The sequence below is a fragment of the Peromyscus californicus genome, unplaced genomic scaffold (assembly GCF_007827085.1).
Source record: "Peromyscus californicus insignis strain IS unplaced genomic scaffold, ASM782708v3 Scaffold_19__1_contigs__length_69161282, whole genome shotgun sequence".
Lineage (NCBI taxonomy): Eukaryota > Metazoa > Chordata > Mammalia > Rodentia > Cricetidae > Peromyscus > Peromyscus californicus.
The window spans coordinates 25248531-25362607 of NW_026294491.1; the positions used below are offsets into that span (position 1 = coordinate 25248531).

The following is a 114077-nucleotide window of genomic DNA, read 5'->3' on the forward strand; positions in this document are numbered from 1 at the left end:
GAGCTGAGAGGAGCAGTGGGGCCTGCTTCTTGTCCCTTGTCAAGTGTGATCTTTGGTTCGGACTCAGCACCTCTGCCTTCCGGACAGTCATTTGTGCCTGTCAGGAAATAACTTGTGGCTCGAGTGTTCCTAGGAGGGGAACTGGATTCCCACAGCTTCTGCCAAAGGCCTGGATTTGAGAGGGCTCTTTGAAGAGGACTGAAACCTGGCTAGGGTTGAGTGGTCCTGGGGCCCCACAAGCTATCCCCCCCCCCCAGATGCTTTTTGCAGCAGCATCTGGCTGACCATGTAACGGGGCAGGGTGCTTTGTGTGTTCTATATGCATCTTCATTCAGGTGCATGCACACACACACACACACACACACACACACACACACACACACACCCACATACACACTTGAGCACACATACGCACATGCACACACACACAGTCACCCCCCCCACATTCACATGCCCACATTTCCACTGAAGCCTTACACAGACACACAATTCCTTCTTCACATTCCTGCAGAGAAGCAGTACAAGCCTGGGCTGTGCACACACGCACACACATTCAACACAAACATCTGTACAGGGCACCCCACTCCTTAGGCCTTTCAAGGTCTTACATAGTGTCTTGTATGGGCTGCTGGGAGTGTGGGGGTGCATCCTGAACCCACTGCTTTCTCAGGTTCGGTTCTGTGACCCATGGGTCCTTTCTTAGGAGAGCCGGGCTTTGCCCTGAGCTTCCGGCTGGCATCGAAGAAGCTTCCGCAGCAGTTGAGAGGTTCTGGACTGGCCCAGCTGGAGGAGCCGCTTCTTGGTCCTTGATTTGTACTGAAGAGAGTACAACATGTCTGTCTGCTCATGGTGCCCTAGGCTGCTCTGTGGCTTCTCGCCCCATCTCAAGTGGGGTGACTCTGGTGTGTCACTGGTCCAAGTGGGGTGACTCTGGTCCTCCAGGCCTGACTTTAGCCCCAGCCCCATGGTCAGGGCTTCAGAGCTTTCTTCTCAGCACAGGGGCTTGGCTGGGGACTGGTAAGGCCTAAGGCTGGGCGTTGAGGCCTTCACGGTCTGTGGCCCATCCCTGAGACACCTCCAAGTCTCTAAGTCCCTGCTCCTGAGGCCTTTCCACCAAGCTGTGAGGTTGCCGGTTAGAGTCAGAAGGGCTGTGATTTCAGCTGTGTTTTTTTTCTTTTTCAGGCCTCCACACAGGGCTTCTCTTCTGGGTTCAACAAGAGCAGAGACCATGTGTGAGTGGTACATAGTCACTGCGTGGAGACGCGCCAGACACATGCTGGGGACCAAAGACAGGTCACACATGCTCTGACATCTCCAGGCACTGTCTCGAGAGGCAGACAGCCAAGGATCCAGTTTCTTCTGGACAGTGAGGGACACTGTGCATGTTTGTGTATGTACGCCCTTGTCTGTGTAGGTATGGGTGTTTGCACATACCTGGCTGTGGGGCTCTGGCTGTGGGGCTTTGGGGGGGGGTATACTGTCCTGAAACATGTTCTCAGGCCTGCGGGGGGGCACCATTTGGGACTTGGGGAGGTGTTGGAGCCCATTTTAGGTTTCCTGGTAGCTGTTCCCAGCAGGACTGCTTAAGAGGTTGACTGGATCATGGGGCCTGAGTATCGGGTGCTTTTAAGTGAAAGAAACTCACCTCATACACAAAGAGGGCCTCCTGAGACAGAAGCAGGGGTGAGCAGGTACACGTGGGAGACCGGAGGTCAAGGGTCAGGTAGCCTGCCCAGGTGCAGACCCAGAGCTCGCCAGAGCCACCTGGCCCACCATCACTTGGAGGCGTTTGAGTAGGGGCAGTGAGGATCCGCCTCTTCCAAAGACTGGGAGCTGCAGTTTTCTTAACCCAACCGTCAAGCTAACAACCTGCTCTTTAAGGGGCCCATCCTTGGACATCTGAAGAGGCTGAAGCCCAGAGACGTCAGTCCTCTAGCTCAAGTTGCACAGGAGAAAAGCAGATTCTGGAGCTCAGGTGTTCTGCTCAGTCTGGAGAAGCAGAGAGGGAAGCCAGGGGCTACCGATATCCCGGGGACCTGGAGTTGAGGAGGGGGTGTGGCGTCGCCAGCCTATGCCACTTTCTCCAGCCAAGGAGGCTGGAAGCCGGCCTTGGGTATCTTCCAGAAGGAGCGGAGCCGACAAGGGAAGAGGAACTGGCTTCGCGGGCAGTGTTTCCCGCCCCCGACTTTTTCTCCAGGCGCAGGGCGAGCGGACGGAGGAAGCTGGCCCGGAATGGGGCCCTCTGGGAATTGTGGCTGAGGCAGGGGGCATGCCTATCGGAACACGGTGGGGTGAGTGTGTCTTTACGTTCGCGCCCCCTCCTCGTAGGAAGAGGCCGAAGCTGCGGTGGGCAAGGCTGGGTAGGGAGTGACCAGTCCCGCCCGGGCGTAGAGGGCGGGAGGTGGGGGGGGCTCCGGACTCGGGGCGGGGCTCCGGGGATGATCCGGGGCTTGGTGGCCGCAAGCTGGTGGGGTCTGCACCGCCTGGACTCTGCGGGATCTGCCTCCGCCCCCGGATGGGCCGGGAGGGTGGGCGGAGCTAGCTGGAGCCCGCGCCGGGCGCGCCCGCAGCCCGCCTAGGCGCCGGCAGTCCCCGGCCGTAGAGCGCGACGCTCCCCCGGAGCTGCGGCTGCCAGGTAAGCACGCGTGGGCCGCGCCGAGGGCGGATCGGGGTTCCTTGACTTAGGGTGTGGAGGAGTCCGGGCCACCCAGGCCTGCCCCAGGCCGGCTCCACCGCGCTCTCCCAAAGCCCGAGCTGCTCCTGGGTCGTGCGCAGGTCGATCCCGGGTTCAGCTCCTGTACCCTGGCTTCCCTCGGAGCAGAGACAACGTGGGCTGGCAGTACCCGCTCCTCACTGCCGGCCTGGGAGTCCTCCTGGCCACCTGGGCTTCCGAAGAAGTTAGGAGACATAGCCGGGTCGCGATCCGTGCATGGGTCCCCCCTCCACTCCCACCAACAGGGCCCTTGAGGCCCAGGGACAGGAGAGCAAACCCAGGGGCCTGGCAGGCACAAGCTTTGATGCTCCGCTCTATTTGGTTTCTTCTGAGCCCGGATCTTTTTGGTGTGAGCAGGCGTGTGTGTGTTTGTGTGTGTGTGTGTGTGTGTGTGTGTGTATGTGTGTGTAGAGTGTGTGCATTCATGTGCCTGTGCGTGTGTTGTGTGTGTCCATCTGTCCTCTCACCAAGCTTCAGAGGACCCCCTGAAAGGACATGAGTCAGAAAAGGTACAGTGCATGGGAGACTGACTGCTCCGGCCTCTTGCAGTGGCCAGAGTGCTCTTATTTTGGAAATCAGACTCAATAAAAGCCGCCCGGTCCGGGCAAGCTTGAGGCATCTCTGCTCTGGCAGCCACATCCCCCGCCAGTCCTTGGCTGCCCACAGCCAGTGACAGAGCACCTGTGAGCTGTGGGCTCTGAGCCATACCCAGACAGTGTGGGAGGTGGGAGGACTTGGTAGGACTCTGTCCCCGTGTGGCTCTGCCCTGCAAGGGTAGACAAGACAGAAACACACAGCCAGTTCTCTGATAGGGAGTTTGATATCAGCCCTGGGCCGGTAGCAGTAGAAGAAAATGCCAAGAGGCTACTCCTGGGAATTACAAAACACCAGTGCTGCAAGGCTGGGGTGTCCTGAGACTTTGCACATAGATGTGTTTTCAGTGTCCCGGTGGGATCCGTCCCGCCCTCTTTGTTAGCATGACCAATCCAGTCGGGACCTCTTTCCACCTCAGGGGCAACAAGCGTTGGAGGACTGACTGGCAAGGACTTCCTGCTGCTGTGTGTCCACTACCCCCACCCCCACCCCTCCGATTTTGTTTGCTTTAGGGGGGCTCTAAGGACCCGTTTGTTTTCTCCAGTCAGATGGAGCACAAGTCTGGGGCTGCTGAGGTTTGAGCCAGCCCTATAGGAGGAAGCCCTGACTTCCTTTTTGAAGAGCCTCCATCGTGGGGGCCGGAGGGGAGGGTGGGAGGCATTGGCCAGACGCGGTTTCCTGTGGAGGCAGACAGGCCTGAGGTGGCCCACTCTGCTCCCTTCTCTGGTATTGGAGTGGACAGGGTGGGGTCCTGGGCAATCTGACCCTACCTGTGAGGCTCTGCAGTATCTGGCTCTGCTCTGTCCTTGTTGTTCCTGATAGGCGATTCTACAACACTTTGGGGGAGGTGGCAGTGTACCTGTGTCCAAGGCCTTGGGCGCTATTCTTCTTAGTGGGAGCTTCCCAGTCACCGGTGGGAGTGCCGTGTGGGCAGACCATGAGCTCATAGTCAGGTGTATAGCCATCTGGGCAGACAGACACAGGGAAGAACTGGACATATTTACCTGAAAACAGGCACAAAAGGGTGTGGGCAGGCAACCCAAGAGCATAGACACGTGAGGGGACAGGCGTGTGTGAGCACGAGCACGTCAAGGAGGACCAGCACAGACACACTTAAAGACAGGTTTGTGTCCCCGGGATTGCAGTCTGCCTGGGCCTGGAGCCGGTGTGTGAACGGACAGACAGGTGGACTCACCGAAGAACGGGCATGAATTTGAACGGGCATTTGTAGATACAAGACACTGAGTCTCAAGGTTCTCAAGTACCTAGGTAGACATAAAGCCAGCTGTGGACCCCCAGGGAAACACATATACTGGCCAGAGGCGCCTGCTAGTCAAGGCTAGGATCTTGATAGCTGCAGATGCTGAGACGCAGTCCCAGGTGAACGTTGCTGTGGATATGGCAGCCTAGCCAACCATCATCTTGTTCGGCGTGGAGGGGCAGGTTCTCAGGTGCTGTGTGGTATGCTTCCTTCCTTCCTCATGTATCCCAGGCTAGCTTTGAACTCACTGTGTAGCCAAGGATAGTCTTAAACTCCTGATCCTCCTGCCTCTACCTTCTAGATACTAAGGTTACAGGCATGCTTCGCTGCACCCAGTTTATAGGGTGCTGGGAATGGAACCCAGGGCCTCGTGCATGCTAGGCAAACACTTTACCAACTGAGACCCAGCCCCACTGTGGATTGATTTCTAGACCATGTTGGGGATGCTTGGAAGACTCCAGAGGGCTCAGTGTTCTGTTTTACTCTGAAGTCCTGTGACCTCCTGCCCCACTTAGTTACAGGGCTGAGTGTCTGGCCTGGGGCACCAGCAGAAACTTCTTAAGCCTTTGGTGGCATCCTTTGGTGTCCCCAGGATTTTTATGAACTTTCCCATTGCACTGTACGCTGCTTCAGCTGCTGCCTGCCCTAGAGTCTGGCTCGAGGCTTTTCTGCTGATCTTAACCCCTGAGCCTTCAGGGTGTTGTCTCTGTATACCACTGGGAGAGACGTGGAGGGTCTGGGATAAAAGCTATTGCCCTTTGGCTTCAACAGAGCAGACTCTCCCACGTTCTGGCTGTGCTCACGGCTCCTCTTTTCCCCAGCCTGGCACCTTGGAGCCAACCCTGACCCTGATACAGCCTGACACCAAACGCTCTTGTGACCTTCCACAGTTACTTCATGTCTCAGTTGCCTCATCTTTTACCCCAGCTCCCTGGAGGGTTAAATGGGGGACAATTCATGGAAAGCTAGTGACTTTGCATCTCTCAGTAGAGGTGCAACCAGGACGGCCAGAGACTCTTTGGCTTGGCTGGGAGCCTGGGCAAGTAGGGCATGGAGGCACGGGACACCTCTCTGTTGGAAGGGGCAGCCCACTCTCTCTCTGCCCATAGCCCCTCCTCATCCTGGGGTCCTCTGAAAAGGGTCAGGAAGTGGCAGGCTGGGCGTGTGGAAGCTTGGGCTTTCTGCCTGCTGGGCCTCTGGGAGGGGAGCCAGTGGTTCGCTAAGAATAGCCCCAAATCATGGTTCTGGCCTCCCGGTGGGCAGCATTGCCTCTCCCTGGCTCCGAGCAGGGGACTTGGAGACAGGCCTTTCATGTTTCCTGTGGCCAGCACGGCATAGGGATGGGCCTGGGAGCCGGGATTTGCAGGGAGCTGCGGGAGCTTGGCGGCAGCTGGCTCTGCCACTTTGCCCAGGCCTTTGTCTGGGAAAGAAGAAGTGAGTGAGTGAGCAACAGCCTTTGTCAGCCACAGATCTTCCCCCCCAGGGTGTCCCGATAGCCTCAGCCCCGACCATCTTCCCTCGACTTAAAGAATACCGATCTGTAGCACACTGTAGCAGAGTTCCTGTCCTGACTCTGTGACCCTCAGCAGCACACCAACATCTCTGTGCCTTATTTTCCTTATGTAACAGGGCAGGGAAAGGGATTCCCCTGTAAGAATGTCACGAGAACGTTAGGTGGGTGTGTACGGAGAAGGCTGGAGACTGTCTGGCTCACAGGATGTGTTAGGGAGACAATGGGTGCCGTAGCCATCACGATCACGTTTTCCAGCAGGGTGGCTGGGGACACCAGAAAGGCCAACGATTGTGCACCATGTTGAGTGGGGACAAGGACCGAATGTCATTTTGATTTGGAGTCTTCCCTGTGGGTTCCATCTGAAGTACAGAGGATCTATCGGTGGGGAACGAGGCTCCGTTGGTAAAGTTGGATCCCACGCAAACACAAGGATCTAAGTTCCGTCACTAAAATCCACTGAAGAGCTGGTTGCAGTCATGTGCATGCAGTGCTGGGGGAGTGGGGATGAGGATCCCTGGGGCGTGCTGGCCAGCCTGCCTAGCCAAACTGCTGAGAACCAGGTTCAGCGAGACACTGACTCAAAAAACGTACAATAGAGTGATTTAGGAAGACATCCTAAACGTCAACCTCCAGCCCTCACGCATGGCCACACATGTGCATGAACATGGGTGTGCGCACACAGAGGTGAAGTATCTTTCCAGAGGTGGTTTGGACTCTGATCACCTAGGAGCACACACCTGAATTATACCACACTCCACTGGGGCCCACCGTGTGCAGGTTATTGCCGCCCATGGTTGGAGCCGGACGGTACGGTTTCCCTGGGCAGTCAGTTGGTCACTAAGGTAGGTGCTGGACCTTTAAAACCTCCTGTGAGTATGTCTTGGCCTGACTCACCCAGGACCTGTCAGTAAGCTCAGGGTTCCAGATGCCCATGACAAAGGGCCGTCTCAGGACATCAGGTCTTGGGTTGCAGAGAAGTGTGGGGCAGGCCTCTCCTCTGTGGACTCTGATGGGCATCAGCTTGGGTGATGGTCCGGTTGTCTGCCCTGAACACATGTTCTCAATGGCAGAACGGATGGAAATGTTTTCTCTGTCTGCCTTTTAGAAATTACACACATGCAGGCAGTGGTAGCACACACCTTTGATCCCAGCACTCGGGAGGCAGAGGCAGGCAGATCTTTGTGAGTTTGAGGCCAGCCTGGTCTACGGAGCGAGTTCCAGGACAGCCAGGGCTACACAGAGAAACTCTGTCTTGAAAAACCCAAAACCAAATCCAGACCAAACAAACAAAACAAAACAAAAAGAAGAAAGAAAAGAAAAAAAGAAATTGTATGCATGCATGTGAATGCAGAATTCAGAAGTTAACCTCATGCCATTCCTTGGGCATCCTTCCTCAGGCAGGCACCACCCACCTTGTTTTTTTTCTTTTTTCTTTTCTTTTCTTTTTTTTTTTTTTTTTTTTTTTTTTTTAAGTTTTTCGAGTCAGGGTTTCTCTGTGTAGCTTTGCGCCTTTCCTGGAACTCACTCACTTGGTAGTCCAGGCTGGCCTCAAACTCACAGATATCCGCCTGCCTCTGCCTCCTTGAGTGCTGGGATTTAAAGGCGTGCGCCACCACCACCCAGCTCACCTTGTTTTTGAGATAGGATTTCTTACTGGCCTGGAGCTTCCTGGGTAGGCTAGGCTGGCTGGCCGGTGAGCCCCAGGGATCCGCCTTTCTAGCTTTGTGCTAACAGGCATGCACCGCATTCTTACCTGACTTCTGAGCATCCAATTCAGTTCCTCATGCTTCTAAGAAAAGTGCTTTACGGTGACACACACCTTTAACTGCAGCACTTGGGAGGCAGAGGCAAGCGGATCTCTGTGAGTTCGAGGCCAGCCTGGTCTACAGAGCGAGTTCCAGGACAGGCACCAAAACTACACAGAGAAACCCTGTCATGAAAAACAAGACAAAAAAGAAAAAGAAAAAAAGAAAAAGAAAAGCACTTTTCTGACTGAGCTCTCTGTCTGGTTTTGCCTTCTGTGTTTATATTTACATCCCCCACTCTCTTGAGTGTGGGCATTTATGTCATGGTGTGTGTGTCAGAGGACAACTGTGGATGTTGGCCTTTGGATCCTGCCTTGTTTGAGGCAGGGTCTCTTTGTTGACTAGCAGCTACCCTTCTCACAGGAGGAGCTCTGGGGTTACAGATGTCCGTGGCTGTGTCTGACTTTCACACGGGTTCTGGGGATTCGAACTCAGGTCCTTGTGCTTGCGTAGCAACCGTTTCACGAACGGAGCCATCTCTCTAGCCTCCTTGTCTCGGTTTTTGTGTGCGTGTGTTTTGGAGGCAGAGTCTCACTTTGATAGCCCAGGCTAGCTTGGAACTCATTACTTGCCCAGGCTGACCTGGAACATTTGGCCATCCTTCTGCCTCAGTCTTCCAAGTCCTGGGATTACAGGCATGTGCTACTTTTGGTTAGTCCATTGTTTTTTTGAACAGTCCTTTCCTTGAACATAAAACCAACTGTTTTAGGGTAGGTAAAATGGCTCACTGGGTAAACATACTTGCCCCAAGCCTGACCAGGCATTACCATAGAAGCAATCCCCACACTGCTTGGTGGGGATTCATCTTGGAGTGCTTAGGCTGAAAGCTGAGGGCCTGTGTGGATGTGTCCTCCAGCTAGCAGCTTCAAGCAGGGTTCCCATCGCACTGGGTTACTAGAAGGAATACGGCCCTGCAGAAGGCAGTTGGTTGGGTGTGCGGAAGAGCCTTGGGGTCTGTGAGGAGAAGGAGCAGGTGCCGAGGTTTTCTGGGAGCTCCAGAGACGGCTTGCTTCGGCTTCTCTTCCTTAGCAGTGCTCGGTTGGGGCCTCAGCACAGGAATGCTTTCTGGCATGTGTGTGGGTGGAGGGCTGGGCCTGTCTGCACCTCTGTAGGAAGGGGCCCAGCAGGCATGGATGTCACTCCCAAATCCCTGGCAGTCTGTTCTCCTCTGAATCTCTGTGGTCACACTTGCTCCTTGACACTGTCCTAGATGGGTAAACACAACCCTTGTCCTTCTGCCTGTGAAGTTTTAACGTTTCCCCTAATTTAATAGTTCAGTGTAGTGTCTTAACACTATTGTGTGAAGTATTTCCCAGGTAGACGTTCTGTGTTGGGATGACTACCCAGGTCTAGCTACTGCTTACTCAGATGGGGTTGACTTGGAACTTAGGGGCACCAAAGGGGATGGGAAAGAGTGGGCCTGGGAGAGGAGGCATCCTACAGCCTAGCACTGCTTAGTCTATGTTACTGACATATAATTTCTTTCTCTCTCTCTCTCTTCCTCTCTCTTTCTTTCTCTCTCTCTTTTTTCTTTCTCTCTCTTTCTTTTTCTTTCTTTCTTTCTCTCTTTTTTCTTTCTCTTTTCTCTCTCTCTCTTTCTCTCTTTCTTCCTCCCTCCCTCCCTCTTTCTTTCCTTCCTTCCTTCCTTCCTCCCTCCCTCCCTCCCTCCCTCCCTCCCTCCTTCCTTCCTTCCTTCCTTCCTTTCTTTCTTTCTTTCTCTGACAAGATCTTGCCATACAGCTCAGGCTGGCCCAAAACTTACTGTGATCCTCCTGCCTCAACCTCCTGACTGCTGAGATTTTAGGCATATGCTACCACACCTGGCTTGAGAATAATTCACATGTCATTCAGCTCTCCCATCTGAGGTGTTTAGTTCGGCTGCTTCTATTCAGTATATTCACAGATGGTGCGCCTGTCACCAAGGTCTAATTATACAGCATTTCATGAACCTCCAAAGACACTGTCTTAGTTGGTGTTTCTATTGCTGTGAAGAGACACCATGACCATGGCAGCTCCTATAAGGAAAACATCTCATTGGGGTGGCTCGCTTACTGTTTTAGAGGTTCAGTCCATTACCATCATGGCAGGGAGCATGGTGGCGTGCAGGCAGACATGGTGCTGGCTACAGCTTGGCCAGAAGGCAACAGGAAATGGACTGAGACAATGGTCGGTATGTTGGACATAGGAAACCTCAAAGCCCACCTCTACAGTGACACACTTCCTCCAACAAGGCCACACCAACTCCAGCAAAGCTACACCCCCTAATAGTGCCACTTCCTGTGAGCTTACGGATCCAATTACAGTCAAATTACTACAGTAATAGTACTCTTAGTATTGTCTGCTTAGCCCAACCCACGAGTCCACTGTCTAGCTCTATAGATTTTCTGATCCGGGACACTTCATATAACTGTAGTCATACCATGCGTGTTATTTGTAGATTGATTTTTGCCACCTTGGGACAGAGTCTGATATATATCAGGCCGACTTTGACTTCCTGTGTAGCAGAGGGTGACCTTGAACTCTTTATTCTCTTGCCGCCATCTTTCAAGTGCTAGGATTACAGGAGAGTACCATCTTGTCCAGTTTATGCCGCACTGGAGATCAAACCCAGGGCTTCCTGCCTGCTAAGTGAACATTCTACTGGAAAAGCTACATCCCAGCCCCAGGTTCCTTTTCAAAGAGATTCCTCCTTCAGAGATAGCAAGTGCTTGTTGGCTTCTCCTTCTCCTCCTCCTCCTCCTCCTCCTTCTTCTTCTGGAATATACTAAGTGGCGGATGATGCCGGTGCAGTGGGAGGGCATGGAGGACCCAGGGGCCCAGGATTAGGAGGCCTCGGTGTCTTCTTTTTTTTTTTTTTTTTTTTTTTTTTTTTTTTTTTTTTGGTTTTTCGAGACAGGGTTTCTCTGTGTAGCTTTGCGCCTTTCCTGGAACTCACTTGGTAGTCCAGGCTGGCCTCGAACTCACAGAGATCCGCCTGGCTCTGCCTCCCGAGTGCTGGGATTAAAGGCGTGCGCCACCACCGCCCGGCCGGCCTCGGTGTCTTCTATGGTGGATTTGGCAGCAGTCTTAGGGGCTGCGGTTGTGGTCGAGGCCGTGACCGTGGTCAATGCCCTTGGTCTTGTGGAAGTAAAGCCAAAGACAAGGAGGGGATCCCCATCACCAAGCTGGGCCGCCTGGTTAAGGACATGAAGATCAAGTCCCTGGATCTCCATGCCCATTAAGGAATCCGAGATCATTGACTTTTTCCTGGGCACATCCCTAAAGGATGAAGTTCTGAAGATCATGCCAATGTAGGAGCAGACTTGCGCTGGCCAGCGGACCAGGTTCAAGGCTTTTGTCGCTATTGGGGACGACAATGGTCATGTTGGTCTTGGTGTTAAGTGCTCCAAGGATGTAGTCACGGCCTTCTGAGGGGCCATCATCTTGGCCAAACTTTCCATTGTCCCTGTGCGGAGAGGCTACTGGGGGAACAAGATTGGCAAGCCTCACACTGTTCTGTGCAAAGTGACAGGCCGCTGTGGCTCTGTGCTGGTGCATCTCATCCCTGCCCCCAGAGACACTGGCATCATCTCTGCTCCTGAGCCCAATAAGCTACTGACGATGGCCGGTATTGATGACTGCTGCCCATCAGCCAGGGGGCTGCACTGCCACCCCGGGCAACTTTGCCAAGGCCACCTTTGATGCCATCTCTAAGACCTACAACAGTTATCTGACCCCTGGCCTCTGGAAAGAGACTGTGAAAACCCACACCAGAGTCTCTGTTCAGAGGACCTAGGCTGCAGCTGTGGCCAGCACATAAGGGTTTAAGTCTGTTATATAAAAAAAGAGAAAAGTACTTGTTGGTTTAAATTACTCACATTAGAGTGTAACTTACATATACATGTTAGACCCAAGTGCTTGAGAATTCAGGTCTTATTTAACTAGGAAACAAACATGGGTGCTTTGACTAGGGCTCAGTGGTAGAGCGCTTGCCTATCATGCTCAAAACCTTGGGTTCTATCCCTAGCATCATCAAAAAGCAAACACCTAGAGAATCAGGAATGCAAAGGATGCTGGAAAGCCAGCCACCTGCAGTGAGCCATGCTGGTGTGGGGAAGTGGCCCAGTCTCAGAGGTGGCCAGTGCTGGGTGGCCGGCAGAGCGCTGGGGCCCTGGCCTCTCCTGATACTGCCCCCAGCTACCTGGACTGTGTTCAGACTATGTATATCAAGGACTTGGGGCTGGGTATATGGATTGGGGTAACCAGACCTCCCAGTTAAGCCCACACTGCCTGTGAGTGACTTTGTCTGTCTGTCTCAGTAGGTCAGCCTTAGCTCCTGGCAGGCCTGTTTCTGGGCTTGCCGATAAGGGCGGAATAATGGCACCATTGACGTTGTATGGAGTGGTTCTTCAGCCCACTTCTTGTGGGAGTCAGAACTTGGCACAGCAGCCAAGGGCTTTGCCCGGGACACACAGATGGTCTCGACTCCACCGTAGTCCAGCCTGCTCGGAAACTAGGCCCTGTCAGTCAGGCACGGCTGTGCTCCTGTGGGGGTGAGGTGGCCTAGTCTGCCCTCCCGACTCCATGTTCGGACTTGAGCCCATCTTTCTTGGTGCTGGGGGTGTGATGTTGTCACGTGGCCTTCATGGAGAAGGAACTGGGTTCTAAACGTGGAAACAAACCCCAGCCCAGACTGCACGGCAGTACGAGGTGGTCCTTACAATTAGGGTGGCTTTTTTTTTTTCAATGTGTATGAGGGTTTACCTCTGTGTGTGTGTGTGTGTGTGTGTGTGTGTGTGTGTGTGTGTGTGTGTACACCATGTGTGTGTGGTGCTCATTGGGGTCAGAGAGGGCACTGGATCCCTGGAATTGGAGTCACAGAAGGTTGTGAGCTGCCATGTGGGTGCTCTAGAAACCAAACCTGGGTCCTCCACAAGAGCAGTCACAATTGTGTTCCTTTGTTCCTGGGGTGGGCCTGAGCCTTATTTCTAACCTGTGGGAGTTGGAATAAAGCTCTCTTACCTCTCTCGAAGAGACGCCCAGGAGTGAATTGTTGGCTGGAGTCCTTCTTTTACCAAGAAGGAAGCTGAGGAGCTTCCAGACGGCCTGCAACAGGAAGTGTCACTCAGTCTATCTGACTCCCCACTCTTCCCCACCCCCACCCTGGCTGCAACTTCCAGATCCAGCTGGAGTGGAGGGGGGGAGGGAGACTATGCTTCTGAGTCTTGTGGTAATGGACACGCCCACTCAGCAGTTGTCCCCCTCCTCCTCTGTCCCCTATCCCTGATCCCAGCAGAGCAGATGGTCAGGCTTAGGTTTGCCCTGGTCTCTGTGTGTCCGTCTGTCTTTCGGCAAGTTTTCATGTAGCTCAGGCTGGCGGGAGACACGCTATGTAGCAGAGGCTGGCCTTGAACTCCTGATCCTCCTCCTGTCTCTAGCTCCCGAGTTCTGGAGTACATGGTACCACCGTGCTTGGTGTATATGGTGTTAAGGAATTAACCAGGGTTTTGTGAGTGCCAGGCAAATTCTCTGCCGACTGTGCCACATCCGCCGCCTTTCTAGAACAGGCTCATCTTCTCAACCAGAAACTCAGTGCCCCGGTAGACACCAACTCTTCAGTGTCTGAAAGCCACTGTCCTGCTTCCTAGGTCTGGTGGATGGCTATGGGGGCCACGAAGTGGAGCCACACAGCTCTCCTTGTTACATTTCTGGCTCGTTCAAACAGCGTAGTGTCTTCAGGGTTCCCCCATGTGGCAGCACCTGCCAGAATTTCCTTCCTTCTTGGGCCCTAATTGTTCTCCTTGTTTTATTTGTGAGAGAGCCTTGCTATGTAGCCCGGGCTGGCCTTGAACTCAGGATCCTCCTGCCTCTGCCTCCACGTGACTGACTATTCTTTCAATTATTTTTTTTTTTTTTTTTTTTTTTTTTTTTGGTTTTTCGAGACAGGGTTTCTCTGTGTAGCTTTGCGCCTCTCCTGGGACTCACTTGGTAGCCCAGGCTGGCCTCGAACTCACGGAGATCCGCCTGGCTCTGCCTCCCGAGTGCTGGGATTAAAGGCGTGCGCCACCACCGCCCGGCTCAATTATTTTTTTTAAAGATTTATTTTTATTTTATGTGTATGTATATGTGCTACGTGTGTGCCTGGAACTGGAGTTACGGATGGTTGTGAGCCACTGTGCGCGTGCTGGGAATCTAACCTGGGTTCTCCGGAAGAGCAGCCACGGGCTCTCAACTGCTGAGCCATTTCTCCAGCCCAATGTAACTATTTTTTTGGGGGTGGGGGGGTGGGCGGGGCATTTCACATTTGAGGATTGAGTGAGGAGCCGGCACTGGGGGAGAAGATGACAGCTGCTGGGGTGTTTGTTTGTTTTTCTGAGACAGGGTTTCTCTGTGTCGTTTTGGTGCCTGTCCTGGATCTCGCTCTGTAGACCAGGCTGTCCTCGAACTCACAGAGATCCACCTGGCTCTGCCTCCCGAGTGCTGGGATTAAAGGCGTGCACCATGACTGCCTGGTGACAGCTGCTGTTTTTTTATAAGGTGCCACCCCTTCCCTGTGGGCTCTCTGCTCTTGTCACCTGACAGGAGAGAGACTGGGCTGAGAGAAGTTCATAATGTGGCCAAGTTCACATTGCTGAGCCAGGCTTGGCTACCAGGTCTCCCTGGCTGCACAGCCTCGGCTCTGTGTTCCTGACCCCCCAAAGCGGGCTTTTAGGTCCCTGCCTGGAATCTTTCCTGTCACTTCTCTCGTCTGTACATGGAGCCAACTGATGCCCAGGGGGACACAGGCCTGTCTTCAGGCCCAGGTGCCCGGCTTGATGGACATCCCTTCTTTGCAGTAGTAGCCTCAGAGCCAGGCTGGGGTATGCAGGCAGGTGGCCCTCAGAGCCCCCACCACAAAGCCAGCGGGGAAGCCCAGCCCAGGGTGGCCGTAACGCAGGATGTCCCTCTTGGCAGGACTTTCCCTGAACAAACAGTGCCAGGAGCTTCAGGATGGTGGGGACAGATAAACAGGAAGAGGAGAAACCAAGCCCCATCTTCCCGTGCAGCCTGGCGCCCCTCCCTGGGGCTCTCTTGGCCTAGAGTTAGGAAGGGCAGACAGAGGCCTGGGGACTAGGTTCACCCCGTCAGGGCCCCAGGGTCATGGTTTGTCTCGATGAGTGGGGTAAACCTAGTATCAGGTGGTACTGCGGTCTGCCAGTATTCTTTGCCACCCATCTGTGTTTGCTGGCCCGTGGGGCATAGGAAACAGCACAGCAGCAGGTGTGTGTGGAATTGCTGGCTGTGGGCAGGCAGGTGGGTCCGGCAGGGGTCATCTCAGTCTGACTGGGCATCCTCATCGTCATGATTTAAAATTTTTATTATTATGCTCATGTGCATGTATTAGTCGGGGTTCTCTGGAGGAAGAGAACTGATGGGATGAATCCGTGTCTTTATCTCTATATAAAGGGGATTTAGTAGACTTGCTTACAGGCTGTGGTCGGGCTAGTCTCCCAACAGAGAGTCCAGGAGGCTGGATGTCTCAGCTGGTTATCAGTATACCTTGGAATCCTGAAGAAACAGACTCTATTTACCAGTCAAAGGGATGAACTTGCCAGCAAGAGTGAGGGCAAGCAGGCAAAATGCAGACGCTTCCTTCTCCACGTCTTTTTATGTGGGCTGCCACCGGAAGCTGTGGCCCAGACTTAGGGTAGGTCTTCTGACCTCAAATGAGCCAATCAAGAAAAGTCCTCACAGGTGTGCCTAGCTGCTTGGGTCTTAGTTAATTCCAGATGTGGTCAAGTTGACAAACAAGAGTAACCACCACAGTGTGTGAATGCTTTACCTGTGCACCACATGCTTGCAGGGCCCCCAGAGACCAGAACTGAGCATCGGATCCCCTAGGACTGGAGTAATAAACTAGTGTGTAGCTGCTGGAATTGAATCCTGGTCCCCTGGAAGAGCAGCCAGTGCTCTTGCCCATCTCTGGAACCATCTCTCCAGCCCCAGGAAGCATTATTTTTGTCTAATGGACTCTGACCCGGAAGTACAGAGGGCTTCAGTCAAGGCTGCCAGGGTGCTGGTGCTGAGGCAGGACTCTAGGGTCTACCCACCCTGTGCCTTGATCCGGCTGCTGTCAGCTGTAGACCTGGCCTGGGCTGCTGGGAATTTCTTTCTCTTCTCTCAGAGCTGTTGGGGTGGTATTGGGAAGGGGCCAAGTCTCAGGTGTATCAGGCTTTTTCTCTGGGGCCACCAACCAACTCCCACATCATGACACGGAGACTTAGTAGTAGTTAGAATGCTCGGCCTTAGTTTAAGCTCATTTCTTGCTAGCTCTTATCATTTAACCTGTTTCTCTTCATCTACATTTTGCCTCGGGGCTTTTTACCTTTCTTTCCTTCTGTAAATCTTACTTTTACTGCTTCTCAGATCTGTCTGGAAGCTGCCTGTTTCTAGCCCCAGGTATGTCCGCCCCCTCTCCCTCATTTTCTCCTCTCTAGATTCCTCCTCCTACTTATTCTCTCTGCCGACCAGCCCCGCCTATCCCTCTCCTGCCTAGCTAGCTATTGGCCGTTCAGCTTTTTAATTAGACCAATCAGGTGCCTTAGGCAGGCAAGGTGAAACAAATACCACACGTCTTGACATAACTAAACAAATACAGCACAAGCACATGAGCACGTCTTCACACAGTTAAAATAATATTCCACAACACTCAGGCTCCCTGTTCCAGAGACATTTCGAATGCTTGCTAGGGTGCCTTTCCACGCGCTTCGTCCTCTGCATGGCCTCCGGAAGGTGACTCTTGGCCGTGGCCATGCCTCCATACTGTTGCCGAGCCTGGGCAGCACATCTCACCAACAGAGTGACACCTGACGTCTTGGTTCAATGCCCAAGGCACTTGGGGTCCCCCTCCTGCCCGCTGTTCTAGTCCCAGGTACCATGTGATTTCCCAGGAGGCCCTGCATGGCACAGAGCGCCAATCTGTGTTGTTCCTTCTGGAAACGACACCATTATTTTCCTTTCAAGGCTTGGTTCCCTTACGGTCTTCAGGAGCCTTCCCTGATGGATGGTTAACATCTCCCCGACTGCAGCTCAGGGTCATGGGAAAGGTGGTGGAGGCTCTGGCCTGCTCTCAGCCTCTTTGAGCCTCAGTTTCCCTGTCTGTGAATTGGGATGGCTAGGTGTCGGGGAGAGTTCGAGAAAGCCTGAGTTTTCTTTCCCTGGCTTGATGTGAAGCCGGCCGGGACTCGGAGAAACATGGCCTTCTCAGGGTTAAGTCCCTTCCGTGCCAGAGGCGGAAGCAAAGAGGACAGAGTGTGAAATGAAGTCACTTCCCTGCCCAGGGGGCTGCCCTGGGCTTGGCTTTTGCAGTAAATCCTATTTCCTCCTCAGCCTCCATGTGCCCACACACTCCCAGCTCCCATGACCCCACGGGTCACTAGCAGGTGGGGGCTCCTAATGGAATGCTGGCCTGTCTTTCATCCGGCAAGTTCCGCTTCCTGCCTGAAAAAGCCATCCACCTTTCCTGCCTGGAATTCCATCAGTGGGGTCCAAGGAAGCAGTGTGACTGGTCCAGGGCTACCCTCACAGGCCAGTAGTTGTGTGAGGTGAGGGAGCCGCATGGCTGCCCTTGGGCCTCATTTCTTCTGGGGAGCCCGGGCTGCCTGTGTCAACAAGAAGGCTGACCTGGTCAGGACAGCACACGATGACCTCATGTAACCGTCAGTACCCTGCAGGAAATGGGGTGCAGAGGCCGTGGCCAGGCCTCTGGAGCAGGATAGCCCTGGCAGAGAAGTCTTGCTGACTTCAGAGTCCTGGTTTTTCCTACAGGAAGGTGTTTCTGAGTCTGTCCGTGGTACTCAAGGGCGGGCCCACTTCTGGGGGGGAGGTGCCAGCATATCTTTGGTTGATACTGAAGCGTGGCTGCTCATCCCAATGGCCTTACAGTGTATGGGGTATGTCTGTGGCAGGAGAAATGGAGAAAATAAGACCAGAAGCGTAGCTCTATGGAGAAGGCCTTACTTTTGAATGCATGATGTGACGCGTTCATTCCCAAGCACCACACACAAAAAACAAAAAACAAACCAAAAACCAACCAAACAAAACACTCCAAAAAAATCAGAGAAGATAAAAGTATTTGGAAAGATGAGAAAAATCACCTGGGCTATCCCTGCCCCCCAGATACCATACTCACTAAGAGCATTTTAAACTGTATCCTTGCAGACACGTGTGTGCCCTCCTGGCCAGAGTGTCATTGTTTCAGTTTTCCAAGACTCTTTTGTGTCTGGCCCAGGAGAAGCCAGCCGGGTGTCCATTTCTGCTTTTGCATCCAGTGGGCTGTGATCTGCTGCTTGGCTCAAATGTGTGGAGAAGGCTCATCGGCCCATTGATGCGTGAGTGGACCATGATGTTTCAGTCACCTGGGGGCACTTTCCTTTGATACTAGGTAAAAATACTACCGTAGAATCCACTGATTTATTTCAGATAGGGTCTTACCGTGAAGGGCTGGTTCCCTGGAACTCCAAAGGTATACACTTTGGATCATGGAGATCTACCTGCCTCTGCCTCCCAAGTGCTGGGAGTCACAAACAAGCCATGGCGTGGGCATAGAGGTTGGAGGTGACTTGCCAGACTTGGGTCTCTCTATCTTCTGGGTCCTGGGAACCAAACTTAGGTCATCAGGCTTGGTGTCAAGTGCCTTTCCCCACTGAGCCCTGTCGTTGGCCCAGGAGTAGATTGTTAGAAGTGAGCAGAGCATCTAGAAACGTTAGTGATCTTTCTCTGTTAAACCCGAATCCCATGAGCATGCTACATTTTGAATGGCTTTTCTGTGACTTTGTAACATCAGGTGCAGGCCTTTGGGGGAAACACTGGCTTACTAGGCAGGAAGACACTGACCCCACACCCACCCTGAGACAGGTTCTCTCTATGGCTTCGAACTCCGGAGAGATCCACCTGCATCTCTCTCCTGAGTGCTGGGATTAAAGGTGTGCACCATCACACCTGGCAGATCTTTTGAGAAGGTTCTCATTCAGGCTGGCCTTGAATTCCCTGTGTAGCCAAGGATGGCCTTGAACGTCTGATCACCCTGGCTGCATCTTGCAAGTTCTGGACTTGTACCACCATACACTGTAGTTGGACTTTGTCGCTGGGACTGTCGGCTCCCAATAATGACAGGAAGACTTGTTATTAATTATGAAAGCTTGGTCAATAGCTTAGGCTTGTTCCTAACTAGTTCTTATAACTTAAATTAACCCATATCTTTTAATCTACATTCTTTTATGTGGTTTAGTTACCTTTACTCTGTACTCCCATCCTGCTTCCTCTCCATTTGGCTGGCGGCTCCTCCTTTCTTCTTCCTCCCAGAGTTCTCTCTGTCCAGAAGTCCTCGCTATACCTCCTGCCTAGCTATTGGCCATCCAGCTTTTTATTAAACCAATCACAGTGACACATCTTCACAGTGTACAAAAAGATCATCCCACAACAATGCACAGTGTATGTAGTATCGGGGATTGAACCCAGGACCTTTGGCATGCTAGGCAAGCATTCTACCTGTTGAGTCACACCCCCAGCCTGTCCATTACTGTTACTATTGCATTTATCACCTGAGTAATTTTTATGCCTTGAGAACCTGTGCACCACTCATGGTTCCTGGTGCAGGTCTGGTTTTTTCCCACTGAGAGCTCTGACCTTACCAGCGGCTGAAAACCCGTTCACCCTTCTCCTTTTTGAGAACGACGCTGTTTTCTCTCAAGTGAAAATGCACTCTTTGGACCAAAAGGCCAGTTTAACTCTGGCACCTAACCAGCTCTGGTACAATATTTTTCCAGACCCCTCTCACACTGAGGTGAGAGCAGCTGAATTGGGTCAGCACACCGATATTGAAAAGCGGTGCCTCAGGCTGGAGAGATGGCTCAGCGGTTAAGAGCACTAGCTGCTCTTCCAGAGGTCCTGAGTTCAGTTCCCAGCAACCACATGGTGGCTCACAACCATCTGTAATGGGATCTGGCGCCCTCTTCTGGCCTGCAGACATACATGCAGACAGAACACTGTATATGTAATAAATAAATCTTAAAAAAAAAAAAAAGGCGGTGGTTCTGGGTAACTTTCACCGCCTCGTGGAGGACACTCTTAGATGATACGGTGCTGTATGTTGTCACAGTGAGAACACAGGCCAGCCCACGTGGGGCACTGCCTTGTTCCCTGCTGTGGCTTTTGCCCCACAAAATACCAACCCATCAAGGAAAGCAGCATGCTGTCACATGGGTTCCCATCCGGGTAACCTGGAATGAAGATACTGGGGACCCTGGTCCCTGAGAAGCGTGCTTACAGAACTGCAGTCCTTTGCCCAGTGTCTGGGCTGTCTTGGTGGCCACTGCACGTCACCCGTTCCTTTTTTCCTCTTGCAGGTTTACTGGTCACCATTTCAATAGCAATCCAGACATTTTCTTGCCCATCGTCTTCCTGTGTGTTCATGTGTCTATGTACGTGGGGTGCGTATGTGTGCAAGTCAGAGGTCAGCACTGGGTGGGTGTCTTTTTCAATGGCTCTCACTGGCTGAATTAGTCTGACTGGCTAGCAACCTCTGGGGATTTGCGTCTTGGTATCTCTGGTGCTGGTTGAAAAGATGCCCCAGACTTTTTTATGTGGTGCCGGGCATTGAACTTGGGTTCTCTTGCTTATGCAGCAGGCACTGAATCCACTGCTCTGTCTCCCCAGCTCATCTGTCTTAATTTATATTGTCCCCCGACAACCCAGATAGAGCACATTACTGTCTGGTGTTAAAAATTCATTATTTGGGGCTGGAGAGATGGCTCAGAGGTTAAGAGCACTGACTGTTCTTCCTAGAGGTCCTGAGTTCAGTTCCCAGCAACCACATGGTGGCTTACAACCATCTGTAGTGAGATCTGGCACCCTCTTCTGGCATGCAGGAATATATGCAAATAGAATACTGTAAACATAACAAATAAATAAATCTAAAAAAAAAAAAATGTTCCTACATGTAAGATGCAGCATATTAAAAAAAAAAAAATTCATTATTTGGTTAGTTGGGGTTGTGGTAGTTTGAATGTAATTGGCCCCCATAAGCTCATAGGGAGTGGCACTATTAGTAGGCGTGGCTTTGTTGGAGGAAGCATGTCACTATGGAGGCGGGCTTTGAGGTCTCATATGTGCTCAAGCCACGCCCACTGGTTCAGACCACTTCCTGTTGCCTGTGAGTCAAGATGTAGGATTCTCAGTTCTTTCTCCAGCACCATGCCTGTCTGCACACCACCATGTCCCACCATGATGATAATAGATTGAACCTCTGCAACTGTAAGCCAGCCCCAATTAAATGTTTTTCTTTATAAGAGTTGCTGTAGTCATGGTGTCTCTTCACAGCAATAGAATAATACCCTAACGAAGACAGGAGTAATGCAAAATGTAACCCCAGCATTTAGGAGTGGAAGCAGGAGGATTAGGTGTTTAAGGTCATCTTCAGATACATAATGAGTTCATGATACATACATGAGACCCTATCTTAAAAAAAAAATCAGGGCTGAGGTGATTATTCATCAGGTGAGATGCTTACCATTGTTGATAGGAGGACTGGAATTTGAGTACCCAATACCCAGTGTTGTGTGACTGGACTGCCCACTTGGAAGACAGAGTCAGGGAGTCTCTGGAAAAAAGCTGGCTAACTAGACTGGTCAAATCAGGAACTCTGGGTTCAACTGACAGTCCCTGAATCAATCAATACAGTGGAGATCAGGAGCTCTGGGTTCAACTGACAGACCTGAATCAATGAACACAGTTCATTGAGGAAAATCACTGATGTTGCTATATATACTCATGTGCACGTAGACAATCACACTTAACCACATACATAGACTCTTGTAAGCAATAACAACCAAAACCGACACAAAATACCTCCTCCCAGATACACACACACACACACACACACACACACACACACACACACACACACACAATGACAAAAAGATTTGCTTGAACTTTGCTCAGAGCCTCAATACTTTTCTGGTGTGAATGAGGGCGTGCATGTGGAGGGTGTAGCTTGGCGATTTTTCTTGCTCCACTGAGAGACAGGAGGGCATGACTCAAGAGACGAGGTAGGTCCAAGGGTCTCAGGCAAGCTGCTGACCCACATGGGTGGGGTGTGCTCTCAGATGGGATATCCACCCCTCTGGTGTCCACGGGGCCTCTGGACTCTGTGTTCCTTCCTCACTGTCCTCAGCGGTGTGGAATCCAGGGCTGAGCATCCTTCTGCCTGTCATTTTTTTTTTTTTTTTTTTTTTTTTTTTTTTTTTTTTTTTTGGTTTTTCGAGACAGGGTTTCTCTGTGCAGCTTTGCGCCTTTCCTGGGACTCACTTGGTAGCCCAGGCTGGCCTCGAACTCACAGAGATCTGCCTGGCTCTGCCTCCCGAGTGCTGAGATTAAAGGCGTGCGCCACCACCGCCTGGCCTGCCTGTCATTTTTAATGGGTAGTTACACATGGTGGCCCTCTGTGATACAGGCACTGTGTCCCCCACCCTGGCCTAAAACTGCACCTGTCTTGTCTTGCTGATTCGTTAGTTCTCATGAGAGGCTCCTATGAGTCCAACCTTCTGTTCTGTGTTCCTTCAGGTGACCCCTTTGTGCCAAGCCCTAGCCAGGCCCTGGGATGTACCTGAAGGCTAGGCCCAGCCCCTTCTTCCTACAGAGATGTGGGGGACCCTCTGGGGGAGGGCAGAAAGCTTCTCTCAGTTTGGATGGGTGGTGATGCTGGGCAGGAAGATGTAGAATGAGTAAGACTAAGAGTGAGCAAGCTTGAGAGAGGTCCTGTGTCTTCCAGACTGCCAGCAGAGAGGCCACCCACCAGTGACTGCGATTTCCAAGACTCTGTTCCTACCTTGTCGTAGGATGTGGCTCTGCTCCGTATTTCTGTTATTGATGATCTGCGAAGGCCTGTTGATGTGGCTGTTCCTGGGACAGTGACTAGTGCCTTGCACTGAAGTCTTAGTGCAGCATGGGTTCTGGGAGCCGTAGGCAGGTGGAGGCAGCTGGGCAGGCTCAGGGAAGTTCTTCCTTGAGTCTCCTTGAAGTCCTTTTAATGGGAATCTGTTCTCACCGCTTGCCGGAAACAGGTGTGTATCCCATAATAGGGTCTTCCCTAGTTCTGGGCAGGCAAGCAAATAACCAGAGAGGTGAAGGGGACAGGTGGGTAGGAGACCCTGGGTCCCATTCTGCTGCTCACTGTTTGAGTGTGGGCGGGTCTCTGGCTACCACTGGGCCTCAGTTTCCTCCTCTGTAAACAGAGAACAGAATGGAATCTCAAAAGCACCTTTGACTCCAATTCTAAGATACATATTGATGGCTGAGGGGGAGACTGACTCCATGTGAGTGTTCACACACATTCATGTTTGTGCCTGTGTTAGGGGCAGGGCCTGGGAAGGAAGGGGACAATCTGAGCCCATGCTCTAGGGACAGACCTGAAAGTGTGTGTATGTATGTGTGCTGTGTGCAGGGGCATGTGGGGACTAGAGTCAATCTTGGGTGGTGGTCTTCAGGCATGTCTACTTCTTGTAATAGTTAAAAATATTGACTTGACGTACACCAGGAGGTGGTGGCACAGCCTTTAATCCCAGCACTTGGGAGGTAGAGGCAGGCAGATCTCTGTGAGTTTGAGATTCTGTCTTGAAAAAAAAATTGATGTGTGTGTGTGTGTGTGTGTGTGTGTGTGTGTGTGTGTGTGTGTGTGTGACTGAAACATCTTCCCAGCACTCCCCGTCTTCAGAGTTTTATGATTCCACTCCAGCCCTTTGGTCCCCCAGCAGGGGAACACTGTAGCTTGGTGACTTCCCTGTATTTGTTCTGAAGCTGGGGCAGATGTTTCCTGCAGCTGGCCACTCACTCAGCCACTGTCCTCAAGATGGATCAGGCTATTTTTAGCTCTATTGTTAAGGTCTGGGCATCTGCTTCCAGGAGCATGTGGGAGGCTGTAGCCCTGAAAAGGACACTCCCCTCTGCCCATCATGCTCTGCCTCCTGACAGTCCGTGTTTTAGGCCTCTCTGTGTCCCTTGAGACACGAAGTGGCTTCTCAGACAGTGAACTCCGCACATCAGTTTGTTCCACCTGCGGAATGGGACGATAGCCCTCTGTTCCTCATAGCACTGCTCTGGAGCGATGAGAAATGTGAAATTCACCCAGCAAGAGACGTTTTGAAACTACGTGTATCAGGAGTTCGAGTCTGTGGGCTGCTGTACTTAGAAACACCAAGTTGGCTGTGTGGGGCGTGGGGGTGTAGACTGGGGGGGGCTGATTAAAGGTACTGGAACATGGGCTGAGAGCGGCAAGGCTTGGGCATTTTCTAGTGACTGCGGGTGGATGAGATGGAGGGGGTGAGGGCAGGGTGGCACTTCTTGTGTGGAACCCAACAATACCAGGGCGCAGAAGCAAGGAAGCTTGTGTCCTGGGAGGTGTGATCTGTGTAGGATAACCCTGAGTGTGCTCGAACAGCAATTTTTCTTTTTTTCTTTTTTGAGACAGGGTTTCTCTCTGTAGCTCTGGCTATCCTGGAACTCACAGAGATCTGCCTGGCTCTGCCTCCCAAGTGCTGGGATTAAAGGTGTGTGCCACCACCGCCCGACCAACACCAAATGTTGAGGTTTTTCTTTTTGTATTTTTTTTGTAACTAAATTGCACAGTTTTGGGAGGCGTACTTTGTAGATGACAGCCTTGGCCCTAGTATCATATACAATACATGTCTGTCTGTCAGCCTGTAAGCTTCAGGTTGGACACTCCATGTAGCCCATGATTATTCTTCGCCAGTTGGGGCCCAGGGAAGCCAAAACAGTTGGCTATCCCTGCTGGAGTTTCTTCCCCCGAGGGTCTCTGGAGCGGGTCTGGGAACCAGGGGCTCTACAGTTCTGCCCTGAGCCAGAAGCCAGCTCAGTGGCTCTGCATGTGATTGGCTGCACACAGCACTGTTGGGAAGTGTGGATTTTGCATGAATGATTCAGCTGTCAGATGACCAAAAGCCACCCATCTGGTCTGTCCCCTCACTGTCCATGTGGAAACAAAGGTGGCCCACAGAGAAGGCTAGGCTGACCCCCAAGGCCTGTCAGGAGGTCAGGGGCGAGGCTGGGTCAGTGAGTAAAGGCAGCTGCTGCTAATGATGTCAGGGCCTACTGGGAGAAGGAGAGAACCAGCTCGCACAAATTGCCTTTCTGACCTCCACAGGACCACCGTGGCATGAAAGTGCCCCACCACTTACACATACAAAATAAAATAAATTTTAAAAAAGTTTCGCTGGGCATGGGCAAAGAGGCAGGCAGAGGCAGGCAGAGCTCTGTGAGTTCAAGGCCGACCTGGTTTACATTGAAATTTCCAGCTAGTGTCACGGGCCATGACATTAGGGCTACACAGTGAGACCCTGTCTGAGTCAAACAAACAAATAATCAAATATTTAAATATAAAAAAGGAACAAAAGCAAGTCGAGGCTGAGAGAAGCTTCTGTGGGGCTTTTCCAGTTATTCTGAGGCAGGTGCAGTCTGGTTTAGCCTATAATCTTGGGCATGGGGGTGAGAAGCGGGTGTATTTTATTTTATTATTTTATTAATTAATTTTTTTATTATTATTATTTTTTTCAAGACAGGGTTTCTCTGTGTAGCTTTGCGCCTTTCCTGGAACTTGATTTGTAGACCAGCCCGGCCTCGAACTCACAGAGATCCGCCTGCCTCTGCCTCCCGAGTGCTGGGATTAAAGGCGTGCCCCACCACCACCCGGCATTGATTTTTTTTTTTTTTTTGGAGACAAGGTCTTATGTAGCCCAGTCTAGCTCTGAACTTGGAAGGTAGCTGAGGATCACCCTGAACGCCTGATCCTCTGGCCTCCACCTCCTAAGTGGTGGGACTGCAGATGTGCACCACCACCCTTGGTTTATATGGTGCTGAGGGATAGAACCCAGGGCCTTGTGCTTGCTGGGCGGGCACTCTGCTCCCTGAGCCGCTGCTCTAGCCCCAGAAGGGGTTTTCAATGCTAGACAAGGGAGTTTGGATTGCAGGCCATGGAGTTGGGAGGAATGAGAATGGACCGTGGGGGTCCTGCAGGGTTGCCAGAGTCACAAGTGGAGCTTGAGTGTTAAGTTACTGCTGGCCCTCTGAGGCCCAGGTGGCCATAAGGGAAGTGGGCAGGTGGTGCCCTCATAGCCTCATGGGTCCCCAAGAGAGTCTAGGTTTCTGCTGACCCTAAGGCATCTAGACTGTCTCTGCCCTGCTAACTGAGGTCGTACCAGTACTCGGGGAGGGGGGGGGGGCTGCCATAGGCAGAAGCCAGGGAAACAGCTGCTTCTCCGGAGTCTCTGGCTCTTCTGGGAAATTGCACTGCCTACTACTACCTCTATCTGGAGCAGACCAGCTTGGCTGCGGGCCTCTTTCTCTCCCTGGTGACCCCTTTTTGCCTAGCGGGGACTCTCATGGCTTACAAGGGCTCCTGGAGGGACATCAAGACACTCTGAGCTCCTCTGCCTTTTGGGAGCAGCAGAGGCCAGGTGTTTTTCTGCAGCAGGGAACGTGATACCTGCTCAGAACTTTCTAGACCCTGCAGCTGGTAGGAGAGATCAACTGATGGCAGGTTCATGTCTGTGTCTCCACGCAGTTGCCCCCAACAACTGGTAGGGGGTGGCTCATGTGTTCTGTGATCACCCTCTGCTGTGACTCCCTCCACCTCAAACCCTGAGAGCAGACGTACAGTCTTTAGCACAGCCTGTCCACCGGCAGGAAAGGTTGACATTCTCTTGCATGAGAGGCAAGCTTTCATTCCTGTGACCATCTGGTCTGTGGTCACTGAGGGTCCAGCCTAAAAATAACAGGGTGCCTTAGTCAGGATTAGATTTGTCTGTAAGTCATAGGAAAAGCCAAATAACAGGAGTTTATGCAAGGTGGAAGTTTATTTCTCTGTCCCTATGCAAGCTCAGGGCTTTGTAGATCACGCCTGCTGGGGTGGCTCTACTCCATGGTTCCCCTCAGGACCTTGGATGGCCACCGTTCCTTCCTAGGTTGCGCCTTCACAAGCTCTAGGCTCGACACGGCTGCAAAACGTCTGCTGTCACATCTGTCCCAGGCCACAGGATGGAAGAAGGAGGAAAGGCTCTCATATGGAAGGATTCTGGAGCTCGGCATTCGATGCTGTCCCTTACGTCCTGTTAGCTAGAGTCTAGTCACGTGCCACGGGTATCTACAAGAAAGGTCTTGGTCCTGGGTAGCGTTGTGCTTAGGTTGTCATTCCTGCTCTTCCTGGGGAACAGAGGCATTCTGGGCATTTAAAATAGTATTTATTTATCAGAGAGAGAGAGAGAGAGAGAGAGAGAGAGCGGGAACCACAGCACACAGACAGCATACCCGTGGAGGTCAAAGGACAGCTAGTAGTAGGTTTTCTCCTTTACTGTGTGGGTCCCGGGGCTCAAACTCTGGTCCTCAGGGTTGACAGCAGATGCCTTTTTCTGTTGAACCATCTCATTGGCCCCGACTGTGGACATTTTGATCAAACTTAAGGTTGATTTTAGGCTGAGAACCTGAGTGGCAGCCTCAGGGTGTGCAAAGTCTCCCAGGGTTTCCCAGGTAGGTCCATCTTGCTTTTGAGGACCAGCGAGCCACATCCCTCATGGCCCAGGCCAAGAAGGACCTCTCGCTGACCATGAACTTGGGTTTTGTTTGTTTGTTTGTTTAGATTTATTTATTTTGCTTTATGTGTGAGTGGTTTGCTTGCATGTATGCCTGGTGCTCCCAGAAGTCAGAAGTGGGTGTTGAATCCTTCGGAGCTAGAGTTACAGATGGTTGTGAGTCACCATGTGGCTGCTGAGAGCTGAACCTGGGTCCTCTGCAAGAACAGCCAGTGCTCTTGACCACTGGGCCATATCTCCAGTCCCTGCCCCTGAACTTATGATCCTTCTGCCTCCACTGACCAAGTGTTGGGATTACAGGTGTGTCCCATCCTGCCTGGTTTATACAGGGTTCTGGGGCTGGAACCCGAAACTTTCACAAGCTCTAGTTCAACCCCAAGTGCCATAAAAACACAATACAGAGACTGGAGAGATGGCTCAGAGGTTAAGAGCCCTGGCTGTTCTTCCAGAGGTCCTGAGCTCAATTCCCAGCAACCACATGGTGGCTCACAAACATCTAGAATGAGATCTGATGCCCTCTTCTGGCATGCAGACACACAAGAAGGCAGAACACTGTATACATAATAAATAAATAAATCTTTAAAAAAAAACACAATACAAAAACAAAACAAAACAAGACAAGTTAGGAGAGGTAGGGACTCTCTCCTTCCCAACCCCCAGAAGGTTTCATTTACGTTCCAGTGGATACCATTCTTGTTTTAAGAGGAAGAGGTGGGGGACGAGGATCCCCGGGACACGAGTCGGGGACTCCAGGTGTGGGACAGAGAGGACACTCCCGTTACTAAGCTGAGTCATCCGGGGAGCCCCTCCTTGCCTCCTCCACTGTTGCTCTGTAAAGCACCTCCTAGACTTCCTTGTTGGTCAATGGAAAGTCCACTGGGCTGTAGCAGTGGACTTCCACAGGGGGATGGTCCCAGCCGGACATAGAGCAGGAGCAACTGGGGCAGTAGGGAGGCGCCATGACCTTGAAACACTTAACCGCAATTACATTTAAAAAAAAAAAAATTCCGGGGTTGGGGATTTAGCTCAGTGGTAGAGCGCTTGCCTGCCACTACTCTGAGCTGATTCCTTCTAGGAGCAGTTTGGTCTTCTGCTCCTCTGAGGCTTGCAAGCACAAGGCCCTGGGTTCGGGCCTCAGCTCTGAAAAGAAAAAAAAATTCCTGAAGGAGCCAGGTTAGGTGTGGGAAATTTAATAGCAGTGGACCAGGAAAAGGAAGCTCTGAGCCCTGGCTTGCACGTTGGTGTTGAAGTGAGGCTCCAGTCAGTGTTTTGTGTCTGTCTGTTGCCGAATGCTAGCCTTGGCTCCAGGACATTGACCTGCCCGGCAGGGCAGGCAGTGATAGATGCCTACTCTGAGCTGATTCCTTCTAGGAGCAGTTTGGTCCTCTGCAAGGAGGCAGGCAGCTGGTCCTGACTCAGGGAAGATGCAGGATGGCTCCTGCTGCGACCAGAGAGAAGCAGCGATGCCCTACGGAGGCTGTGGGAGTTGAGAGACAGGTGTGTGTGTGTGTGTGTGTGTGTGTGTGTGTGTGTGTGTGTGTGTGAGATCAGGGAGGCTTCCTGAAGGAGTTGGGCATCTGTTGGGTAGCACGTGGGGGGGGGGGTGTTGTCGTGGGAGCGGCCCCTTCCACCCTGTGGAAGGCTGAGATGACTCCGTGGCCCCTGGTGGTGGGGGCTTGGTGCACAGCGCTCCCTGGCCCTGAGAGCTCAGTTTGCTTCACTGATGTCTGCTGGCCCAGGTGCTGTTCTGGACAAGCCAGGACAGCTCTGCCCTCCAAGGTGCCACTGAGCCCCCTTGCAGCCCCCAGCCCCTGCACCCTGCTTTCGTTAAGGTTCTTGCCTTTTCTAGATTGCCGTGTGCTGCCGTGAGGTAACAAAAGTTGGCCTTTGGGGCCAGGCTTACTCCTCCTCTTCATGTGACTGTGACTCTGTTATAGTGATGTGTCTTCCACTATGTCACCGTTGCCGAATGAGTCCCCATGGCACAGCTCTACGGGGCTTTGTTCCTCGGTCACCAGCTGACGGGCATTAGTAGTGGTCTCAGGCACTGGCCATGTGAGTCCTGAAGCTATGGAGGAGCATCCTTCAGGCTTGTTCTCTGGTAGAACCGTTTAGGTGGAACTGCTGAGTCACGTGGTGGCTTACCTTGGTAAGAAACTTCAGGACTTGTGGGCTTGTTTGCGGTGGCTCACGATTTTCATCCCAGTACTCGACGGGACAAAGCTGAGGGAGGAGATGATCGGGAGCTCTCCGGGACTACATACCGAGTTCCTAGCCAGCCAGTGCTACGCTTGTCTCAAATACATAAATATCAATCGAATAAACAAAACTACGGAGCCGTTTTTTTGCGGGGGAAGTAGCTGCAGGACTTCACTTGGCCAGCTGTGTGAGAGCCTGGGAATTCCAGGGCCTTGGTTATTGAGTCTTTGGAAATGTGTCACTGAACGTGAGTGAGCACTGTCCTCGCGTCGCGTGCTTGTTTCGATGGGTGCACGTCCTCACGGCTCTTGTCCATCTTTAAGCAGTTCTTGTGTGTGTGTGTGTGTGTGTGTGTGTGTGTGTGTGTGTGTGTGTGAATTTCATATGGAGCCGTGGGATTTAGTGCCTCTTTGGTAGGTCAGGATTAAACAGGATAATACATGACAGATTCCTGGCCGTCAGGAAATCCACCCATCGACCCCCCTCCACCATGTGCTTCTGCCGCTCCATTGGCCCAGAAACAATGGTGCCAACCCACCATTGCCTGAAACCATTGGATCTGTAGACCAGAATGAACCTGTCTTCCGGTCTGTTGACTACCCAGGTATTTTGTTATTCTAAAGATACAGCAAGTTGTTTACATACCTATGCTAATGGACTGCCTAAACCGCCTTGTTTCACGCCCACCCTCCCATCCTCCACCTCCAAGACGTCCCACAAGAGCCTCCTCGGGAGCCCACTCACACCCCTGCCAAGCTGACCAGGGTCATCAGCAGTGGTCTGATTATCAGTACCACTGACCTTAGCAACCTTGGGTGCCTCTGCGTCACTGTGTAATAGGACCGTCTACACATCTTAAAGGCCCTTTCGGTTTTCAAAGGATGCTGCCCACCCTAGCTGCTTGTTCTGCCAGCTGTGCACATCTGCATTGTCTGCTGGCTGTCCTTGCAGGCTACCAGCTGGGGCCTGTCATTGTCTACGAGCCCAAGGCAGGGAGGAATTAGAGGCAAAGGGTGGGTGAGGTAGAGCCTGTCCTGTGGGAATGGGCCTGGGCTTGGCCTGTGGCAGCTGTGGCCGGCAATGGACTCATGCCCAGTTCCCTCTTTTCCTATTGGAACCGTCTCACTCACATTCCGTTGGCCCAGGCTGCTGGGAGGAGGCCTGGGAAACTTCAGTGTGGAGGCTAGCAGCTGGAGGGGCTGCTGAAGAAGAGAGAGAGAGAGAGTTCTTTTTCTGTGGCCCATCGGCTGGGGTCCACCGAAAAGCCCTGCTTTGTGAGCTACCTGATTTCCTGTTCGGGAATATAAAGGTTCATTCTTTGTACCTTTGAGGGGTGGGGGATCGAGCAGTGTCTCCAGAGCCAGGGAGATGGGCTCTTAGACACAGGTGTGGGGCGGTCACCAGGACTGTCAGGAGGCTCCTGGGAGTTTTCAAGGCTGCTGAGGCTAAAGAAAACAGGGGGCCTTTTCTGTATGGGACAAGAACTGTCAGTAGTAGGAGAAGGTTCTAGAAGGGCAGAGGAGATGGTCAGTTTCTCCCTGAGTACCCAGGACAAGAGATAGCTCCGGGGAAGGATCCCCTATATACAGTGTTGGGAGGCAGAAGAAGAGTCTGCTTGGGCACTGTGAGCTCTAGGTCAGGCCTAAGGACTGCAGACTGATTTGCCTGCCTTTGTGCTGACCCCCACTGTTCACACCTCTGGGTGCCATGGCAGTGATGAAAGGGTGGTGTGGGGCTGAGGGGTGGGAGTGTGTGCTCAGGAGCAGACAGTACCCATGATTCGCAGCTGGGAGAGCTGCCATGTTTTAGGCTACACAGTGGGCCATCTCCCAAGTGTAAAAGGGTGTAGGGGAACTACCAGGATCCCCCTACCCATACTCATATCTGTGCCATGTGTGATGTCTGTGGCCACAGAGTTCCTAGAAACTCCCATGACCCTGGCTCTGCCATGTCTTCAACTTTCTGTGGAATACCCAGCCTCCTTTTTTCCGGCAGACCCCAAGCCTCACGCCATCCTCCAGCTCTTCAGCCGTAGCCATAGCCCTTGAATGTTAACCTCAGCCTGGCCGGACCCATTTCCTCCCAGGATGCCTAGCTTTCTGTGGGTGAGAAAGCGCTGCCCCCCTCTCTCCCAAAGGCCGCGGACGCTGATCAGATGTTGTCGTGGGGTGCTGTGGCCGCTAATCTCTTTGAACACTTCATCGGATGGAAGCTCACCTAGTTTGGATGTCTCTGGCCTCATTCTAGGAAACTCACGGGTAGAATGTCTTCCTGTGTGCCTGTCCTGGCAGAATGACGCAGAGGAGATGAGCACGGCCTCGGGCCCATTCCTGTCCAAGCCCTCTCCACCCAGCTTCATCTCCTACTCTCTGAGCCTAGAAGTCCTGAACCACCATCACCCCTGTGGGCAGCTCTCCTTTCCTGACTGTACTCCATGTCACCCCATGATAAGTGCTCTGTGGCCGAGCTACATCTCAGTCCCTCAGCCCTTCTTTTTTTTAAATTATTTTCCTAAGCTGGGCGGTGGTGGCGCACGCCTTTAATCCCAGCACTCGGGAGGCAGAGGCAGGCGGATCTTTGTGAGTTCGAGGCCAGCCTGGTCTACAGAGCGAGTTCCAGGAAAGACGCAAAGCTATACAGAGACACCCTGTCTTGGGGGTGGGGGGATTATTTTCCTGAACATGTTCAGGGCTTTAATTTTTTTTAACTTATTTTCATGTATATGGATACCTTGCCTGCATATATGTGTCTGTGCACTGCATGTGTGTATGATGCCTTTAGAGTCCAGAAGAGGGTGTCAAGTCCCCTGGGATAGTTGTGAGCTGCTGTGTGGGTTCAGAGAATTGAACCCGGGTCCTCTGGAAGAGCAGCCAGTGCTCTTAACCTCTGAGCCATCTCTCTAGCCCCTCTTAGTGGCTGGCACAGCCTGCTCTCCCCACCACCCTCGGGGTGGTCCTGACTTAGTTTCCCAGGCCCCTTTCCTCTCTCCTTCGCTTGGCTCTAGTTACCTCTTTAGAGCACACAGGGAACAGAGATGGGCCCGGGAGGCTCTGGGAGAAGCCTCCCTAAGTAGCTGGAGCTGGTCCTTCTCTGTATAGAACTCTCCCACAGCGTCAGCAGAGCTAGGTGCCCCTGAGAGTTTGTGTCTGCAGCCATGATGGGGACTGCTTCTTTTTTTTTTTTTTTCAGAGCTGAGGACCGAACTCAGCACCTTGCGCGAGCTAGGCAAGCGCTCTATCACCGAGCTAAATCCCTGACCCCGGGGACTGCTTCTTAATGGGTTTCCTGCCCCTCTGAACTGTGTGTCCTCTTCCCTGCAGGTCTGGGGTCCTGAGGCGGCTGGCAGACTATGGGTACAACAGCAAGCACGGCCCAGCAGACAGTCTCGGCAGGCACCTCCTTAGAGGGCCTGCAGGGCGGCAGCGCCATGGATGGCAGGCATTCCCTCAGTGTGCAGTCCTTCCACACCACAAGCTTGCACAACAGCAAGGCCAAGTCCATCATCCCCAACAAGGTGGCCCCTGTTGTGATCACGTGAGTATCAGGGGACACGTGATCATGTTCCTGGAAGACGTGGTCTTGGGAGGGTGGGGAACCTGTGTGCACTTAATGCTCACAGACAAAGGCTTCCAGTTTTGTAGCTGAAAACACCAAGTCTCACCCAGAGAGGTTAGGCAGTATTTCTGGAGTCACACAGCAAGCAGGTTGTAGGGCCGGAGTCTCTGATTCTGTGTTGCTTACCCAATGTGCACAGTGCCAGAAGCCTGGGGAAGGAAGACTGGCCAAAGGAACATCCTTTTTACTACTCCCCCCACCCCCAATTTTTTTTCAAGACAGGGTCTCACTATGTATCCTGAGCTGGCCTAGGACTTGCCATGTAGACCAGGCTGTCCCTTATCACAGAGATCCACCTGCCTCTGGCTCTCAAGTGCCATGATGCCCCATAGTAGTTCTTTTTTTTTTTATTCAGGGCCCTGGGCTGGAAAGCTGGGAGCTTCTCCTCCATGTTCCAGCTGGGGCCTCCAGGAACACTGAGTGAGGAGGCAGAGGTTCGCTCTTGTTAGCATGCTTTCAGCAGCCTGGACACAGAAGCATCCAGGAGGGCCAGGAAGGACATCTGTGTGTGGATGAAGGAGTGGATACTTCCGGGAGCTAGAGACAGGAGCATGCAGGGACCCTGGGTCTGCCTCCTGGGGAGCCAGAAGCCTTATTCTTCCCATCACACCTGTCTACCATGCTCCCTCATCTCTGGCCCTTCCTGGAACGCAGGAGGGAGGACATGGGGCTCTAAGAACTAAATACATCCCACACATGAATTTGGCAGAGACCTGGGAGATGGGCTTTCTGTGAAAAGAAGACCAAGACCGTGGGTGGAGTGACCAGGCTGCTAGCCCCAGGGCTTGGCAGGAAAGCAGTGATTACCATAAATGACTGTGTTTGGGATGAAGGCAGAAAAGAAATGTCACGCAAAAGTGACTTGACCGGCAGTGAAAGTTAGTTTGGGTGGCTGGGTGGTGTGGTGGCGCACGCCTTTAATCCCAGCATTTGGGAGGCCGAGGCAAATGGATCTCTGTAAGTTCAAGACCAGACTGGTCAACATAGCTAATTCCAGGACAGCCAGGGCTACATAGTGAGACTGTATCTTTAAACAAACAAACAAACAAACAAAGGAAGAAAAGGAAAGAAAGAAAGAAAGAAAGAAAGAAAGAAAGAAAGAAAGAAAGAAAGAAAGAAAGAAAGAAAGAAAAAGGGAAAGGAAAGGAAAGAAAGAAAGAAAGAAAGAAAGAAAGAAAGAAAGAAAGAAAGAAAGAAAGAAAGAAAGGCAGTTTGGATGTTGAAGTCAGCCTTGGGAAAAGTAGGTCTGGAGCCTGGGCTCTGCCTCTTTGTTCTTTCTCTGGGCCTCAGTTTCCTCAACAGCATAAGCAGAGATGACAGGGGAAATGTGGGACTGGGTCAGGTGGCTCAGACAGGTACTGGCTACCTGAAAATGTCCGCCAGGAATGGGCTGTGCTTGCGGCCCTCCTTGGGTTGCAGACTGAGGTGGAAGGGACCTTACAGATCATTCAGCAGAGGCACCAGCTTGCTGCATCCCGCAGGCCAAATCTGGCCCACCACCTGCTGATGTAAATAAAGTTTTATTGGTCCACCGTTAGGCCCATCCACTTGCACATCACCTGTTGATACCTAGTGCTTCCATGGCAGGATTGCCAGGCTGGAGCAGAGCCTGTGTGACCCACAAAGCCAGAAATGATGGTTTTCAGTCCTTTGCAGGAAAGGTTTGCAGAGCCCTGGTCACGGCAGATAGATGGGAAAACTGAGTTAGATAGGAAAATGGGTTTTAGGGAGGCAGAGGGTGGGCCAGTGTGAAGGGTTAACAAGGTAGAGGCAGAGCAGGAGCCAGGCCCCCGGCTCATGCCGCTGTCCTCCCACCCCACCCATTTGCCCACTACTTCCTGCAGGCAGCTGTTTTGTATGGAGCCCCCAGCACGAGAGCCTGAGCTCTGGCAGGGAGGTCTCGTGCCCTGGTACAGTGGCAGCGTGGCTTTGTGTCTCGAGCACACAGACATCCTGCTTTAGTCATTGTGTCTTTACCTAGCTTCCTGTCTACAGAAATCATCATGGGCTTCTTTAAACAGCTGGTGTGTGTGGTCAGGCCTGTTGTGGGTGATAATTAGGCCTGAGGAATTGAAACACCTGTAAACAGCCAGGGTCGGGACTCACTCTTAGAGTTTGTGGCCTGAACCGCACTGGACTCTAGGCTTGGAAGTGTGGGGACTGTGTTCCAAGTCACAACCTGAGGGATAGGCCATCCAATGTCAGTGTCTTCATCAGGGTCCAGGGTAGATTATCATAACAAAGTATTGCCTGTATAGAATGCTTGTATCAAGACGGATACTCACCTCTCATTTGGGTGTCCAGGCTGGTATGGCAGACCGTGACCATGCAGGGTCCCCCAGCGGCTTACCATAATTTCATCAGCATGTGCCTCTGTCTTTTGGGACAACTGTTCTACTTCTGCCAGGGGAAGGGGGCGAGCAAAAGACACACTTAGAAGGCATCCCCCTTTGGGAGTGGCCCAGAATTTGCCCCACCTCACTCCCAGGCATCTCATTGGCCAGAGCTTACTCACAGGAAGACCGCTAGCTGCAAGGGAGGCTGGGAAATGTAGTCTGCAATGGGGAGTCGCCCAGGTCTCCGTCTCAGTTCTGGTGTTCTGTGTGTGGTGAGGATGAAGGGGCGGCTGCATGGGTGGGGGTGAGATGGCTTTGCCGTGGGTTCTGGTGGCAGTGCCAGGGACCGACCCAAAGGCCGCCTGACTCAGTTTGCACTGTGCCCCTGGCAGGTACAACTGCAAGGAAGAGTTCCAGATCCACGAGGAGCTGCTCAAGGCCCATTACAGGATGGGCAGGCTCTCAGATGCCAGCCCTGAGCACTACCTGGTGCAGGTGAGGGCAGCCCTGCCCACTCACCCCACTCCGCCTCCTCACCCCCTTCTCTGCTGCTTCTCCACTTCCACCTTCTCTGGCTCTGTCTCTCAGTCCTTCTTTGGAACTCGGGTCCTTTCATACGCTAGACAAGTGTTCCCCCACTGAGCCATGGCCCAGCCCCTCAGCTCTTCTTAACCACTCATGTGGTCTTCTCGCCCTTCGGGATCCTGGTCCCAGACTCTAGCTCCCGCTCCCCCTCCCTGCCCCCGTCTGGTATTCTCCATCTTCCTGTAGACCGGTGGTTCTCTACCTTGCTAACGCTGCGACCCTTTATTATAGTTCCTGATGTCGTGCTGACCCCCCCCCCCCCCAACTGTAACATTTCCATTGCTACTTCAGGACTGTAATTTTGCTACTGTTAGGAATCATAATGTAAATCTCTTTGGAGATAAAGGCCTGTCAAAGGGGTCTCAACCCGTAGGTTGAGAACCGCTGTGAAACTTTCAGTGTTTTAGAATTTATTGGAGTTAGCTCCTTCCCCCTCTATCCCCCCCATGTCTCATGGGGGTGAAAAGTCCAGAGACCTGCTGTTTTAAAATCCATTGTTTGGTACTGTTGTCCCGTGATCATTGGTGGGGGAGCCGTGTAGGACCGGCTAGAAACTGGGTGACTGGCTGACTGGCAGACTGATAATCATTGTGGACGTTTCTGGTTTGTCTGGGGGCACAGGTCTCACTCCTTGTCTGTCAGGCAGGGGTCACAGGAGATGTCCCAGGATTCTGGTCTGCACAGGAATGAACTCTTTTTTGTTTTGTTTTATTATTTTTTATTATTTTTTTAAGATTTATTTATTATTATATATACAGTGTAATATCTGCATGTATCTCTAAAGGCCAGAAGAGGGCCCCAGATCTATTACAGATGGTTGTGAGCCACCATGTGGTTGCTGGGAATTGAACTCAGGACTTCTGGAAGAACAGCCAGTGCTCTTAATTGCTGAGCCATCTCCCCAGCCCCCTATTTTTTTATTTTTTAGAGGCAGGGTTTCTCTGTGTTATTTTGGTGCCTGTCCTGGATCTCGCTCTGTAGACCAGGCTGGCCTCGAACTCACAGAGATCCGCCTGCCTCTGCCTCCCGAGTGCTGGGATTAAAGGCGTGCGCCACCACTGCCTGGCAAGAATGAACTCTTGACCAGCTAGGTTTCTGATCTTTTCTCTGTAGTCACTGTGTGTCATTTCACTCAAGTCTCATCCTTGGAACTGGTAGGGGCTCCCGGGAGGAGCTGGCCTAGTGATCTTCTGGCTCAATCCAGACATGACCCCTTTTCCCACAAGCCTTGCTAAGAGCTCAGGGTGTCCTGTTGTCCTCCAGGGGACCTGCGGGCCCCCTTTGGAGCCAGCTTTGGCTTGCAGTTCCAATCTCTGCTCTCTTCAAGGCCTGGCTGGCGCCAGGTGAAGCCTGAACCAAACACGTTTCTGTCACAGATGTCTGTCCCATGAACAGGAAAGCAGCTTGAGGGCCATGTTCTCACCCCCACCCCAGTTCCTCCTTCCTTGTCCCCTAAAGTCCAGGACAGAGTTCTGCCTGAAGAGAAACCCTTGCATCCCTGATTGATCTGCTGTGATTCTCTCTGCCAGGGTCGCTATTTCCTGGTGCGTGACGTCACTGAGAAGATGGACACGCTGGGCACCTTGGGGAGCTGTGGGGCTCCCAACTTCCGGCAGGTGCGGGGCGGACTCCCTGTGTTTGGCATGGGACAGCCCAGCCTCCTGGGGTTCAGGAGGGTCCTGCAGAAACTCCAGAAGGACGGGCACAAGGTGAGCTTGCTTTGTCCCAGGCTGGCCCTTGATGGCAAGAGGTGATTTCCGAGGCTCTGGAGTGGCTCACCTGGGGCTGGGAAGGGAGTGTGGCCTAGGTTAGTGTGGCCTCAACCTTCAGGCAGAAACTGGAGAGTGTTTATTACATTGTCCTGTTGGTAGTGGGTGGTGGGGTGGGGGTGGGGGTGGGGAAGTAGGGGGGTGGGACTGCCCAAGGTCAGAAGCCTCTTGTACACCCCTTGAGAGCCTTGGAGGAAGTGAGAGGTGACAAGAGAGCCACTTTCCAACTCCAGAGACTGCCACATAGTGGTCTTAGCTGACACTTAAATCTGTCAACTCTGTAAAAAAAAAAAAAAAAAAAAAAAAAAAAAAGGGCCCCATTTTACAGAGCAGGACACTGAGGTCCTGAGAGGAAAAACTGGCATTGTTCAAGGTCACATAGCTCCTGTGTGGTACCTGAAGGCTCCTGTGTGATACCCCAGGTAATTAGACCCGAGGTACCTGCTTTCAAAAGCTTCCTCTCACCTGCCTGAAGAAGGTGGGATAAGGCCAAGGGGTTGCTGTGACCCCAGATTCCTCAGCTGTGGCAGTGACTGTATTGGCCTGGGATGAGGCTGAGTGGGCAGAGTCAGAAAGAATGGCAGGGGGGCTGTGTGCAGGTCCTGGCTTCTCAGTGTGACCCTAGCTCATTGGAGATGGCTCTCTCTGCTGTAGCTCAGCCAATGGCTGACTGCTTGGTGGAGAGGCCATTCTCCCAGTTCTTTGTTGGGGCTGGTCTATATCAGGCACTGGTGTACGCAGTGGAAAGGTATTGTGGGCCTGTGGAAAAGGCCAGAATGCGATTCTGCCAGAATGTGATATGTAGTCCACCCAGAGAGAAAAGACAGACCTACGGACATGTTCATGAGTTAAAATGCAAGAGAACTTGCTTGGAGACTGAAAAGATAGTTGGCCTGAGAGGAGAATGGATTCCTGCTTGATTGAGGGGAGTGGGGGACGGGGGCGGGGCAGGCTGCGGCGATTAGACGGAACTTCAGTTTCTTTAGGATTCCTGTTGAAGGGACTGGTCCGGTGTTTCACCCTGGATGAGGGAGGAACTATCTGGATAAAGATCCAGAGGCTGGACCGGGGACGGGCGTCCGTGCACACAGGGGCAATGGCTTCTCCTCGACAGGAGTGCATCATCTTCTGTGTGCGGGAGGAGCCTGTGCTGTTCTTGCGCGCTGAGGAGGACTTCGTGTCCTACACACCCCGAGACAAGGAGAGCCTTCGTGAGAACCTCAGGGGCCCTGGGCCGGGGGTCAAGGCTGAGAGCCTGGAGCTGGCCATCCGGAAGGAGGTGAGGGCCTGTGGGGTGCCGATGTGATGAGGGCGCTTCTCCCTCACTGGCCTCAGATGTCTGAGCGGAGACTCCAGCCTGCTCTCCAGACATGCCCCTGCAGCCATTCTGGGTGTGGGAGCCGCTCAGCCTTTGCTGGCCCACCCTCCCCGGCTTTTGTGCCCTGCTTGGGTGAGCGGTTGGCTGCCCGGTTGACCTCTTGTTCCCAGCTGGTCTATTTCTGTCCCTCTCTCTGACCATGCTCCCCCTTCACTCCCCAATCCTGGTGTAGGGAGGGGTCCGGTCTGGTAAGGAGAGATCTAGGGGTCGGACGCCCGTGGCTGAAGTTTGGCTATTCACTGGCCACGTGGGGTCCTAAGGAGTCGTTTGCTGGGCCTGTCTCTGAGATTCTGGGGTCTCCTCTTTTCTCCCACACAAAGCCTTGGGTGGGGCCTCTGAGACACTGATACCACCACCACAGAGGTATATGAATGGAATGTGGGGGTCACAGTGCTTCAGAGATAGATGTATGTGGGGAAGTCCAGGCCTTGCTGGGGACCAGCCTCTCCCTGCCTCTCTTACTTCTGCTTCAGCTGGCTGAGCCTCGCCCCGTCCTGGGATTCAGGTGGCTTTCGTGCGCTTCTGCTGCCCCCTTGGGCAGAGCCTTCCAGCTGACCTCCATGGAGGTCCTGGTCAGCCCTTGCAGGTCTGGCTGCCCTCAGGCCTGATCTCTGAAGACAGGACAGAATGCCTCTGGCCATGTGGCTCCCCTCTTGAAAAGAAGCCTGTGTATAGCCCCTGTGTGGCCTGGTCACCAGAGCTGGGCAGGGACAGTCAGGGCGGCCTAGGAAGCTCAGGTCACACCCCCTCCGACTCCTGCATCTCACTCTAGATCCACGACTTTGCCCAGCTGAGAGAGAACACGTACCACGTGTACCACAACACAGAGGACCTGCGTGGGGAGCCGCGCACTGTGGCCATCCGAGGTGAGGATGATGTGCACGTGACCGAGGAGGTGTATAAGCGGCCGCTGTTCCTGCAGCCCACCTACAGGTACCCGGAGCTGATGTCCTCTCTGGGCTGGCTCTCCAGCTGCCGCCTCAGTTTCCCCATCTGCCCCTCAGGCCTGTGCTTGGGGAATGAGGGCTTGAGCTGCTACCCAGAGTCGTTGCCTGGCTCATGGGCCGTTCTCCTCTCCTGGCAGGTATCACCGTCTCCCCCTGCCAGAGCAAGGGGCCCCCCTGGAAGCCCAGTTTGATGCCTTTGTTAGTGTCCTCCGGGTAAGTGGGACTGAGGGGAGTTCTGAGAGTGGGAGCTAGGAACTGGTGCCACTTGTTGGTCCCCATGGAGATGCTCAGGGTGGGGGGTGACCTCTGGCTATCTCTGGGGACGTTTCCATCTATTATGTATATAGGGTCCAATATGTTGGGGTATGGGGTGGTGTCTGTGTCCTTACGTGTGCATATGTGCCTCCTCCTGCCATGTGTGTACACATGTCTGTGTGTGCACACGTACACCTGAGTACACATGCCACAGTTCTCTAATGCCAGAGTCTAGCACTGGCTGGAGGACCCAGTTCTGGCCATGGCTTGGCTGCCCACTCGCTGTGTGGTGTTGGAGACCCTTCCTCCTCTAGCCCTCTCCTTCTCTCTTCAGTCAAGCTTGAGAGTCTTGCCCCACAAGCTTTTTTGTTGATATTTACTGGGTACGGGAGGGAGTCTTTCTGTCCCAACCCATTTTGGGATCGTGCCCTAATTTGTCTTACATGGGGAGGGGCGTCGGGTCAATGTAGGGCCTGAGATCCTGGGAGTAGCTCCTGTTCCAGACCCTGTGGCATTCCTGGCCTGTTCTCTGAGTTCCCTTGAGGCCGGGCAGGGGCAGGACCTGAGGCCCTGGGAGCAGATGGATCAGATCTGGCTGCGGGCTTGACATCAGAGGCCATGCTACTTGTCTGACCCTCCCGCTTGACTGGGGCCTCAGTCTCAGGGTTTTCCCATCGCACCCTCGCCTGATAGTCATTTGTGTTCCCTCCTGCAGGAGACCCCCAGCCTCCTGCGGCTCCGAGATACCCACGGGCTTCCCCCTGCCCTCCTGTTCAGCTGCCAGTCAGGTGTGGGCAGGACCAACCTGGGCATGGTCCTGGGTACCCTTGTGCTGTTCCACCACGGTAGAACCTCCTCCCAGCCAGAGTGAGTGGCCGGGGTCCAGCCAGCCGAGGGGTTGGAAGGACAGGAGAGGAGAGGGCAAAGCCATCTCTAGGATGATGGGGCCACATCCAGAGGAAAAGGCATGGTTGCCTCATTTGCCACAGATTTGCCTGGTGTGCTGGAGAGGCACTGGGCCCTTCTGGGCCTTCATTCCCCCAGTGAAATTCAGAAGGAGCCTGTAATCTGATGCCTCCCGGTGGTTGATGGGTGGCAGAGGCTGTCCCTCATCACGCGCCTGACTCTCACCTTGTCAGGGCTGCCTCCTTGCTGACCAAACCCCTGCCCATGGAGCAGTTTCAAGTGATTCAAGGCTTCATCAGCATGGTGCCCCAGGGGAGGAAGATGGTAGAGGAGGTGAGTGAGGGGCTGGGTCAGGACAGCAGGGAGGGGCTGGTCAGGACAGCGGGTGTGTGTGTGTGTGTGTGTGTGTGTGTGTGTGTGTGTGTGTGTGTGTGTGGACAGCGGGGTTGGGGGGGCAGTTGCTCCTGTCACTGGTGTGTGGGTCTGTGTGTGTCTCTTCCTCCCCCACGCCCCTTCTTGCTGACAGTCCTCTCCTGTTCTGTCCCTAGGTGGATCGCGCTGTCACTGCCTGTGCAGAGCTGCATGACCTGAAGGAAGAGGTCCTAAAGAACCAGAGGAAGCTGGAAGGCATCCGGCCAGAGAGCCCAGCGCAGGTGAGGCCAGGAGGAGCATGCTGGACTCTGCCTGGGACTGGGATTTTTCAGTCTGATGGTTCCTGGCTGCTGCTTCTCAGTCGGTAGTTTCTGGAGGGGGTGGGGCAGGCAGCTGGATCAGCGGGAAGGATGAGGAAGAGGAAGTTTATTTTTTCTGAGCAGGTCTCTTGGCTGCAGAATAAACAGCATGAACAGAGGGGCCTGCTGAGACCTCTGGACGCAGACATTTCCCAGATCATCACATCAGTCAGCTTCACGTTAGGGTGATGAGAAACCTGGGGCTGAGACCAGGAGCTTGTGAAAAGGAAAGGTTGCCCGGGGTGCCGCAGGCTTGTGGTCCCCACACTGCTGCTGAGGCAGGAGGACTGAGTTCAAGGGCAGCCTGGGCTGCATGGTGTGTTTCAGGTCAGCAGAGAGAGAAGGGGTAGAGAAAAGAAGTAGAGAGAAGGGGAGAGAGAGAGAGAGAGAGAGAGAGAGAGAGAGAGAGAGAGAGAGAGAGAGAGAGGAGAGGGGAGATGAGAGGAGAGGGGAGGGGAGGGGGAGGGGAGAGAGCAGAGCACCCATGGCTCACTGGTTCTGTTCTTCTGGCCAGCACATTATGGTGGGACAACACTTCTCACATCATGACCAGGGGACAAAAAGGAAGAGGCAGTCAACACCCTGCAGTCCCCTTTTAGAGCATATCTCCAGTGACCTTAAAGAGCTCCTGCCAAGCTCTGCCCCTTAACCCGTCACCTTCCCACGGTGTCACCCCAGGACCCAGCCTTTAATCCAGGGACCTCTGGGGGACTTTGGGGACTCATGCAGGAGGTCTTCCTACAGAGGAAACTTCTGGAGCTTCCCTGGGAAGAGTGGGCCGTGTCTATCCCTCAGCTTCAGGAGTGCTGGGCTGGCCCGCGGCCCCTGTCCCTAGCTCTGCGGAGAAGAGGGGGCTGACAGTGTTTGTGTACAGTGTACGGAAAGAATCTTACAATCTTTGCTTTCTTTAACACTTAGAAAAAAAAAAGTCCGTGAGGGCTGTGTCCCATGATGGGAAAACTGAGAAACTAGAAAAGCAGCGGTGGCATCTCATGGCGGCCGCTGCCTGGGCATTCTCTTTAACTACGTTTGCGATTCTCGGTGTAGCTGCGCCTCGTTTCAATGTGAATCCTTGGATTTTTGTCACTGAGAAGATTTTTAATGGCTCTGTCACTGAATCTCATGGCCGGGTCAAACTGCCTCGGCCTGCCGAGTCAAAGTGGGGGGCTTCCGATCCAGCGGCCTGGTGTCACTTACAGGGGCGGGGGACTTGGGCATCTGCTCTGTGCCTTCACGCCCCCATGAAGTGATGATAAGTAGCCGGGAGGACTATTGGGGTCATGTGAGGAAAGATGCACGGGACGCCTTGGAGAAGGCCGAATGTCACCTGCTGCCGTCACCAGACAGGTCCCAGTTGCTGTCACAGGAGCTGCTTCAGGACCCCATCCTGCCATTGCTTTTCCCTGGGGCAGCTTCATCTTGCAACATTGATTCCCCTCTGGCCTCTGCAGTGGGGGTCATCAAAGACCAGCCTTATCTCCTAGTCTAGACCAGGGGTCAGGGGTCATCAGAGCTTGGCTCAGGGCCCAGGGGCTCATGCTACCATGGCAACACAGAGGGGTGTGACTGAGACTGTAGCTCCCCCTCCCCCCATCTAGCATACTCACTCCCCAGCTTTTTTTTGGTTTGTTTTGTTTTTTGAGACAGGGTTTCTCTGTGTAGTTTTGGTGTCTGTCCTGGAATTCGCCCTGTAGACCAGGCTGGCCTAGAACTCACAGAGCTCCGCCTGTCTTTGCCTCCTGAGTGCTGGGATTAAAGGTGTGCTCCACCACCGCCACCTGGCTTGTGTTCCTGATTCCCTCAAGAAATGGAAAGGCTGTCGGTGCTGGCTTCTGCAGCACAGCACAGGGGAAATGGAACATGACGTGGGAAGGAGCCGCCCTGTTGTCTGCTCCTCACCCTCGCCCAGTCCCAGGCCTGGGAACCCGTACAGAGAGGCAGCATTTGTACCAGAGCCACCCTTGCTCAGTGTGGTCACCACAGAGTTCTGTGCTCCCGATAAACCACAGCAAGTGGGATAGACACGGGGAAGGACTTCCAGCCTGGCAGAACCGCCGTGGAGCTAGGAGAGCGCGCCTCCTGGGATTTTCTGCTCTTCTGCACACAGCTGGAGGGCAGCTCCACGTTTAACACCCCGGGTCTCCCTCCCTTCCCCCCGCCCCCCACCCTTAGGGAAGCGGCACCCAGCATGCTGTCCAACAGAGGGCGCTGCGGAGCCTGGAGCTGTACTTCTACCTGATTCTGTTCAACTACTATCTGCATGAGCAGGTGGGGCTGAGGCAGCACCAATCTTCCCACCCCAGCAACAGGGGACCCCATGGGATGGGGAGCGGCGTGGTATTGTGTGTGTTGGTCCCCGGGGAAGGTTGGGAGGGGCAAGAAGGGGTCCAGAGGAGTGTTGTTTCTGCCCCCACCCCATGGCCCCTTTTCCTTCCCAGCCCAGGCCTGGACTCCATCTTGGTCGGGGGCGGCGAACATCCTGGCCCTCCCTCATTTACTTGTTTCTCCCCTGGACCACAGGGGTACCCAAATTTTGGGGCTCCCTTTCTGTGGTTAGGCAGGGAGGGCTCAAGAGGGCTCCACGCCCCTCAATGCCCCGTCTCTCTCTTGGCCTCGGGCCGCAGTACCCGCTGGCCTTCGCCCTCAGTTTCAGTCGATGGCTGTGTACCCACCCTGAGCTGTACCGTCTGCCCGTGATGCTGAGTTCAGTGGGGCCCCTGGCCCCTGGGGACCTCATCGCCAAGGGTTCCCTGGTGAGTGGCTGTGTGTCCGGGGAGTGGGCTGGGCTGAGGACTTCTAGATTCCTGTAGGGCTTGGGGAGTATTGCCGGGTGGGTGGGTGGGGTGGGGGCTGGTAGGCGTCTCACGTGAGCAGAATGTGCCACGTTCGGGCGCCATGTTCTGGTTCTGGTTCTAGCACTGTCCTCCTTAGTCTGAAAGCCCAGAGCTTTGACACAGAGTCAGGTTGGACTGTCAGATATCAGAGCTGGGGGGCTGGAGAGATGGCTCAGAGGTTAAGAGCCCTGGCTGCTCTTCCAGAGGTTCTGAGTTCAATTCTCCAGCAACCACATGGTGGCTCACAACCGTCTGTAATGAGATCTGGCGCCCTCTTCTGGCCTGCAGGCAGAACACTGTATACATAATAAAAATAAATAAATCTTAAAAAAAAAAAAAGATATCAGAGCTGGCGCTCTCTGGAGGGTGTGCATCATCACATCCCTGCCAGGGCACCAATAAGGCTGCGGGTGTCCAACCATGTACGCCCTGCACCCAGTATAGGACACTGTTCCCACCCCACTTGCCCACTGAGGCTGGATATGGTTGGTAACTGTGGACTTCAGCCTTGGTGTCCTTCCCCCAGGAAGCAGACGATCTTGTTTCCCCGGATGAGCTCAGCACCGTCAGAGAGATGGACGTCGCCAACTTCCGGCGTGTACCCCGCATGCCTATCTATGGCACCCGCCCAGCCCAGTGCCAAGGTGCCCGCTCCCCAGGCCCAGGTCCAAACATGGGGCAGGGAAAAGGCTAGCCCTGGCCCTGACGGCCCCTCATCCCCCAGGCCCTAGGCAGCATCCTGGCCTACCTGTCTGATGCCAAGAGGAAGCTCCGGCAGGTGGTCTGGATCAACCTGAGGGAGGAGGTTGTACTGGAGTGTGATGGTCACATCCACAGCCTGTGGCCACCTGGACCAACCCTGGCCCCTGAGCAGCTGGAGGTAAGGTTTCTGGCTTTTTGCATGGTCTGCATGGGAGGCACTCTTTGAGAGAGAAGGGGGACGAGGGAGGAGGCCCTGCACTCCTTTTGTGTAGATTGAGAAGCTGGGGCTCAGGCAGGATGATTCAGGCAGCTGCTGCTCCAGGCCTTCTATTCCTGTGTCCCCATGTCCCCATACTCCTGTGGCTTTTCTGCCCTCTGGGGTGGTTCCGACCTGAGGTTGGAACTGGGAAGTCAGCACTAGTCATGGCTCCAGCAGGCTCCTGCCTCTCAGGCCTGTCTCAGTGGCCTCTGCCCTCTGTCCTGCCCCTATCCAGGCCCTGGAGGCCCAGCTGAAGGCCCACCTGAGTGCTCCTGCCCCCAACACGAAGAACCCTACCACCCCCAGGTTCCAGAAGTGCCTGACCACACAGGAGGTCTTCAGCCAGCACCAGGGGGCCTGCCTTGGCCTTACCTACCACCGTATTCCTGTACCAGACTTCTGCGCCCCCCGGGAGGAGGTGAGGGGCCAGGCCTCTGGGGAACCAGATCTCTCTTCCTTTTCTCTGGCCTGGGGAGAGCAGCTCAACTCTATAACGGGGGCCAGGGGATTGTCTAATGGGGTCCATATGTGGCTTCAGAAGCTTGTTACCGTCTTGTGTGTGTGTGTGTGTGTGTGTGTGTATGTATGTGCGCGTGCACGCGTGCGTGCGTGCGTGCAAGTGCACATGCCCATTCATTGTATATTCTACCTGCATATACTTTGTGTTGTGGGGCCAGTGTGTGTGTGCCTTGTGTTGCAGGCATGTGTACCATGTGTTACAGGGAAGGGGGTGGGCTCGTGTGTCTGCTGGAGGGATGGGTGTATGATGCATGGTGCCCTGGTTGTGCGGGTGGAGGTTCCCATGGGGCTCATGGCATCTGTCTTGTGTTTGTGGGCTGTGTGTAGGTGGTGCATCCATGGGGGGGGGGGGGCTCATGGAGAAAACCCTGTGGGATCCGGCTCTGTGACTGAGGTGATGTTCCTGTGGCCGCTGTCGATCTGTGGTTTGTCTTACAGGTGCTGGTACATCTGTGGGCTGTGTGTGCCTGGCGTGTGCGGCTTGTGGATGTGGCTGGGATAGTGTTCCTTCTGCCTGCATGGCTGTCTGTGGACTCACAGCCTGTGGCGTGCTGCCCCCTAATGGCTGCTCTCTTAAGTGTTTGGTTGAGCTCAGGCTGGACGCGGTTCCCAGGCAGGGACTGGGCTGCAGGCTGGAAAACACCTGAGCGTGACCCGCCGGGTGGAGAGTTGGCATACTGAGTCCCAGAAGTGTGTTGTGTCTGCTCATGTGCCCAGTCCTGGGTGCCTGGGACGGGGACATACACAGGAGTGCATGCAGCTTTTCACATACGTGTGGTCTTGTGTGTATATGGACAAGGTTATGTGTAGGATGGGACACATGGACACAGAAAACTGGGGTTACCATTTGGATGGGGGTCACCAGGGTGAGTCTGGACAGCCAGTGGACACCCCTGAACTCGGACTGTGGTCTCGTCACTGCAGGACTTTGACCGGGCTGCTTGAGGCCATGCGGGCTGCTCTCTCCAAGGACCCAGACGTAGGCTTTGTCTTCAGCTGCCTTAGCGGCCAGGGCCGGACCACAACTGCCATGGTGGTGGCTGTGCTGGCCTGCTGGCACATCGGGGTAGGTGTGGCCTTCCGAGTGAGGTCAGAGGTCATCCCAAGCAAGGGGTGGGGCTGGCTATGGCTAGTGTGGAAGGGCAGAGGTCATGCCTGATGTCATCCTGGGACCCCTTCCCATCAGTCCTGACAGACCCCCCAGTAGGGGTTCCGGGTGTGGGGAGGTGGTAGAAGAGGGGAGTCTCCATCTAGCTCTGTCATCCCTCAGGGCTGTCCCGAGGTGGGCGAGGAGGAGCTAGTGAGCGTGCCTGATGCCAAGTTCACCAAGGGCGAGTTTCAGGTGGGTGTGCCCTCTGGGTCTCTGGGAGTGCTATGCGGACTGGAATCTTGGATCCTGCTGGCCGTTTAGTGGGGGGTGGGGCTGGCTTTCTGCTTCCCAGATGGACGGACTATGGCTCAGAACAGTTTGACTCTTGAGCCTCTGCCCATGGCCATAGTAGATGGGGCTGGACCCTTCCCTACCTGGCCAGGGCGCTGGGTTCTTGATAGTGTTGTTGATAACCACCTCACAGTTTCTTGAGACTCAGCTGTGGTTGGTGCCCCATGCAGGGCTGCAACCTGCTCTGTCCATCCCCCTGCTTCAGCTCAGGGCCCCTGGCTCTCAGACAGCCACTAACATTTCAGATCCAGTCTGATCTTGTATCATGCACCTGCCACACGCCATGTGTCGTATCAGACACGTGACTCCTCTTTGCACACTGGCCTGCAGCTGACCAGTGAATGGCATTACAGCTAGTTCCTGTCTACCTGGTAACTGTGACACATGCCTGCCACTTGTTCTACTGACAGTCCTGCTTCCCTGACCTCTGGGCGGGAGGTCAAGACTGCCAATCCCATGTGCCTCTGGGCCTTTGGACGTGCTCCTCTTTAGACAACGTCTTTCTTTTATGGTGAATGCTCAGATTCTTTTTTCTTTTCTTAGTGTGACAAACTCTGCTAACAGAAATCAAATTCGAGGCCAGTCTGGTCTACATAGCAGCTTTCTGGCCAGCGGGGGCTACACAGTGAAACCTTGAGTGAATAAATAAGTGTAGCTCAGTGGTGAAGTGTTTGCCCGGCATGTTCAAGGCCCTGCACTGGACCCCTACCACTGCAGTAAATAAGATAGCGTGCTTGATGAGCATGTTCGAAGTCCTGGCTTAAGCCCAGCACCACATATCCTGAGTGGGAGTGGTGGCTTATGCCTGTAATCCAGCATTTGGGTGGTAGAGGCAGGAGGATCAGGAGTTCAAGGTCATTCTCTGCTACCTAGTGAGTTTGAGGACTGTCTGGAACATGTAAAGATCCTGTCTTTTTACATGGGGGGGCAGGCAGTTAGATGGATCAGTGGGTAAAAGTCTCGTCCAACAATTAAAAATAAGAATAAGATGAATCTTGGTAAGAAACCTCACCTGTGCTTTTGACATACTCTGAGCATTTCAAACCATTAGTACTTCCTGTGGTTTACTGACATCGTCTCCCCAGCTCTCCTATTGTCTCTCTGCCTCTCCTATTTTCTCTCCGGCTCTCCCATCATCTCCCCATCCCTCCCATCCTCTCCCCGGCTCTCCCATCCTCTCCCTGGCTCTCCCATCATCTTCCTGGCTCTCCCATCATCTCCCCGGCTCTCCCATCATCTGTCACCCCGGCTCTCCCATCCTCTCCCTGGCTCTCCCATCATCTCCCTGGCTCTCCCATCCTCTCCCCGGCTCTGCTTGCCAGCACTGTGTGTGTCTTACGTTGCAGGAACCTGGCTTTCCCAGTCCTGCTGTTAATGTGCTGTGAAAGACTGAGGATTCGTGTCTGTTTCACTAAACTGTGACTGTGACAGGCAGAGGTGACATGACAGTTTAGAGGTTTAGTACTTTTTAAAGTATTTTTGTTGTTGTTTTTTGACAGGGCCTCACTATGCAGCTCTGGCTGTCCTGGAACTCACTCTGTAGGCCAGGCTGGTCTTGAATTCAGGGTTCTGCCTGCCTCTGCCTCCTGAGTGCTGGGACTAAAGTTGTGCACTACTACACCTGGCAAAAGATTTTATTTTATTTTATTTTATTTATTTTTGGTTTTTTGAGACAGGGTTTCTCTGTGTAGCTTTGCGCCTTTTCCTGGAACTCACTTGGTAGCCCAGGCTGACCTCGAACTCACAGAGATCCGCCTGGCTCTGCCTCCCGAGTGCTGGGATTAAAGGCGTGTGCCACCACCGCCCGGCGATTTTATTTTTTAATTGCATGTACCTGTGTGTCTCTGTGAGGGTATGTCCGCATGAGTGCAGGTGCTCCTGGAGGCCAGAAGAGGGCGCTGGTTTCCCTGGAACTGGAGTTGCCAGTTGTGAGGCACCTGATGCACTAAACTCAGGTCGTCTACAAGAGCAGTACATGCTCTTAATGGCTAAGCCATCCTTTACCCTGATATCCTCTTAAAAATTATTATTATTATTATTATTATTATTATTATTATTATTTAGGTTTTTTGAGACAGGGTTTTTCTGTGTAGCTTTGGAGCCTGTCCTGGAACTCACTCTGTAGCTGGCCTCAAACTCACAGAGATCTGCCTGGCTCTGCCTCCCGAGTGCAGATTAAAGTGGGATTTAAAGGCATGCGCCACCACCGCCCAGCTTAAAAAATTATTTTTATCAACTTTGGGTGTGATCCCTTAGGAACTGGCTGCCTATTATTATTATTATTATTAATTATTGACAAGCCCTAGGGACCTTCCTGTCTCTGTTCTCTGCCCTCTGTCATCACTAGAGGTACAGACATGTCCCAGTCTGCCTGGCCTTTTCTGTAGGTACTTGGGGTAGAACGTGGGTCTTCAACCTTGAGCAGCAAGTACTGTGCCAGCCGAACTGTCTCCCCAGGCCCTTCATGTTCTCTAAGGATAAAAGTCAATGAGATGAACAAAAGAGATGGACACATTCGGCCTCTTAGATTTTTTGATACCTGTGTTAAGAATGGTGGGTACAAGGGCCCGTTGAACAAGTGTGAGGACCCGAAATCCAACGGCCAGCCCTACATAAAAGCTAGGCATGGCTGTGTGTGTGTGTAACCCCACCATTGTGTGGGCAAGAGAGAAGAGGATCCATGGGGCTTGCTGAAGGCCAACCTAGGCCCTGGCTCAGTGAGAGGCTCTGTCTCAAAGTAATAAGGTAGAGAGAGAGCAGGACACTCCTTCAGTGGCCTCCATATGTGCCCAGGTCCATGCATCTGTACACACATGCACTCATATATCACATACACACATCACACATACGTACACATTTCACACATACACAGCGAGTAATGTATGCATTGAAATGAACATGTACAGACCCTCAGAACAACTCACAGAATCTTGTTTATGAATGAAAAAAAAATGTGGATGTGTGGCCTGAGCGATACCACATCCTCCTACTACCCCAAGCCAGAGAAGCAGGCAAGGGGGCTCAGGGCTGAGGATGACCCTTGGCCTTCTGTCCACTCATTCCTTCTCTGGCCTCAGGTGGTGATGAAGGTGGTACAGCTGCTGCCTGATGGCCACCATGTGAAGAAGGAGGTGGATGCGGCGCTGGACACTGTCAGCGAGACCATGACACCTATGCATTACCACCTTCGGGAGATCATTATCTGTACCTACCGACAGGTGAGCCCTGCCCCCCCCCCTCCCCGGCTCCTGGCTCTGCAGGATGGGCTGTGGCTTATGTGGTGGGGGAGGTCGCTGGTGCAGGTTTGAGGTGGCAGTGGGTTCAGTGGACCCTTCCTTTCTTTCTTTCTTTCTTTCTTTCTTTCTTTCTTTCTTTCTTTCTTTCTTTCTTTTAAAGATTGATTTATTTATTATGTATACAGTGTTCGGTCTGCATGCACGCCAGATCTCATTACAGATGGTTGTGAGCTACCATGTGGTTGCTGGGAATTGAACCTGGGTCCTCTAGAAGAACAGCCAGTGCTCTTAACCGCTGGGCTCTCTCTCCAGCCCCCTCTTTCTTTCTTTTTGGTCACTTTCCCACCTCTTAGAAGGGACTGTGGACCTGGAAACAGAAATGTCAGCAGCCCCTAAGCCACTGCCACCCGATCTGGGATAACATACGCATTAGAAGCCTGCTGTGGGAGGGGCCAGTAAAGAGGAACACCTGAGACCTCTGTGGGATGGAGCACGATTCTAGTATGGGACCCTGGGGTCTCAGAGGCCAAGCAGAGAATCAGGTGTGTGGCAGTGTGACGGGAAGCAGGGACGAAGCTTAGCACTGCGTGATGTGGCTGCTCTACCCCAGGACAGGTTTGTCTACACTGTTTGGGGTCTGGGTCTGGTCCCCATTTAGTTTTTTTTTTTAATTTGCTCAGTTAAATCTTATTTTACATATTTACTTATTTGTGTGTGCACGGCATGAGTGTAGGGGTCAGGGACAGCTTGTAGGAGCAGGTTCTCTCCTACCATGTGGGCCTGGGAATGGATTGAGGTCGTCAGGCCTGGCGGCAGTTGCCTTTACCCACAGAGCTATATTGCCAGTCACCCCAAATAATGATAATAATAATTATTATTATATAATAATAAATAATAAAAATAATTATATAATAATAAAAATATTATTTTTTTTTTGTTTTTTTGAGACAGCGTTTCTCTGTGTAGTTTTGGTGGCTGTCCTGGAACTCACTCTGTAGCCCAGGCTGGCCTCGAACCCACAGAGATCCGCCTGCCTCTGCCTCCCAAGTGCTGGGATTAAAGGCATGCATCACTGCCGCCTGGCCCAAATGATTTTTTAATACCTCACTACATTGTAAAAATGTCTTCAGAATGGTTCAGATTTAATGTATGAATCTGGGGCTTTCAGATATTTAGAAAGAATATGCCTTTGAGTTTGCCTCGGTCCCCTTCTCTGCCTGTCATGGGACTTGCGGGCTGGGCAGGTGATGGAGTTAGCAGCTTCAGGACTCTGGCATGTGGGAACTGGGTTGGTCATGGGGACAGAGATCCCTGCTCCTCAGCCTGGAAGCAGGTGGGTAAGGGCAGTGCTGCATGGTACCAGGAGGTGGCAGTGTATGCCAGGGCTGGGTGATGGTCAGGGCAGCTTCTGCCCGTGTCTTGTAAGAGGAGACTGTACCAGGCCACTTGTTCAGCCTCAAGTTGGGGACACATGACCAGAATGATCCAGAACAGCCTTGGCTTGGGGCCCTGGGGTCAGATTCTGATTGGGTCAGAGGGGAGGCCCCTGTGTGGAGGCGGCCTGGGCGTGTGGGGTAAGGTAAGCCTGGGGGAAAGTTCAGAGTAAGAGGTTGCCCCTCATGGGGAGGAGATGATGGATCAGGAGCTTCCAAAATGGACTTGGCACCCTTGGGAGACATGATGTACCTGTGATTAGGTCCCTCATCTCCAGGAAACTATGAGTTAGTTACCTTTGTGTCTCATACTGTCTTAGGTTTCTGTTGCTGTGATGGACACCATGACCGAAAGCAACTTGGGAGGGGAAGGGTTTATCTTATCTTACAGCTCGTAGTCCATCATCCGGGGAAGCCAGGGCAGGGGTCCTGGAGGCAGGCACTGATGCAGAGACCTGGAAGAACACTCCTTACTGACTTGCTCCTCACGGCTTGCTCAGCCTGCTTGCTTATACAACTCAGGATCCCCTGTTGAGGGGTGGTACCACACACAGCGAGCTGGGCCCTCCCACATCAGTCATCAATCCAGAGAATGTGCCTCAGGCTTGCCCACCACCCTGCCTGGTGGGGGCATTTTCTCACTTGCGGTTCCCTCCTCTTCAATGACACCAGCTTGTGTCAGGTGGGCATAAAACTAGCCAGCACACACTCGCTGCCACTGTTCAGAGCCCCACCCCCGAGTACGAGAGCTGAGGCCTCTAGGTTCTGGCCGCTGGAGGCTCAGGCCGTGGAAGGGGGTTGCTTAGGTCTGCCTCAGAGGATGTGGGCCAGGCCCCCTTCTCTCCATCCCAACCCCAGAGCTCACAGGCTGTCGTATATTAGGAATCTTAAAAGTTCTTAATAATAAAAACAAACCTGGAGTCAGGTATTGGGGTGAACGCTGGAAGTTCAGAGAGACAGAACCAGCCATAGCCACCTCACCTTGCCAATTCCTCAGCTGATCCTGTTTCCTCAGACTGGAAGCCTCTGTGTCCTCATCTGGAATGAATCTCAGCTGAACTGCTGCTAGAAGCCTGAAAGCTTAACCAGCCAAATGCTTCTAGTTTCTGGTCCTCACGCCTTATATACCTTTCTGCTTTCTGCCATCACTCCCTGGGATTAAAGGCTCAGTTTCTGGGATTAAAGGCGCGTGTGTCACCATGCCTGGCTGTTTCCAGTGTGGCCTTGAACTCACAGAGATCCAGGCGATCTCTGCCTCTGGAATGCTAGGATTAAAGGTGTGAGTGCCACTATTTTCTGGCCTCTGTATCTAGTGGCTGTTCTGTTCTCTGACCCCAGATAAGTTTATTAGGGTGCACAATATTTTGGGGAACACAATACCACCACACTGTTGCTTCTTTGGGACTCTCTACCTGTATGTCCACTGTGAGGACAGAGAGGGAGCAGACAGCATAGGGAGGGGTCCTGGGCTGCAAGGCGAAGCCAGGAGCTGGTCTCAAACAGCCCAAGAGGAATCACCGTGGGCCTCCAGGGCCACATGGGCCAAGGCCAGGAGTCCTAAGGGTTCCTAGTGGGTTTGGAGGCACTGAAGGCTATTTGGTAGCACAGTGCTGTCAGCAGTCACCAGAAGTGAGATTGGATGGGTAGCTAGCTGGCTTTACTCCTGGGGAGTGAGGTGGCAGGGATGGAGGTGAGGGACGGAGCTGGGTTTGAGGGGAAGTAGCTTGGCTGACTTCACAGTAGAGTGTTTAATGGAGGAAACTGAACAGGTGAGATCTCTCCCCAACTCCCCACCAGGGTGCCCCTCACATTTCCAAGGCTAAGTTGGCACCTACCGGACCACTCCCTGCATGAAGTGAAATCCCAGAGTAACCATCCCAGGGTCCCTGAAGGAGCCAGAAGCTGGATGCAGTTATTCACAAGTGTGGCCACCAGGTGGCCCCAGTGAGCTAAATTAGGGTAAATCCCTCACCACCAACCACCTTCCCATTGAACCCAGGGCCTTACTACAGGTACTCTGCCTCTGTGGTTTGTGTGTGTGTGTGTGTGTGTGTGTGTGTGTGTGTGTGTGTGTACATGCCATGGCACGTGTGGAGGACTTTTTAGAATTATTCTTTCCCACCAGTGAATTTCATGAGGATTAAATACAAGTTGTTGGCTGGGCAACAAGTGTCTTTACCTGCTGAGACATCTTGCCCAGGCCTTGTTATTTATTTTGGAAGTAATTTTACTTACTATTAGTAAGTGTACGATGGGAAGGGGTGTGTCACAGCGAACATGTGAGGGTCAGAGATTCTCTCCTTTCACCTTCATGTGGGATCTGGGGATTGAACTTGGGTCATCAGACTTATACAGCAAATGCTTTTCCTGGCCAAGCCACCTTTCTGGCTCCTTCTATCTTATCTTGAGGTGGGGTCTTTTGTTTGCTAGGTGGCCCTGAGCTTTCAAGGATTCTCCTGTCCCCACCGCTCATCTTACTGTAGGAATGCTGGAATTATAGGCAAGAAGTATTATATCTGGCTTTCTTTGGGTTCTGGGGATTCAAACCCAGGACTTCACACTTGTGTGCAAGTACCTTCCCGTCTGAGCCATCTTCCCAGCCCCTAGGACACGTTCTTAAAGGTGCCATAGAGTGTGTGTGTGGGGGAGCGGGGGTCCCTGAGACTCTCAGTGGGGCTTTCACTCTGCTTGTGTGCAAGAGGTGCATGGGGAGATTTTAGCATCTGGTGGTTGGGCTCCCTCCTAGAGTCCAGCTTGGTTTGCTTTGTGACCAGTGTGTGAGTAGCTTTTAAAATTTGCCTGGGTGAGTCCAGGGTACAGCCAAGGCTGAGAGCCACCTCTGGTGAACTGGGGTCTCCTCCTTCAGCCCCTCAGATCCCCCTGCAGGCTTGCCAAAAATGCAGATTGCTGGGGCCATCCCAGAGTTTCAGGATGTTCCGCAGCTCTGAGACAGTACTCATGGCTCGGAACTGGGATGGCCTGGGGCCTGGGCCGCGTCTGTTGTAGCCCAGCTTATGGAGCTGTAGCTCACAGACTGCCTAATGCATGCATGTGTTTAGAGTAGACTGGTCCACGGTTGCCACGGCAACAGGGAAGTCAGAGCATGGTCAGGGCCACAGAAAGAAACCTCACACCCCGGCCACCGGCAGCTCCATGTTTCCTGTTGAGTCTTTCTGGATTTACTTGTCTGTTTTTACAGAGACATGAGTGTGTCAAACACATCTCATAATAATGGAATGATATATTGTACTTTTGTGTGTATTTCCTTTCTTTCTTTCTTTTTTTTTTTTTTTTTGACAGGGTTTCATTATGAAGCTCTGGCTGTCCTGGAACTCACTATGTAGACCAGCTTGGCCTTGAACTCACAGAGAACCACCTGCCTTTGCCTCCTGAGTGCTAGGATTAAAGACATGAGCCATGGCACCTCTTTCATTTTGAGACAGAGTTTCCCGTATCCTGGGCTGGCTTTGAATTCCATATGTATCTGAAAATGGCCTTGACTGTCAAGGGGGTGGGAGGCAGACATCAAACCCTGTCTGTTTTTGACTCTGTTGTCACACTACAACCGTCCACAGAGACCTTTGTGACCTCAGAAGGTGTAAGGAGAGCCAGGGGATCTGATGTCCCCTTCTGTCTGTCCTCTGTGGTACCTACACACATGGCATAGTCTTACACACACACACACACACACACACACACACACACACACACACACACGGAAAAATAAATCTTAAGGGAAGAAACAAAATTTAAACATCAACTATCATCTGAACTGTTGGCATTTCGTAACAGAAGGGCTAGTTAGTGACCAGGAAGTAGAAAGTCTGTCAGCTCTACTTGGAAGTCAGTGCTGGGAAGTTCTGCATTCCTGATTTCTCATGGCCCCGAGGTTTGAGGACGGCAGCTTTTGGAGACTTGGAAGTTCCCTCCATTAACAAGAGGGGCGGTTCTTCCTCCAAGGTCCTCTGCAGGTCTCGTCCCGGAAAGGCCTGGGCTTGTGTTCTGCCTGAGATTACGGTGGGCTGAGCTGTCCCCTGAGCCGTTCCAGATGCTTAGCACAGAAGGCCAGATCTACGCGCGCTCGAGAGGGGCTCCTGCCAGTTCTACACATGCGTGAGGAAGGAGGGTTTCTGTGTAGTCTCTCTGAGCTGTGTGTGAAAAGTCCCACTTTCTCTGCACTGTGAGAACACCCATGATCAGAGGGGACAGCGGGGTCAGCTCTGCTCAGTGGACACACAGGGAGCCAGTTCCATGAAAGAGGTGACGGAGCCAGGATAGATCATCCGGGCTGACAGGTGGAAGACCAGGAAGTAGATGTTGGAAGGAGCTGAGTTTGTTGAGGGAGAGGATTTTTCTGCCTCTCACTGCTCATGTCCCCACCTGCCATGAGCCAGGAGCTGGTGCCATGCTCCTCTCAAGGAGCAGTGTTTGGAAGTCCTCAAGGACTATTCACGTCGGGCTAGACCGGATCCTACTAAGTGCTGAGCAGAGAGGAGGGCCCGGAGGATGCATCTTAGGGACAATGTCCTATAACATTTCTCCTAGCATCAAAATACCCTTAGATTCCAGTGTGTGTTTACAGATGAAGCCACGATGCATGTCATGGGAGGCCAGGCCACACAAGGTCCTGTGTGAGTTGGTGGCAGAGTAGGGATGGGAGGCAAAGGTCTTCCCTCCAGTCTCATACCCCTCTCTAGCCTATGTTGCAGTTGAGCCCAGGGTCTCTAGATGGCTGTGGGGGAAGCTTGCTGAGGCTCTAGAATGGGGGGCAGTTTCTTCTCCAACTCATCCCATGGACTGACTCCTAGAAACTGGCAGTGGGGTCTTACCTTCAGTATCCGGGGGTTCAGTTAAGCCCCTGCCCCCTGGTTTCAAGCTGGAGGTCCTCAGCTGGTCTCTGCTGGAGCCTGGCAAGCTTTGCACAGAGCGGGCCAATGGGCCATGTGTGGTGGGGGTGGGGGTGGGGGATGCTGCTGCTCAGCTCTGGATGGAAATGGGCCCAGGCTCCATCCGTCAGCCTCACCGCCTGGGAATGTCCCAGTCGACATTCTATCCACTCCCAGCAGAACACAGCCGTGAGATTACAACGCTCCCATCAGCATGTGGCAGCGTGGCGTCTGCTCCTCGCCCTCCAGAAGCCATCTTTCCCGTCCTTCTGCCTGCTTCAGCAGTTAACTTGCCCGTTAGCCGGAAGCCATGAGGAACACATGGCTGGTATTCGGCAGTGAAGTAACGCCAGGGACCCAGAGAAGCAGGGAGGAGGGAGGCCCCTGCTCTCTCATGGATCAGGAAGGAACATCCTGCATGTGGACCTCCATGTGTGATGTGTGATGTGAGCATGAACAGCAAGGAAGTCTGTGGGCAGCTGACTTCTTAGAGGTGGCGTGACATGTTACGACATGCCCCAAGCAGTTTGGGGATGCAGAAGGCCTCCCGTGGTTTACCGAGCTGCAGTGATTCCAGTTTCAGCTTTTCCAAATGTTTTTTTGTTTGTTTGTTTGTTTGTTTTAAATAATCTATTTATTTATTTATTTATTTATTTATTTTTGGTTTTTCGAGACAGGGTCTCTCTGTGTAGCTTTGCGCCTTTCCTGGAACTCACTTGGTAGCCCAGGCTGGCCTCGAACTCACAGAGATCCGCCTGGCTCTGCCTCCCGAGTGCTGGGATTAAAGGCGTGCGCCACCACCGCCCGGCAATCTATTTATTTTTATTTTATGTGCACTGGAGTTTTTCCTGCATGTATGTCTGTGTAGGGATGCTGGATCCCCTGGAACTGGAGTTACAGACAATTGTGAGCTGCCCTGTGGGTGCTGGGAACTGAACCCGGGTCCTCTGGAAGAGCAGCCAGTGGTGCTCTTAACCGCTGAGCCATCTCTCCAGCCCCCTCATTCTGGTCTGTGTACACTCGCACTCCTCGCCTTTCGTCGCAGGTGGGATTATGGAGGTTTTGAGCACTCTTGGGATTGTGTTCGTGTGTCTGAGGCTAGGCTCACCTGGCACGTGCCCACTTCTTACCTGTGCTTTACTGGCACCGAGTCAGACCAAGGAGAAGGCTGTGCCAGCCCGTGTTCTAGCGAGATGAAACGAGGCACACACATGCCTGTCTCTCCCGGGCAGTTCATGGTGATGGCTGAGGGCCCTTCATACCATTGTGGCTGATGTCGTATGGTATATGCCAAGAGGGAGCACTCAAGGCTTCCTGGGACAGTCTTGCCTTTCTCTGTCTCCACCTGCCTCAGTTGCCTGGCCTGGGAGGCAGAGCTCACAGCAGTGCCATAGTTCCACAGTTCCAGGGCAACTGTGAGGCTGTGTCTAGGCTTTGGTGCCGTGTGTGTGTGTGTGTGTGTGTGTGTGTGTGTGTGTGTGTGTATGTGTGTGTATGTGTTGTGTGTTTTTTTGTGTGTGTGTTTGTGTGTTTGTGAGTGTGTGTGTGTATGTGTTGTGTGAGTGTTTTTTTGTATGTGTGTGTTTGTGAGTGTATGTGTGAGTGTTTGTGTGTGTGTGTGTATGTGTTGTGTGAGTGTTTTTTTTGTGTGTTTGTGAGTGTATGTGTGTGTGTGTGTGTGTGTGTGTGTGTGTGTGTGTGTGTGTGTGTGCAGGGCCAGAGTGCTCAAGGAGTTTTAAGAACTACCTCAAGGGCTCGCAAGATGGCTCAGTGAGTAAAGACACTTGCCATCAAGTCTGATAGCCCGAGTTTGATCCCCTGGACCTACATGGAGGAAGGAGATGTCGAGTTGTCCTTTGACCTCTGTACACAGTCACACATTCACACACACACAAATAAGCATTTAAAAAAAAACAAACCTGCCAGGCGGTGGTGGTGCATGCCTTTAATCCCAGCACTCAGGAGGCAGAGGCAGGTGGATCTCTGTGAGTTCGAGGCCAGCCTGGACTACCAAGTGAGTTCCAGGAAAGGCGCAAAGCTACACAGAGAAATCCTGTCTTGAAAAACCAAAAAAAACAAAAAAAAACAAAAAAAAAAACCCCACAAAAAAAAAAAAACCCAAACCTGCCTTACATGGAAAAAGAAAAGGAAAGAAAGAAAATCTCTTGAAGTTGGGGTGGAGATGAGGTGGCTGGGGCCAGTATGAGAAGCCTAGGCCCTACTGAAGTATTCCAACATGGCCACCAGCCCACAGGTTGACCTACCTGTGAGTCAGTTGTTTCCTTTTGGACTTGGAGAGGGAAAGATATTTCTGACAGAAACCAGGCTCTAGAGGAAGCCAGGCTAGAAGCATTAACGCCAGCAGGCATTTTCCTTGGCCTCGACTGGCGACAGTTATTTTATTTTTTTCCGAGTCAGGGTTTCTCTGTGTAGCTCTGACTGTCCTGGAACTCACTCTGTAGACCAGGCTGGCCTCGAACTCACAGAGATCCGCCTGCCTCTGCCTCCCGAGTGCTGGGACTAAAGGCGTGCGCCGCCACCTCCAGTGAAGCAGTCGTTCTTACTGTTCTGTGTTTGAAGTGGCCTACTGTACCTTCCGTCTTCCATCCGGAAAGAGTTTGAGAAAAAGCTGAGGCAGGGGTGGCTGCAGCTGCCCTTTGCTCTCCACAGGATACTTTACAGAGACCACACTGCTTTGACTGAGTTTTCTGAGAACTTAGAGCTCGTCCATTCCAGCCCTCAGAGAGGAAAGGAAGTCAGGGCAGGTTTTATTAGACCCATTTTACTGAGGAAGAAACTGAGACCTGAGGAAGATTTGTACCTGGCTGGAAGTCTCTGCTACTTTGTCCTATCCTCCTTTCCCTCCATGGTGGCAATCAGGACCCAGGGGACAATTTCATGGCATCCAAAGGAGGAAGGGTTATGGAGGAAGCCGTGGCTGCTTCTGTGTGCGCTGTCTGTCTCGTTGATGCGGAATAGGCCTAGCCAACCGGAGCTGCCGTGAGGCAGAGAGTTCCACTCAGTGCCCCAAAGACTAAAGTCATTTCCTAAGAAAAACAGGAAGTGAGGCGGTTCAGGCGCTGAGCCCTGGTGGGTCTCAGCCTCTCTAACACTCGGGCCACACTGTCCCCAGAGACCTCATTCCAGTCGGTAATGAGTCTCCAGGGCCCAGCCCTGTAATTAGAGCAGCCTCGGAATGTCATAGACTGTCATAGAAGATGTGACAGGAGGAAGGGCTGCTTCCTTGGGCTCTTCACGGCCAGCTCAGAATAGAGCCAGTGGAATTGGTGCAGCTGCCGAACAGAGTTTGTGTGCGCGTGTCTGTGAGTGTGAGTGTTCACGAGTGTGTTTCCGTTGTGTAAAGAGGGCCCCTGTTGGCAACTGATCCTCACTCCCCTGCCTTCCCGTGTTTGCTGGCTGCGGGGCTGGAAACCTTTCGGCCTTACAAGGAACTTTCGTGCTGTGCCTGGCATGCTCTCTGTGTACCACTGGACTTAGCGGGGGTCCCAGGGTCAACTCCGGCATCCCCTGGCCCAGGCATCATCTCACTGAGACCTGCCTCTCTGCTTGTAGCTCTCACTGTCTGGGGAGTCCTTCGTTCATTGCCTAGGCTCACTTCCACAGCCCAGCTCCCAGGCCCCTGCCACACACAGCAGGCCTCTGCAGTGTGTCTAATGAGTGGGTGGTAGGTAGATGGCAGGTGGAATAAACATTTGCATACATGGGACACCTGTCTGTCTGCTGTTCCTCTGCTGCTTAGTCGGCTGGGATGGTCTTCCAGGACAAGCCGTTCTTCTCCAATGATGGAAGGGCCCTGGGGCAGGGAGGTAGGCCAGGCAGGGACTGTCCCTGGGATAGGGTGGCTGGGAGCCTCTGGAAGAGCGTTGAAGGGGAGCCAGTGGGATTCCCTGGTTGAGATGCAAATCAAGAAAGGGAGAATTGAATGTGTAGCCGGATGGCCATTGCCGGAAGGAGGCAGTCGCCATTAAAATGGCAAACTTATGGGTGTAATGGTTTGGTGCGTGAGCATTCTCAGGAGGACATGGGTGATGAGTTGGGGTACCTGACAGATATCCATTGGAGTGTTGTGCAGGCCCCTGATCAAAGGCATATGTATGTAAGTGTGTGTATTGGGGGAGAGGGTGTCCCAGCATCTTTCTAGAATCTAGATTCTCAAAGCTACTGGAAACTGCCTCGGGAGGGGACGACAGGGGAGGGCGCTCACTGGCCAGCCAAGGACTTGCTGCATCCCAAGCACTAATGCAGACCTTTTGGGGTAGGAGTGAGGGCCAGAGAGGCAGAAAGCTGGTGACAACCCCCACCCACCCTGGACGTCATCATTTATCATCATTGTTTGGGGAGGCAGGTCCCACCTCCATGAAGCAATTAGAAACCCCGCCTTAGTGAAATGGTTCGGACTGAGAGCAAAGGAGGCCGAGGATGGGGTGATTGTGGGTCCTGGAGTGCTCAGAGCAGGCTGTGGAGAGGGGCTGGTCCCGAGCCTGGGGGGACAAGCTGACTGTGGCTAAGACAGGTAGGTGGAGAGGAAGGGGCGATTCGGGCAGAAGAAGTAGAGTGTGGATGAAGGCACAGAGGCCAGCCTCACGTTTACTCTTGGTGGCCCAGCAGAGAGCTCAGACAGGCATACTGACAGAGCCGGCCAGACCCTATATTCCCGCTAGACAGGCCAGAGGTGAAGCCTGTGGTCCGCGCAGCCCTGGCATCTCTCCTGGGCCCCTTTTATTTTAGGTTTTGAGTCCCAAGGGTCCAGGAAGCCTTTGTCCAGCTTCATGGCAGCTAATGACAGCCTGGCCTGCTGGACCATTTAAAAACAGCTTGGCTATTTTTACGCACTGGAGGTGGCCGGGTGCCCTCTCCCGGAACTGTGCCAGCATGGAGTGCTTTTAAGGAAACCGGGCTGTGACAGGCAGATGGGCCATTGTCTCAAATCACAGCCCTGTGGCCAGAGGCAGGATGTGTCCGTGGGAACCTCTGGGGGTGCCAGGCATCATCCTCGCACAGCGTCCGAATTTAGAGATAATTCTACCCTTGGTGGTAAGGAGAAAGACTCCCTCTGCCCTTTGCCGGATGTACCTCAGACCTCAGTCATCCTTGCTGGTGTCTTGGGTCAGTGCTGGTATGGTGTGGCTGTGGCCAGGTGAGAGCGGGGCCTTTCTCCTGAGCCTTGGTTGGAAGCAGTTATTTAAAATGGCTTTTCCAAGGAGCGCTGTGGGTGACTCATGTCCTCCTGAAAACACTCCAGGGTCCAGAGGAGACTGGGAGAGGAGAGGCCGACTGAGGGATGGGGGCTACCTGACCCGTGCAGTGTGGACCAGCTCACCATCCTGTGAGTCAAACATGGTGTCTGTGTTTGACTGCGTTGGCCCACGTGCTTTACCTTTAAGCAAACTCCCTCTATTTATATATTTCTTTTCCCTAACATCTGCTGCCTATAATCAAAATTGATTTTTCGGAGCATGCGATGTTAATCCTTCAAATAGTGTGAAACTCGCGCCCCTGCCCCGTGTATTCTTCTACAGGCAGCTGCTCTGGCCCTTCGTGTGTAGGACCGACCCTCTTGTCCTGGCTTCCCCCAAGCTCTGAGCCCGTGTCTTGGCTTCCCTTCGTGCTTCTGTGATAAGATACCCTGACAGAGGCCCGGGAGGGAGAAAGGCTCGCTCTAGTTGGTGCGTCCGTGGTTCCTGGACGCAGCCCTCCACTGTGGGGAGCCGAGGCTGTAGGAATCTGAAGCAGCTGGTACCATCATCACACCCGCAGTCAAGACCAGAGGGCATTGAATTAATACACGGCCGTGCTCGGCTAGCTCTCTCCCTGTCCCGTCTATTGCAGGGCCTAGCGAATGCAATGAATGAATACGGTGCCGCCGCCGCCATTCAGAGTGGGTTTCCCCACCCCACCTAACCCAATTAAGAAATTTCCCCACGGCCATGCCCACAGGCCAACCTAATCTAGACCCTTCCTCACTGAGTCTCTCTTTCCAGGGGATTCTACATTGTGTCGGAGTCCACAGCAGTCAAAACTAACCACCCTGTCTTCCGCCGTTGCTAGCCCGACCGACCGTCAAGCTGTCTCCTTTACCCTGGGGACACACCTCCCTCCTGACCCCAGCTTACCCCCCTGGTGCCTGCTGCATCTTCTTCCTCACCCACCCTATGGTCTCTTTCCTCTTTCTGCCCTTCCCCCTCCTTTCCTGACACAGCCACTGGACCCTCCCAGGGGCCAGGGCAGGCGGCACTCACCTCTGTGGCTTCAGACCTGTACTTGGGGGGGCGGGGCAGTGTGGGTCACACGTGCCTTCTCACCAGTCCCCTGAGATGTGCAGGCTAAGGGTGGAATGGCCGCCATCCTGGGAGCCTCGCTGTCTCTCAGAGATCCGGGACACTGTTGTTCTTGTTCTCAAGCCCTTTCTGGTACCGCTCCCCCCACTCCCCCCCCCCCCCCCCCCCCCGGCATCCCTCCCTAGGGTCCCCAGCTTTGCCAGTTACCACCCCTCCCCATGCTCTCAAAGCTCAGTTGGTCCTGTGTAGGCCCCTCTCCAGCTGTGAGTTTTAGGATGCCGGGCCATGTCATGTCTGGGGTGGGGACAACCCTGGAGTTTTCCCAGAGTGTGTAGGCCGGCACTGTGTGTGTGTTCATGGCAGGGCTTCCATCTGTGGCCCAGCTGCTGGGAGAGCAGCCCGTCCTGGCCCCTCGGAGCTTGCTGTGCCCGCCCACAGATAGCGCTGTCACTAGAAAGACATCCCATGCCACACTTTTTTTTTTTTCTAGATCAGAGAGCCCCGGTGGGCCTGGGTGGAGGCCCGAGGGTGTGAGGATCGGATACTACGGGTCTGGGTGGCCTTCCCCCTCTGGGACTCCTTCCCATAGCTGTGTGGGCAGCACACCCATAGTAGGCAGAGGAGGAGACGGGGATATGGAGGCAGACCACCCTACAGAGCGGGGCTGGCTGTGTGTCCCAGATCTTGTGAGTGTCCCTGGCCTGTTTCCCTGCGGAGGAGAACCTTGAGAATGCATCTCCCACAGTGTCTTCCTCCGACAGGCTACTGGCGCTACCAGGCCTTCAATGACTTCCATGTTGAATCCCGTGGTGCCCACACCCCACCCCTCTGAGACCCTCACTGGCTGATCTGGGCTGAACCCAGACGCTTGCATGTTAAGGTTCCCTGTGGTTCTTAAGAGCAGTGAGGCTGTGAACCCCACTGTGGGGGGCCCGCCCCCTCCTTTTTTCCCCAGGGTACTCTTTAGGAGTGAGGGATAAGAGATTTAGATAGAAATATAGAGGGGAGAGAGAGAGAGAGAGACAGAAACACAGGATAGCCTCGGGAGGGCCTGGATCCAAACCCTCTATACCTCAGATGTCCCCAGCTTTTCAGCAGACAGCCTGACTTTGGAGCAGCATGATCTTCAGGGAAATAGAGGCCTTTCTTCTCAATAGGAAATGGATTTGAGAGCCTCCCCGCCCCCCGCCCCCCGCCCTAGGAACTGGTCCCCATGGGTCTCCTCTGTGGCCTAGCCAGGCAGCAGTACCCCAGGCCTTGCCACTGAAATCACTCCGCTGGGTGCTCAGGCAGTGAGTGGGCATGGAGGTGTTGTTATACAGCTCCGTGCTGACACCATCCTCTTGTCCTCCAGGCAAAGGCCACCAAAGAGGCCCAGGAGGCTCGGCGGTTACAGCTGAGGAGCCTGCAGTACCTGGAGCGCTACATCTACCTGATCCTCTTCAATGCCTACCTCCGCCTGGAGAAGGCCAGCTCCTGGCAGAGGCCCTTCGGCACCTGGATGCGGGAGGTGAGAGAGGAGGCCGAGACTGATAATACGCCTGCCCCGGGGTGATGGGTATTACGGCAGGCTGTATCTTTGCCCCTGGCCCCCGAGTGTGCCCTGGAAGGACCCAGGTGACAGGCTCCCCCATGGAATGGGGAGAGTCCCACCCCAGCTGCTGTGTCCCTTGCCTAGGGTCTCACCAGGCAGACAGCCAGTAAGTGTGACAGCTGAGTCAGTGAATGGATGGGGGAGGGAGAGATGGGTGTGAGAAGGGCAGCCTGCCCGCTAGGAGCTTGCTCTGTGTGGCTCATGGCCCGCACTGCCTGGACGCCTGGGCACTTGGGTCCACTCTTCTGTTCGACCCCCATCTGTGCCCTATGAAGGCCACGAGCAAGGTTGTTTGTCCTGAACCCGTCTCCTTCTGCCCATGACCTTGGGCAAAGTGGCCAGTCTTGTAAGTCGGCTGTCTTCGGTACTGGAATAGTGGCCATGGTGTTGGCGTCATCGGGGAAGGTGGTAGGGACTCGGTGACATACGAGTTGTGCCTCTGCCTGACCTGGCAAGATCCAGGTGTGCTTTAGGTAAGAGGGGCCTTGCAGAGGTTCAAGGATAAAGCGGCAGATAAAATGGCAGTTCCACGGAGTCTGTCTGATCGTCCAAAGGGATTCATCCTGGGTTAATCCAGAATATGTATAAGGGAGTTAGTCGCAGGGTCCAGGAGGTGTGGGGCACCATCCAACGCGGTTCTCTGGAGAACTCTGCCTTAATCTGCAGCACCAGCATCCAGCACCCAAGACCACAAGGTAGCCAAGAGAGCAAGCATGTATGCATTCCAGGTCTTAAGGGGTCCCCCCTTGGCCACGCCCTGTGGTGGGGGCAGGTACCTAGCAGTTACCGGCTGCCTGCTAGGGGCGGTGCTTCAGGGGTAAAGCGCAGACAACCACCCCTACATGGACTTCTTTATGGTTGTCATGGGAACTGGTCATTGGCGCCTCTCTTCCTATGGCCCCATGACCCCTCTTTGCTTGGACCTCCAGTCCCTCCTGGCACCTGCTGGTCAGGAGAGAGAGAGAAAAGCAGCCTGTAATTACTCCTCAGCCAGGGAGCCGGCCCTGTCAAACTCACCGTCCGTCAGTCATTCTAGTCTGGATTCAAGTCCACAGTGAGCTACCAGGATGTGAGTGGGTGGAGAGCAGGAACCAGGAACTCAGAGTGGGTACAGGACAGGTGCAGGGCCTCAGGACTGGCTGGAGACGTGTTCAGGGAACAGACAGGGATGTGGGGATGCGGGCTGCAGGAGATCACCTTGGGGCTGGTCTCGGGTGTCAATGTGGGAAAGCATGGGAAATGAATCTTTGTACTTAAGGGTGAGTATTGAGTGAGAAGACCTGACGAGGGCCGTGTTGAGACCATCTTGGCGAGCAGGCCCAGACTTGGCTTCTTCTTTGAGCCCTGGGGTGGAATATAGGTGGGAGGGTCTCATGTAGCCCAGGCTGGCCTCAAACACACTATGTAGCTGAGGATGACCTTGAACTTTTTTTTTTTTTTTTTTTTTGGGTTTTTCGAGACAGGGTTTCTCTGTGTAACTTTGCGCCTCTCCTGGAACTCACTTGGTAGCCCAGGCTGGCCTCGAACTCACAGAGATCCACCTGGCTCTGCCTCCCGAGTGCTGGGATTAAAGGCGTGCGCCACCACCGCCCGGCCCGACCTTGAACTTTTGATCTTCCTGCCTCCACCTTCCTGGGATGACAGGGGTTTACCACCATGCCACGTTGGCCTATATATTGCTGGGGCTCAAACCCAGGGGTTTCATGCTTACCAGGCAAGCACTCTGCTAGCAGCTACATCTTCAGCCAGGGACAGGGACACTTTCTTCTCGAGTTCTTCTTGGACAGGGAAACCAAGGGCTGGGGCACCTTGCTCTGCTCCCCACCTCCCTCTCAGGCTGGATGTGAACGGATATTGAGGGAGAGATGCTGGTTTAGTCAGGAGTGTGACTCTAACTCAGGCGACTTCAGCCCCTCTCCTGGACAGACAAAGGCTGTCTGGGGCAAGGGTCCCTGGGGACAGCGAGAGGGACAGCAGCATCTCTTTACTCCAGGTGGAGTTGTCCCCAAGAAGGTGTAGGGGATGGTTGGAGCCTGGGGCCAAGGGCCAGGCTCCTGGGCCACCAGCTCTGTGTTGAGTGTCCAGAGCAGAGAAAGCCAAGCTGGCTGAACTCCCAGACAAAGGGAAGGGCTGCCGTCTGCTCTGGCATCCACACTTCTGCAGCCTCCCTGCCCAGATGTGGTTTGCTGGAGTGGCCAGGCCAGTGCTGCCGAGGTCTCCCAGGCATGTCCAGGGCCCCATGTGCTTGCACAGCCTGCTCCATGCAGTCCCAGGAGAAAAGACTGTCAGTGACTCTCTAACAGAGTGGTTATGGATAGATGGACATGCAAACTTGTGGTAGCCGCTGAGCTGGCCGAGGGCCGCTCTGGGCCCCAGACTTCCCCCATGTGCCTCAGAGCTCAGCCAGGGGAGGGTGGTATGAGGAAAGCTGGCCGGATGATGTCTCACTCCCCTGAAGTTCTGCCCCATCTCTGCCCTCTCCAGGTGGCAACCAAAGCTGGCATCTACGAGATCCTCAACCAACTGGGCTTCCCTGAGCTGGAAAGCGTGGAAGACCAGCCCCTGTCAAGGCTCCGCCACCGCTGGCAGGAGCAGAGCCGAGACCCGGAGCCCTGTGACGTCGGGGACTTCCTGTAGACCTCCTTCTTGCTCCATGACAGGCAGGCTGGGGGCCTGAGGCTCTCATTTGCTCCAGATGAACACTGGCCGGCTTCCTGGAGAGATTGAGGGGCCAAGAGCCTTTGGAAAGAGGTTTTTGTAGGCTGTGTAGATGGCACAGCCATTGTCTGTAAACCCTTGGGGTATGTAATGGCCTCTGGCAAGGCCCAGCATGTGTACCTCACAGACCAGCTAGCGAACAGCCTCCAGGGAGTCCGCTCCCCACACAGCCAGTCACCACCACTGTCCTCTTCTTACTGTCTTCAGACTTCTTACTCTTCATCAGACTGCCTAGGTGGGCAGCAGGCTGGCCATGTTCGTTTTTGTTTTTGGTTTTTTTTTTTTTTTTGGTTTTTCGAGACAGGGTTCTCTGTGTAGCTTTGCGCCTTTCCTGGAACTCACTTGGTAGCCCGGGCTGGCCTCGAACTCACAGAGATCCGCCTGGCTCTGCCTCCCGAGTGCTGGGATTAAAGGCTTGCGCCACCACCGCCCGGCTTGTTTTTTTTTAAACTTCCTTCCTCTGGCTGGCTTCATCTTGCTTCCTCACACTTTCAACCTAAGCAGCTGCCTGAGGTAGGCGAAGGGGATGGCGAGCTGGGCAGGTCCACGTTAAAGGCAGCTCTGCCCAGCTCCTCCTGGCTCATGAGTGTCGCCAGCCTGGAAGACTGTGAGGCGAGCTCTCCCCCCACTCCCCTCCCCACCCCGGCTTCCTTCTCTAGACTGGCAGAGGTGGAAGTTCCCGGGGCGTTGGAAATATCAGGGAGACCCTCCCAGTGTGGGGAAAGGGCGGGTGGAGGCCAGTGAGGCCGTGAAGAGGAGGGAGCTGTGTGTCGGAAGCCTGTTGGCAGGGTCAAGGGTGACCCTTGGGAGGAAGTGGAGGGTAAGACAGACAGGGCCATGGTGGCTTGTCGGGCCTCAGATTCCAGGTCCGCCCTTGCCGGGACCCCTGAGCTGCTTCCTTGGGACGCTGCTGAGTTCTGACCAGTTTTGTTCACTCAGTAGGAAGGCGAGCATAGAGGGCTGTGTTTGGCGAGTCTTGGCTGGGTCTGTCTGTAGTTTGCTCCATCCAGGGGTTGCACATCTGGGAGCTTGGTTACCTGTCTGACTCTGTGGGGACAGGGATGAGTCTCTGAGGCTCCTGTCCTTCAGCAGGAAGGTGGAAAGACCTGTCAGCTGTTTGCTGTAATATTTGAAGAGGCCAAAAGTTGTTTCCTGCCTGGGGAAGTAGTGACCCTCTTAGCCAACTTCTTTTGCAAGCTGCTGTATGTCTGTTCACGGCTTCTCAGGTTTGCTGGTGTCTGCTTTGTGCATATCAGTTATTTTCAGATAAGTAGCCAAGGAGTCAGAGACCAGAGAGGGGCCCTTCACACTCTCATGGTTGGCACTGACTTGGAGATATGCTGGGACCACTGGCGGATCACTTTACCTCTCTCCCTCAGTTTCCCCATCTGCAAAATGGGAGAATAATACTTGCCTACCTACCTCACAGGGATGTTGTGAGGAATCCTTTATGGTTTTTTTGTTTTTGTTTTTTGTACAGAGCTTTTGAGCATTAAAAACAGTATAAACGTTCACTGTGTTGCTGATTGATCTTTAGTGTGAGGCAGACATTATGGGCGTCCTGAGGACAAGTGGGTTCCCTGTTCCTCTGGACTAAGGGTGGCTGCAGGGTGAATGGGAAGTCCTCGTTACTGGCACTCCTGGTGTTTAGAGGCCGTGGGTGTTGCAGATGTCAGTCACTTCCTTCCTCCATATCATCAGTCACACTTTACCGTCTTGTACTGGCTGTCCACAATGGCCCTGCTGATCCCTGCTTGAACAAACAGCGCCACCAACCACCGATCAAGAGAGTGCACCACAGACCTGCCCTCAGGCCCCTCTAGTGGAGGCGTTTCCTCACCTAAGGTTCCCTCTTCCCAGATGACTCCAGCTTATGCCCAGCACAGCATCTCTACACACACATCTGATTGCAGATTTTAAGAAAGAGAAGCGCTCAAGGTGGGGTTAGGGCCTATTGAGGAGGACAGGCCTCAGTCCCCACTTCCTCTGCAGACGCCCAGGGGCCCTGCCCAGCACCTTCGAGCACTGTGCCCATGTCCTCTTCATTGATTGGTTTAAATTTCCAATATCCCGCAGAGGCCACGGGGTTGAACACTTTGTCTCCAGCAGGTGGCGCTGTGTCTGAAGCTTGCAGAACTTCTGGGAGGTGGCGTCTCACTGGAGGAAGTGCACCACGGGAGGAAGTGCACCACGGGAGGAAGTGCACCACGGGAGGAAGTGCACCACTGGAGGAAGTGCATCACTGGAGGAAGTGCACTGCTGGGAAGTGCACCACTGGAGGAAGTGCACCACTGGAGGAAGTGCCCCGCTGGAGGAAGTGCCCCGCTGGAGGAAGTGCCCCGCTGGAGGAAGTGCCCCGCTGGAGGAAGTGCCCCGCTGGAGGAAGTGCACCACGGGAGGAAGTGCACTGCTGGGAAGTGCCCCACTGGGAAGTGCCCCGCTGGAGGAAGTGCACCACGGGAGGAAGTGCACTGCTGGGAAGTGCCCCACTGGGAAGTGCCCCGTTGGAGGAAGTGCCCCGCTGGAGGAAGTGTCCTGCTGGAGGAAGTGCCCCGCTGGAGGAAGTGTCCCGCTGGAGGAAGTTCCCCGCTGGAGGAAGTGTCCCGCTGGAGGAAGTGCCCCGCTGGAGGAAGTGTCCCGCTGGAGGAAGTGTCCCGCTGGAGGAAGTGCCCCGTTGGAGGAAGTGCCCCGCTGGAGGAAGTGTCCCGCTGGAGGAAGTGCCCCGCTGGAGGAAGTGTCCCGCTGGAGGAAGTGCCCCGCTGGGGGAAGTGCCCCACTGGGGGAAGTGCCCCGCTGGGGGAAGTGCACCACGGGAGGAAGTGCACTGCTGGGAAGTGCCCCACTGGGAAGTGCCCCGTTGGAGGAAGTGCCCCGCTGGAGGAAGTGTCCTGCTGGAGGAAGTGCCCCGCTGGAGGAAGTGTCCCGCTGGAGGAAGTGCCCCGCTGGAGGAAGTGTCCCGCTGGAGGAAGTGCCCCGCTGGAGGAAGTGTCCCGCTGGAGGAAGTGCCCCGCTGGAGGAAGTGCATCACTGGAGGAAGTGCCCCACTGGAGGAAGTGCCCCACTGGGGGAAGTGCCCCGCTGGGGGAAGTGCCCCGCTGGAGGAAGTGCACCACTGGGAAGTGCCCCGTTGGAGGAAGTGTCCCGCTGGGGGAAGTGCCCCGCTGGAGGAAGTGCACCACTGGAGGAAGTGCCCCACTGGAGGAAGTGCACCACTGGGAAGTGCCCCGTTGGAGGAAGTGTCCCGCTGGGGGAAGTGCCCCGCTGGGGGAAGTGCCCCGCTGGGGGAAGTGCCCCACTGGAGGAAATGCCCCACTGGAGGAACTGCCCCACTGGGAGCAGCCCTTGCCGTTTTGGTAGCCTGGCCCTGCTTCCTGGCTCCTGACTCAGAGTGAGCAGCGCCTGCTCCGGTTGTCACATCCTTTCTTACACCCTGAGCCGAAACAACCCTCTTTAAGTTGCTTCATGTCGGGTTTTGTCACCACAACGAGAAAAATAACGGATCCATACAGAGAAACACTAGATTTGGGCTTTCTGAGGCAGCCCCTATCCCGGATTCCACGAGGCTGGGTTAAGTTTCCGTTCTCACCAATGTATCCCTTTCTCCACACCCTCCATACCAGGTTATCTTCCGTCTCTGTGACAGTCGCCATCCTGACAGGACAGCGGCTAGGTTTCCCTGTGTTGTGGGAATTCCTCTCCTGGGGAGATGCAAACAGTATCTGATTACTTACAGAGCACAGGTGAGGGGTGGCCTAGGGGATCTAGAGTGACCCCAAAGCAGCTGCACTGGAAAGTCTCACGGCAGCGTGGATGTTGGCTTCCCTACAGCCACTTAGATGGAGCCCCACTTGCGTTCACCTTCCTGGGCCTGTATACTCCAGCACCTCCCCAGCCCCAAGTACACTAAAAATGGTTGCCAGGGGTAGCTGGAACTTTGGGTGAAGGTCCAGTTACCACCACCACCCCCGCCTCTATGAGGGAATGTCAACAGTCAGCAGCCCCTTATGATGGACACTTACAATCAGGTGGTTTTAGTTTACGGCTCCCTAGAGGCCAATGATATGGACCAACATTCTATCTACTTGCCCGTTAGCTCATACATACTCGCACACATGCACACAGACATACATATCTTAAAAGTCAGAGAAAAGGGGGGGAGGGGGCTTAGCAACCTTTTAAGGTACAACCTGAGCCATCAAAACGTTGGTCCGTATGGCTAACGTTGAGACTGAGTTGTGACCCTCTCTCTTGGAGACTGTCCACTTGAGTATTTCTCACTTGCTGAGTCTGTCTCAGAGAAGCCACGCCCTCTCAGGATGCGCTTGTCCTCTCCTTGGGTGCCTTTCCTTCAATCTGTAATAAAATCTCCAGCTCTGCTTTAGCATAAGGCTAGTCCTAAAATTCTTCGTGTATGTGCGTGTAGATGCTGTGCTGACAGGTTTGTGATCCCTTGACACAAGCTAAAGTCATTTGGAAAGAGGGACCCTCAAGTAAAGAAATTCCCCCCTAGACGGGCCTGAGGGCAAGCCTGTGGTACATTTTCTTGACAGATGATTAATGTGGAAGACTCAGATCCTTGTGGGTGGTCCCACCCCTGGGCTGGTGGTCCTGGGTTCTATGAGAAAGCAGACTGAGCAAGCCATGGAGAGTAAGCCAGTGAGCAGCACTTCTCCACAGCCTCTGCCTCAGCTCCTGCCTCCCGGTTCCTGCCTTGAGTTCCTGTTCTGACCTCTCTGGATGATGAACTCCAAGTTGTAAGATTAATAATGAACCCTTTCCTCCTCGGATTGCTTTTGATCATGGTGTTTTATCACAGCACTAGAAACCCTAACTAAGATGTGGAGGAGATGTTTGTGCATGTGTGGAGGTATGTGTGTGGACCTGTGTGTGTGAACCTGTACATGCACAGAAGCCAGAGGGGGCTGGAGGGGCACTTTAGTACCCACCACTCTGTTCTTCTGAAATAGGGTCTCGTGCGGAACCTGGAGCTTGATTTCTTCAGTTAGGCTCGGCAGCTAGCAAGGCCCCCTGGCCCTCTTATCTCTGCCCCTCCCTCCCTTCAGTGCTGGGGTTACAGGCATGTGTGGGACTAGGCCAGGCTTTAATATAGGTTATTTATTTATTTGTTTGTTTATTTATTTATTTATTTATTTGTTTTTTGAGACAGGGTTTCTCTGTGTAGCTTTAGTGCCTGTCCTGGATCTCACTCTGTAGACCAGGCTGGCCTTGAACTCACAGAGATCCGCCTGCCTCTGCCTCCCGAGTGCTGGGATGAAAGGTGTGTGGCACTGCCGCCCGACTCAATATAGTTTTTAGAAGATGATTTTTAAAAACTTCTTTATCTTTGTGTGTGTATGTTGGTGTGGGGCATGGGTATGTATGTGGGTGCCCAAATGCCACAGCATGTGGTAGTCAACTTTTAGAAATTAGTTCTCTCCTTCCATAAGGCGGGGCCTAGGATTGAACTCAGATCATCAGGCTTGGCAGCAAGCCCCCTTACCCACTGAACCATCTCATTGACTCCAGAAAGCTTTATGGTAACTTCATTTACATGTGAGCAAAAGCATTCTTTGCTGCCTTGGTGACTGTAATATTCTGTTGCGTAGCTACTTAGTAACTTCTCAGCATCCATTTCTTTATACTAGGGTATTGGGGTGGGGCATCATCAGTTGATTTGCTGAGGGTTTTTTTTTTCATTTTTCTTTATTTTTATAAGAAATTTTCTACTCACTTCACATGCCACCCACAGATCCTCCCACCTCCACCCCACATTCCCACATATCCCAAATCGAGGTCTCCCGTGGGGAGTCAGCAGAGCCCAGCACACTGAGCCTAGGTAGGTCCAAGCCCCTTTCCACTGCACCAAGGCTATGCCAGACATCACACCACAAGCACCGGATTCCCAGAAGCCTGCCCACGCACCAGGGACAGATCCCGATCCCCCTGCCTGGGTGCCCCCCGAAACAGTTCAAGCCAAACAATCGTCTTCCAATTTGTTTTGCTTTTTAGCCCAGGCTAGCCTTCAACAGGTTCGCTTGCCTTCCCCTGCCAAGTGCTAGGATGACAGGCATGTATCACCCGATTGTTTAATGTCTTTAAATGCATATCCTTATGGGGCATAAGCGTAGGGAGAGAAATATCTTACATGGAGTTATTCTTTAATGTTAAAACCTATAAATGTTGTGACCTTGCCTACCCCATGAGAACCCAGATTTAATTGTCCAGATACACCAGAAACCAAACAAACAAAAGCCCTTCCAACAACCTTATAAACAATGCCTCCCAGACGATCTTTAAAGGCGATTTTGTGGAGATAATAATTAGAACCTGTTGAATTGTATCTCCATGCTTACACACAGAAGATTATCAAAAGCATGGCCAGTAGGGGGACTCTGGGAGCTGAGCAGCAGGGCCTGGGGGCAATGGGAGGAGTGTGGTTTACATGGAAGTCCATCCAGGGAGCCTGGAAGCTTCCTTCCTCTGTCCTGCCAGGGTGCTGTTCAAGTCCGAGGACAACCTGCTGTGCTGAGCCCATGACTATGAGCCGATGACTAGCTTCAGCATCCTCCATTCAGCCCACCCTATGCCTTGTTCATGCTCACATCAGCCCCTACCCAGCACCTTTGACCATGGGCTGCTCTGGCCAGCCACTGGGTGCTCAGAGGACACACAGCCAGACTACCCCAGTTCCTCTGTGTTAAAACCTGGCTGGGCCTCCCATCACACAAGGTGAGCAATGCTCAGGGTTCTGCTGCAGCATGTGCCTCCTCCTTTCCTCTCTTCATGGAGGTGTCAGAAGAGCATCTCGGCCTGGGGCCCTTCCCTGATCTTGTTGCACACTCAGTCACTCTGTGGTGCAGCTCTGAGGACCGTAGTGACATCCTTCTGTTTCCGCATCTCCGAGTGTCCTCTGTGCTCTTGCTCTTGAGGGTGGCCCTTCTCTGGCTCTGCTCAGTAAAAGTGACACCTTGGTGGGTGTCCAACGTTGTACGTCACAGTTGTAGTCAGTAAGCTTGTTGCTAGCTAGAGCTAGTGGGATCCCCTCCTTTCTGAAATCTCAAATGAGGACTGCCCAAATGTGGTGGTATTGTGTTCCCTGAAATATTGTGCATGCTAATAAACTTATCTGGCGTCAGAGAAAAGAACAGCCACAATATTAAACATAGAGTATAGGCAGTGGTAGCACACGCCTTTAATCCTAGCATTCCAGAGGCAGAGATCTACCTGGATCTCTGTGTGTTCAAGGATACAGCCAAGCATGGTGACTCACGCCTTTAATCCCAGAAAGTGAGCCTTTAATCCCAGGGAGTGATGGCAGAAAGCAGAAAGGTATATAAGGCGTGAAGACCAGAAACTAGAAGCTTTTGGCTGGTTAAGCATTCAGGCTTTCGAGAAGCAGTTCGGCTGAGATCCATTTGGATAAGGACTCAGAGGTTTCCAGTCTGAGGAAACAGGATCAGCTGAGGAACTGTTGAGGTGAGGAAGCTGTGGCTTGTTCTGCTTCTCTGATCTTCCAGCATTCACCTCAATATCTGGCTCCAGGTTTGATTTTTATTAATAAGACCTTTAAGATTCGTGCTACACCCAAGGGCAGGGAATTGCTGTCAACCTGTGGAGGGGGACACTGGAGGGACTAGCAGTCTGGGTTGACAACTAGGTTGCCAAATGCTGAGTTTGAAGATGGCAGTGCCAGTCTCTGGCCATTTATCAGCTAAGGGGATGTCCACTTTGAGGGGTTCCCATACCCACCTTCAAGTTGTCCCCCTTCAGCAGTGGCCTGTGACCAACCTCACACAGCAGTCAGTGCTGTTCCCTGCCTTGGCTACCACTGTCTGTTTACACCTCTTAAAAATGTTCTTGCGCCAAGTGGTGGTGGTGCACACCTTTGATCCCAGCACTTGGGAGGCAGAACTAGGCGGATCTCTGTGAGTTCGAGGCCAGCCTGTCTACAGAGCGAGATCCAGGACAGGTACCAAAACCACACAGAGAAACCCTGTCAAAAAAAAAAGAAAAGAAAAAGAAAAAAGAAAAAGAAAAGAAAAGAAAAGAAAGTTCTTGCTAGGGACTGGGGATATGTGGCTCAGTGGTTACAGTGCTTGCCTAGTGTGTGGGAATTCCCAGCACCAAATAAAATTTCACGTGCCGGTAATCCCAGAACTCTGGAAGTAGAGACAGGAAGATCAAGAGTTCTGGGGAACCTAGTGAGACTCTGCCCCAAAGAAGAAAAAAAGAGACCTTAAGCCCTGCGGTAAGCTAGGGTGACTCAGGGTGGGGACCGAGGGGGACACCTGACTCAGAAAAGCCTCCATGAGGCTCTTGAGCTTCTGACCTGATGCTGGTTGAAGCCCTGTGCATTCTCACGTGGTCCCCTCCACGCCCACAGTGCTTTCATCTGGAGCCACACCGAAGGCACTGGCCTTTGAAGTGTCCTGTGCATTGCCTGTCAGTAGATTCTTGCCTCCTCCCACATCACCACAATGAATTCATCCGGGCTGGCCTAACCACCCTTCTACCTGGAAGTGACGTCATGCTTGCTCTGAGTGAGGTGGAGGAGTCTCTGGGCACCACCCAATACCAGCCGCCTAGGAAGCACTGTTTCCCCTTTCCCAGATGGGTACTGAGGTCATAGTCTTTTATTTTTGTTAGTCTGATAAGGAAAACAACAACAACAACAAAACCCCAAAACTAAGGGCTTTTATTTTATATTTTTTTCTTTTCTTTTTTTTTCTTTTTTTGTTTCTTTGAGACAGGGTTTCTCTGTGTAGCTTTGCACCTTTCCTGGAACTCGCTCTATGGCCCAGGCTGGCCTCGAACTCACAGAGATCCGCCTGCCTCTGCCTCCCGAGTGTGCCACCACCGCCCGGCTATTTTATCTTAATGTAACTTTCCTGAGTACTGTCAAGGCTGAAACATTCTCTCATGTGTTTATTTATCTGCTATTTTGATTGACTCTTAGGGAGTTGCCCATCTTCCAATGCTTTTGTTAAAGTGGTAGGCTGGATATTGTAATGCCACGCATTTCCTGGATAGGTAGATGTTTGGCAGGCAGATAGATAGGGAGGTAGCCAGGCCAGTTTTTTCTTGATTCATCTTTTTCTGTCCTGATGGTCTGGGTTTTGAACATAGGGCATCATACATCTAGGCAAGCAAGAACTCCATCACTGAGCTAAGTCTCCAGACGGTGGAGGTCCTGCTCCCACCTTTTTGAAGGATTCTTAGGAGGAGAGGGGGATAAGAAAACATCAGATAGAAAGAGAGACCTAGTTGACGAGAAGAAAGACAGAAACACAGGATAGCTTCGGGAGGGCCTGGATCAATACTCAACGGCCTCAAAGGTTTATTCAAAAGGCTTTTTATAACAATGCCAAGGGGAGAGGAAAAAGACCTCCCCCTTGCTAGATCAAATCACACCGTACAGCCACGTGTAGACCCTTCCAAACACCTGGTAACCATGCCCGTGGTCAAATCATCCCCTTATGCAGCCCTGCTGAGTAAAGCCAGCTCAGATTCTCGGGCCCTGAGTAAGGTCTCACTAGGAAACCTCTGTGGGCTCCCATACTGGACCCTTAGCTTTCCATTTTATTTCATGTTTTGAGACAGTCTTTCTGCATAGCCCAGATGGTAGTAGCCCAGGCTGTCCTTGACCTCATTCTTCCTACCTCAGCTTCCTCAGTACTGAGATGAAGGTGTACACCAGCATGGCCTCCCTGCAGGTTAGTTTTTCAAGTTCATATTTTTTCCTTCTTCCTTCCTCCCTCTACCTTTCCCTCTCTTTCTTTTGAGACAAGGTCTCATGTTTCTCAGGCTGGTCTTGAACTTGCTATGGAGTTGAGGCTGGCCTTGAACTCCTGAACCTCCTGCCTCTATTTTCCAATTGCTGGGATGACAGGTGTGAGCCATCATACCTGGTTTCTTTTAATGTGATGATACTGTAATATACATGGACAGAGTTTTCAGTGTGGGTCGTTGTTATGTTCCTAGATAAATGTTACTTGGTCTTTTTAATTTTATATTTTTCATTTTTTTAATTTTATGTCCATTGGTGTTTTACCTGCATGTGTGTCTGTGTGAGGGTGTCAGATCTGGGAGTTACAGACAGTTGTGAGCTGCCATGTGGGTGCTGGGAATTGAATCTGTGTCCTCTGGAAGATTAGCCAGTGCTCTTAACTGCTGAGCCATCTCTCCAGCCCCATTACTTGGTCTTTTAATATGTTTTATTCTATTTGGAAAATTTATATCTGTGCTTTAAGTGTTTCCCCTTGTCATGGCTTTTAGCCCATTGTAGGGTTATGCCAGTCTTATAAACCTGTGAGACACCTTCTATATTTTCAGCGTTTAAAATAATTCATATAATCATAAATCATCTGCTGCTAGAAGGTTTCCTGAACTCCTATCGTTGGGCTGGCATTTACTATTGTATGCATTTTTAGTAGAGAAGTAATTCCCTACCAACCAGCTGACCCTTTCAATTGGTTCCACAGAGATTGTTTTTGTTGTGTTTTTAAAATTATAAACAGATGTGTGTTTACACTGCCAGTTACATCCCAACCCAGGCCTCTCTGCTGTGTCCAGTTTGCTGTGCTCGAGGTGGAGGAAGGGAACCCCGGGCTGGACACCTGTCCCAGGGCCACCCAGGGGCTGCCTCCCACTGTCACTGTGAGGAGGACCCTCTTAGCAGTCACCCTGAGCCTGGAGAGTTCTGGGATGGAAGGGAGGGCCTGACTATTGACCTCTGGCCAGTCTGTGTGGGCTAGAGCGAGCTGCTGGAGGGGTCCTCACCAGAGCTGGGGGATCAGAGGCAGAGGAGGTGGCCTACCGGATAGAATCCTCTGTGCAGACCGGACCTACTGTTGTGGGGAGGCTATAAGGGAAAGGTGGGGGAGGAGCTGGAGTCCCCATGCACCTGTGGGGACTCCCCCATGCACTTGGGTCTCCACCTGACAGGTGGGGTTGCAGCTGAGGGAAACTGTCTAGTGGTTTTTCAAAAGCTCAGACGGAACTCCCACAGGAGCAGCAATCCTGCTCCGAGGCATGCATCTAAAGGTGGGGAGCTTCGACACTTGAACACCAACGTTCATAGCGTCATTACTCAGCCACAAACGGAATGGTATTTTGATCCAACCCAGCTGGACAGGGACAGAAGCCAGGCTCAGAACACAAGATTGCAGAATTCCTCAAGCGCACCAAGTACCCAGCGCAGAGCAAACGGCGGAGGACAGAGGAGAGGATAGAAGTTTCTAGACCTGGGGTTACTGTTGTTTCGTGGGCTCTTGTGAGTGACTGTCCTCTGAGTCAAGCAACCACAGTCTTGGGGAGTTCAGCAGTGCCCCCTTGAAAACTGATTATCCCAGTTGACCTTGTTGACTGTTCATAACTCATGGATGTGTGGGGAGGGTCATGAGACCCTCATCTGAGCTCCCTACCACCTTCAGGTCCCTACTGCCCTGCCCAGGCCCAGGTCCAGGCCCAACTGTATGCAGCTCTGCCTTAATCACATGTGGACTTTGGAGGGAAGACCAGAAGAGGTGGGCTTCATCTATGCAGCTACAGAGAAGTCCTTGTCTTTGTTGGGTGAGGCCTGTTAGGTGGGGAGAGAACCCACACCCTGTAAGTAACCCCTCATCTATGCTCTGTGAGGAAGCTCAGTAAACTCAGTTCTCCAGAGTAGATGTTGGTGGAATTGTGTCATAGTTTGTCATTGGTACCTTAGGTGAGGGGGTAGATGTGGCTTGCGTCCCGCTCCCCGCTCTCAACCCCGAAGGAATTTTAGCATCATGGGCATAGCACTGTTTTTGAGGAGTATGAAAAGATTGGGGGTCTGCTTGATAGTGATGGTTGTGCAATATTGTGAACTCATTGGGTGCTACTGGATGGTACACTGACCAGAAATAATATGTGCTTCATCATGTTTTAGGAAGTGCGGATGGCAGGATGGTATGAGCACATTGCTCTTGGAGAGCATGTCTTCCCCACCCCCCACCCCCCCTACCCCCCGAGACAGGGTTTCTCTGTGTAGTTTTGGTGCCTGCCCTGGATCTCACTCTGTAGACCAGGCTGGCCTCGAACTCACAGAGATCTGCCTGGCTCTGCCTCCCGAGTGCTGGGATTAAAGGCGTGCGCCACCACCGCCCAAACAAGAGCACATCTTTTGATGGGACTGTTAAAACCAGTGATGGCACCAGGAGTTTACTGAGTATATGAAGGAGAACTCCAGGGATGCTGTGCATAAAAATTGTTAAGTGAAAAGCCAGGTGGTGGTGGTGCTCACCTTTAATCCCAGCACTCAGGAGGCAGAGGCAGGCAGATCTCTGTGAGTTCAAGGTGCCTGGTCTACAGAGCGAGATCCAGGACAGGAACCAAAACTACACAGAGAAACCCTGTCTTGCAAAAAAACAAACAAACAAAAAAACCAAACCAAAAACCCAAACAAAACATAAACAAAAAACAAAACATAAACAAAAAACAAAACACACACACACACACACACACACACACACACACACACAAAAAAAAAAAAAAAAAACCTGTAAATGAACTGTAAAAGTGAGGGGGAAAGTTGTGGCTTTATAGGTGACCCCATTTCTGTGATGGGGAGACAGGTGTTTACCTCACTAGGCTGTTGAGAAGGTCAGAGACATTAACACCTACCCTGTGCCCAAAGCTCTGCAGTCCTCAGGAGAGGCTACCTGGAAGGGAAGGGGAAGGAAGGGGGCAAGAAAGGGAGTGAGGGCCCTTTTCCCAATTCTCTGACTTAGAGAAACATTTTCCAAAATGAATTCATTTGGTGTCCCAGAACCCACCCTGGGGAGGGATAGGCATGGGCGGTGACGATGTACATGCTTGCTCAATTACTGCCTTCTGCCCTGTGCAGGACACTGAGGAAACTTCCTGGAGCCCAGTGGGACTGAGTCCTGAGAGCAATGAGGACAGGGAGATGAGGCTGTCCTCCTTGGGGTCAGCCTTATTTCATGGTCACAGGGAGGCTGGGGTTCCCAGAGAGAAGCCCAAGGCACCATCAAAAAGCTGATGTCACTGTTCTTTTAAGACAAAACCAAGAACCAGATGTTAGAGGGATGAACAGTGAGTCCAGATGTGCCACTGAGTCCCCACAGTGAACAACAAAGCCCGGTTACAGCCTGCAGAACAACAGCAGCTGTTCCGGTCTGGGCTAGCTGGAATCGAGGACTAGCCTCTGGGAAGCAAGGTGCAGAAGAAGTCGGTGTCGTCCAGGCCCAGGATGGGGATGTCTCATGATCCTCACCATGCAGGCTGATGTGGTGATGTGTGGACTGCCAGAGTGAGATGACTCCACAGACCCTTAGAGCCCCTAAGCTGTGCAGAAACCTTTGTTTCAGCCCCTGTGTATCACAGCTGGGGACATCTGGGGTTGGAGGAGCAGTCTTATGTGGTTTCAGTGTGTTTAAGAGAGTTGATAGGGCTAGGTGTCAGACCACAGGCTGGGTCTGGTAGCTAGCCTCTGAGGGGATGGTGGAGGTCTCTTTATTTGTACAAGTCACTCCTTGACTGTTTCCCAGGCTCCTTCCTGTGGCTGAGGCTTGCCTCTGTGCAAGCAGCCCAAATACTAACCTTGCATGAGACTCTCACCACACATGACCTTGGTCTCCAGCTGATCTGACATTGTCCATCACTGGCACCTACTTGGTGTCGGGACTGTCCTGACCCCAGAAGGTATGGACAGCTGTGAGTGGGAGTCAGTCCCTGAACAAACTTACCAGGCAGCTTGGGGACTGAAGGGGACTGAGAACAAACTGGAGGCGACATCCCCCCTCTGGGTCAGGTGCACCTCGGTTTGTGGTTCCTAACTGTCTGTAACTCCAGTTCCAAAGGATCTAACCCTCTTTTCTGGCCTCTGTGGGCATCAGGCATGCTTGTGGTGCACAGACTTACATGTAGGCAAGACACTCAGACATATAAAATAAAAATAGAATGTGTGTGTTTGTGCGTATTCATGTGTGTGCATGAGTGGGTATGTGCATGTATGGGTGCATGTGTGTGTGCTTGTGTCTGTGTATGAGTGTGTGTGGTGTGTGTGTGTCTCTCTGTGCGTGCATGCATGTGTGCTTGTGTGTGTATGAGTGCGTGTGTATGTGTGCATATATGTGTATGTATGCATACGTGTCTGTATGTGTAGCTGCAAATATGTGTGTATGTATATGTATTGTGTATATGCATGCATGTGTCCATGTGTAGATGTGTTATGTGTGCATGTGTGTGTGCATGTATGCATGCATGTGTGCTTGCGTGTGTATGTATGCATGTGTTCATATGTGGCTGTGTGTGTTCATGTGTAGAGACCATCTGTGCGTGTGGGCATATGTAGAGGACATCTCTCTGTGTGTACGTGTATGAATGTATAGAGGCCTGAGGTCATCCTCAGAAACAAGGTCCACTTCCCTGAAACACAGTTTCTTATTGGCCTGAAGTTCACCAATGAGGCTGAAACGGCCAGCCAGTGAGACTCAGGGATTGTCCTGTCTCTGCCTCGCCGGCTCTGGGCTTAATTACAAGGTCAGCATTTTTGTCTGGTTTCTGGGATCTGAGCTCAGGGCCTCATCCTCTCCAGGTGAGCCCTTTACCAATAGGCATATCTCTCCCAGCCTGAAAGAAGGGTTTTACATATAGCAGTGACATGGCCAATGAGCACCATAGCTGGTCTCCCCAGAGGCAGGTCCAATCACAGGGCAGGCAGTGCCTGTGGGAGGTGACTCCAGAGAACACCAGCAGGAGAGGGGAAATAGATGGGCAAAGGGGAGGAAGCATGTTCGGCCCAGCATGTCACCACTGATGGCAGGATAGAACTGGGTGTGGTGGTGCCTGCCTGTACCTGGAGGCAGGGGGATCAGAGTTCAAGGTCACCCTTGGCTATATATCAAATGTGAGGCCAGACTGGACTACAGGAGACCCTATCTCAAAATATGAATAGTGGGCTAGAGAGATGGCTCAGTGGTTAAGAGCACTCACTATCGCAGAGGACCCAGGTTCAGTTCCCAGCACCCACGTGGTGGCGCACAACTGTCCTTGACTCCAGTTCTAGGGGATCTGGCATCCTCTTCTGGCCTTAATACATATCTGAAAGCAAAATATTTATACACATACTATAAAAATAATAAATCTTTAAAAAATACAAATAAACTCTCTCCTGTACCCTTGGCCTCTCCACAGCATGTCCAGGCTGGAGTGCCAGGACCCGGAGACTTGGCTGTCTTATTGATACCATTAACTTCTTTGACCACTCTTAAATTCCTTGTTGGACAACAAAAGAAAGAGGAAACAAAATCCTCACAAACCTCTGTTAAACAACGGCTCTCCTTTCCCTCTGACCACAATTTCTCTTTTTTTCTTTTTCGGTTTTTTGAGACAGGGTTTTCTCTGTGTAGTTTTGGTGCCTGTTCTGGATCTCACTTGGTAGCCCAGGCTGGCCTCGAACTCACAGAGATCCACCTGGCGCTGCCTCCTGAGTGCTGGGATCAAAGGCGTGCGCCACCACCGCTCAGCCTCAATTTCTGTATATGTGAAAGCAGGGGGGCTAGCAGATGACCTTTCAGAGCTAATGACTTCTCTCTTGGGATCCCTTCTCTTATCCTACAAAGGCTGGTGACCCCCTTCAAGCAGTCCTGGGAAAGGAGAAAAACACAGATGATCCTTTGAGAGAAACTGAGGCAGGGAAAAGGACCTGCTGAGTGAGTCCTGCCCCACCCCCGTCCTGCCGATCAGATTTCTCAATGGGGCTTGGCTCTAACCACCTTTATTTTCACCCAGGGCCACAGGTAGTGTCGTGTGTCAATCTGTCAAACAAGATTTCCTGTGCTCTTGTTTGTGTGTGGCTGAGACTGGAAACATGTCAGAACAGTGGTTTCCACAGGCTTCTAGACCCTTCTGATCCTCCTGTTTGCTGGGGATTTAGGGTCACTGCCATGCCAGAGACTGAGGTTTGAGTCTCTGGGTCTCCCACACACCTCGAAGTTTCTTTTGATGGGGGTTTCAAAGCCACTCAGAGTCTGTGTGGTTCCTGCAAGCCCCTCTGACCACAAACAGCCACGCATCACCAAGTCCTGCCTTGGCTCCGATGCTGCCACAAAGCTTGCCTACACTCCATAGCCTGTGTCCCAGGCACATGAAACAAAGAGGGTCTCGCTTGATATCAGATCCTGATGTGCTGGATGAGCAGGCTGAACCTGGGAGACTCCCGTACTACCCTGTTAGGACCACTGCTTCCCCGAAGTTGGGAAGTAGGAGAGAACTTATAGACCTACGCAGATGGATTCTCTTGGAAACTGAGGTTTCCGATGGGTACTCCTGGGCTGGTGACAACCTGCACACACACACACACACACACACACACACACACACACACACACACACACACACACATGCTTTGTCTTATATATTGTGTCTGCCATGTTGGGGCTCCTGGTTACTTTAAAAAGTTAGGAGAGGGGGCTGGAGAGATGGCTCAGTGGTTAGGAGCACTGGCTGCTCTTCCAGAAGACTCAGATTTGGTTCCCAGCACCCACATGCGGGCTCACAACTACCTGCAGCTCCAGTTCCAGCGGACCTGATGCCTCTTCTGACCTCCTCAGATACCAGACACACATACAGATGTGCACACTAACACTCAGATACATAAAATTAAAAAATCTTGAAGAGAGGAGGAGAGGTAAGAAGGGGCTGGAGAGATGGCTCAGTGGGTTAAGGTGCTTGTTGTCAAATCTGATGACTCGAGTTAAGATTCCCTGAGTGTGATGAACCGGAACCCACATGATGGAGGAAGAGAACTGACTCCTGTGTGTTGTCCTCAGACTTCCATACTTGTGCTATGGCACACATACATGCAAGCACGTACACACACACCCACACCCCCCACACCCACACCCACACGCACACACACACACACACACACACACACACACACACTCATACACACTCACTCATACACCCATCCGCATGCACTCATGATAAATGTAAAAGAGTGAGAAGACCCTGTGGTCCTGTGCATTCTCTAAGCAGAGCCGCAGCCACTTAAAGCTACCCCCGCCGCCGGTTCACCGCAGTCCCCACCATCCCACATTGTCTTTCAGCCAGAAACTGAATGCCCATCATCATTTATTGCTGAGTTTATGCTGCTGTTTCTTGACGGAGGGTAAGGTATTTGGGAGCTCCACATTAGCGGCAAAAGTAGGAAAAAAAAAAAACCAGCTTGTTTACATTAATGGATTGTCCATTTCATAAAACTGGGTGGTTGGACATAGACGTCTGCCCCTGGGACTTCCTTTGTTCTCTGCCACCACGCCACCAGCATGCTTACCATCGCATCATATTTACTGGTCCTGTGCCAAGCTATGTGCTTGGTGACACAGGCCTTGACTTGTCAGGAGCAGAGTGAGGAACAGAAGGCACACGGGAATCGGGCACGGAGTCGGCTCTAACAGATGACCTTGCTAGGCCAAGGAGGGAGGGCCTCAAAGCTGGGTGGACACCGCCTCCTGGCTTTCTGCTGGACTCCTGGCTAAGGCTTGTGCTGTGCAGCGGCAGCTGTCAGGCGTGGCGACGCTGGAGGGCGGAGGCAGCGTGGACAGGGAGGTCAGGGAAGCTCTGTTATGTAAACTTAGCCACTTGAGTGAGATGTTCGGTCTCAGCCTCTGCTGCATACTAAGCCATTGTGGATTCCCCTGGGAGAACTCGGTTGAGCACTGGAGTGCTTTCAGGGTGTGGTATTTTGCTGTTTGTTTTTTTGAGACAGGGTCTCCCTATGTAGCCCAGGCTGGCCTCAAACTCACAGAGATCCACCTGTCTATGCCTCCCAAGCACTGGGATTAAAGGCGTGCGCCACCACGCCCAGCTTTTAGGGCACTTTTTTTTTTTTTTACCACACAGCCCCGCTGCGGTTTCCTGGAGGAACTCCTAGAAGTCCCAGGGGGGCATACTCTAGGCAGGTGCCTCCAGTCAGGTGGGGCAAACACTTGACATGGTAGGAGAATGTCACACTGCCGTGGTTCAGGTTACAGCTCGTCTCATGGAAACCAGACTTGGGAGACCGGTCACAAGTACCAAGAAGGTCATCATCCCAGCCATTGTCAGCATCCCAGACCTGCACCCTCAAGGGTCCGCTCGTGGCCACGAGCACATTCCCAAAGTCCATCTTGTCAGGCCACTTAGGGTCATTATTGTTCCACACTGTACTGGTCCTAAACTCCTGGCCACCAAAGAAGACCTTCACGTAGGCATCAGAAGCTGTGATGTAATCTCCCCACAGACCCTTTGCACGGATATTGGTCACCATCAGCTGGGCCAAGCCCCTCTGTCGTGGACAACAGTCCTGGCTGGTGACCTTGGAATCATGGCACATGCATTGGCAGGAGTCACGAGTACTCTTATGCTGGCCTGGCCTGCAGGGCCGGCTACAGTCCTTCCAACGAGCTCTGTTTATCACATAATGGCTGATAGCCTGTCTCAGCGCTTCCCGCCTCGGGTCCAGGTCTTCCACCAGCACGTGCAGGGACTCCAGGCTGTAGTCCACCAGACCAGGGCTGCTGGTCAGTGAGGTTATCCAGGTTGAGAACTGCTCTGGTGTAGCCTGGTTCCCGAAGAGCAGGTCATTGGTAGAATCAAGGTGGCCGCCAACCACCTCGACGTGACGCTCTCGGTAGGTCTGGTGGAAGGAGGTGGACATCTTGTGCTGTTTCTTCTTCTCCTCACAGGCTTTGAATTCGTTTGAGGCGCTGGCAAGGGCGCCGATGCTGACCTGGGCCTCCACCTGCAGGCAGTCGGCTACCTCATCCCCCGTGAGCCCATCCAGGGTCAGCTGGCAGGTGCGCAGGGCCGTGAGGGATGAGATGCGGCCACCTAGGTTCATAGCCGTGATAAAGTGGGTGCCATAGGAGGAGATGAGCCTGTGGTAAGCATCCTTTGTGGAGGTGTTAAAGTTGGGGGGAAGGTCCCTGAGTGCCTTTCTGAAATCGGGGTGCAGTGGGGGTTTTTGTACCAGGCGAAAACTGTGGGGAGAGCAGAGCAGTAGGTGAGCCTAGTGGGCGGTATTTCCCTGATTCAATTCAACCTTCCAGACCCCTCCCCCATACATGCATACAGACGTGAAAGTAGAATGGGACCAGACGGGGACAGGTGGGAAAAAGAAGGGATTAACAGGAGCCGGAATAAGAAAGAATATGATCGAAATACAAACACATAGTGAAACTCATTGTTATTGAAAATTAATGTTTAATATCTAAAAATGTAAAGCGTGTGCATGTGGGGTAAGGGCTAATGTGTCTCAGTGGGTAAAGCTTGCTGCTAAGCCTACCAACCTGAGTTTGATCCCCAGAACTCACACAGTAGAAACAGAGAAATGAGGCAGGAGGTGGTGGCACACGCCTTTAATCCAAGCACTCGGGAGACAGAGTGAGTTCGAGACCAGCCTGGTCTACAGAGCGAGATCAGAGACCAAAATGACGCAGAGAAACACTGTCTCGAAAAAGCCACCCCCCCAAAAAAAAAAAAAGAAAGAAAAGAAAAGAAAAAGAAAAAGAAACAGAGAAGTGACTCTCACAGGTTGTTCCCTGAACTCTGCATCCTTACTGTGACACACAGATACACTAAATACATACATACATAAATAAATGAAGTAGAACTAGTTTTTAAAAGCCTGAGAAACAAGTGCAGATGATGTGGAGTCACCACCGTGTATCCATGCAGTGAGGAGGGAGGACACAGCCAGGTCTCGTGTCTCTGTCGACACTCATGAAGGGCCTCGTGGGAGGTTGGCAATGCCTGGGAGAGAGGGCTTAGGTGCTCCCTGCCTGTACCTAAATGTCACCCAGCTAGGGCTCAGGAACAGTCTTGTTTCCATCCCCTTTTTCTCCAGATGTGGGTGCTCATAAATAGAGGAGGCCTAGGATGGATGGATGGATGGATAAATAGATATAGATAGACAGACAGGCAGACAGACAGATAGACAGACAGGGCCTCTAATCTAAGGACCATGGGTAGTTTTGTCAGCTTGACACAATCTAAGATCACCAGAGTCTCATGAGGGATTATCTAGATCAGGTTGGCTTGTGGTCATGCCTGTGGGGGGGATTGTCTTGATTGCCTCCATTGATGTAGGAAGACCCAGCTTGAAAGTGGGCAACACCATTTCCTGTTTTGGACCCTGGACTGTATACAAATAGAGAGTGCTGGGTACTAAGCTGAGTCCTAAGCCTGAAGGCATTCATTTCTCTCCCTACTCTTGACTGTGGGTATGATGTGATCAGCCGCTGTGTCAAGCTCCTGTTGCCTTGACATCATGCAATAATGGACTGGAAGTGTGGCTAAAACAAGTCCTCTCCCCTTAGCTGCTTTTTGGTCAGGACATTATTATCACAGCAACAGAAATAAATCTGGAGCAGCGGTTCTCAACCTGTGAGTGGCGACCCCACAGTGGGGTCGCATATCAGATATTGACATTACAACAGCAAAATTACGGTTATGAAGTAGCCATGAAATTGGCTGGGGGAGGGGGTGTGTGCCACCGCAATATGAGGAACTGTATTAAAGGGTCACAGCATTAGGAAGGTTGGGAACCTCTGATCCGGACCAATCAGGATTTGGTGCCCTCCTGTGAAGCCGTCTGTAGACTCCATACTCCTATTCCAGAGACCCCTTGGAGTGTCCCACTGCTGTTCTGGTTCCTCTCTCCACGGCCCCAGCTCTTACCTGTACAGGCGACACTCCACTGTGTCAGTATTAAAGTTGTACTGGTCCTGATGGGCCTTCTCGGCTGCAAAGTTGGCTACCTTGGAGTGGGAGCCAGCCATGGACACGCGCATGTTTGCCTCGGGCTTGGGGTTCACATCCAGCCCCACGCGCCAGTCGTTATTAATGTTAGAAGCTGCATCCCGGGTCACGCCCTCCGTGGAGCTGACCTTGGCTGTGGCCACTCTACGCTGGCAGCCCGAGCTATGAGGCCGCCAGTGAGCGATTGCCAGGGGCAGGCGTTGTATAGCATCTCCCTTCAGGGCATTTTTACAGAGGGTGCAGGTGCGGTCAGGCCTCAGGAAACTCAGTGTGCTCACCGGGAAGGAGCCGGAGCGGCGGAGGGTGGTCACATCCACGCCTTCCCCAGCCAGCCACGCACCTGGCACAAATTTGTGCTTCTGTTTGCATTCTGACCGAGTGGCAGTGTAGCAGGGAGCAGGGACGGGTGGTGGAAACATCAGGAAAAGGCCCAGGAGGAACAAGTGCCTGGCCATGGCGCTGCGGGGATGGCTGCCGTGAGCTCTGGCAAGCTGTGGAAACAGGGATGAAAGATGCTGACCTCACTCACGACGATGACGAGGGATCCTCAAGGAGAGAGACTGAAATTCTCTTTAGTTATGGCATGCCAGAGCCGGACTGGCTCTCACAGGCTTGGTCCACTGTGCAAAGAGACCCAGAAAGGTTAAACATATAGCCCAGAGTCACACAGCCAGGAAGAGCCCTGTGCTGAGATTTCACTATCTCAGACCTAGTGGAATCAAGACGGATGTCTTTGATCCTGGACAATACTTGATGGGGTGTGGGGAGATGGCTCTGACCATACAGAAGGGACAGAGCATTTATAATAGGTAAGGCTTTGGAGAAGTGTCATTTTCTACCCAGAATAGGGTGCCTTTTTCTACCTGATTCCCCTCTCCTATTCCAGGGATGGACCCCAGAGCCTTACGCATAGTAGACAAGGGCCCTGCCACTCTACCTCTTTTTATTTATTTATTTTGAGACAAGGTATCATTAAGTTGCTCAGGATGGCTTTGAAGTCACTCTGTAGCCCAGGCTAGCCTTGAACGTGTGATCCTCCAGAGGAACCAGGATCCTAACTAAGCCTGTGGCCCCAGGCATGGCTCCTAGCTAATTCTTTCTCTCCCTGTCTCTAGTTCCGGTGCTCCCTTCTGTCTCTCCCTTACAGGTATGGAGAGGCAGTGAGCGCCCTTCCTTTCCCGGCCCTTCCCGTGTGGCTGCTCTGAGCCTCCTGGAAGGGTGCCAGCCCCAACTCTACAATGAATGATGGCTGCCCCGTGTCTTGTGCCCTTGGCTCTAGTGTGACAGATTTGTGAGGGTGCCCTTGCCAGCCCCTTCGGCTACCCAGGTCTCCTGTCTTGATATTCTTCACCAAGTTCTTCAGACTTGGACCTAATGGCAGAGACCGGCACCTGCTTTGCTGCCGATGAAGGTTCTCCCTTGCTTTGAGGCGGCTGAGGGGCCTATTTTTGAATCCCGTCTAGCTCCTTTCCACCTCCATGGTTCTCAACCTGTGGGCTGCGACCATAGGAAAACGTATTTCCAACGATCTTAGGAACCTCTAATCATAAATTAAGTTTCATTGCTCCTTCATAGCTGTAATTTTGCTACTGAGCAGTGTCTTAGTTCCTAAGACTATGGGAAATACGTGTCTTTTTCCGAATGGTTGCGACCCACCGATTGAGAACCATTGCTCTGTCTCCTTCTGGGGCCCTCAGAGATCTTTTCCCTCTGCTGTCTGCCATACGCAGCAGGGTCTTAGGCAAGGGAGCAAGGAGCAGAAGGGTCCCTCCCACCTAGCGGCAGGCTTTCATGCTCTACCCAAAGCGGTGACTTGGAGGCAGAATTCAGGCGACACGTGGGCCCGGGAGATAAGCAGGCAAAGGAGAATCCTGTCAAGCTTTCTGGCCACGCTCCTTAGGTGACCAGAACGCTCCTGGTGCTGACCCACAGACAACAGTCTCCTTCTGGAACTCTTCCTGTTCTCAGGTAGTCTATTTACAGGTTTTAGCTTCTCCTTCCCTTCCCTTCCCTTCCCTTCCCTTCCCTTCCCTTCCCTTCCCTTCCCTTCCCTTCCCTTCCCTTCCCTCCCCTCCCCTCTCCACCCCTCCCCTCCCCTCCCCTCCCCTTCCCTTCCCTCCCCTTCCCTATATCTTCTATGACAGTCTCTCACTGTGTTCCCAATGGTGTATCATAGGTGTACCCCACACTCGGCCCATTTCTATCTTTTAAAGACTCTAACTGCCAGGACTTGAAACAGCCCTTGAGACTGTGGGCAGTCTTCCTTTACACACGTGCCCCAGAGTGGGCACCAGACCAATGAAGGAATTAGTGATGGGCCTGAACGCTGTCAGAGACCCAGGGCTACTGTTTTATGGCCCCAGCACTTCCGGCTCTGTCTCTCAACTCTTTTTGCCAGGGTATCCCAACCTCTCTGCTTCCCGCCCTTCCTCTCCCCTACCTGAAGTCCCACAGAGATGCTGCAGGGCGGGAGACACCTGCGCTCCTGATGACGGAGGCTTTTGAAATGGTGCTGCGATCCCCAGGCAGGCCCACCCTAGTCACCGTCACATCAACTACTGCTTCCTGCCCTGCCCCCAGAGTGTGGTCAGAGGTCCCCACCAGCACCCACCCTGTTGTCACCTCCTCATCCGGCCTGTGACAGCCTGCAGGAAGTCAGCTGTGAAGGCCAGGGCCTCATCTGCCAAGCCAAGGTGTTGGGGTGTGGGACTCCCGTGTGGCCCAGCTGGCCCACGGACTACTCCCTGCTTCTGCTCTGAGTGTATAAGATGTGAGGAGCTGGCGGTTGTGGAGGGTGGCCTGGGCTCCAGGATTGGCTAGGCAGGGTGCTTTGGTCTCCTCCTGTCTCAGCTCCTCCCCCGAAATGGTGGATAATGACAAGGTCCCAGGAGAGGGCACATGAAGATGAGGTGCAGTATTTAGAATCAGGCTCGATCGGCCCTCTTTCTCAATACATGTGACTGTCCCCTCCTCCCTGGGTAGTGGGGAGAGATGTTCACAGCTGGTACCCACTTCCTGTCCATACCTCCATCCCAGCCCTGCCCCAGGTTTGAGCAAGCTAGGACTGGTGAGAGCTAGGAGGGGATGAGAGGCTGTTGCCCACTCTGACTTGCCTGAGGTTAGAATAGGGAGGTTTCCATGGGTGGAGTGACTCACAGGCACCTCTGGGGGCAAAAAAAAAAAAAAAAAAAAAAAAAAAAAAAAAAAAAAAAAGAAATCATTCTGGTTATGAGGTGGGTAAAAGTGGGCAAGGGGGTGCTAGTTCTCGACACCTCCAAGTGTGTACGTGATCAACAAGTATCCGCAGACCCCAGGCCACATCGTCACATCTCACCCCGGCTTATGCTGCCTTCTCAGAATCTGGCCTCATCTTCTGTTACTCTCCCAGAAATTGCAGCTGCCCTGTCCCATGCTGGTACTCTGCCCGAGTGGCCTGACCAGGATGCCAAAGCTAAGAGGTATTTAGTCTCCAACCACGCTGGAAGGACAGTGTGGAAGGTGTGGATACCTGCAAAAAGCCTGCAGGGAAAGAGTCGAGAGTCTAAACAGGTTCTGGGTCAGTTACACCAGAAACCCACTCCCGGCAGTGGTTTTCAGCCCCTGTGTAGTCCCGAATTTGCTCATCCAAGGGAGGGTGCTGGGAATGTAGCTCGGTGGTAGAGCTTACCTAGCAGGTGAAAGCCCACGTGTTTCACCTTCAGCACTACAGTCATTATCCTCATTATCATCATCATCATGATCACCACTGTCATCACTATTATATCATCATAATTGTTATCAGATCACCATCATCACGCCCATCTTCATCATATCAGCAGTATCGTAATCACCATCATCATATCCCTGACATTACCGTACCACATCTCTATCACCATCACCATCTCCATCACTGACATATCGCCATCATCCCCATCCATCATGCCACCATCACATTACCACCACCATAATCACCAGGAAACCTTTGTTTCCTTCAGAATCCTTTTAGCGGGGGTGGGGGGGTTGGGGGGGGTGGGGGGTGGAGGTGGGGTTTGGAGAGATGGCTCAGTGGCTAAGAGCACTGGCTGCTCTTCCAGAGCACCCAGATTCAATTCCCAGCACTCACATGGCAGCTCACGGCTGTAACTCCAGTTCCAGGGCTTCTGACATCCTCACATAGACATGCATGCAGGCAAAACACCAATCAATGCACATAAAGTAAAAATAAATTATATATGTATACATTTTTTTAAAAAAAGAATTCTTCTAGCAAATGACAAGATGTCAAAGGTTCCCTTTGGGGGTGTCCTTCAGAGAGCCACGATGACACCAATGTTTCTGATGTTTCCGGGCTTGTATACTTGATGTGAATTGTCTTATCATTTGAAATGTGCATCTGCACAGCTTTTTCTCAGAGATGCAAGTTTCAACTGTACTGAGATGTGATTCTCCTGCCCTACACACACCCATTGAAAGTATTTGCCCCCCCCCCCCCTTTTGCTATGCTCAGAGGACTGTCCATCTACCACCACAGCCGACTTTAGGATATTTTCCCCACTCTCCAAAGGTAACCCTGTGCTCACTTGCCAGTGAGCTTCTTGTTTTCTCTTAACACTAACCTAGTTTACATCTCTGGATTTTCCTGTTTTCCTACTGTTCTGGCTAGTTTTTTCTTTGTCAACTGGATGCAGAGTAGTGTCATCTGGGAAGGGGAACCCCTGTTGAGAAAGCGCCTCCATCCGATTGCCTGTAGACAAGTCTGTAGTGCTTTTTCTCAATTAATAATCAACGTGGGAGGGCCCAGTCCACTTGTGGGTGGTGGCACCCTTGGGCTGGTGGTCCTGAGTTGTGTTAAAAAAGCAGGTTGAGCAAGCCATGAGGAGCAAGCCAGTAAAACAGCACCCCTCCATGGCCTCAGCTTCAGCTCCTGCCTCCAGGCTCCTGTCTCAAGTTCTTGCCTTGGCTTCCCTCAAGGAGCTGTGGCTCTGGGTATGTAAGCCAAATAACCCTTTCCTCCCTAAGTTGCTTTTGGCCATGGTCTTTATCACAGCGAGAGAAACCTAATTAGGACGTTTATTTTCACATAAATGGAGTCATGCACTACAACTGTTTCTGCCTGGCTTCTTTTGCTCAAGAGTTCCAAGCTTCATAAATGTTGTAGCCATGTGTCAGCCTTTCCACGGCTGAATAATATATATGATCATATGGGCATACCACATTTGTTTATCTATGCATTGGTTGACGGTCATATTTTCCCACTTACTCATTATTACGAACCACGAGGCTATGAATATTTCTCTACATATTTCTTTGTGAGAACACATGTCTTCACTCCCTTCGGTGTATGCCTGGGAGTGGAATTGCAGGGTTAGGCGGTAACTTCCGTTTGTTCTTGTAGGAATTGTTTTCCCAAGCGGCTGAAGCATTTTACATTGCCCTCAGCTGTGTGTGAGGGCTCCAGCTTCCCCACCCTCACCATGCTATGCTACCCCAGCCGGTATGAAGCAATCGCTCACTGTGCTTTCTCTTTTGATTTCCCTGAGGGTTAATGTTAGGTCTCAAACCTGGAGCGAATGGCTGAGATGCCTACTTAACATATCAAAGTGGATCCAGGCTGCCAGGTTCTCCCTGCATCCCTCAGTTGATACCCCATCCCCTACCCTAAATTTCTCCAGCCCATGGGCTGGGCTTCCCTCTCCCTAGCTGTCCTTCCCTATATAATCTAACCATTTTATTTACCTGGTCTACTCTCTTTTGGGCCTCATGGCTGCTGGTTCCTCTCCTGGTTCCTCTCTCTCCCATTCCCCCACTCCCCACATGGCCCAGTTCAGTCTGGTCATGTCCACGCTGGACTCTCTCAGATGCCCTTGGCTCTGACTATGCTCTCCCTGTTGTCTATGATAAACTGTCTCCTCCACCACACCTAGGAGCAGCCATGTCCTTTTCTGCCTTCTTTCTTTTCTTTTCATTCAGTTAAGAGACGTGTGCTTTACATGTGCTCATGGGCCATTTGTTTATATTCTTTGGAAAACTACCTTTCAAATCCTTTGCCCAATTTTGAATTATCTTTTTATTATTGTGATAACTTTTTGTTGTTGTTGTTGTTCTTTTTTTGTTTTTTCCGAGACAGGGTTTCTTTGTGTAGCTTTGGAGCCTGTTCTGGAACTCAGAGTTGGGATAAATCTTTATATATTTGGATTCTAGACCCTTCAGAGATACACCATGGACCAGGACCAGCAGGTCGTTCTTCAGTGACAGGTTCCTGAGAGGAAGGACCAGGGGATCGGAAAATAAAGAAAATAGCAGAGTTTGGTGGGACCAGGAGGTCATGTCCAAGCTTTGTCTTAGGCCAAGCAAGTTTATTAAGAAGTGCAGCATCTTGTATATGGTTTGTATGTGGAAAACAGTGCAGAGTCAGCAGAAAGCTACCATCCAATGGGGTGGAAGCCAGCAGGAAGCTAACCAGGCAGTGTTGCACAAAGGGACACAGGGTATCTCAAGTGCATCAGACTGAGCACACAGTGGCCTGGGGACGGATAACTCCAGTCTCTTCGAGGAAGAAAAGCCAGGTTGCTAGGAACTGAAATCTTATCTCCTTCGAGGCCCTGCGCTAGCCCCAGGCTGGACCTTGCCAAGTCTGCCCCTGGGCACAGACACAGAAGTAGAGTCCCCTTTGTCTTTTTCTCAGGGCCTCTGAGATAGCCTGGGAATCAGCCTGGCTCCCAACACATGGCTTTGCGAATATTTCTTTTCTGAGTCATTTTTCATGGTCTCCTTCCCTTTCTTCCCCTCTCTCCCTCCCCACTTTCCTGGTACTAGGAGTTACCAGGGAGTTACCAGTCTCACATGTTGGGCAAGCGTTCTTCCACTAACTATATCCTCAGCCGTCACTGATCTTTCTTTTACACAGATTGGGGGGCTGTAGGCACCGTATGCATATGGTGTGTGGATACACAGGCAGGCAAAACATCCATACATATAAAACAGAAAAAGAGTGGCAGTGTAAAACAATTTTTTGAGGTGTATTTATTTATTTTTAATTTTATGTGTATGGGTGTTTTGCCCGCGTGTGTCTGTGCACCATTTGCATGCAACGGCTGTGGAGGCCAGAAGATGGCGTCAGATCCTCTGGGACTGGAGTTACAGATATGTGGGTGCTGGGAAGGAAACCCAGGTCCTCTGGGAGACAGACCAGTGCTCTTCATCACTGAGCCATCTCCCCAGCTCCTAAGCTGCCTTTGAACTCACGCTATAGCTCAGGCAAGCCTTGACCTTGCAAGCCTCCTGCTCCAGATTCATGAGTAGCTGGGATTGCATACAGGTCTGCGTCCTCAGGACCATTTTCTTTTTGCTTTCTTTCCTACCTGCCCCTCGCCCTCCGCCCCTAAGACAGGGGTTCTCTGTGTAGCCCTGGCTGTCCTGGAACTCCCTCTGTAGACCAGGCTGGCCTCAAACTCACAGAGATTCACCAGCCTCTGCCTCCCAAGTGCTGGGATTAAAGGCGTGTGCCACCACTGCTGTCTCGATTTTGGCTTTCTTTTCTTGTCTTTTGCTTTTCTTCATGTTTTCTGGGATCAGCTTTGGCAAATGACATTTCTAATAGAAAATTCTGGACCTGTGGACTTGAAGTTATTTGTAGTTTGGTACCTCTATCTTTAAAACATAGTATCTGGGTTGGGAGTATGCTATTTTGTTTTATTTTTAGAAGGAGTCTCACTGTGTAGTACTGGCTGGTCTGGAACTTGCTATGCAGAGCAGGTTTTTCCAACTCACATAGATCCACTTGCCTTTGCATTCCGAGTGCTAAGACTAAGACCGTGTGCCACCACACCTGGCTTGATCATGTTTTTAAAAGGATTTTTTGTTTGTTTGTTTGTTTGTTTGTTTTTTGAGACAGGGTTTCTCTGTGTAGCTTTGGAGCCTGTCCTGGATCTTGCTCTGTAGACCAGCTTGGCCTCGAACTCACAGAGTTCGCCTGCCTCTGCCTCCCAAGTGCTGGGATTAAAGGCGTGTGCCACCATTGCCCGGCATTAAAGTGTTTTTTTCTGAAGACGTTTAGATATTATATGATGTTTTGTAAGACCCTGTGCTTGGTTTATTAATCACCTCTGTAAGGAGGCATTTTTTTCTACTTTGTTAATTTTTTCCCTATCTTTTTCATTTTCTTCTCTTTTTCTATATTATTTAGGCTTCTTTTTTTTTCCCCTAACTTCTTTAGATACACTCATTAATTTCCAGTTTTCTTTTAGGAAGCACCAAGGCATTTCATTACATATTTTTAAATTAATGAATTAACTTTAATTGTGTGGGTGTTTTATCTGCATGTATGTATGGGCAACACATACATGCCTGGTGCCCACAGACTCCAGAAGTGGGCATCAGATTCCCTGGCACAGGAATTACAGACAGTTGTGAGACGCTGGGTACTGGTAAGTTGTGGGTACTGGGACTGAACCCAGGTCCTCTGGAAAAGCAGCTAGTGTTCTTAGCTGCTGAGCCATCTCTCAAGTCCTGCTACCATAATTCTTTGAAACCACATCTCTTGAGTTTTTGCATGTGATCTTTTCATTAGGTCCTTGATGTCTCTCTGTCTCTGTCTCTCTTACATGTGCATGCACGCACGCACACATGCACGCACGCACGCAAGCACATGAAGGCTGCCTGTGGAGGCCAGAAGAGGGTATCAGAGCTCCTGGAGTTGGAGTCACAGGCAGTTGTGAGCTCTCTCACATGGGTTGGAAACCAAACTCCAGTCCTCTGCAAGAGCAGAAAACACCTTCAGGTGCTGAGCCATCTCTCCAGGCCCTGAAATGGAATATTTAAAAAGATTTTCATATAAAGGGAAAATAGATACATTGGAGCTTATGAAAATTAAGAAATATTTATGAGAACCCAAGGGTGAAGCAGTCAGCCTCTGAACCAAGTTTAAACTTGGAACTAAGACAATAGAAACAGTAAAATCCCAGTATGAGGGCAGTAAAATAACAGTATGAGGGCAGCATTTTCCTGGTTCAGCTGGAAGGGCACCCAGAGGACCACTAGGCTACATCTTGACTGATAACAGAACATGCTATCATTCAAAGGGTACTTGCTTTTTAGGCATGTAGAACACAGAGTTACAGGGTCATGGAGGCTTGCACCAGGATTCCAGAATGCTAGTAAGGCTGGGTAATGGGTAGTGTGCTCAGATTTCTTGCATGGATCTCATAAGTAGGATACGTGTAAAACTGAACAGGAAGCCTGAGTTGCAATCGAGCTGTTTTAGTTAGGGTTTCTATTGCTGTGGAGAGACACCATGACCATGGAAACTCTTGTAAAGGAAAACATTTAATTGTGGTGGCCGCTTACAGTTTCAGAGGTTCAGTTCGTTATCATCATGGTGGGACATGGTGGTGTGCAGGCAGACATGGTGTTGGAGAAGGAGCTGAGAGTTCTACATCTTGCAGGGAAGAGGAAGTAGTGTGAGACACTGGATAGTATCCTGAGCATATATGAGACCTCAAATCCCATCCCCACAGTAATACACTTCCTCCAACAAGACCACACTCACTCCAACAAGGCCGCACCTCCTAATAGTGCCACTCCCTTTGGGGGCCATTTTCTTTCAAACCACCACACCAGGATATTATAGGATGTGGTACATCTGCCAAAGAAAGCAGTAGGTAGAGCCAGTTTAAGACAAAGCATGTGGAAACCAGGTACAGAAGGTCATGGAGTAAATGTAAAATCTCCATAAGCTCATGTGTTTGAACCCTTCGTCCCTAGCTGGTGGCATTGTTGCAAGAGGCTGCTGAAACTACTGGACACAGGCCCTAGCTGGCAGACATACAACTGTAGGAGCACAGCCAGCATGTTAGGATACAGCCTTATTCTGCCTGTCACGATGTGAGGTGCTCTATCGACATTCCTGCTTTTCCTTAACCCAGAATGAATCTATAGCCTCTCATTTCCTGTAGAAACAAAAGCATTACCTCTCCCCCAGAGTAGCATATCTTTTGACTTAAATTTTGAAGTTAAGATGTTTTTAAAACGTATAGGTTGGTTTAATCCAGCAGTTTCAGTAATCCAATGTCTCTTAGCAGCCAAAAACAATTCAAAGACAACACAATAACATACAGGATCCAGACTCTCTGTGTATTTCCCATCTTTATGCAGTTTATTTCTTTTTATATTACTTTACTTTAAGGATTTTATTTTATTATTTTAAAACTATGTTTTTAAATCTAAAACTGTATATACTCTTTCTCTTCTCTCTCACACCTATGTATATTTTCAAACACACTGTGACCCGTTGAGAGGCTCTTTTTTTGTCTGAATCTGTTCATACTGTGTATCTGTAAGCTTTTCTGCCTGCATGAGCAAAAAAAAAAAAAAAAAAAAAACCAACCCTACTGTGTAACTTAAATCATGGCATGTTGGTGGCTGGATCCTCCTCCTTGGTCCCTAAGAGGCTAGTCCTATGACGGAGGTACATTTACTGCCAGCTCTGGGAGCCATGTTTACCGCCCCAACTCTGGGGAGTTTCTGGGTCCATGCTGCCACTGAGTATCATGCCACCTGTTGTACATAAATACCATGTAAGTGTTTGGCAGCAGGGCCTCTTAAAAGAGCCGCCCATTTTTGTTGATAGCACGGAGCCAGGAAGCTACACCTCTGCTCCCCACCAGCAAACAGAGCCCACCCAAGAAAATGCAGCTTCCAAGAAGCTGTGCTTGATTCCATTTTTGTGTGTCTAGGATCCTTTTTTAATCTTTGTCAGGTTTTATGTGGGAATTTTGGCCACATATTGGAACGCCGTATGTAGGCGTCTGCAGGTGACTCTCTGACTCCGTCCTTCCTCACCCCATCATTCTCTGTTTGGTTTTCCCGATTAACATTATCCTGTTCGACAATCGGCCCGTCAGCTTGTTTGTTAAACCAACCGTATCGACATAATTCACACAGTGTACAGAAGGATTATTCCACAGCAGTCCTGAGCAGCCCTCCTGTGTCTGTCACAGCCCGTCACACAGACCCCTCTGTGCTCAGACCCACCCCTGTTCAGCCACTGCTTGTGATTCCCATTTGCCTTAAGGAAGACCCAGGCATCTAAAGTCTCCTTGGGGGGATGATGGGAAAAGGAAGCACAGTTGGTCAGTTGTGAGAAGTTAGGAATAAGGGTCCCTCCCTGCTAATGAAGCTGTCAGCAGGAGCTGGCATGGAAACCACCTGCTCAAATGTCACTCCAACACCACCACCCCCTTTTTAAAGATGGGGCCTCAGCCGGGCGGTGGTGGCACACGCCTTTAATCCCAGCACTCGGGAGGCAGAGCCAGGCGGATCTCTGTGAGTTCGAGGCCAGCCTGGTCTCCAAAGCAAGTTCCAGGAAAGGCGCAAAGCTACACAGAGAAACCCTGTCTCGAAAAACCAAAAAAAAAAAAAAAAAAAAAAAAAAAAAAAAAAAAAAATATGGGGCCTCATTATGTAGCTCTGGCTAACTTGGAATTTTCAGAGATCCACCTGCCTCAGCCTCCTGAGTGCTGGGATTAAAGGAATGAACCACCACACATAGCCACTTTATCTGCTCTTTACCCTCTTGCAAACAGACCCAAGGGCCATGGAAGTGACCACAGTAGGCTTATGTCTTAGTGAGTGCAAAGCTGGAAATCTCATTCAGGAGCTAAAAGACTGAGGATAGGTTTATCACTCGCAGCAAGTAAGGAGTGCCCTGAGTTATTTACAGAGCAATGTCCTCTGGGGGAAAAGAGGAAACACCAGAAATTCTATACAGATCCATATAAGAAAGCTAACGCAGGGGCAGGCATACTTCTGAGCATGCTCAGTTTAAAGCCCTGGAGATCCATGGTCCAACAGGAAGGATGGCTGACACATTCCTGAGCATGCTGGGTTGCAAGTCCTAGACCATGTGTTCAAAAAGGAAATATGGCAGATATGAATGCTACTGGGCATGCTCAGTTCAGTATTGGACTAAGCCAAGTTTATTTCAGGTTGCCTAAGGAGAATGAGTCATAGTGACGCAGTGACCTTAGACGTTCCTTGTAAGTTTTTCCAAAGAGTTTTTTTAGCTGAAACAAAAGGGACAATGTTGGAAATAAGTTTACAGTCATTTGAAGAGTAGCAGGTTCTTCCCTCGAGTCAGTGCGGGAGTTTGCCTAACTTAGCAGCGAACAGAAGAGCCGATGGAGAGCTCAGGACGGTCCAAACTGAGCCCAGGGGGTCAGAGGGCTGCTGAAACCCCCCCACAGATCGGCCACCAGGCCTCAATTACTGACATTTCTTCCTCAGACCCTAAATCCAAACTGGCTCTTAGGTTTGGGTTTTTGAAAGACTGGTAACATGCGCCTTTCACTCCAAAAGCCAGTCCTCCTGGAATGGAATGTGTGAATCCTCTTTCCTTGCCTGGTCAGTATGCGGGGTGAGGTCATAGGGCCCTCGGCCTCCAAGGAGGACACATCTCTAGCGGCTCTCTGGACAGTGGGGCTGGACTTCTTACCCATTTATTTTGGAAAACTCAGTTGAGGTCAGCTCTTCTGAGCCAGAGGAAGCTCCTCTTGGCAGCTGGGCTGTAGGACGGCATAGCTCTGGGGTGCTGGCTTTGCATCTTGTAACATACAATCTGGAGGTCATTTTTAGCTCCATCCGGATTTGGTTCTTCACACAGTACTTTAATTCTCGGTGCCCTTTGCTCTCTGGAGACCTCCTCTTTCCATGGCTCTGTGCAGAGCCCCACCTAAGGCAGAGAAGCTCAGCTCTACTGGCCCTAAAGTAGCCAGCTGGTGACTGAGTCAGGGGCCCTGGGAGGAACTTCTGACCCGGTTCCCACCCTACCACCTCCCAGCTTCCCAGTGCTGACTTGGCTAATTGAGCTGGAGATCTTGCCAAAAAACAGCCCTGATGGCCTGGGAGCCAAACCCTGGGGCTGCTGGAGGGCCCAGCTGGGTTCAGCTGCCGGGACTGACGAAAAAGAAACAGCACCAGTGGCCTGCGGGTGACTAATAGTGGCTGCTCAGGGTGTCCCGTCAGCTGTCAGGGAAGATGACGGAGCACTTACCCTGTGTTCTCAAGACTCTTCCCTGGAGGCTGATGGCCTCACTCACCTTCCAAGCTGGCTGCAGGGCCCACTTCTGACTTTGCCAGCGGCCCACGGTATTCCCTGAAATCCAACTGCAGGGTGGCCAAGATCAGGTATGGTGGTAGAGCATGCGCTCTAGAAATAAACTTCTCTCCCTGCAGGGTGGAGAAGCTCACAGGTGGGTGAGGAATGACAGGTTGAACGCTCGCAAATTTGACAAGAGCAGGAAAACAGCGGTCTTTGGAGTCTGGAGAGCTGCCTCCAAGTCCCAGCTAGCTGGGTGCCCTTCCATCGAGTAGGAAAGCTTCTCCGGACCTCAGGTGGCCTTGTTTCGGAAATGAGGACACCATCATCGCCACCAGGGTCACATGGAAAAGTCAGCAACCTAATTTTTAACCCAACATCGGACAAGTTATCCTTGGCTGACTCACACACAGCAGGTCCTGCCTGCTAGGTGCTGGTCTGTGCGGAGTGGCCTCTTTTAAGAAAAACAAACAAATGATGAATAAATAATACATTTACTTTCTTTCTTCCTTCCCTCTTTTTTTTTTTTTTGAGATAGTCTCTTGTTAAAAGCCCAGTATAGCCTGAACTATCACTTCTCCTGCCTCTGTCTCCCAGCTGCTCCCAGTGACAGCCTTTACCCCCAACAAATATTGTCATTGTTATACTGCTGTGGATTAGTGTTCTTGTTGCTATGACAAATGCCTACTAAGAAGTGACCCCCAGGAGGAAGGCTTTACTGGCTCATAGTTCGAGGACCGTGTTCATCATTATCAGGGAAGGTCTGGAGGAGGACAAAGCTCCAGGCTGAGGTAACAGGAAGTTGAGGTTCCTCACTCACATCTTTGGGGACATGACAGGCAGCGAGCAGGGCTACAGACCTCATTGTTAGCCCCCTAGGGATCCTCTTTCTGCACCCAGACTCCAACTCCTTAAAGGTTCTATAACTTCCCCAAACAATGTCACCAGCTGGGGACCAAATGTTCAAACATGGGAACCTGCAAAGGACACTTTGCATTTAAGTCATAGCACACTTCTCTCCTGGGGACCTTTTGTCCTCAAGTCTGGGGCCACCAGCAGTGATGATGGTGGCTTTCTCGGACATACTGTTGGGTAGCCCTGCTACAGGCCCGGCCTGCAGGGCCCCACCCTAGCACACATGGAGATGTTGTCTGTCCTAATCTAATTAATTTCCACACCCATGTGGCAGTGAGTTCTAACTCTCTGGGAGTTCCCCAGCCCCCTGGAGAGCCTGCTCTCTCAGTGAGGAGGTCAGCTGAGGTGGGGTGGTGGGAGACCTCAATATTGTCTGATGTGATACATGTTTGCCGAGAACCTCTTGTGTGCCAAGACCCGATGAAATTAAATGTGAGCAAAGAACAGGCTTTGTCCTGAAGAAATGTATAGGAGATGGGGTGGTGAGATGGCTCAGTGAGCAAAGGAGCTTGCTGCTAAGACTGAAAACCTGAGTTCAGTCTCCAGGACCCACAGTGGGAAAGGAGAGAACTGACTTCCACAAGCTGCCCTCTAGGGATGTACTCTGACACCCCTCCCAAACATAAAGAACTGTGAAATCATAATAAAGATAATGTATAAGAGAGGGAGCGGCCTGGGGACACACAGGGCTTGCCTAGTGTGTGCAAAGCTCTGGGTTCTTTCTGCATGGCTAAAGGTTACAAAAAAATGGATTAAAGAAGCATATATCGGCCGGGCGGTGGTGGCGCACGCCTTTAATCCCAGCACTTGGGAGGCAGAGCCAGGCGGATCTCTGTGAGTTCGAGGCCAGCCTGGGCTACCAAGTGAGTTCCAGGAAAGGCGCAAAGCTACACAGAGAAACCCTGTCTCGAAAAAACAAAACAAAACAAAACAAAACAAAAAAAAAAAAAGAAGCATATATCGATGCAACGACAGCAATAAAACAGAACAGAAACGTGTGAGAGAGGTGGGTGTGGGGCTCTGCCTGTAGTTCCCGCTTCCCAGGAAGCTGAGGCAGGAGGATCTCTGATGCCCAGGAGTCTACAAGCCAGCCTAGAAAAGAAGGGAAGAGGGAAGAAAAGTACAAGAAGTTCTTTAAGCTAGGTGTGTTCTACAAGTCTGAAATCCTAGGCTGAGCTAGCAAGATCTTAAACTCACCACCGACCCCGACCACCACGCTGGGAGACACACTGTCTCAAAAACAGTCAAACCAAGAAGGCTTCAACAAGAAGTGTATGTCTCTCCAGACTGTAATAGGAATCTCTTAACGTTCCGTGGGCTTAAGAAACAATGTAGCAATCGTCCTTGGGCTTAAGAAACAATGTAGCAATCGCCCAGACACACTAAACGTTCGGAAAGCCTCTGTCAGGGTTCAGCCTCAAGCGTAGGACACAGAGGTGAAATGAGACCGTGGTTTGCGTTTAGTACAAGGAGGGACTGGAGTGATGGCTCAGGTGTTAAGAGCACTAGTTGGTTTTCCAGAGGACTCAGGTTCGAGTCCCAGCACCCACATGGTGGCTTACAAATGACTGTAATTCTAGTCTCAGGAGATCCAATGCCCTCTTCTACCCTGAGCAGACATCACATGTGGTGTGCAGACGCACACGCAGACAAAACACCCATACTCGTAGGAAAGAAAGAAAAAAAAAATCAGTACAAGACGCTCGAGCTAGCGGTTTTGGAGGAGCATGGAATGGCATGCTGTGGGGGGAGTGGGGGTGGTCTGTTCCTGGGAGGACTTCCTAGGAAGTGAAGCCTATGAAAGAGGACCCTAGCCATGGGAAAAGGCACCCCAGGCGGAAGGAAGGCCCGGACACTGCATCGTGACTCAGATGACATGATGAGAATGAGCATGACCGAGAGCATGACCTCACCACTGTAGAGGTGGCCTTACTCACCCCCTGGTGTCCCCAGTGAAGCTGGGATGCAGAGGCTGGAAGGACAGCCCAACACTACCTAACTGCTTAGAAGCAGCTTTGACTGGTACGCAGCCTCCTCATGCCCAGCAGGACTTTTCCTTGTGGGAAAAATGTTTGTATCATATACAAAAAATAAGGCTATCTGCCTCTTGCTAGGTCCCAAGCAGGTGAACATTCAAGTCATTAGAACCGTGTTCCTACTGTGTAAACAGGAAGCAGAGTGGGAAGGACTAATGTCTACTGGGGACAGTACTTTACAAGGTGCCAGGCACATAGTAGGTGCTCACTAAACATTCCTGTCCTCTAAAATGGCGGGATGTTGGGTAGAGGTGCTTGCTTCTTAAAGCACTCACAGATGACAGCTTGGGACCTCTGACGTTTGAGATGAGGTTTGTGAAAGCGCTAACCAAATTTGAAAGCAAAAATTTCCAGGTATCTGTGTGACTCAGCTTGACAGGGCAGTTCATCCTGGAAATGACCGAATGTCACCTCCAGCCAGACTGCCCCCGAGTGGTTGCCCCTTGAATGGTTACCACCTCTCAGTCATTCAGGGCTTTCAGTTTCTAAGACTGAAGGCGATACCGAGACCCCAGTGTCATTCCAGCTGATGGCTTCTGCTCCCTGGTTCTCACAGAGCTTCTGGACTGACGGCTAGTGGGACCCCGTTTTCTGGCCCCCATTCTCTCTCTTTTCTTCTTTTAAAAATCTATCTATCTATCTATCTATCTATCTATCTATCTATCTATCTATCTATTTATTTTTGACAAGATCTCACTCTGTGGCCCTGGCCAGCCTAGTCTCTAGAGCAAGTTCCTGGCCTTGAACTCACAGAGACCAGCCTGCCTCTGATCCCCAAACACTGACATTAAATGTGTCTGGCGCCGTGCCTGGCCTCTGTCCTTTCTCGACAGCAGGTGACATTTTCTAGTCTCATCTCCACAAAGCTCTGGGTTCCACGTCACGCACCTCATAAAATGACCATGGTGGTGGTACACTCCTATAATCCCAGTATTTGGGAGATGGAAGCAGGATCAGAAGTTCAAAAAGTCATCCTTGGCCAAATAAGGAGTTCAAGGCTAGCCTGGGCTACGTAAGACCCTACCTCAAGCAAAACAAAAGAAAACAATACTTTGGGTCAAGGACTGAGGCTACAGCTTCTGGTATGAACACTCGCCCAGCATTCATGAGGCCCTGGGTTCGGCCTCTACACTGCAAATCAAGACAAGTGGACTTTTTTGTTCTGGCTTGCAAAGTGTGAACAACGATTTTTTTTTTTTAAAGATTTATTTATTTATTATGTATACAGCATGTATGACTGCAGGCCAGAAGAGGGCACCAGATCTTATTACAGATGGTTTCGAGCCACCATGTGGTTGCTGGGAATTGAACTCAGGACCTCTGGAAGAGCAGTCAGTGCTCTTAACCTCTGAGCCATCTCTCCAGCCCTGTGAACAACGATTTTTAAGGCGTTATTTCGGTGTTGCCAAATACATGGTGTTTTGTTTTGCGATCGTGTTTTGAAATTTTTAGTTGTGTGTATATGTGCTCCTGTGTGGCCACTTGGAGGCCAGAAGTCAACCTCTGGTGTCGTGCATGAAGAGCCGTTCACCTTGATTTTCGAGGTAGAATCTCTCACTGGTGCTTGCTGATTGGGCTAGGTTAGCTATTCAGGGAACTTCCGGTCTCTGCTTCTTCAACCTTGGAAGTACAAAGAGATTTACAAGCAATCACTACTGCGCCCAGCCTGTTCACATGGGTGTGGAGATCAAACTCAGGTTCTTATGCCTGTGTGGCAGGCATCTTCCTGGGTGAGCCATTCCCCAGCCCTGATTCTGTTTTTAAAGGAGCTAGAGGCCGTGTCTGCCAGCTATGGAGGCTGAATGAGGGATGATGTGTGGGGTTTGCTTTAAATGACCTGGGTGTGGAGGGAGGGCTAGAACTGATGGAATACTGGCCATTAGAGCCCGATAAGGAGAAAAGACTCATACCATTCTACCTTCATTTACATACGTTTGCATATCTGAGTAGTAACGCAAATGGGTCATTAGGAAAGCATCCCCTCTCCCACTAAGCCTGGTCACTACTGCATCTGGCGCAGGGCTGTTATTTTGTGACTAAGAGGGGACAAGCCTGAAGATGAGACTAAGCATTGAGTATGGCAGTGTGGAAGGAGAGTTGAAAAATATAATATATAAGTGGCTTTATGCATCCACATGAAATCTAGGCTCAGCAATTGGGGGGACACTTGACATTTGTCCTTCTGAGTCTGGTTTATTTCCCTTTCTTTTTTTTTTTTTTTTTTTTTTTCTTCGAGACAGGGTTTCTCTGTGTAGCTTTGCGCCTTTCCTGGAACTCACTTGGCAGTCCAGGCTGGCCTCGAACTCACAGAGATCCACCTGCCTCTGCCTCCCGAGTGCTGGGATTAAAGGCGTGTGCCACCACCGCCCAGCTTATTTCCCTTTCTATGGTGATCTCCAGTTCCTTCAGTTTTCCTGCAAATGACACAAGTTCTTTCTTCTCGGTGGCTGAATGAACCTCCATGGTGTGTATGGACCACGTTTTTTTCTTTTCATGAATCTGCTGATGGACAAGTAGGCTGATTCCACAGTGAGTGAATCATTTTTAGGTGGCAGATTCATCAGGTCAGGAACTGGCTTGCTTTTAGACTTTTGTGTCTTTGTTGATGCATTGTGTGTGTGTGTGTGTGTGTGTGTGTGTGTGTGTGTGTGTGTGTGTGTGTGTGTATGTGTGGGGTGCATGTGCGGGCACACTTGGGAACAACTTCCCGCCTTCTGCCATGGAGATTCTGGAAACTGAACTTAGGTTGTCAGGATTGGGGGCAAATGCCTTCACCTGGCTCCTCATCTTACCAGCTTGGGATTCCTTTTTATGAGATGCTATTTAACGTTAGAAAAAAATTATTTGGCTACAGGTACCCTAATTGTTCTAGAAAAAGAGCAATATGGAGGCCTGACCCTTCTTAGCTGCGGGGTGCCACATGACATCTGAAAGGGCACCAGGGCTTGGAGAAAAGCTTGTGGGAAACAGACTGACTCTCTGAGGGCTCCAGGAAGCATGAGAAGGCTCTGGTTTTTTGCTTTATTGCTGTCCACTGGCCTCTGGGGAGGAGGATGCCCACATCCCAATCACAGACCTTACAGTTTCTGAGGTGGAAATCACAGAACCAGAGCTGGGAAGGACAGCTGTCCTTCCTGGCCTCCCGCCCACGGGGACAAGGAGACTTCCTTTCGCTGAGCCCCTCAACACGGAGAAACCGCGCCACGCAACGATTACACACAGGGAGCAAACAGCGTTGTTTCTAACTGACCTCATGGCCCAGCTGCTCTGGGGGGATGTCCTCCGTTCTGTAATGCAAGACAAGTCACTGTGGTTAGCTGAACCCAGCCGGGTCTCCTAGATACGGACATTAGACAGTTGCCAAAAATGTGCGGAGGAAACGCTGGGGAGAACAAGGAGGAGGATGTGGAAAAAGGCCACAAGGCACGATTCTCTCTGTGTCCTCTGGATGCTCACGGAGTTCTGCCTGGGGCCTCTGGGGCTCAGCTGTGCTCCAGGCCAGGCCTTGGAGATTGGGATGGCTGAGGTCCGGCAGCCAGGATGAGTGGCAGCAGGTCACAAGACTGCGTTTATTCTTGGTCCTCATTGGCCCCAATTTCTAAGGCCTTGTTTAGTAGAGCTGTAATCCTTAAATTTGAGCAAATATCAGAATCTCCCATAGGGCACTAGCGGCTGGGCCCACTCTCTCAGTTTCTGATCCAGCAGGTCTAGGGTGGGGCCTGAGAATCTGTATTCTAACCAAGCACAGGAGCGTGCTGATTCTGCCAGTAAGGTTCCTTATTTGACAACCACTGGCTTTAACCCCTGTAAGACCCTGGCTCTCGGGGAGAGGGAGGAGAAATCTCCAACCCTTCACTCTCTTCACTTCGGCTGAATCAACCATAAGTGGCTCAAAGTGGTCCTGGGTAGGAGCTGAGGACTCACATTGTGTTTGGTGTGTTAAATTTTTCTGTAGTGCTGGGCACTGGACCAGGCTCTCACGAATGCTAAGCAGTCTACTCCCGAGCTACAATCTCAGCCCAGTGGGGCAGGAGGATGCTCGAAAGCCACTGGACAGGGAGCCCAGAGACTTAGAGGGATAGATGCTCTGAGTGACCTCACTGTGTGGTCTTGAAAAGTTACCTGCCCTCTTCTGGGCCTCAATGTGTGCCCCCTGTAAAAGAAGCAATTGACACTTTTCTGTATATATTATTGTCTTCATTAGGGTTACTGCTGCTGTAATGAAACAATGTGCCCCAAGCAACTTGGGGTGGGTGGGGAGAGTTATTTGGCTCCATCACTGAAGGAAGCCAAGACAGGAACTCAAGCAAGGCAGGAACCTGGAGGCAGGAGCTGAAGCAGAGGACATGGTGGGGTGCTGCTTACTGGCTTGCTCCCTATCGGCTTGCTCAGGCTGCTTTCTTGTAGAACCCAGGACCACCAGCCCAGGGATGGTCCCACTCACAATGGCCTGGGCTCTCCCCATTGATCACTAATTAAGAAAATGCTCTACAGGCTTGCCTGCAGCCCGATCTTACGGAGGCATTTTCTTAGTCAAGGTTCCCTCCTCTCGGATGACTCTAGTTTGTGTCAATTTGACATCAGTCTAGTCAGCACAACTATTTTGAAAACTAAAAAGGAACACAGAGAGGCCACGTCTTACGGGGGAGAGTGTGCTTGCAAGCCTGGCACATGGGACACTACCTGGGCGTGGATGTTTGCCAGCTGTAGGTTCTGGTCTGAGCTGCCTGACCTGTTAAGAGATGGAGGAAGGCTTGTCAAGTGTTAGCTCTGATGACTACTTCTATTTTCAACATCTTTTAAGATTAGGAAGCCAGGAAGATCTCTCTTCTTCCCCATCCCTGTCCCAGTGTGGAGCCCGGAGACCTTCAGGGTAGACTCAGAGTTTTCCCCTGGAATGATTGATTGTTCTGGGAAACACCTGAACCCTCAGAGTCTCCACGGATGAATCCTTCATTGACTCCCATTCATTTGTTTATTTAGTATTTGTGAGGGCCTACTATGTGTCCACTATGGGGACTGAGGACACAGGAGCTTAAAAAGCCCTTCCAGGTCCCCACTTCCTATGGAAGATGCTGCTGATCTCAAAATCACACGAGACGGCATCAGAAGGCAGCCAGAACTGGCTAGAAGAAAGAAGGTAGATCCCCCAGAGCATAGGGAGGAGCCTTGCAGAGGTCCTGAGGCTGGAAGAGCATGGTGCCTGCAGGGAGCTAGGCTGGAGGGCTGTGGAGGCAGGAGGATGCCGAACAAAGGGTCTGGCCTTTATCTTAGGACTGGCGAAGGCTTTGGAAGTCTGACAGCAGAGAGAGCCATGAGATGTGAGGGGCTATCTCTTCTGGATATAGCTGGAGAAGATTCCAGGGACCAGAGAGGAGATCGGTGAGAAACACAGCATGGTGCTGTTCAGGAAAAGAGTGCTGTGGTCTGGGTGCTGTGGGTATGAGTGTGTCTTAGAAAGAAGACATCGTATTTGGGAGATTTTTAGAGTCTGCTCCGTGAATGTAGAGGCGACCTGGGACCCCAGCTGCCCGGTGTCCTAATTGCCTAGGTGGATAGTGGCAGTTTGCATTGAGCCCTGGTGGGAGGGACTCTCTCGCCCTCTTGAGAATTTCAGGGCCACTGGTTGTGTTAAGGATTTTAAGATGAGAACCCTCTTTCTGTGTTTTGGGTTTTCACCTCCTCCGGGTGGTCATGACACATGTCATGTCTGTAATAGCAGCTGACACTCAGCAAACCGCAGCCACCTGCTGGACATATTCTGTGACAACATTGCCTCTTTTCTCAAACTCACACCCTTGGGGGCCATCAGGCACTCCCTAAGGCAAAGACATGTTGCATCTCAACCTTGAGACAGACACCTAAGCGTCACCCTGGACCACAAGCAGGAGGGAAGGAAGTGGTGCTTGGCGGAGGCTCTTTTTTCCACAGTGGAGGCACGGGGCCCTCAGTTGTCTAGCGGTAAAAATAGAGGGGAATTATTGAGCTGGAGACTGGCCCCTGTAGACCCTAACCTCTGGGATTTTGGGTGCTCGGAGGAGCTCAGGCTGGAGGTCGAGCACATCTTCAGTCCACTCAGTGGCTCTTCCTCACACTGGCTTCAGTGTAACCTCTCAGAACCACACCACTACCCACTTCCTCTCCCCTTCTGGGTGACTGGATCTTGGCATCTAGCTAATGCCGCCTTCCTTCCGTGTGGGGCACTCACTCCAGGCAGGTTGGTCCACCTCCTCTCTGTGCACGGTCCCGCTCCCAGCCAGGACGCGTCCTTCACTTCATCAGGCTTCCCTATCTTCCCCAGGTCCCTCCTCTTCCCAGATATCCCCATGTCCTTGCTAGCCACCCTGCTCTTCTGTCCACTGGCATTTCTCCAGCCTTCGCTCACCTGGCTCAAAGCTTACCGGAACGTGAGCCATCTCTTCTGACTGGTCCCTGGTGACAAATGACACCTTCTAGCATCTTCCCCCCCGGAACCTTGCACTGAGCACTGGATAAGTGTGGGGAGGCCACTGCCCAGAGAGGGCCCCCCACCCTCCCCACCAAGCCGCTCTCCCCTGCACAAAGTCCCGAGGCATCAGCTTGGGAAACCCAGAACTTGCCTTCGGAGGAGGGTCTCCAGGCTACAGCAGAGGGTTTCTTCACATGGCCCTGTCCGTGTGCAGAAGGAAGGCTACCCGGCCGCTTCCTCGCCTTTTGTCCCCATTGCCCTCTCCCTAACAAAGCCTTTCTCAGTGGAAAAGGGCCTGGTCACATAATCCTTGGCCAACACAAGCAACCATTGTAGCCTTAGGGAAAGGGGGTGGGGGCAGAGAAGTACGATGAGGTTTTGATTTCTCTTTGCCAAAGCTGGCTCCAGGGAAGGCCCCGGCCCACAGCTCATGACTCAGACTTTGGGGCCGCAGCTGCAGTCCTGTACCTCTTGACTTTTGCTCTGCTGGGGGGCCAGGAAAGAGGCGGTTGAGTGGGACCACGGTGCTTGAGCTTTCCAAAGGAGTCTTCTCTGGGATGGCTTCTCCCATAGGGAGCCAAGCGAACGATCCTTAGGTCACTTTGTTCCATCTGCCCCCACTTTACAGCTTGGAAGACTGAGGCCCTGGGAAGGCAAGCCATTCTCTTAGAATCGTTTAGTAGAGATCTGGAGCTGAACCTTTGCAGTCTATAGCCTGGTCATCTCTTTGACCCTCCTTCAACCCTGCCCCACTTCCTGCCTCATCAGCTTCACACATAGCCCCCTTGCCCTGTCTTGACCTCACTGGTCTTAAAGAGAAAGAAACAATGCACATTCTTTTCATGTGGTGGTTGGTGCGGTTTATAACTGAGTGCTTCAGTGTCTCTTGAAATATAATGGGTTTCAGCCCTCTGAGCTGACTTCAGGAATGAGCTGGCCTCCCCAAACCTCAGCATCATTTCAAAGCCATAGCCATAGCTAAACACAACAAGAAAACAGTAAAAATAGCGAAGCCAGCCGGGTCCTCCTGTCTCTAAGTCTCCACCTGTGAGTCGTTTGAATTATCGTCTAATTTCATACGATTACGAACACACTTGTAAAGTGAAGCAAGAGCATGGGCTTCTCTGCTGGGCTGTGGGCCCTGACTGTGGAACTGGTCTCAACAAGTCGCCGCTAAGCCAGCATCTGCTGTGCCTGCGACACACACGCTCTGCTCTTTGCGCTGCAGGCTACCGTGTGCGGTCCTGTGCCCGGGGTGGACATGCTGGGCACTCATCGTTTATTGTGTGTCTTTTGTGTGCTGTGGTTAACAGTTAAGGCACAGGTGAGGAAACTGGGCTCAGCGCTGCGATTTCCTTCTGGGCAGTCGGGCTGTATGGCCCTGAAGGGTCCCTCTCTTTTTCACCTTCCTGTGCCCTGCTCTTGATTAGGACACAGGACAGCGGAAGTACTCTAGGGTCCATGGCGCTGTCATCTGCAGAGTGGGAAGATCTGAGGGGTCAGGAGCTAGCAGGGCATCCTGCTCAGGGGGCTCTTCATCCTCACCCTCAAAATGCGGTGGGACCCCCCTAAGAGCGATGGCTCTGGAGCAGTCACAGAGCCGGCAAAGGGGGGCGGAGCGGCCATGGGAAGCTGTTCAGGCCCTCGCTCCGGAAAGCTCTGGCGTCTGAAGGGACGATCGCCCCGTGCGCCAGGAGCCCCCGCGCGGGCTCCGCGTGGCACTTCCGATCCGGGCCGCACGCCGTGGCTCGCCAGGCCCGCCCCCGCCCCCAGCGCCCGCGCCCCCCGCCCGAGCCTCGCGGCCCGCCCTGCCCGTGTACCCGCCCCGCGCGCCCCTAGCCGGTCTCGCCGAGTCCGGGCGGGCGGGCGGGCGGCTCGGGACAGCGCGGGCGGCCAGAGCGGCTGCAGCTGGAGCCAGCAGTGCGGGCGCCGTGCCGGGTGGGGTAGCCGGGAGCGGGCCGGCAGGAGGCGGAGGCTGCCGGCTGGTCTGCGATCCGGCAGTCCGGGGACTCGGGTGCCTGCCCGTCCCCGTCCCCGCGCGGCCACATGGCTCGGCTCTGCGCGCTGCTGCCCTGCCTGCTGCCCTGGTACTGCACGCTCTGCGCCGCCGCGGGCAGTCAGACCCCAGGTGCGTGCGGGCCGGTCGCGCGGGGACGTGGGGTCTCTGGGGGTGCGAGCGGCCAGAGTGGCCCCAGGATGCAGGAGCCAGCCTGGCAGGGTTCGAGAGGGGTGGAAGGCGGCGTGCCTGGTGCAGGCTTGAGTTACTTGGCTTTGGCTGCTTGTAGTGATTTCTGTCCCTTTCCGTCACTGGAGGGGACTGGGAACATGAGTCTCTCCCGGTGAGAAAGAGTCACAGTGAGCCCACCTTCCCCTTCTCTCCCTCCACTTCTCTTGATCTTTTAATGCCTTGTCTCTAACTTGGGTGGCACTTGTGGAATTGTGTGCATGTGTGTGTCTGAATGTGCATGTCTGGTTGTCCCACACGGAATCAGGCTAGCAGGTGACTGCTTCCCATAGCAGAAAATCGTGAGCACTGTTGCTTCTGACCAAAAAAGAGGTTCTTCCTCTATTTCCCTCCAAGCCCCCCACAAAGCATCCCCAGACACTGCAGATCGTCTCCCCGGCATAGACCAGAGACACACCACATACATCTTACAGCCTGGGTACCC

At 52.2% G+C, this 114077-nt stretch overlaps 3 protein-coding genes, 1 long non-coding RNA gene and 1 pseudogene across 4 annotated transcripts in view; 3 read left to right on the plus strand and 2 right to left on the minus strand.

Moving 5' to 3' along the window:
• The first annotated feature begins 2480 nt into the window (after window positions 1-2480).
• Window positions 2481-69658, plus strand: Pald1 (phosphatase domain containing paladin 1). Its single transcript, XM_052744893.1, is given in 22 exon segments — window positions 2481-2635; window positions 33022-33235; window positions 36045-36147; window positions 37767-37946; window positions 39121-39285; window positions 40157-40317; window positions 40469-40544; window positions 41302-41453; window positions 41726-41825; window positions 42041-42145; window positions 44396-44491; window positions 44848-44976; window positions 45584-45682; window positions 45684-45701; window positions 45782-45937; window positions 46254-46436; window positions 47462-47473; window positions 47475-47603; window positions 47808-47879; window positions 51056-51196; window positions 65187-65342; window positions 67911-69658. Coding segments are annotated over 21 exon segments (2571 nt in total). The 5' UTR covers window positions 2481-2635; window positions 33022-33050; the 3' UTR covers window positions 68064-69658.
• On the plus strand, window positions 10550-11685 carry LOC128114706 (40S ribosomal protein S2-like; annotated as a pseudogene).
• Window positions 69659-85380: 15722 nt separating the features above from the next.
• Prf1 (perforin 1) lies at window positions 85381-89610 on the minus strand. Its single transcript, XM_052743935.1, has 2 exons — window positions 88857-89610; window positions 85381-87157 (listed from the first exon to the last, which is right to left on the minus strand). Exons 1-2 carry the CDS (start codon window positions 89390-89392, stop codon window positions 86029-86031), a joined length of 1665 nt encoding a protein of 554 aa, XP_052599895.1. The 5' UTR covers window positions 89393-89610; the 3' UTR covers window positions 85381-86028.
• A 12863-nt stretch (window positions 89611-102473) lies between these two features.
• LOC128114709 (uncharacterized) lies at window positions 102474-111553 on the minus strand. Its single transcript, XR_008219869.1, has 3 exons — window positions 109644-111553; window positions 108211-108247; window positions 102474-106580 (listed from the first exon to the last, which is right to left on the minus strand). It is a non-coding gene; the product is annotated as an uncharacterized LOC128114709 (long non-coding RNA).
• Window positions 111554-113297: 1744 nt separating this feature from the next.
• The window catches only part of Adamts14 (ADAM metallopeptidase with thrombospondin type 1 motif 14), a 76572-nt gene continuing 75792 nt past the window's right edge, over window positions 113298-114077 (plus strand). The window contains exon 1 of the mRNA XM_052744894.1: window positions 113298-113536. Within this exon, the coding sequence (XP_052600854.1) occupies window positions 113455-113536 (82 nt within the window). The 5' untranslated portion in view covers window positions 113298-113454. The remainder of the gene's footprint in view (window positions 113537-114077) is intronic.

Coding starts and splice junctions, on each gene's coding strand:
- Prf1 (XM_052743935.1), bottom strand. CDS start 89,392: ATGGCCAGGCACTTGTTCCTCCTGGGCCTTTTCCTGATGTTTCCACCA. Junction 87,158..88,856: donor GTGGAGTGTCGCCTGTACAG/GTAAGAGCTGGG, acceptor CTCTCCCCACAG/TTTTCGCCTGGTACAAAAAC.